This window comes from Gouania willdenowi, chromosome 3 (genome assembly GCF_900634775.1).
Source record: "Gouania willdenowi chromosome 3, fGouWil2.1, whole genome shotgun sequence".
Lineage (NCBI taxonomy): Eukaryota > Metazoa > Chordata > Actinopteri > Blenniiformes > Gobiesocidae > Gouania > Gouania willdenowi.
The window spans coordinates 34,714,038-34,833,477 of NC_041046.1; the positions used below are offsets into that span (position 1 = coordinate 34,714,038).

The window sequence follows — 119,440 nt, forward strand, 5'->3', positions numbered from 1 at the left end:
GAACCCTTTCTGTATCTTTGTATAGTGTGCACTTTTCTGTAAATTTGTATTTTTCAAATTGAAAAAAAAAAAAAAAAACATAAATAAAAATACAAATAAAATGTATCCTTTTAGAGATAATAGATTATCAATCAATAGAAATAGTCAGAGGTGGCAAAAGTACAAGTCTTTAGTACTCAAGTAAAAGTATTGAAGTTGCTCCCTTACTTGACTAAAAGTCTAAATTTACTTAAATTAAAAAAAAAAAAAAAAAGTAAAACAAATGTTATTCAATATTAAGACATGGTTTATATACTAGCAAATTCCATATCTTTTTAATTTTTTTTAAGAACTGGTAAATGGAAATAAATTAAATCTGTTACCCTTTATGAAACCCTGGAGAATTTAGCACCTATTATGAATAAAATGTGTAAAATAAAATGTTTAAAGAGGGGGAAAAAATGCAAATGCTCAATTAAACCCAGAGCGGTTTTGAATTTAACATTTTTACAAACTTGAAAATGTTAAACATAAAACTAAGGGACCAGCCTCACAGACCTTTTTTTACATCGTGACGCCATCTTCAAAGGTCTTAAAAGTAACGAGCTCATTTTTAAACTGTAAGGAGTAGAAAGTACAGATATTTGTTTTAAAAAGTAAGGAGTAAAAGTAAAAAGGCACCAAAAAATAAATACTCAAATAAAGTACAGATACCAGAAAAAAACTACTTTAGTACAGTAACAAAGTATTTGTACTTTGTTACTTAATTGTCATCTCTGGAAATAGCAAACAAAATGAGCAGGGGTGGACAGACCATTTGGCATGCCAGTCAAACCAAAGTGGGCCGGTCCGGTCTGCTATCTGCTACATTTATTTTTGATGAGTGAGCGGAGGCAGACATATTAACAGTTGGACAAATATGGTCCAAAAGTGGCAAAAAACGTGGCAAGAAAATAGTGAAAAGTCACTAAAATGAGTCAAAAGCAGTCAAGAGTGGCCAAAAAATAGGCAAATAAAGAGGAACCAGGTGGTATGTCATGGCAAAGGGTAACTTTGATGAGCAAAATGTGGCAAACCATAGCGAGAAAAAAAAGCAAAAATGTGGAACAAAAAGACGCAAAATGTTGGGAAAAGGGAAACAAGAGGTATTTATTGGGCAAAAGTATAGCTCATTTGCATGAAAAGTGGCCAAAAAATTAAAGAAAGGACAAAAATTGGAGAAAATTTTCAAAAAGAAGATTGCAAAAATGGAAAACAAAAATAGGAAAAAAGGGCAATTTTTTTTCAAAAGGAGGCTAAAGTCTGACAAAAGAATCTTTTTAAAAAGGGGCAAAAATGGGACAAATTAATATGTAAAAAGGGGTTAAAAAGTTTCCACATTTTAAGGTTTTCTCGAGGAATAATAATTAAAATTAAGATATAAAGAGCCACATGTTGAGCATCACTGACGTAATAACAGCTTCTACGTGGTGTCGCTGATAATGTTGCTAGTCTGGATAGAAAATACCAGGGCTGAATATTGGTCCCAGTCCACCATTGTATATGAGGCTCTGTCATTCAACTATTTTCAAGCTTAAACCCAGGTTTAAGGAACTTCACAGTAGCTTAACTTTTCTGATTAAGAAATCGGATAACTACATATTTCATAACATATAACATTACAGCATAGTGCAAATAAAAACATTATAAAATGCCTGTGGCACACATGTAGCCTACTCAAAGGGTAAACACATGTAAACAAAGAGGGGGCTGGCTCACAACGCGCTACGGTCACCCACAAGGACAGAACGCAAAAAAGTCTGAAAAAACTGTGGTGGGAAAAAAAAAACTTGAATTTGCAAAATAAAAATTGTTTTCATCTACAAATTTGATAAATCGATTAAATAGATTTTTTTGCCCAGCCCTATTGTCCCCTAGTTTACATTTAAATGTATAACTGTTATATATACAGTAGTATATGTAACGCACCTACAAAATCCAAGTTAGTTGTACGTGACAGGTACCAGTCCATGCAGGATCGACTTATTGCCTAAATTAAAAAAAAAAAAAAAAAAAAAAAAAAAAAAAAGAATCGTGTCTAAATTCACTATAGTTGCCCAAAATTTATTTTGAAGAGTTGTACTCGTAAACTGATTTGCATGTCTAAAGTTAAACTGGAGAAAAACTTTGAAATTGAAACAGGCAAAGAGTCCTCTGAAAAGATTAATGGTTCAAAAATAGATTTGCAGAGGCACATATCTTATTTCTAGGTGAAAACAAACATTGCACTGTTTTACCAAGGTTTGCTTCATATAAATATTATACTTCAGAAGATGTCTTCTAACTTGGTCAGTATGCTCTCTAAACCTAAACAACAAACTGTACTGGTCCTTATGTTTTGGTTCTTTGTGAAAAGCTAAAACTTGTGAAATCCAACATGGATATCGTAATTTAAGTTAAAGTTGTTGAAAAATTGTGAATACATGCTTAGTTTCCCACAATGTGACATTTATTCATGTGAAACCTTCACATAAAAGATGCCAATGTGGAATTTTCCCATCCTTTGTTTCACATGAGTAATCTAATTCATAAAAAACACAGCAAAGAGGGATTTATTATTGGAATAATTTCCCCTGCAAAGCATTTCACATTATATCCCCACCACAGTTAATCCCCCAAAGGCCATTACTCATATCTAAACCAGTATGTCCTGATCGTCATCGTATCTCAAACCAGGACATCTTCTCCGCAACTAACATCATTAGCATTGACTGCTTGAAAAAAAAAATACCGTTGTACACCCATCCTGCATTTAAAACATCACCAGTGCTTGTTTGATTGTTTTCAGTGGGATTTTAAACACACAACAGGCTACATGTTTCACTCGTTTTTCTTACTGGCCAATGCGTTTTTATTTATTTTTTTATAGGCATGTATTTGTTGAAGTTAAAGACTCATCTGAATGCAGAAACCTGCTTTATTGCTTTTTTTTTTTAACCATTCCATAAGAAGAATACTGTATATAAATGTGCAAATGCAGGTTTTTTTGGGGTACTTTTTTAACAATCCAGATATTATTCAAATAATATTAGGAAGAATTCCTGATTTGACTTTAAAATATAGCTTGGGTGCTGCTGTGAAAAGCTTTAATCCAAGTCTATATTCATCCATGACTTCAGAGTGCACGTACTACACAGAATGCTGTCAGTGATACTTTCCCGTTTGTGCAGCACATAAACCTACACACTGTAACTGAAGTGGTTGATAAATTATTTTTTTTTAAAAAAACAACACCCAGTGCCAGCCTGGAATGAAAGAAATACTCATTGTCCGACCGAGGCCACTCAGTTATAGAAACAAGCCACTCATTAATTGGTGACAGTCAATTAATCACGACTGCCGCAGACGACTGCATCTATTGATCTTGTCCCAGGACTTATTCTTCATCCCTAAATGACAACAATTACCAGATTTGACCAGCACGTGTAATGGACAGTGAAGAACCAATGACCCAAGTGTCAGTCTTGTCACTGGGTTAGATCTTGACCCCCAACATTCCCCTCCCACCCCCCGCCTCCCCCCACATCTCTGGCAAATAGCGTCTTTACCATTTCGCTTGGAAAGGTTTAGACTGCCCTAAGAGCATGGCAGCGAAACGGTGCGCTCAGGTGCTCCGATGACCTTTTCTGTTTAAGGCTTAATCTCTGACAAATGCTTGCTTTAATTAGCTTGATACCCCCTGCCTGTAGACCGCCCCCCCACCCAGCTCCTTTACCGCTGGGCCTGTTAATCTCTCATTTCTCTGTTCAACTTCCAGACCTTATCATACACCTATTTAGAAATCACCTGACAGCTATGTATAGACGAACACCAGAGGTAGAGGCTGCGATAAAAAAGTAAGATATGTTTCTGAATTATTGATATTGTAAGAATATTTATCGTGTAAAGATCGTGTTTTAAACATACACAGTGTGTGGCTTTTAATCTGTCCCACATCATTATAGAGGTGAAGTTACAGTCGTGCTAGTGATAGTAATGATCGTTTTGTTGTTGTTAGTTGAACAAATAAAAAAACATGAACACATAATCCAGATTTTTTTTAAAAACATACATTAAAAGATAGATAGATAGATAGATAGATAGATAGATAGATAGATAGATAGATAGATAGATAGATAGATAGATAGATAGATAGATAGATAGATAGATACACAATGATGGCCTCACAGTAGCTAAGTTTCCATTACAGATTTTCGCAAAATAAAAGCGACATTTCTAAATGTTGACGAAGTATAATTGCGTTTTCAACGTGTTTCCATTTAACGTTGTTTTAGGCGGGAGCCGTTGTAACTCCCGCGAAATCTCATCTTGCGAAACTTTGTTGCAGGAAAAGGGATGCTCAGAACCTCCGTAGAACACTCTGTATAATGTGGCAGTAATAATTTTAAAGTATAACGCTAAGAAATGTCCCAGTCTCCTCGTCTGTTTACACGCACCGCGTCATGTTTTCTCGGAGAGAAGTGGTCACGTGACCAGGTACGTATGTTCTGTGACATGTATTTGCGTAAAAAAGGTGTTTCCATTGGGCTTCTGCGACACATTTCAATATTGCAACATGTGAAATTCCTCCTCGTGAAAGCGTAAAAACTTTTTTGCGATATTTGAGTGTTTTTTTTTTAATTGAGGTGTTTCCATTACCAGTTTTTATGCAGCTATTTAGATTTTGCGCATTTCTAATGATGATGGAAACACAGCTAGTGACGATATGATACAAAATCATTTTGGGAAAGAGAAAAAAGTCCAAAGGAATTGCAGTCTGGACCTACTTACACATACATACTAACTGTCACATATTACGTGACAATATCTTGTCACATAATATCTCCTACCTTTAATATCTGTATATATAATTGTTGATTGATGCAAAAACTAAAATGTGATCCTCACCACATTTGGTAAATGTTGCTGGTTGTTCTGAAAGCCTCCCTCTCATTCCACACTGCTGCAGATCCTGCATCTCTGTCACTGCAGCAGCAAACACGAGTAAAAGAGATGCATGGCTTCAACTCCTCGTTTTATTGGAAAGGAGCCTAATTATTAGGATGTAAGTCAGGCTGTGACTGGAGGGCCGTCTCTTTGATGGGGGGAGGGGGGGGGCATGGTTTTTTTTTATTTATCCCTCCTTCTGCAGCTACAGCAGCAGTGCCACCACCATCACTACCAGTAGCGTGTGGCACTTTTATTACATTGCCCACAGGCAGGTTCAGCTCTCTCTCACACACACACACACACACACACACACACACACACACACACACACACACACACACACACACACACACACACACACACACACAGAGCCTGCAGGACCGACAGCCAGTTGAGTCCCCTCTGCAGCAGAGTTAGCCCACATCCCCATGCAGCCCAACATGGGCCCTTGGGATGGTGAGGGGAGGGAGGGAGTATTATGGTAATACGATAGCCTGCTGCTCCCTTCCCTTCTCCTTGCAGCACAGCTGGGAAGGACCATCATTACAAGTATTGTAGCAATCTGTTTAAGAGGGACACATTGGAGAGGTAGGGTGACAGAGAGAATGAGAGCTGCATACATAGATCACATAAAATATGATTAAAACGTGTGCGAGAGGGCCAGGAATAAAATGCAAAACTTGTTATGAACACCTTATATCAAGTCCACTGTCAAAATAGCCAGCTGTAAATCTCTATTTTCCCATTTGTACTTTTTTTTATTTTATTAAAGGTTTCTTGTGTTGAGCTGGTTATATCTCACAACAAGATGCCTGTGGCACAGAAGGAATGAATGGGACATAAAATACTTGAATCTCTAATGTCTCTTATAGCTTTACTAATCTAGCGTGTCACCAACTGGAAATCTATTTGAGAATTTTACACAGCCCAGCAATGGTGTTCACTGCTGTTATTAGTAAATCATCGTACTCATTTTTAAACGCTACCAAAAAAAGATATTTTTGGACACGAATAAAAATCCCCAAGACATCTTCATAAAGACTTTGAGATAATCTATTGAATTTATTCTATTCCAGTTGTAGAGTTACCTAGTCTGATTCCACCTCAGTGCTGCAATAAATACCTGTGTTTGAATCAAGTGTTGATTATTAGGGGTGGGACGATATACAAAGTTCACGAGACAGGATGATCTTCGACACTGGGCTCACGATAACGATACTGGACGACATACATACATGTTTAACCTTCTTAACTCAAGTGAATATACAGTCACAAAATAAGACCATTTAATGCAAATAAAATGCAAAAACCCATACATGTACACACACACAATATCACGATTGTGCAATATATCTTTTGGCATTTTAATGTCTCAATATCTTGTCGCGCCATTTATCGTCCAACTATTATTGATTATTTATTAATATAATTTGATCAGAATAAGCGTAAATAATATGTCCTACCCTAGAAGAGCACTCGGTGGCTCACTGTCAGATATGGCTCTTCGTCTCCATCCATCTACAGTAAGTTGGCCTGTTTTTGTGCAAAGGCTCTGACTCCATCGCCCTGAATACATTTTTAGGAAACACAGATATCCATTACATCTTTAGTCTCTCCTCTCATTCTATTTCCAGCTCTGTCTTGAGCTAAAAGCTCTATTGATAAAGCACAGAATCTATAACGGCGTGCACCGAGGTGAAGGGTTATTGAATATTCCAAAGATGAACTATTAAAAATGTATATTATCTCGTTATTCCTGCTGCCAAATGACTGGAATCCAAGGATCCTCACTTTCTCTTTTCCTGTTCCAACAGAGGCATGTACGGAGGAGAGAAAAGGAGAAGATTTGTTTTTTTAAAAAAAAAAAAAAAAACCTGCTTTGCTGCACTAATGTCTCTGAAACCTGATCCTTTACTGGATCCGAAGGGCATCAGACAAACATTCTCTATCACAGAAATAGGCGACTTTTATCAAAGCCAGAGCCACAAAAAGATGATTGTCTGATCTGAGGGACACATTATCTACATTCACGTTAGCATTTAGAAATCTAACCAATGTGAGCATGAACACAGGAAATAACAAAGGCTTGTGTGTGTGTTTTGTGGTCGTTTTGTATATATTTAATGTATGATGGGTGTGTCTTTGTTCCAGTTTGGTGATTTTGTGTGTTTCCGTTGCCATTTTTGTGTTTGCTTTTTTTGTTGCCATTTTGGTTATTTATTTGAGTCATTTTAGCGTTTTTAGTTGTTTTGTGTGAATTTGGAGTTAATTTATGCCGTATTATTGTCATTTTGTGTATTTTTCTGTAATTTTGTGTATTTTTCTGTCATTTTGTATATTTTCCTGTCATTTTGGGTATTTATAATGTATGATGGGTGTGTTTTTAAACCAGTTTTGTCATTTTGTGTGTTTTTGGAGTCATTTTGTGTTTGCTTTTTTGTTCCATTTTTGTGATTTTTTTCCAGTCACTTTGTGCCAAATTATTGTCATTTTGTGTATTTTTCTATCATTTTGTAGATTTTACTGTTATTTTGTGGGCTCTGTAGTCTTTTTGTGTATTTCCCTGTGATTTTGGCATCATTTGGTGGTGTTTTGTTGCCATTTTGTGTATTCTTTGAGACATTATAGTTTGTTTTTTTTTTTGTTCTTTTGAGACATTTTGTGAATTAAGAATCACAATCAAAATCAGAATCCCTTTATTGATCCCAGGGGGAAATTGTTTTTGTTACAGTTGCAGAAAAAAATACAAATGTTAAAATTTTTCTGTCTTTTGTGTATTTTCCTGTTATTTAGTGTGCTTTTGGAATCTTTTTGTACATTTTTTTATTGTCATTTTGTGTATTTCTCTGTCATTTTGTGTATTTTTTGAGTCAATATATTGTGTTTTTTGTTGTTTCATGTGTCTTTAGAGTTATTTTGTGCATTATCATTGTCATGTGTAATTTTCTGTTATTTTGTGTGTTTTAAAGTCATTTTGTGTGTTTTCGAAGTCATTTTGTGTATTTATGTTGCCATTTCGTGTTTTTCTTCAGGGGCCGCAAATTAAACTGTGGACAGCAAGTTGCCCCCGGGCCGCCAGTTGCCCTTGTCATAGCCAGTGACTAACAAACAGCAAGACCATGTACGCCAATGCTTAATGGCTGTATTTTCTATTAAAACAACCACTAAGAGTTGTAGAGAATAAGTGAGATTGGTCAGCACTCATCCACCTCCCTCCTCACGCTTACAATACACACACACACACACACACACACACACACACACACACACACACACACACACACACACACACACACACACACACACACACACACACACACACACACACACACACACACACACACACACACACACACACACACACACACACACACACACACACACACCAGAAGGCCTTATTAATTATTTGTAGCCACTTGACTTCATATTGTGCTTCCAGTGGCTTGGTCAAAGATTATAATTACCACTTCCCTGTTTGTATCATTTTCCATCTCCTGTGCTTTTAGTGCAGGATTACTTCTCTTGTCCCTCTCTCCCTCCTGTCTTCCTCTCCCTCTCTCCGTATACACAAGACCAAAAGTGCAGGCACATCATTTATTGATAAGACAAAAAGAATGTAATGAAATTATCAATGTTCTTGAATTAATTATGAACATGATTAAGAAAGCTAAAATCTCAGGAGCCAGTCTCTCATTACCCATTCACTCTTAGGGATTGCTTTCATTCAGGGAAGAAGAGGCGGAAAAGCCTTCCAGTGGAGCCCACTCAGGCTCAGCTCCTCTCCCGGTGAGCCTGTCCTCTCAGCTCTGCTGCCAGGCCGGCCGGACCAGCCCTGCCCACAGTCAGGCCGCCACTCTGCATGGATGGCTCTGTGGCTGCTGTGTTATGATGGGATGTAGTCGAGAACAGCTTGGCTGCTTTGTGGCCTCTGCTTGGAAAATAGAGGATGTGCTTAACCTGCCTGACTTTCACCTGCATTCATGCTATGACCCTCATTTAAAAAAACCTCTGACACTTGTGGTGAGTAAAGACATTTCTCTTTAGTCTGATAGATGTGTAGTGTTCTATGTTTAAAATATCTTTGCTTTTTCTTTTATCTCTTTGTTAGAACATTTAAGAGAAAAAATCTAAGATTTTCCAAAGTCAGCTGGTATATAATATTTTATATGTGTTTGATAGTTTGTATTAAAAAAAAATGGCTGAAGACAATAATAATAATGTTTGTACAATAGAGTACAAACATTGATATTAGCACTTTTATTATGTCTCTTTCTATCATCTAAATTCAGCTTCAGTATATTTAAAAACAGTTTTTTTATCATTATTATAATTATTGTCAGTGTTTCAAACAATATTATAAAATCTACATACTTCATGTGCTTTTTATTATTTTAAATTAATTGAAATATTTTTGATTATATATAAACATGTGTAACTTGTCTCATATTATTGTTTAAGTGACAACAATAAAAGCAGAATATTTACTATTTTTGGTAATACAAAATCTAATCTTTATAGGTATAGGTAAAATAACTATACATTTATATTCAGCGAGAGCAGTAGCAAAGCTCTGTGTATCTTTTGTATAATCTGTCTGTCACATGGGACGGTATATGGGGTAATACTCCCCAAAGTATTGGCAGTTTCACACATAATCTAACACCCACAGTTTCTCTCACCTCCATCACAGGGACTGAGTTCCCAGCTTTGCCTTAATGTCCACAAACCCGTGAACACACATCATTCTGTAGTGGAGTGGGTATAGAATAGAATAGAATAAGATAAAATAGAATATTCTTCTAGTTTAATAATTAAAAAGAACAAGTACAATGGAATTCTTGTACATGTCTCAGAGTCAGATTAGAAAAAAATATTAGAAAAAGTATAGATGCAAAACAAGGAAAGAACAGAAGTACACTCTACAAAAAGATAAATAACTATAACTTGAGTTTAATTTATTTATTTATCTTTTTATTAAGATCAATATAAGTATAAGATAAGATAACCCTTACATTCCAAGCGATTATATAAAAAAAGATATGTGAATGTTCATCATATACTATCAATTTTATACAGCTGTTTAATTCAGTTGTTATTTTTCTTTTTTAATTATTTTCTTTATTTTTATTTTGTATTGTTGCTGCTATGGTTTCGTTGATTAATTTTGTCACTCTGTAAATTATTTTAATTTCGCCAGTGAATCGAGAGGGAAAAAAATATTTTTGTGAAAAAATAGAAACCAAGACAAAAAAAAAAGAGAGAGAGATCTCAGGGGTTAATAGCAATCCTCCTGTCCCAGGGATTGATCCAAGTATTGGATCGCACATAAAGCTGCAGTTACTGGATATTACCCTGCTTCATGCTATCGGCCTGCAGTGATGGCCTGGATAAGAAGTGCTTACCAAAGAGGATGCTCCTCCAGGGCAGATACGGTTTCCCAGCCCTCTGGGAACGACCAGCACACGCCTGCTGCTTGCTCAGGAACTTTCTACCTCATCGAGTAAATCCAGGGGCCTTATCAAGTTACTGGCCCACTGAACTACTCAAGAAAATGTTCATCCTTTTTTTTTTTTTTTTCTACGTTTTTGAGCTGTGCAAGGGGGAAGGCAGTCATTAAACTGCACCTGCTTTTCATAGATAAGGCTGTTGATCGTTGCGGTTTTGTTTTATGTCAGAAGTAAAGGGAGGTTATCAGAGATTTAGATGCTTGGTTCAAGTGTGAACTGGCTGATTTTATTTTAAAGTTTATCGTCTCCATCCTCCATGTTTCACCGACCTTAGCTGACTAATTACTTTAATAGCTGAAAACCTTTTAATAGGGGACAGCGCTGCACTTCCCATGTTGTGTTTTTGACTGCAGCTATGTTGTGCTGAAAACTGATCAGTGCCAGGGGTGGGCATGCACTACCCATGAGCATCTGCTGTATGTCTCTCAGTGGCATTACCCATGAAGCACCTGGCTCGTGCCACACACTATAGCAACCAGAGCCCAGATGCAAGCTAAGCAGGCTAATTATACTCCGACACAAAACTCTGATGTGCTACACCAGCACTGAGGGGCCACTTTGGCATTGTGTGTTTCTTTCTCCCGATCCACCACAGAGGATGTCTGCCATGGAGCTATAAAGATGTCAAGTGGGTAATCATTGCCATGCACAGGCCCCGGTTCAGTGCTTGGCATCCGGATGAATATAGTTGTTTATGTGCAGCCTACTTCAGAAGAACAGAGGCCTTTAGCTTTAAACAGTACTTCTCTTTATTACTTATTGAAGCTGATGGGACACTCGTTTTTATTCCTAGTTCACTATGAAACAAACAGAGGTGTAAATAGTTCTGATATATATTGATTCTTGTATATATCTGACTATTATATTGTAATATTATTTTATCTTATTGTTTTCTACTGTAATGTGTGCACCTCTATTTAATCCTTATCTAATTAACAGTATTTTACTTAATTATGTTCACTTTTCTCTTTCTTTTTTTAGTCTTTATTCTTTTATTTGTAATATTTCTTGAGCCTCTGTAACACAAGTCATTTCCCCCAAACATACTGTAAATAATGTATATTTCTGGTTCTGATATCCTACTCAAGTACAAGTACAAGTAAGTCATACAGAAAATACACAATTAAATAGTACTGAAAGTAAAAGTTACCAGTTACTTTCACCCCCCATGTTTATTTTTGGTATTAAATCTTGATAAAGTTTCCTTGCATACAGTAAATATCTCATGTATAAACTCAAAAAAGGAAGAGATAAAATCTTGCACAATTGGAACTTAATTTATTTTTTGCACAAAGACATCTGTATAAAAATAAAAGGAAAGTTATTTTAAAAATAAAATAACACCAATAAATTAAATAAAAAAAAAAAAAAATAATCAGTCTCTCAGTATAGCTACATTTATGAACTATAAAACAGTGCGAATATTGCCGTGGGGCCATTAAGCAAGGCACCGAACCCCAACACTGCTCCTTTCATCAACTTTGAATACCCAGAAAAGCACTCTAAAAATAGATGTACAATAATAATAATAATAATAATAATAATAATAGGTAGAAATCCTAACCTGAAGCTAAGAAAGTGGATGGGTGTTGATCAGAAATGGTACGACTAAGAATATATTGATTATGTTCAATGTGCCAAGAAATGTTTATTTTTGGTATTAAATCTTGATACAGTTCCCTTGCATACAGTAAACATCTCTTGTATAAACTTAAAAAGGAATGAAATATTTCACAATTGGAACTTCATATATTATCCACAAAGGCAACTGTATTAAAATGTTTTTCAAAATTCAATTTAAAAAAAAAAAAAAAAGTAAAGCTAAATTTATGAGCTCTAAAAATGAGAAAATAACCAGAATTCAGCTGTTTTGGCACCGTGCATTACATTTAGTGATTGTTGTCTGGTCTTTTCATGCTTTCACAGTGTCCAATGATCATTTCAAAAATAATAATAATTTACTCAGTAACGGTTGGGTGTAGAGATGTAACCAAGTATTTTATTTCTTTTAAAACGTACTTAAGTATAAGTAAAATTACTGATTAAATAAAAGCAACTCAATTACAGTAACGTGAGTGCTAGTAAATACTGTATATTCACCTAAAACATGCGTATTCATGCTGATTTAACTGCATTATAAGCAATGGTTTCTGTTTTTTTCAACGATGAATATGCAGATTTTTTCTTTGGATGTATTCTGTAAAATATGTCTGTGTTTGGGGTTGCCAGTCTGTCCCCATGGTGGACACACAGAGGTGTTGTGACGTCCCCAGATGACACAGGAAACCATGCAGGAGCTTCTACAAAGCTCATTTATAATGCTGCTGTAGACGCTCCACATCATGGAGGACACAACATGTCCTTGTTTCAATTAGCACGCTCAGATCTGGTTCGTATTTATGTTACAACAAGAGCAGCGTTTCAGTTTTTAGTGAAGGTTGTTGGAAAAACGACGACTATAGTTTAGTTCAAGTGCAAGTTTTTGGTGAATTTGGCCAAGTGGTCTCAGGAATGAACTGCAGTCACATCTTCTCCACATTCAGGCTGATTAAGTGTTGCCATTAGGGCTCATTCAACGTATCACCAGCAAAAATCAGAGAAAGTGTGGGTATCGATTGATAAAGCTGGCATTTAAAACAAGGTGCAGTGCCCACTGTGATAACCTACTGACTCCACCAGTCACACGCCTGTATCTTAATCTATTGGTTCTATAGGCCAGTGGTTTCCAACCTTAATTCTTGCCTTGTGAACCCCTTGAGCCTTTTTATCACACCATGAGTACCCCCTCACTCATACGTGTTCATGATTCTCCAAAAGTAGAACACAACACAACTGAATATTCAACGCAAGTCATTTTATTCCATCTTCATAAATTGAACAATTCATATTCAGGGGTTATCTTCTTATTTAACTCAAATTAAATATAAAATGATAATGCCTTCAAGGCAACAAAAATGATAAATAAGAAATAATCTTATAGTAAACGTTTTTATTATTAATACTAATATATAATGATTATATTGTTATTGAAGAAAAATAATAGTTGAAAAATATTAAGTAATATAAATAAATAAATACAAAACAAATAACTAACCTGCCTGTGTTATATATAGCGTTTATGACATTTAGCACAAAAGGAGCTTCTTTGAATATGTCCCCTTTAAACAGGCATTTAAATTTTAAAAACAAGTATCATTTTATTGACTAACTTATGAAATGAGAATATTTTTTATCATCTTGGAAATAAAGTCCTAATTTTTCCACGTACCCCCTGCAATGTGCTCACATACCCCTAGGGGTACGCGTACCCCTGGTTGGGCAACACTGCTATAGAGAACCCTGTGTTTTAGGACCTAATGTTATTTTCCTAATGCATCGCATGCTTTTCATAAGACTGGAGGGAATGAACTTATGCAATTAGAGGAAAACTTCTTCATTTACTGAGCATTCAAATGCATTTGTTTGTTCACCCAGACTTTAACTTTCCTATCAATTATTAGCACTAATCATCATGCCTGCCTTACACTATTTAACATGCAAAAACATACTCAAACACTTTGTTCATTTAGACATTTTAAAACATTTTTAATATTTCATATATTATGTGAGGTTATTATATAAAAAAATTGTATAATTAATAAATACATTTAATTAAAATGTGCCCATCCGCTTCAACAGAATATATTGTATAACATACATACTGTATTTAGTCTCAGCATCATATTATATACTTACTTGAAATTTCAAACTCTAATACTTCATTAAATTAATGTTTATCAGATTTTCATCATCTTTTCACAATTTCTTTTCACAGTCAATATTCACTTGTAAATTTTGATCTCCAAACTAGAATCAATTGCAGACTCATCCTCACTTAAACGATTCAAGAGAACATGAAAAATGCATATAATGTTTATTGATTGATTGATTTTTTATTGCAAAATGTTGTTCCCTGTGCGAGCATTTTCACATACATTGAATTAATATTTACCTCACTTTGATCAGGTTTGTCTATTTTCATTTAAATGTGTTTCATTTTGTTTCATTTTTGGTGATGTTGATGAAATTGTCTTGCTTTGTTTTTTAATGATTAATGCATTTTCTATCACTAATAATGTATGGGCAAGGTCCAAGTATATCTACTGTCTACAGGTTATGTTAAAATAATCCTATTTTTTAGAAACATTAAGAATATGATGATCTGTATCTTGTGATGGACTGTTCAGAGTGTCAAATGACAGCTGGGATGGGACCAGCAGACCCCCACAACCCTGAAATGGATTATCTGTATCATTTCTTGTATTTTACACTTTGTGTTAACTTTCCTGGGTAACAACCCTGGTGGAAAAAAAGTACTTTATTGTATTTTAAGTATATAAAAAAAAGTAAATATATAAAAAGTATACTAATATCACACTTTGATGGAAACACTTTTAACACAATATTACACTTTAAATATGTTTTACTAAAATATACTTTAAATTAATTTGTACTTATTTGAAATTCGTTTTTACACATTTTTTTTACACGCTTTAAAATTGATGCTTAACACTGTCATTTTATCACTGAAAGCATATAAATGCATTTTAAGTTACACTTGAGTCTAATTATGAAGTTATCTTGTACCTTAAAACATTTATTTTCGAAGGTGTTCAATAGTATTACTGTGAACATGCACTTAATTTAGTAATTTAGCATAAATTAGTACATTTTTAAGTCATATACTTAAAGCATAATAAATACACTTAAAGTTGTTCCACTTAAGCGTGTAAAAATACACTTCAAGTTGAATTTAATTACAATTCAAATAATATTTAGTACAAAATGACTTGTTCCAAAATAAGTTCAATAATCATAGACACACTAGAAGTATATTCATGACTAGTGTGGCTCTAAAAGTTAGTACAATTCACACATTTATTTTTCACCAGAGAAGGAGACTATTACCAAAAAAAAACACACGAGTCAGGCCGATAACACACACGGATTGGCAGTTATTAGCACAAACGCACACAAACATCTCTACAAGATGCTGCTTCATTAGGAATTAAATGTCTTATGTTCTACCCTGTGTAAAGCCAAGTGTTTTTGAAACTAATAAGCTATAATTATTCACCATTTTACTGCCTCACATTTCTCCATCCACCTGCTATTTACACAAACAAGAGGCCGAATAGGACTTTTTTTTTTTTTTTCTACCTAAAGTCGGAGACAAATTAGCTGAAATAAAGCAATAAAGACTCTAATTTGTCCCAGAACGGTTCTATCTCATCCTCCCGCCCTCCTCCTCCTCTCTCCCTCTCCCTCAAGTGTATCCCATCTGCTTTGGGGACCTCTCGCCCAGCATGCTGGAGCAGGATAAGAACACCATTTCCCAGTCAATACTTTGCTATTAGCCCCTGCAGATCCATATATCAGTGTGCTGTAGGCCAAGAGACGGTGTAGGGTGTTCTCCTTATCTGAATGGCCAAGACTGGGGAGCCTGTCTTTGCTCTGCTCTTTGATTTATCAAAGCCACTAGGTTAATGAGGGATGGAGGTTGGCCCCTTACTGTAGCCTGAGGGGGTGAAAACATGTGCATGCAAAAGGATGAAAATAGCCACGGAGAAAAAAGCCTGTTATCAATATTTATTGTTTACATCGATGGTTGTAAATTAGTCGCGATGAATACAAACGTGTGCTTTGTGTAGAAGCGTGTAACATTTGAGGTGTGTGCGTGTCCGAAAGCATGTTGTGAATCATTTTGAGTCTCTGCATTTTAATTTGATGTCTTTGTTTTCCACACCCAACCACAAAAAAAGACTTTTTACTTTACACGCATACAGCACATTAGCTTTACGCTTTGTAATGAAACTGTGTTAACTACATTGCGCCTGTTGAATAATTAAAGTCTGTTTATGCATATTTTCCTAAAGTGGACGTAATTACTTTCCAAAGTTCAGTTGTGTACAGTAAACTCAGACATGTTGCACAGAGTAAGTGTTTTTTTTCTTCTTCTTCGTCTTAATTCTAGCAGATAATGATAAAAGGCAGTCTTTTAAAAAAAAAAAAAAAAGATGTGTTGCTCTTCAACTCTTCCCAGGATCAGTGCACGTTGCGTTGTTGCCTGTTACATCAGTGAGTTTATGACCTGCAGATATTTGGCCTCAATCCAGGCTGGGTCTGTCTAATGAGCAAAGCTGCATGTGTCAGTGTCTCTTGCAGCTACTTCACAGCAGTCTGCCCGCCCGCCTGCACACTTTGCTGCGAATGCATGTGTGTGTTTGTGTGTACGTGTTTATGCACTAAAAATCCTCTGTGTTGAAGGTTGGGGGGGGGGGGGGGGGGGGGGACTCAGAAACACATACAGCTCTACAGGGGAAGACAAACCACTGCCAGATAAATGTCCTACTTATCTAGTAACGGTGGTGTACTTCAACAAGATGTCTGACCGCTCGCACTGCACACACTCTCACACACACACACACGAGCATGAAAATATCTAACATATGGTTGTATGCTTCCAGCTTGTATCCCAAGGCCAGTTTCCCCAACTGTGTCCCAGAGAGAACAGAGGGGTGCTGAAAACACGGCTCAATAAAGGGGTAAAAGAATAAGAACCGCAGAGAAATATAACAAGGCAAAGAATAGAAAAATGAATAAACAATAATAGTAAGAAAGAGTCTAAGGACTGGAGGTTGTTGTGTGCCATGCTATCTGTTCTCGTTCTATGGCAGATGTATGCAGGTTTGGTTGTTAAGTACCAGGTAATTGGTTTGCCTGTAAGGCATCACTCGGTGCCTTCTGTAGCCGCTAACAAGGCCCTTTCAGGGACGACAGCTTTTTACTGCGATTTACAAGGATTACTGCCGTGTTGCTACGCTCTCGGGGGTATTGGAGGTTTAAAAAAAAACACAGAAAAGTAGTCCTGAATTTCAGTGAGTCGGTTAGTGTTTTCTCTGCAATGGACTTGCACCCTGTCCACGGTGTAAGCCCACCTAGCACCTTGAAGATAGGCACCAGCACACCCCTACAACCCTGATCAGGAATAAGCAGATTGGAAGATGAATGAATAAATTAATTCAATTCAATTGAACGTTTTGTATATAGCACTAATTACAACAAAAGTCATCTCAGAGCGCAATTGAAATATAAAATTTGTAATAAAAAGGGGGAAAAAAACAAACAAATCCACATGAACAAGCGTCAGCGACAGTGGGAAGAAATAAACACCCTTTAATAGGAAGAAATCTCCAGCAGAACCAGGTTCAGAGGTGAAATGATAGTACTCTTGTTGAAGGGCTAAAATAGACCTAAAGACCTCCTAAAATATTTAAATGGACATTCAATCAAAACATATGGACACTTTAAAAAGTAACCAAACCCCCAAACTGCTTTATCTGATGAAAGATCATGTATTTTGGTATGGAGTAGTGTTGTTGATTGATCCAAGTCCAACTTTTGACATTTTAGTCTAAGCATTTCAATTTGAAGTATTTTGTTGTAAAAATATAAGTGACTGCCCTCTATAGATTGAAAACCGGCTATTACAACTGAATTTTGCTATTGGTTAAGAATGGTCGTTTGGCCTCATTGGCCCCGCCCCTCATATAAAACTATCAACTATACGCTCTGAAGTATGTGATAAGTAAGTTGGATTGATATAATTATAAATAGAAAGGTACAGTGATTATTGAACAGGTAGTTGGCATAGCATAAATCAGTGTTTCTCAAATGGGGGTACGTGTACCCCTAGGGGTACGCAATGGCACTACAGGGGGTACATGAGAGAGAAAAAGAGTGGAAAATTAATGAATAATATGCCAGTCTTGGTCCTACCCCAGGCGTGACATAGCTGGAAATGATAAAAACTATAGAAATAAATAAATGATAAAAACTATAGAAATAAATAAATGATAAAAACTATAGAAATAAAATGATAAAAACTAGAAATAATAATGAAAAAACTATAGAAATAAATAAATGATAAAAACTATAGAAATAAATAAATGATAAAAACTATAGAAATAAATAAATGATAAAAACTATAGAAATAAATGTATCCATGAGACACCAAATCAGTGTTTTTCAACCTTGGAGTTTTAATAGGGTCGTCTGAAATTTCTGAAAAATGTATTTTAGAAATTTTGTAATTATTATTCTTTCTTTTAAATTAAAACACAATCTTAAACAACTGTATTTCTAGACTTTCATGTTGTGAAATATAAATCTAGTTCAACTAAACTGCATTTATCAAACATGATCAAAAACTCATTCTAGAAAAAAATATCTTTGGGGTCACCAGAAACTCTTGATGTCATAATGGGGTCGCATTTCCAAAAAATGTTGGGAACCACTGCACTTATTACTGTTTATTTCCACTTATTAATGAGACTCTTTAAAATGTGTGTTATCACTTGTTCATTCCATCATTATGTTTTATAGTTGTTTTTAAATAGTTTTCTAAGCAAAATGTTGTAGTGAGACAAAGGGGGTACTAGGATTCAGAAATAAAAGAAAAGGGGTACTTTAGCCAAAAACGTTTCAGAACCACTGGCATAGATTGTTCTTTGGAGATTCTAGCATTGTTTTTCAACATTGGGATCATGACCCTATGTGGGGTCACCTGAAATTACAATGGGGTCAAAAAATTGATACACACAAAACTGTATTCTATACTTTTTCAAAAATAAATCTAATTCAAATAACATGCAGTATAAAATTATCTGAGCTAGTGCATACAGTATTTAATACTCTGTATTTGTGACACTTTAACAAATATGATCAAAAACTAATTCCAGAAAAACAAATGTCTCTGGGGTCGCCTGAAATTTGTGATGGGGTCACGACCAGAAAAAGGTTGGAAACCACTATTCTACAGTATAGACTGGGCGTGTCTTAAAGGACCCTAAATCAACTTTTCTGTGTTTTAAACATCATAAAGTGCTATATGGGCTTCATACACATGCCCAAAGTGTTTTTTTCATTGATTCCCTCAATGGTTAGTTAGAGGGTGATGTTCTCCTTTCTTACTGCAGGGTGAGCCCAAACACCTCGCTCCAATTTGATGACACGTTCCCACTTTGATGACGAATTTGACGCGGCACTGAGCTGGAGAAGCCACGCCTCCAGGAAGCTCTCTGCCGTGATTGACATGTAAACAGACACACCCACGAAGGTGAGCATTTCAGTGTCCTTTGCGCAGTGCTATGTATGTATTTTCTACAGTCTATGTATGTACTGGTGAACGCCCCGCCCCCACGCTCTGTCTTGTGTTTATAAAGCAGCATGAGCTCAGGTACCTGTGAGTGGGAGGAGGCCGGGTCATCCTCTGGCCCTACGTCACCGTGCAGGGAGGAGGAAGTCAGTGTCCTGTCTATAGACACGCCCACTCATGAATATGCATAAGTAGGACGCAAATCAGCCGTTTTGTGTAGAGTTGATCAGAAAGTGACTTTTCAGAGGCTAAAACTCTGGAAAACATGCGCGTTTGGGAAAATAAACCTGAATAACTATGATTTTGGGGTTCTTAGAACAAATGGAGATGGATGAAAAACATGATATGGGACCTTTAACTGCTCTAGGAACCTTTATCTTCTAAGGCTTTGGCTCTCATGCAGCAGAATTTCCCTGCTGATATTTCCCCAATACATCTGAACAATATCTATCTTTTTAAATCTTGTGGGAATATATTAGTTTTATTACAAAATACAATATTTGGGATTGGGACAGCTAAGATTTCAAAGGTCCCAATGATAAAAAAAAAAAGAACTGATCTTCATTTTTTTATTGAGCCTAATAAGTTATTAAAGGTATTTTGAAAAATGTCATTAAATGTTAAAGCAGAGCAAACTTCCCATTCCCTAGACAGACATAATTCTTATCTTTACAACCTGAGAGACGTGTTGGATTTGTAATGTGACACAGCTGGGAGCTCAAAGAAGCCATTTCCCACTTTAATGCTAATAATCAAGCAGCCCTGCAGACATTTTCATTATTGCAATTGCTCTTCTTTGCCTTTTCACAATACCATGTCGCATTCTGTCTCGAAGGGGTTAACATGACTTTGTGTGTGTGCCGCTGCCTCAACATCCATCATGTTTCTCCATAACCAGATCATAGCTTCAATCACAGGGAAGATTAGATAGCAGTCTATTAATCTCCCATATTAAGCAGATCCATTTGTGAAAGCAAGCAGCCCAGAGAGGCCCATCTTGCACTTGTTGTCTCCAAATCTGATTAGCAAGTTGGCTGCTATGGTATGTTGCTGAGGTTCAATACAGATATAGATTGATCCATGCCTGCATATCCACTCAGAGGGTGGGGTGTTGCAAGAATGAACAATTTTACATTCAAGGCCTCCAGGGGATTCATCTTGTAAACACCTTGTATATTGAGTGAGCAGCATAAAAGAAGTAGTGTCTAATAAGGTGTATTTTTCTTTCACCCCCTCAATTGAGTTGGTTCTCAATCCAAAGCAAATATGAATGGCATCAGCGTGCCACAACACATTTGATTATAACTGGAGAGAAAAGGGTTTCTCTTCATTAATAAACAAACAGGCCACAGTCGCAGCATTGTCAGGACAGATTGACTCTCCAGCTGGAGGTCTAAATTTAGTAGTTCAGTTTTTATAGAAGTCACTGCTGTGAATCTGCGCTGGGATGATGAATATGTCCGTCCTCTCATAAACACCTGCTGCAGTGTGAACCGTGGAGGAGCAGAGTATGAAAGCATCACGCCGGCCTTTAAATTAAAGACACAAAGCAGAATCACATGATAAAAAACCTCCCGTCTCTGGAGGCAACTCTTACTTTTAAAACAAAAGCTCTACATTTTTACAAACAATTGTATTTTTAAGCAGATTGTTGTTGCAGAGAAAATAATGAGTACTTTGGATGGATGGTTGGATGGATGGAATGATGGTGGATGGGTGGATGGATGAATGAATATGTGGATGGATGAATGGATGGACAGACAGGTGTGTGAATGGATAGATTATGGATGGATGGACGGGTTTGGTGGGTTGATTATTGGATGGATGGACAGGTGTGTAAATGGATGATGAATGAATGGATGGATGGATGGATGATGGACATGTGTGTGGGTGGATGAATGGATGGGTGTATGAATGGATGTATGGATGAACATGTGTGTGGATGGACGGATGACGGATGGATGGACGGGTGTGTGGATGGATGGATGGGTGTGTGAATGGATGGATGGACGGATGGACAGGTGTGTGGATGGATGGATGGATGGATGGATGAATGAATGGATGGGCATGTGTGTGGATGGACGGATGATGGATGGATGGACGGGTGTGTGGATGGATGGATGGATGGGTGCGTGAATGGATGGATGGATGGATGGACAGGTGTGTGGATGGATGGATGGACGGGTGTATGAATGGATGTATGGATGGATGAATGGATGGGCATGTGTGTGGATAGATGGATGGACGGGCTTGTGGATGGATGGATGGATGGACAGGTGTGTGGATGGATGGATGGATGAATGGATGGGCATGTGTGGATGGATGGATGGATGGACGGGTGTATGAATGGATGTATGGATGGATGAATGGATGGGCATGTGTGTGGATGGATGGATGGACGGGTTCGTGGATGGATGGATGGATGGACAGGTGTGTGAATGGATGGATGGATGGATGGACGGGTTTGTGGATGGATGGATGGATGGACAGGTGTGTGGATGGATGGATGAGTGTGTTAATGGATGGATGGATGAATGGACAAGTGTGTGGATGGATGGACAGGTGTGTGAATGGATGGATGAATGAATGGATGAACAAACAGGTGTGTGGATGGATGGATGATGGATGGAAATATCCTTTGTAACAACTGTGATTAATTACCTTAACTTTCATTTATAAGAAAAATTGGGCACAAACATGTTTTTTAATGACTGAAAACATTTTTAATGGGTTGAAACACTTATTCACATACTAAAGTAAAAAAAACACAAAAATGTTAGACAAGTTTAAAAAATTCAAGAAAAAAAATTTTTAGAAGTTGCTAAAAAACCTAAAGGAAGCATATTGTTTTGTCTAATGGCTGAATCTAACTATCGACATTGTTAGATCTATTTTTTGTTTACTGTTCAAGAAAACATTCATATTGGTGTAACATAAATGGAAAGCTGAAAACTAACAGCATTTTTTTTAAAACTTAATTCTATTTTTCTACTGTTCTGTGCTATTTACATAAATGACCGAAACTGCCAGCCATGTGTGAATGAGATCATAGTTCTGTTTTTAGCCTTTTTAACCTCACAGAACACTGAAGGAGAGCCGACAATAACATTCTGGTTGATATCTAGTTTCTTTATTTGACAGGGCAGGGAGGGGAGGAGGGGAGGAGGATATCCGGTTACAGCGAGGAGCAGCGAGCATGGGGACGGATCTGTTTACTTGGTTGGAAGTTAATTGATTGGATGGAAAGGTGGTGAGGAAAGAAAAGGAAGAAAAGTGGTTGAAGGGGGCAATGAGGAGAAAGTATTGATCATGTGACCACTGCAGCCGTAACCTCCAATATGCCTCAGTGCTTTTATCGCACAGTAATCCCAAAGAAAAACAACATTTACTCGATGAAGGGGCAATGAGTCATTGAGTTTACGTTCACTCTTTAAGATCAATTTTCTTACTTTTTACATGAACACTTTGACCTCCCAAAGGTTAGGTTTTAATATCATAGCCATACTATTATGACCAACTGGTCATACTGGTCCAGAAAGCTGCAAACCAGAACCCAGAACCAGTTAGAACATTTCATCTTTACCTTAGATGTATATGCTAATAGGGATGGGAATCAAAAACCGGTTCTTTCTGAGAACCGGTTCCCAGTAATCCAATTTCTAGGAATCGTTTGTTTGAGTTCCTGTCAATTCCGCTTATCGGTTCCTCTTACGTCGCAAATACGTAACAATTAACTTCTCCAGGTCCTGTATATTGTGTTTATGCTAGCACCAAGTGAAGCTCTTTCCACCATATAATTATTTGCTGTCCACCGCGGAGAATCCACCTGCTCCACCCGCAGCTGTGCTGTCCTCCTTTTGTAGCATCTCTGTTGCTATGCTAGTCACTTCCGGGTCCTGTACACTCGCACTAAAGTTGCTTCTTGCACGGACTTCTGAAAACAACAAACTTTAGCAAGAACACACACCTCGTCGCCAGTTTATGTCCTCATAACAAGTGATCAGACACAGGGGAAGGACTGGTACGGATCGTTGTCTTTAGTTTGCTCTTTGACACGTACACGTACCCGTACACATACATGTACACACACACACGGCTGATGACGTCACAGGTAACAACGGGGACGGCGTCTCTGAAGGTCCATTTATGTAAAAATGTAAACAAAGGCTAAACTAAAGCTCTACTGTTTAAATACATAACAAGTGCAGCTGTACTTTTTGTTAATATGTTCTTTTTACAGAATAATTATTTTTTTTATATCTGAATTAGTTTTGGATGAAGTTGTTCAAGTTCAAAAGAAGCACTGTAAATATTCTCAAATGTTTGTAGCCAAAATGTGTCATATGTTGTAATAATAATATTAATAATAAGAATAATTCATCAATTTTATATAGCGCATTTGTATGTATTATTATCCAGTGAAAACAATCCATACCTGGTGAATTAAAAGAGAGCTGATATCCCTGCAGGAAATTAAAGAGACAAAGATAATATAATAAAGAGTTAAAGCAAACAAATCCATTTGTAATATTTAATTCCCTCACCCAATGAGAATCGATAAGAGAATCAGTAAGGAATCGAATCGATAATGGAATCAGAATTGCTAAATTCTTATCAATTCCCATCCCTATACGCTAACATACCAGTCGGCCTTTGTTTATCTCAAGCCTCAATCATATACTCTCAGCCATTCCTACATTTTCCTCTTTTGGACAAACTTTGATAGATCCTGCTAATTTGATAGAATTTTATTTAGTAATCTATCTCTATCTTGCTCAAATCTTTCCAGCTTTTAATATACATGCATACTGTATTTTAAGGCAGATTTTTATGTTGACCAAAGTAAAGAACTATATCTCATTTGTAGATAAATGATTTTTAAAATCCTCGACTGACAAGAATGAGACTTTTATAATTCTAATGTTTTGCCTCTTTTGCTCATATATTAACAAGTTCAATAGAATATGTGCTTTTTGGGACTGATAGCATGGTAAATGTTAAAGAAGAATGCATGTGCATTAGGTCCATCAGGGTAAATAGAGGAGAAGATGGAGAGGAGTGGATAGCAGTCTGCATGCAGTCCACTTTGTATTGGAGAGATCACATTAATTATTTATCAGCAGGGCTGCTAGCTATTATTACAGCGAAACAGTGCAATGCATCTGGACATTTTCCTGATGTTTGTATGTCAAATACACACCTTGCCCTCTGAGCATACCCAAAGCAGAGCCCAAACCTTACAACAAGGACACAGCATGGCTATCGTGTTAACTGGGTTATCGTTTTATTTATTTGTACACATATAAGATATAAAGATGGTAACTGAAGTAATCTCCATAAGATGTACAATACATAGCACTTATAATAGAACAATATCATAGGACACAGTGGCAGTGTCAATATGAAGTGACTTATAGAGTAACTAAACCCTGAAGTTTGGCCTGGAAATACAAAAAATGCCTTCCTTATGGGCAGAGCTCCTGGAGCATATAAGACACGCCCTCGAAAATGTACAAATAATCTATAATCTATGCTCTACTATCTACCTCCTCAATACACCTCTCTAATCACAGTTCTCTTAATCCAACGTATTCACCACAGTTTGCAATGTCAACAAGTGCTAGGTCTTATAGAAGGGGCGGGGCCAACAGTAGTGTTTCATGACGTAAAAAGACATCAAAATGTCACAAATCACCATTCTCAACCAATAGCAAAATTCAATTTTAATAGCTAGATTTCAACCCATAGAGACCAGTCACGATTACATTACAACAAAATACACCAAATTGAAATACTTTGACTCAAATGTTAAGAGTTGGACTGAGATCAATCAACAACACTACTTCATACCCAAACACGTGTTTTCAGCAGAAAAAAAAGGTGGTTTTGGTGTTTAGTTACAAAACACATTCACTCAACTTGAAATTATACTAAAATGCTTTATTAAAGCAGTGAACTGGTCTTGGTACATGTTGTGGACGTGAAAGACGGATATTTGGGAATGGTTCTCTCTCATTAAAATTCAACTTTATCTATATCGCACCAAATGCAAGAAAATTTCCATATTATAGCAAGCATGGGCGAAGATGTAGAAGCAAAACTCTCTTTAAACAGTGAGTAATGTCCAGCAGAGCCACACTCAGAGGTCGTAGCTATAGGGTTAGTGGACAGGAAGAGAAGAACAGAACTATCAAACCTGGTTACCTGAAAATGAAAGAGAAGAGAGAGGAGAAAGCACAGACAGCAGCCTTGACTCGCCTATATTTTGAATCCCTCTCGAGCTTTTTCAGGATTGATATCCTCTCAATTTTCTACTCTTTCTATTCCAGGCAGCAGTTGGACGAGAACAAGTAGCTTTTAAAAGAAGAATGACTGAAAGCTGAAAAAGGGATTGCTCGGATTAGTTTGCTATGTCATTTTTAGCTCTTCTCCTCTTACCGTCGGTCCATCTTGGCCTAGACGTGCAGCCCTCACAAGGTTATGGTTTTTAGATTGAGGGCAAAGCCTGCTGCCGGCTGCTTGTTTTAGAGGAAGCCTTTGTCAATAGAGATGTTGCAGCGCTCCGATTGTTTGCAGAGTTAATAGTAGTTTGATGATGTCATTCTCAGTGACCTGAAGTTAAATTGACCCCCGTTGTGTGAGTGTTTCTAAAATGCCACCTGCACAATAACGACTGCAGTGTCCCTGGGCTGTTGTATGCCACGTTTGTTTTATCTGAGACAGTTACATGTGAACGCACACACACACACACACACACACATACGTGCACTACTGCAGTTTAATTTGCTGACCCATGCTTCCCCGTCTTCTGAAAACGTGTTCGTCGATTGTCAGTAGAGATCAGGCTCCCTGTAGTGAGGATGAAATCATTTATTCATCATGAGTGACTTAAAGCTTTTCTCTGTGAGCTTTTTACACATATTTATGGGCTCCTGTTACTCCAGCATAATGTTAACAGCTCTAGAACATGGCCTTCAATTTGAATCTCGATTTAAAATAACAGTTCCCATACAGGGGTACGTGTACCCCTAGGGGTACAGGAGCACATTCCAGGGGGTACTTAGAAATATTTAACAAATAATTTCAAAATAATCGTGAAATGTTACTAGTTTGTTTTTAGGCTTTTTCTTGGGTGGGGACAAATTCACCAAAAGCGAACAGTACTTTTGTTAACATGATTATTTTATGCTTTAAAGGCCATTTTATCACATTTCTGACAATAGGAGATAATAATTAACTACATTTTACAGAGCAAACCGTATTTATTTACTATTGAAGTAATCACATAGAAATTGCATGGTAGTTTTTTTTTCTATATAATTTCCATTTTAAGTTACACATTGTTTTGAATTTTTAGGTTAAGCCTTTGGACCACCAATGCTAAAGACATTTACTCAATTACTAAAGTTCATTACAATTAATAAAAATTACTGAGTCTGAAATAAATAATTCCATACAGCTGAACCTTCCTTTTGTGTTAGCTTTCTGTTAGCATCTCTCATGATAACGGGTCTTAAATCAGCTGTAAAATACACTAAAAACAAATATCTATCATCTAATTTTGTCCCTATCCATTGGTTACTTTGTCATGCTTCCTAATCTATGAAAATATAGGTTTTAATATTTTTGGTGTGGGTGTCTGAGCCTTTTTTTCTGTCGGTATACGCCTCGATTTCAATTTTTTAAATGGTCAAATGTGGGAAAGCTTGATATGAAACGTATTTAATAATTGTTATCGACGTGTGTGTGGAACTGTACACAGAACTGTAAAATGGTTCCCCAGTTTTGCATAAAATTATAATTGACAACTTTTGTAGAATTTCCATGGCAATTAAAATTATCGGAACATAATTAGAATTTAATTACGAATATGACAGCGACAGATTTTTTAATTTACGCCATAATTGTAATTAATTATCAATTACGTGATAACAATTATGATTGACCCCAACAATGCTTAGCAGTGCAAAAAAACACTATCAGACTAAATAAAGAAAAAATGTGTAAATCACGTGTATGATGTGTGAATCTTTGTTCTGAAGTGGGTTTATTGGTCTTAGGAGGTCGAAATGCAATGAAACGCTGTTCCTCTGTGCCTGCAGGTTGGGAGCCATCAGACTGGATGTAGATCTGCCAACAGTGACTCAGTCAATGGGGTGACCTTGTCATGAGGTGCAGACATTTCATTGGTGAGCTGCGACTTCACAACATCTTACTCACATGCATCCTTTTGTTGGGTTTTGTCACATAGTTTCCCAATCACTAGTTCACTCCCTACTGTTGTAATGGTGGATGTTAGTATTGTGCAACGTTACAGTACAACAAACACATTTTGGGGGAATCATGGTCTTCCTCTCACTGATGCAGTTAAAGCTCAGTTAATTGGTACAGTGTGTGGATGTACCATCACTAATAATAATCTATATATAGCTGTGTTACTACAACACAAGATTTGCATCATTGTGTGTATATATTTGATAATAAGTTTTATTTAAAGTCTCGTGACAAAAGCTGAAAACCTTAATATTTTGAAATAAATACCTATTTTATTTGACAAATAACTATAGAAATGATTGGTCACAACGTCCTTGGACATATTAACTCTTTACCTGTGGTCCTTCCCACTGTGGTTATGTTCCTGGGGTCTTTCCCAGGATTGTTTGCATGTTCTCTGTATGCTAGCTTAATTTGTGCGTCCCTGACTGATGTTCTTTCTTGTGTTTCCCTGCTTTGTGTCAGATGAAAGCCTGGAACAATGGTCAGTACCAGTACCAATAAGAATTACATATGGGATTTCTTACATTAATAATAAGAGCACTCAACCAAATCTCCACCAAGCACCAAACCTCCTTTTTGCCAGATATTGTCTGTTATCTGGATCAGTGATCCTGATCATGGTACCTTGGTATCCTGATTAATCGCAATACAGTAGGTATATTGGGTAATTGAGGAACCAACCCAACATCACTGAAACACTACGATTGTTCTATTAGGAACCAATATATTATATATAATTTCTTTTTTAATTACGCCAATGATGAACGTAGAGAGACTTCATATTGATCCTGATCCCCTCCAAAATTGTACGCAATCTTCCATGGCATAAAGTATATCTAATTTCTGTCAAAGTACTTTTGACGTAATCCACCTAAGTGTCAGCAAACGAACAGATAAAGAAACATCAATGAAAATATTACCTCCTTGGTGAAGGTAATAACAACAGTAACGATAATAATTGATTTATCTCATGCCTTTTCTCTTTTGTATCAATGTCATCTCTAGCCACAGCAGCCATAAGGCAGGAAAAACCAGTTTGTGCACAGTAGCCCACCAGCAGGACCACCCCAAACTCCATTTCTATTTGTATTCATTTACTCAAGGTACATTTAAATAAAGTGTCTCGCCCAATTAGGATGAAGCAGAATTGAAACCGTCATTGTAATATTCTTACATATAGAAAAATCACAAACTCAGTTAAAGTCTCAAATCAGCAGTAACTTAACATGATTATACACATTTTCAATAATTGTTACTATTTACTTTTTATTTTCTAATTATTATTATTATTTTTTCAGGCATGTGACATTAATACATTTTGTGCAATCACATACATATCAAAAATTTCCTATACCCACACACGTCCAAAAATGCTGTACTTATCAACATACATACATACATATCTGATTAGCATGCCTGAAAAGGGGCAAAATATCTAGCGACCCTTTTAGCTCAAATACATTCAAACTGAATTTGTTGTGTCTGATCACGTGTTACAACTTCTTGTAGAAAATGTGACTTTGTGACAGAAAACATTCATATGATTCTTAATAATTGAAAATTGTTTTCAGTGATTGGCCTCAACCTCACACTTTAGTCTGTAACTTTGTTGTTAGAAAACAAAAGAAACTCTTGTTTGATGATACAGGTTTACACTCCTCTCTTGTTCCTCTTTAATGTTTTACTGTCCAAGTCTGTGTGTTCACCAGCTGTTAGTTCAAAACTCATCGTAGGGAATGAGAGCAGTCGCCTCCATCATGAAGTCAATTTAAAAAAAGAAGATTCCCGTGCACGTCAGATGGCTTTGTTCACCGTTGGTGTCACACCGGTGCATGTTTAACTTTGCAAAACAAAAGCTTTTGAATATTTCATCGTGCTGCTACTGTCAAGCCTGTACTCTCTCGTCATCTTGTGTAAAAAAACAACTTCCAAACTTCTCAATGCCTGCTCAGGGTTTCTACAAAAAAAAAGAGAAAAAACGAGAATATAGTAGAACCGACATGGATTGAAATTGAATTGAAAGTGTTTTGTGTTTTTTTCTTTTGTTTTAACCAAAAATCTTCAAAACCGTACAAGCAGAGTTTCATTGTTTGTATTTATAAGTCATATATTATTAGTGACTTAGTTGTCCTGCAGAGTGTTTTTGCTCTCACTGCAGCAAACCGAACACAGATGGGGTCCAACATCTGCGTCTGTGTCTTCCTCTAAGTGTTCCTCTGTCGAGTCAACCAAAAGGTTCTTTACTGCTCCCCATACGATCCACTCTGTGTCCTTTACAAAGATTTGGCTGATTATCCGGCGGCTAATTAGATCTGACTAGACAGGCTTTTAAGTCACACCCTGTCATGCAAGAGACCCGCTTAAAAGTTGATGAATGGATGAGACGTTAACTGATGGAGAGACTTATTTCATGGCGTGAGTGGAAAGGTTTGTCCTTGTGTTTGAGTCAGGAGACACGGAAATCAAAACTAAAGTTGGACTTTGGTAAAGACAGTTTTAGAAATCTAGTCAATGGCATCTTTACGTTTATTCTCTTTTAACTTGTTCATTTGAATATTTAATAAGAAATTAAGCCATTTCATCTGAAATGTTGCTGTTCTGTCCATAATAAAGTCTTGAAATGCCAAAGTTAATTTGGTTTTTAATCGTCAGTCCAGTTGGGTTTTAAATAAAAACCCTTAAATTTGGGGAAGAGTTTTAATTTCGGTTACCTGTGACATACGCAGGTTCACGTTGAGATTTCTTATTTATTTATTTTAGTTTTATTCATTAAAATACTTGGAATCGTGACATTTTCTCACATCAATGGTTTTTGAAAGATATATTAAAGTCTGTGTAAAGCAGAAATAAATGTGTGTTATGAGTTTGTCACACCACAGAAACATGCGTCATTGACCATGCGTCATTTGAAAGACAAAAAAAAAATTACTAAGTGCGTAAAATTATGTAAAAACAAGCACTTCTCTCTGCTCTGAAACTCTGGGGGTGTGTCAGTTAGAGGCGCTAGAACCATGCCCACGCGTGGGAAGGGCGCCGCCCGCCTCCATGTACTGCGTCGATGGGAGAGAGCAGTGTGAAAACAGCTCCAGCGTCGATAGCGCTTCTCCCATTGGTTTTCCAAAAGTGATCGAATGAGGCCAAACAAGGTGTCAGCGGAAAGGTCTGCTCTGCCCGAGTCCGAATATGTACATTTCTGCGCCCGCTAGAGGTGAAACACACAATCGCAGTGCAAAAAAAGTGCTTATTTCATGGAAAATGTAGCAGCAGCGGATGCGTTTTATTCCTGTGAGTCTGAATATGTGGGGTTTTTTTCTGCTCGGGGCCAAATTGCGCCCACTGGAGGCCGCAGAAATTTAGTGTGCTTCAGCAGCAGGGTCGGCTTTATACTAGTGGTGGCTCCGTTACGTAACCCGGCTATGATTTCTGACCATCCCAATAAATCCAGAACACAGAAATTTCAAACACAGTTTGTGAAGCCTAGCTCAACAAATGAATTATAAATGGTTGAATGGCTTTTTACTTGTTCTAAGAGATACATTTATGACCTATTTCATGTGTTAAGAAGAAAATACACAGTAAACCACACATACACAGTAAACCACTTTTAAGTTCCAAATAATTTAGTATGAACTTGTATAGACACAGAATTATCAGAATCAAAACCTTTAAAACTGCACAAATTTCAAACTCGCAGGATAAACTTGATATTTAAGTTTAAATCAGCAACAGAAAAAAAAATTGTGGGTGTTTTTTTTTGGTGACAATTTGTTCCTATGATGTAATACAGCTGATTGATTCGAGAGGAGATCATATGTGCACAGGTACAGGTCATTATTTAGTGTAAAAACAACAAAATGATCCACTATCATATGAGAACAAACGATTTTTCTGTAAATTAGTATTTTATTTAAAGTAATATCGTGACAGGAAAGAACTCGTCTGGATTTTCCATTTGATCTGAATCCTTCTCCTGGTTTAGTCATTTTGTCGTTGGTAGGTTACTGTAAGAATATGGAGGTGGCCAATATCACAAAAAAGCAGCCATATATTTAAAGAAAACAACAACATTTTTACCTTTGTTAGAAAGATATTTGTGAGCTACAAAAGCACTTTAGATGTTTAGCCTGAGAATGTGAAAGACTGGAAGGGACGTTATTACGGTTTCACCATCAACAAAACATGGCTATCAGACAGTGTTACTTCATTTCAACAATAAAGTTTGATAAAAGTTTGACAGAAATGAAAGTTAGCTTTTGTCCAATTACATAAATATTTCAGTCAACTAAATCAGCTATTTACAAAAAACTAAAAAAAAAAAAGTTAATACATTCTTCATAGATCAATGAACATTGATCCACCTGATATGGAATGGCATTAATGTCTCTAAACAAAGGTCGTCCTGTAAATGAGAACTGGTTCTCAGTGACCAAACAGGTAAAATAGAAATAAATGAACTCGGCCCCTTGTTTAGATCTAAATGTTAATACATTAAAAGTGTTTATTTTCCCATTAAACATATATATTAAACTCATTTATCGTTGAAAACATCTGCTCGTCCACATCCATGTACACAGGAGGGAGGGACCATTACAACTGTGTGAGGTTTAATAGGCATCTCAGCACAATTACTTAGCATGCACATAATGGAAGTCTAATCAATGTATAGATCCTGCCCCCTACTGTCAATGAAGAAAACGACATCCATAATCAATTAGTAGCTGTTCAATGCTGAAAAGCTGCAGGCGACAACATGCAAATGTGGATGTTAGGCAAACGGATGCACTGTTCAGCCACACAGGCAGAAGAAGTAGGACTTCAGATCATCCTTGTAATACAGTTTGTATATGAGTGTCAGTTTGGCGAGGGATGAGAGTGCAGGTTGTAATTTGTATTTCACATTTTGACACATTGCTTCTCCATTCCTTCCACACACATGGGATGATCGTGGGCTTGTGGTTGAATACAGGGAACACAGCAGCCTCTTCTGGCCAGATGAGAAACGAGCACGCGGCACCACTTTGACAAAGCATGAGGCATCTGTGTCTGCATAAGTCTGAGAGATATATGGTGATACTTCTGGAAATTAAAAGGCATTTTATAGCCATTAAAGTTTGAAACCAAGCCATTTGCTACCACCGACCGCTCATAGGAAATGTTAATCTCCTAAACAGATAACTGACTACTGGTGAAATCTTAAAATTGCCTTGGGAAGCATTAAAAAGTATTGTATGATCAATGTATCTGATTAGTTTTCACTGGTGAGCTAATCAGGCCAAAGGGATCAATGGAGTAGTTGTCACGCAAGCCTTTCATTCCTCCTGTCTTTAGATAACTACAATGTAAATGACTGCTACTAAAGGAAACCCTAGTGGGACACATACTAAACTCTGCCTGCGCTGCATCGCACACATGGGGAAACTCTTCAGACACTTAGCCACTTCTTAATCAGTGCTGTGTGAGAAATAGGTCCCCATTACAGCCCTCCCTTAGTCTCTTATCATCATATTTGTCAGAGCTGCTTTATTCATTTCCAGATCACTTTTCATACAAACTTTACAGCCTTCACAGCAAATCCTGGAGGTACAATACTTATAGCCTCTGATGGCTTCAAGATCTGTTTCTTCAGTCTTTTCTTTTTCTGTTCTCTCTCTCTCTCTCTCTCTCTCTGAGAGGCCACCATGCTCTCCCTGACTATTAGTCTTGTTCCTGTCTGACAAACTAATTGCAAAACAAAAGGTGCCAGTGTGTCTGGTTGAGTGCACTTGTAATGGCTTTACAGCCACAGCCTCTGTTCATGCTCGTGTGAAGTGGCTCATTAGAAGATCATCACAAAAGAGTCTGAATAAAGGAGGAGATTGGGGTCTATTCTCCACTGCATTAAGCACCTTTATGACAACCGGAACATGTAATGAGTCAAATAATTTATGACAATTTCCGAAATATGGTAAGTGCTATGAGTTTACTGTGTAGTTTGACACTGCGTAAATTAATATGTAGTTAACTGGAAGTCATATTAAGGTACAGCCTGGGACGACAATCATGTTTGTCAGAGAGTCAGATTTTGTCCTGCAGAAACTCTTATTTTAGGAAAATACTTCATACCAATATATATACAGCGAAAACCGGATTTCCACTGAATGCGTAACTAAAGCCTGATATATGCTTCAAAAATCTCATGTAGTGCTCTACGTAGATGTAGACCCCCTCCCCGTAACCTGACGTGCACCTCCCAAAAACCCTGACTGGGCATCGAGACGACGTGGAACATAAGCGCGCTGTGATTGGTCCGCTCCAAATAACCCTAACCCTAACAAATATGAATATGTGAAATACAATCCACTGCCGCCCTGTAAAGGTTGTAGCCCTGCCCAGCACATGAAGATAGCTGGAGCAAGGCACCAGCGTACGCAGAGTTTGCAGGGGAGGGCAGGGTAGCACCCCTCCCCCTTGAGTGGTCAAGAGTTTTTATTAAAATTTTACGAAGTTATTTTTGGCGCATGAGTCATGTGACCATCGTCTTCCTTTCAAGGCTAGAGGAGGGTTGGTTCTACGTCTACGTCTTCACGATGTAAATGGTGAAGTGACACTGCACCCAGCAGTTCATATATGGTACTGCAGAAAAAATGAAGCAGAAAGTGATTTGTTCACGACAAGTTTTTTGTAGTCAACATTATCAATTGTGTTACTAATTATGTTTGCATTATTGTATATGTACACAGTGCGGTTGGCGCAAATCTCAAGACGGTGAATATGTTTAATTCTAATTTTTCTTGCGCCCCCCCCTGGTAAGAATCTCAAACTCCGCTTTCGGGCACCAGAAGACCCCCACGACCCTGAGAAGGAGCAAGCGGGTTGGAAAATGGATGGAAATACGATCCACCTTGAACACGGAGTCATTTATTTTGAAAATAAACCAGATGTTTTATTTCGCGTCTGTGCACTACTTTATGTGCCGCACAAGCTTATCTTTGCTGAATTTATGCGTTGTTGCTCTGGCTATCGGCAAAAAATAGGAGGTCTGTGTGCGCGTTGACGAGAACGGAAACGTATCAGCTCCGTTGCCGTTACACATCCAGCTAGTCGGTACTCGTTGCCAATTTACTCTGTATTAATGAGCGTTACTCTGTAAAGACGTATAAAAACTGCATGCTTGCTTACACAGGTTTCTTCACCACTGCCAAAGATCTTATATTAATGTAAGATGATCTTTGCTATGTGGTAAAGATGCAGTAGTGTTGAGATTTCTCAGTAAATGCAAATCACTGAGTTATCTGACAACAAATGAGACTGATGATGTACGTGATGGGTAAAGGAACACAGTTATTGGTCACTGTGCCACAGTGGAGGTGCAAGGGAGCCACAAGTGGCTCTGGAACCATAGGTTGCTGACCCATGCCCTTTATGTTCATCTAAATACACTTTTATTGTTGTTGTTGTAGTATTTGTATAGACTCGTATTAACTGTCATACACCGAGCCACTAAAGGAAATTGCTTGATTTATTACTTACCTTGACTGACACTAAATAATTAAACTCAACAAAATGCTATGGAGTTACTTATCAACTCATGTGCTTTATTCAAGTTTAGACTTTGATAAAACTGCCTACGATGTCTCTTGTTTTACAAATCACACAAATGCATATCATAGTTTGATTTGATATAAAATGACTAATAAATAGTAGGTAACCGCTGACATAGAAATGTGTATAATTACGCTGTTAATCACTTCCTTTTTAAAAAAAAAAAAGACAATGACGCTCGTCAATCACAGAAAGAGTAGAGCTACAATAAATCAATAATACAAGTCTTGGGTCATTTAAGTGCAAATGAACACATTTACAAGGCACAGCAGATGTTTAGGTACACTATTGTTCCTGGACCCAATGTTTGAACTTTAATACTTTACTGACGTGTAGTCAAAATATTAGCATTTATTTTGTTGAGGTTAATAATTCACCTTTTTTGTCTTTGTTTAATTTGATACGGTGTTTTTTCTTACTTTTTAATGTACCTAAAGCCTATATGCTGAAGTATAATGTGATATTAATAATATTAATATCTGTATTATATTTGTACATTTTTATAACTGAATTATTGTTATTTTGTCTACTGTAATGTGTGCACTTGTATTTAATCCTGATTTAAGTAACAGTATTTTATTTAATTATGTACGTTTTCTTTTCTTTCGTTTCTTCTTTTTATTTGCAATATTTCTCGAGCCTCTGTAACAGAGGTAGATAAAGTATTTCTGATTCTGATAATAGTATAATAATAATAATAATAATAATAATAATAACTCATTTCAACATCAACACTCCTGATCCATTAAGGTTTTGTGGAGACTAGGGTTCGTTTTAGCAGTTTGATCATTTATAATTAAACAAATACAAATGTCGACGTGCGTTTTATTTGCACATTAATAGAGCAGTTCTGATTCATTTTATGGTGAAATGCAATTATGTCTTATTCTTACTTAGTTCAATTTAACTCTTTTTTTTTCTGATGATCCCCTTTTAAGTGAGCATATTAGGTATGTGCATTACACAGAACACTGCCTTTGACTGAAAATGAGGAGAACTGAATCAACAACTGTATCTCCACAAAAGGAAAAAAAAAACATGCAGTTTGTATTGGATTGCATTACATCGAGCAGCCATTGTTGTGGGATACAAATGTAACAAATGTTTCATCTAATGTGAATCTGTGGGGATGATTTGTTCCGTCTGCAGAAATGTGTCCCATCATTGGATCGTGCGTGTGTGTGTGTGTGTGTGTGTGTGTACGGTTAGAGCCGAATCCTTATCTTGACAAAGTTGGGTAATTAACGACACGGCCTATTAAAGGGAGAATATTCAGCCAGTGATAAATGGCTTTAATAACAGGGCCGTGTTCTCTGTAACAGAGACAGATCCTGCCGCCACACTCTCCCTGCCCACCAGATAAAAACTACACACACTCCAATCTCAGCACCCTCTTCATCTTTGGCCTTTTCCCATCGGCAGCCCTCGCTCCTTTGCTCCTTCTCCTCTTTGTGGTTCCTTCTTTTTCTAACTTTCCCCATAGATTGCATCTTTTCACATGTTTTTTTTCTTTTTTTTTTTCCCAAATGTTCTTTTCTTATTTAATAATTTGATCTACTTAAAACTATGTCACACAACAGCCCTAAATTACATCCATGCACGTATTGTCTATAAGATGCTTACTGTGCAAATACCACACAAAAAGGAAAACATTTAATAAGCACCTGCATGCATGTTAGTGTTGGTAATATGGTCATGTTTATGCATGTTTGTCTTGTAAAAGATCGTTAGCCTCTTTGTGGAAGGGCCATGCAAATTGGACAGTTAAAGAAGCGCTATGAGCGATTTATGGTCCGGTGCAGCCCTCTAACAGGGACTGGGCTCCTGTTTTATGTGTCCTGGTGGGTTTAAGGGCAGGGGCTGACCACAGGGGTCACATTCATCAACAGCCACGCATTGTGAGATCAGTCCAGATGTCAGTCCTCATTAAAACAGGACACTCCAAAAGTGAGAACATTCAAGCAGCCACTCTACTATTTGCAGAGTTAAGAATGCTGCTGTATAGTCCAGTTCCCTGAATATTACACACAAAGTGGGAACTGAGTGAGTCGAGATTATACATGTTGTGGATTAGATTTTATTCATTTTTTAATCTGATATGCACAATTACTCAACCCTTAATCTGCCGTCACATGGATTTTCAACTGGTGGGTCATGAAACAATAATAAACCCTCTACAAACTGTTTTTGATTTTATTTTGAAGGTGAATTATGTATAAATGCAAACCTTCTAAAAGCAGGAGCACAATGTTTCTCAGCATTTACATCCTGATGAGGGAACCCAAAGAAAACTTCAGGATTTATCAATTTTCTCTGAATGAGTTTGTGGATAAAAATTACTACTCGTGACACTATAAAGGATCCTGATCATGCAGGTAAATAAATAACATACAGGTCCATTGATAGAGAGGCTCAAAAAGGGGCAACTTTTATCACAGCAGGGCCACAAAGCTGTGATTGGCCGATTACAATTGTAACATTATCAACATTCATGTCAGCATTTAGAATAAGGAGCGATCTGAGCATTAACACAGAAAAAGACAAGGTCTGTGTGTTGTTCTGGTTTGGTAGAGTTTCTGGGCATTTTTGTGTGGTTTTGTACATTTTTGGAGCCATTTTATATAATTTTTCTGTAATTTTGTGCTTTTTCGTTCTATTGTGTGTTTAGGATTAATTTTGTCTATTTCTGTTGTGTTGTGTCTTTGAAAACTTTGTGTGTTTTTGTTACTTTGTATGTTATGAGTCATGTTGTGTATTTTTTATTTTTTTTATTTTTTTGTGTATTGATTTGTAATTTTGTGTTTGTTTACTGTGGGGTTTTTTTTTTCATTTTGTTGGTTTAAATTGGGGGCCGCATAAAATATTCGCAAATGCTAAAGTTCCAGTCTTTCTGAAACACCAGATAAACAACCATCATAACGTCCTAAACAACAAAATTGGAAACAAAACTTTTTTATTTTCCAATTCCAAAACCAGGCAAAAAAGCATTACATTAAGAATTTTAAACACATGCTTCTGTATAATTGCTGTAACATTTAAATTGCTGAGGAACAAAGCAATTTACATGAAACCAAACTACACAAAAACATACAGTAAATGACTGCCATGTTTTAAAAGAACTGATAGAAAGTAGAGAAATATAATGGTTTCAATATTTCTTAAATGTCTTGCTTTTAGACAGAAATTGAAATATTAGCAACTTTAAAAATGTACCTTCATATGTAATATTCCACACGCACACACGCACACACACACACACACGCAAAGCCCTTTCAAAGTGTGACAGTCCCAGGAGAATAGCTACCTTGGCAGAGGTTGTCGCCTCTCTGAGGACCAAAGACAGAAAGTCCATTAAATACACATGAGAGTCTCATTAGGGACCCCCCTCTCGTGTGGCGGACTTGGAGGTGGGAGTCATTGGGGAGCCGCTGTGGCATGACCCCAACATCCAGAGAACACGCTCTGCAAATGAATGGAGAACGACCGAGAAGCGTCTCTGTGAGTGACTGGAACCTCTGCTTCCTCGCACGCAGGAATGTTCACAGATGATTGTTCTCATTAAAATTATTATCATTATATCATTATGATATTAGAGCGGGGACACGCACAGACTCTGGCTGTGAGGCCAGTTTGCGTATGATGGTAAATTTAATGTGAATGTTTATTATCTGTACAGTTTAAGTGACCTTTAAACAGCACCAGGAGTGAATTATTTAGAAGTGTGTGAGGCTACATTTATGCAATCATTCAAACAGCAACATCTCTATTTCAGCGAGCAGACAGAAACAGATTATTTGGCTAATTTGTCCCTGAACGAGAAGGAAAGGAGCTCCAACAGATTTCCTATTATAATTAGGTCGATAATAACGTTTGCTGAGTTATTGCACTTTTGTTATTTAGGAAAGTCCTTCCGCTGCAGGCTATATGAGATATTGGTGCGGACATAATTCTTATGCTGCCAGCAGCGTAGTGACTGATATTATTTAAATTACACCTCCTTAGGCAAATCATTCAGAAATACTTTGCAGATGGGATTCATCACAAAACGCTATGAGGAGCTTTAGCGGCTGCTTGTTTGATTTGCACCAAGAATGTCTTATTTAGCAATAAGAAAAGAAGTAAATGGAGTAAACAGAGGTGTGCAATGACCTGGCACTCAGCAAAAGGTGTGTCAGGGTCAAAAGTAAAATGGACATCTATAAGTAGATGAAATGTGAAAGTTGTGAAAACAAACATTTTAGAGAATTGATCCCAGAGAGAAAGTTTTCTAGCAAATACTGGTCTGTTCAGATTAATGGATACTGTCCATACTTTAAATGATCTATGCAAAAACATGCTTGAAATAACAAAATATTAACGCCTGTCGTCAAAAGCAGCAATACATTTTATTTGTGATGCACTTTACATTCAAATAAACCTCAAAGTGCAACAGGTTAAAAAAAGAAAATAATGAAAATTAAAAATAAACATCCAAGGAAGAAGAATACGGAAGCGTAGAGCTTATTTTGGATCGCTATATTGTATGAACAATATAATTATATTGTTCAAACGTGATATTATGTTGTTTGTACAATATAACTATATTGTACAAAAAATAAAGAAAGTACAAACATTGTTTATTTTTTTCAGCTAAAAAAAGGTAAAGAGCAGAATCTACTCTTAAATTTAATGTCTGAAAAAAGAACCAAAAACATCTCTAAACATTGTTTTAGATTGTTTGCACAATATAAGATCATGTACAATATACTGTCATTCGTACAATATAAAAAGCTTATTGTTTGTACAATATAATATATTTTACAATATAACTATATTGTTCGTACAATATGTTTGTACAATATAATTATATTGTTGTACAATATAATCTGTTTGTATAATATTATATTGTTCATACAATATAGTGATCCAAACTATATTTTCCCTACGCTTCCGTAATCAGATTGATCTTCTGCTGTTTGTGAATGTTTTAAAACTGTAACTATAATAGTTTCTTTACTTTCATTTGTACTTTATTTCAAACTTTGTAATATTAAGTATTAACTACAAGTTAAAAAAAAAAGCAACATTTCTTCTTATGAGTCAATCATGTTAGATTCAAATTAAGATTGATTCTCTTTGTGGTGCTAAACCACATGGTTGACATGTGCAGGTTATCTAACATCCTTCCTCACTCCTCTTCATCACACGTCTGCTCCCTCATTGGCTGGCAGGCTTGGCCTTTACGCCTATACTCAGGCTTTACTTTCCAACAAGTGCACTGTTAATGTCATCCAAACAACTTAATGTGGCTGTGATTGACAACTGCTTAGACTCCCAGTCGCGCGGCTGCCTTGCAATAACGCCACAGTGTTTACGCTCAACTGCACTGGTTTTAAAAACGGCTTTTTATGGCCCCCTGTTTTTGTTCTATGTAATAGACTTTTACTGGTATACGGCAGAAAATATACAAGAATGTGAAGCACATATCCACTTTTATGGCACACAATTCAGAGAAGATTCCTGTGCACGTAATGTACTCGAGCTCGTTCGTGGAGGAAAAGTGTGCAACGAGACGACGACACGCTTTTTCTCTTTAGTTGTAAACTGTAAATAATGCCTCGTCAGAGCAGTGAGTTTCGCTGCTAAATTTACTGAACTTTAACCCTACATTGCCACCCAACAAGCCATTTACAGAACTATATCATCCAGTTTTGGTTTTCCAATAATGCCCTATTACAGTAATGGAATATTATTGTTTTTTTACACAATTTCTAAGAATTACAGTCACTTCTTACTCCACTGGCCCATCATCTGTTCTTTTATGTATTATAGGACTTTAAATCTCCCTGACAACATAACAGCAACCTGGCAAACAACACCTTATTAGTCCAGATTTCCTATATCCACAAGGACGTCATAACTGTAAAACTCGGTTGTCATTTGTAATCCCTTGTAAAGAAAATAAAAATAAAATTTCTCCCAAGCCAGCTTTCGCCTCACGAACACTTTGCAATGAAAAAAACTCCCCAAAAGTAGCCAAAAATGAATTACATTGTGGATTATCGTGTAATTATGGATCTCCTTTGGAAGACTGATCGAGCAGGAAAATTGAGTGTTGAATATTTCATAATGCGTGGCACCATCTTTGCAGATGAAATTATTTAGAGATATGCGTGCTCATTTGCAGAATGGATCAAGGTTCATTGGATGTCACCAGAGTTCAGTAATTGGCATAAGCTGGTGTAAGATACGGAGCAATCATTCAAAGACGAGATGAGCCTTCAGACCACAATCAATCCTCAGCCACGTACGCAAAATACTGTCAGTAGAGGTGCAAAGAGTAGTAGAAGTACTGTTACTGGATTGAAATTCTACACAAGTACAAGTATGTCATACATAAAATACTCAAGTACAAGTACAAAGTAGCGAAATTAAATAGTACTAATAAACTAGGACTACTAGTTACTTTCACCCCCCATGTTTATTTTTGGTGAAATCTTGCCACCGTTCCCTTGCATACAGTAAATATCTCACGTATAAACTTAAAAACTTAGAGACAATTGGAACTTGATTTATTTTCCACCAAGGCATCTGTATAAAACAAAAAAGGTTTTGCAATTATGTGCCATAAAAGTGGATATGTGCATCACATTCTTGTATATTGTCTGCCATATACCAGTAAAATTATAAAAACAGAGGGTTGTGAAAAGCTGCTCTTTAAACCAGTGCAGTTGAGAGTAAACACTGAGGAGTATTTTTTTATTTTATTTTTTTAATTAATCAATAGACATTGTGTAAAACCACAAAAAAAAAGAGAAATGACCAGAAAACAATGAAATGCATCACATTATGTAATGCACGGTGCCAAAACAGCATTGAATGGAGGTTATTTTCTCAGTTCATAAAATTAGCTGTAATCAGAGCCTGAGAAATTTTTATTTTTATTTTGAATGGAATTCATTGCAGTTATTTTTTTTTTTTTTTTTAAATAATTGTGCATTTTGTGCATCACATTCTTGTATATTTTTGGTATATACTGTGTTTTGTTCATTGTCATAGACTTTTACTGAGGATAAGAAGCAGTTTTTGAAACCAGTGCAGTTGAGAGTAAAGTAAACACTGGCATTACTGGGTAAATTATATATTTTTTTAGTTTTAAAATGATCACAATTTACTCAGTAATGGTTGGGTCTAGAAATGTAACAAATTACAATTACCAGAAAAATTACTTAGAAATACTTTTTAAAAAAGTACAAGTACCCATAAAAGCAACTCAATTACAGTAATGTGAGTACTTGTTATCTGTTACTTTCACCTGTACCAACCAGGCTATTTGTACTGTTGTGTCACAACACTGATAAATGTGAACTGTTTTTTCTTCCTGTAGATAAACCGAGGCGCTGCCCAGTACTCAGCAAAGGACATGGTAACTCACACTGTGTCACCCAGGACTTTCAGACAAAAGTGAAAGTGGTAGAACATCAGTGTAGTGCAATTTTCCAGGCTGTCTGTGCGGGAAAACATATCAAGTAATAAAAGCATGATGATTGTGACAAATGTCAGCTTTAAAAGGCAAATCTAAGTGTCAGAGAGAGCGATACTTGTGCACAGAAGTGTTGCCTTTTGGGCCAAACACAGAGGAGTGAGAATAACATTTTCTTCCCGTTGAAATGAATCGCAGCTTCCCGTCATCAAGCATCCGAAGCAGCACATTCGCATCGCCTGGAGAGGAGCGGCGTCACTGTTTGCAACATTAGTCAGGGAATCAAGAGAGGGAAAACACAGCTGAGGGCAAACATGCTTTTGGTTTTCTGTTACAGTACAAAGCGAGACGTTTGTGTCCTGGTGTGCAGCATCACACAGCGACTTTGTTAAAACTGTCCCAAATCAACCTAAATAAAGGGATACGTATCACAGATTGAAATAATGAAAAATTAGCATGAATAAGGTGTCATTAAGTTTCATTTTAGCTAACCCTTAGTTACCCTAACCAACCCCACTAGATCCCTCCCCAACCCGAAAAATGCCAACATAGCTCCAAAGGTGTCATAATTTAGCAAATGACAGCCTTCATGACACCTTATTCATGCCAATGACAGGTGTCATGTCAAAATAACAGCGTATTGTCAGCCTTATGTAAAAAACTTCAAGTATCTTAACACTTTACATTTGAATCAATAATTTAGAGATTTTTCCTAACTTGTAAAATGTGTTTAAATTCTGGAAGAGCACGAACAAAAGCACTCAGAGCACGCAAACCTTCACCAAGCGTCAAATATCCTCTGTCAGTTATCTGGATGAGTGATCCTGATCATGGTACCCTGATCATTCACACTTTAAAGGCTTGGAATAAATTGTTATCGCTATTAATAAACAATACAGTAGATCTAATTCTACAGGCATCCACATTTTTTCTAAAAATCCCGATGAAATGCAGAATCCGGACCTGATCCAAATGAAACCCGGTGTGGTAAATGAAGAAGAATCACGACGTAAATTAGTTAAATTTCATAAAGATCGGTAATTATGAACAGAGATTAAAAAAACGTTAAAAATGATAGAAAGGAATCAGAAAATTGGTCTGGATCTCCTCCAAAAATGATTGGAATCTTGCAAGGCCTAAGGTCGGTCTTCAGTTATAATTTTGTCAAACTCCATTTAGGACGTAATTATGTTAACAAACAAACAAAACAGCTGTGAAAATATGATTTCCATGGCAGAGGTAATAAAGGCCTGGACCAGAAGGTCATAGGTTTGAACCATACATACTGCAAACTGGCACATCCTGAGTGTAGCTCATCCTGAGTGTAGCTCATCCATGTACGATCATGTTTAGCTGCATAACAGGCCAAAAAATTAACTACATTTTTCTGAGCGCTTTTGTTGTTGCATTCAGGTTCAAGCTGCTACCCAGAAGACAGACAACAGAATCTTTTTCTTTTGTTTTTTTTAAGTTTGAGAGAAAAACATCTGATCCCCCCATTGGTCAACCTCAGTCGTGGACAGCGTCAATGATGATTCAGTCATCAGAGCAGGTGAGTTTCTTCAGGAGGATCAAGAGGCAGAATAAGTTTCCCCTCTGATCCCACTATAGGGGCTTTTATTTTGATAGTTTGAAAAGGTCAGGCAGAGCTAATCTTTAACTTCCTGTCTGAAGGGCACCTTGAACCCAGGAGGCGTTTAGGTGTCTCGTCAACCCTTTGGAGAAACACTGGGATATTCTTCATTAATGAGACAGGAATGAATGTCCCATCACTTTTGGGGCCTCATATCCCAAAGTGCTTAACACTCCTCCTGTCAACCCCCCCAAAAACACCCCTTCATTTTCTTCTCTCTTATGTTCTTTAAATGAGCTTCCCAGCTCCCAATTCTTTCCTGCAATTCAATTTTACAAGGCCATTATCCTGGTGTAATGTGGAGGTTAAATATATCGGGGCAGACGTTATGTGAAAATAATTAGTGTTAATGAATAATGCACTCGTTCAGCTGATGAAGGATGGTTGTCAGGGTAATGGAGAGTAAAGGAGCGGCGCCTTTGACAAATGAAATTAAAATATTTAAACACTGCTTTATGACATTAGCAGAGTCTCACACTCTCTTCTACCTATATGGAGCCAGCCGGGCCCTTCCAGGATGACACATGATGGTTGTGTCATTATTCACCGGCAACATCTGTCAGACTAAAGGAGGAAATGATCATACTCCACTTTTACTATTCCACACTTAACAGCTAATCACCCACCGCATCAGCTCTATCGACTCCATCGCCTTCTCTACACTTGATTGCATTTCTTTTCTTTTCCTCATCACTTTCTACATAATGTGACTGAGGGGCGGAGGCTTTTTATTGTCCGGTTTTACTGCAGCCTCCCAGCCAATTGGTCAGCGCTAATCAATAATAGTGTGGATGAGACACTTGTTTGCCTGATAGACGGTGGAGCATTAACATCCTGGCATTAGATCTGATGGTTGGAGGACAGAAGAGTAAAAGTATCAGCACTTCAAGAAAGAAAAAGAAGTTTGATGAAGGTATCATTTAAATGTGAATTATAAATTATCACCATGAAGATGTATTGTGAAGCTGCACAAACAGTATTGAGCTATACACTATATACACTGTGGGGTCAATAAGGAATCAATCCCATGTAACAGAGTCAAATTTTACAATGATCAGTCACTTACAACCTGAAATGTGATTTTTTTGAAATTTTGCCAATGATTGGAGATAAAGATTTATTTATTTTATTTTTTTATTGATCAAGAAACTGTATACAGTATATTCATCCAGATGCCCCCCAAAATATAATTCAATCTTCCATGGCGCAATATCTATTTTTGGTTTTTTTTTTTGTCAAAATCCATTAAGGACACATTTTCAAAATATTAATGATACAAGATTAGATTTCTCGCAGTCGTGTGGATTTAAAAAAAAAAAAAAAAATGTTTTTTACAATACATCTTGTCACATTTTCATATTGTGATATCTTGTCGCCCAACCTTTGGTATTCATTTATTGTTATAAAATAAGGAAATGTGTTTGGTTTGAACATGAAAAACTTTAAAGAACTGAAATAACTTTTCATATTATTGTTCTAAAATATGTGTTTGCACATTTTATGTTATTTGTATGAGTTTTGGAGAAGAAAAGTCACAATTTTTCCCTTTCTTCTCTGTTTTTTTTAAAAACTTGTCGTGAAATGTTGTCAGAAAATGTTGAACCACTGCCTTTGGGCAGATCAGTTTGCAAAACCTAAACTAAACATTGAATAATTTATTTAAGCTTTAAACAAACTTAAGTCAGGCTTGGTCTCACTGAAGCCACATTCAAACTACACATTGTAGTTGTTAAAAACTAATAAATTGGACACTGATTAAAATGTTCCTCGTGTAGATGTTAGTTTAACGTCTTCCTTAACTTAATTATTATTTACCACTTCAAACAATATCAGGAATGGATGTCACGGTTTTAAAACCATGCAGGTCGTAGCTTGTGGAGTGTTTAAATGTGTGGGTTTTTTTTTTTTTTTTTTTACAGTGTTTTGCTCTTGTAAAATAATTTCACTATAATCTGTATTTCCCCCAGGGTTAAGGAAGGACACCCAGCACACCAAACTTTGTCACATCTGACAACATTCCTTTATTAACCCATATTTTGCCGTTTGGCATTTCATATATTTGACTTGCAAAACAGACCTAATTACAGGGCTGCAGTATGCGAGCCCCACATCAAACAGCAAGTTACAGTAAAAGCCTGGCATCCCACTCCTCGCTCTCTTTTGTTTCAGCCTCCGCTCACCAGAAACACTGATTATAACAGGGGCATTAAAAGGGAATTACATCCAAACAATTTACACTTAATGTAGCAGCTGTATGAACATGGAAGAAAGATGGACAAAGATATAGCCGTATTAATAATACATGCTTTAATTAAGTGGCTGGGAAAGCGCAGAACACGATCAAGGAGCAAAAGAATAGCGAGACTAAAGCTGGAGAATGGTCGTGGGAGCTGAGAATGAGTTCAACAGTTGAAAGGGTTAAAACAAGTGAAGGAGGGAGGAGGATCCGTGAAGGCTGCCGTGGGTTTTATTCCTGCTCACTGTGATTCATGGGCAGTAAATATGCAAAGCCTGATGGCCATAAGGCAATCAGAGGAGTGTCACTCATCTACATGTTGCACAGCGCTCCATAATCCATCTGAGGGGAAAGGAGTAATGATAGCAGGAATAAGAGCAGGGAGTGTTTATTACCTCCGACAGATCCATAATGCATACAGATGTGAGGGCAGTGCACGGCAGCCTCTGGCCACAGAAAAAGTCCATAGAGAAAAGCAGACTGTGATATTGTTTTTTAGTGTAATGAAACTCAATCTGATTTAAGCACTTATTAGGGCAAATACATTTGGTGTGACATGAAGTTTTATGTGCTAGACTTAAAAACAGGCTGCTGGGGAAGTGGGAAAAGAGCTAAAGCAGAACGTTCAAGGTCAACAATAAATGATAGGGAGACTGAAAAATGAATGTAGTCACAGAAAGGAGAGCAAGGTCTACAGTTGGCAGAGGTCTGAGAATCAAGTAACAGTACTTTTCTTTGAGCAAATACAAGTCATATGAAATACAAGTAAAAAGTATCTCAATTAAATAGTAATCAAAGCAAAAGTTACTTTCACCCCCCATGTTTATTTTAGTAATAAATCTTGCCATGGTTGCCTTGCATACAGTAAACATCTCATGTATACACTTAAAAAAGGCAGAAACCAATCTTTGCACAATTGGAACTTCATTTATTTTCCACAAATACATCTGTATAAAATAAAAGGTTTGTCAAAATGTACTGGAAGACACTCATAGAATGGACATTGAGTGTAGAATGGGAAAGTAATGAAATAAAACATGTAGAGTAGCAGGCAATATGCACCTATTCAAGTTGGTTGCAACACGTCAATCACCAAGGAAGAAGAAAGCACAATTATTTTCAAAATAAAATAATTCAATTCAATATTGAATTTTTTTTTATCAGGCTCTAAGTATAGTTACATTTATTAACTCTAAAACATTGCCGTGCCAAATGTGCCATGTGCGTAACAACATAATAGGCAGTAACACCAAGTGGCTGGGCTTTGATCAGAAAGTGTAACGACTAAGAACATATGGATTATGTTTAATGCTCAAAGAAACCATGAAAAGGAAATTTAAAAAAAACAATCATAAACAATAATACTTAGTAATGGTTGAGTGTAGAAATGTAACAAATTACTTTAGTTCTTTTAGTACAAATAAAATGACTAATTTAGAAATATTATCAAAAAAGTACAAGTACCCATAAAACCAACTCAATTACAGTAACGCAAGTACTTGTAATCCATTACTTTCACCTTTGAAAGTCGGCCACATGTGGACGTTTTACATCCTTTTCCAACTGTGTGGATAAAAACTACAAGTGCCAATAAAAACTGTATATTCCCATCATCATGTTGACTTCTCCTTATTCGTCCACAAACACACACACACACACACAAACACTAGGCAACCCCGTCTCCTCTCAGAACACATTAGAAGCGAGATGGTGCTAGAGTAAGTAATAAATTGTGTTGGAACATTGATAAACTAATGCAATTACCTGCAGGGCAAGCAAGTCAGCTAATTTAAAGATAGCAGGTTTGCTCATGGGGTGGTGAGCTTCAGAAGAGGCCCCAAGGGTGAAAGATTGTGCCTTTATTACATCTGAGAGGTCAGCTCAGTGGCACTGTATTAGGATTGATCTTTTGATCCCTACCTGAAACCAAACCCCCCACAGCCCCCCACCCAAACACGGTACCGGCCCCATCTGGCCGAGAGGAAGAAAAAAATATATAGAAATCAGCTTATCCGGCACAAAGGATGGACTCTAGCAGGAGGGAAGCCTAATTGAGCACCACATCTCAGCTACACAGCAGAAACAGGAACCCAGAGGGTCGTAACAAGCCAGGCGTGACTTATTCACATAATAAAGCAAGCAGATATCTAAATGAGCCATTGAGCCAGCCACAGGGAGGGAGGCCATTAGGCCACGCCGACCATGGGTACATATTTGTAGATCTGCAATTGCTCTACCATTTGCATGTGTGTCTGCCCATAGAATTGCTACACTGGGCTGGTTTTTCAATATCCAAGTGAAACAACAGAATAAACATCAGCAGCAGCCTCGTAAACGAATCAGTCACATTTATTACATCCAAAAGTATTACAACCTGTATTTACAAAAAAATTTGCAAACATGCCACAGACTATAGTCACAGGTTTATCTTTTATCACATCGGACCTCTTGTTGTGAGAGTTTTTATTACATTGGGACTTAAATTCAGGGAAATCCAAAAAAGCGGAATTCTCCAAATACTGAAACCCTTATGGTGCCTGACACAAAAGTAAACTTATTGAAATAAAGAGGTGTCAGCACTAGAAAATGTCCTTTTAGATCATTTATTTAGGCACAATGAGGCACAACGGACATGTTTCGATTCTCTTTTCAGCGTTGAGACACTACGTAGAACAGCACCTTCAATACAGGAAGTATACACAACATCACAGGCATAACTTTCAAAATAAAACATATTACGCTTCCTAGTAGGATCTCTACCGAATAGCAGTACCTTGTATTTAAATTAAGAACCTTTGAGAAATGTGCTACAAAAACATAATACATGTGTTACTGGCTTTAGTCTGGTTTTCTCTTTAAGTCAAGTCATACATTTAAAGAATCCTTAATGACTTCAATAAGTCCAGTTTGTGTTAATATCCACTTATTGACCATTTAATAAAGCTTTACACATAGCTTATAAATAGTCCCCTGGGTTTAGTTACACAGGATTCACTCATTTTACATGAATTTACAAATGATGCAAAATAACCTTTAAGTTTTTCCTTTTAAAAACCCAAAACAACCCTTGGTTAAGATATAAGGAATTTTCCACACAACTGAATAAGAGCATGCTTGGATTGTTAAAAAAAAGGAACAAACAGCTGTATCACTGGCTCGAAGATTACCTTACATGCTTTCAGTGGCATTGTGCATTATCAATCCAATAAAAACACAATTCCATCCATGGGAACCAAATGTATTACATAAAGGAGCAAGGGTAAGTGTCAGTGGGATGGAAGAGAAGCTCCCTTTCAGAAGAAAAACCTTTTAGTCAAACCAGACTCAGCGGTGGCAAACATCAGCTTCAACCAAGTGGGGTAAGTGGAAAGTAAGGAGTGGGCAGAACAGGATGGATAGAGAACAAGTCAAGATATCCCAAGCTTGTTGAGCTTGAAACGACAAACTCTTCAGTTCAAGACGCAGAAACCTACAGGAAAACACAGAAAGACCCATATTGGTGAGCAAGGTGTCCAAAATTTACTTTTGAAGCATGAGGGACTCAGTGAATGTAAAAGAAATAATCTGAATGAAAGAAACAGCAGTTTAAACCTAAAGCAGAAGACCTTGATATTTTTGAGAAGACAAGCCCCAACTCTTCTATTGTAAGAACGTTCTGTACATCAGCAGTGTAGGAGCTGGTAAAATACGTCCCTAACAGGTAGTTATGATAAACTGGAGGATGACAATGAAGGGGTTTGTAGTTAAGAAGAGGATGAAATCCATACTAGTTTTGACAGGTTTTATATTCTTGCTTGAGACTTTTAGAATTAACTACAGCCTTTACTGAGGTACTTAGACATCTGAACCACAAACTGACAACAAACCTCTCTACAACCTAATGCTATTACTGCCTTGTTCGGCATCTCTCTGGTGCCTTTGACTAAAGGCAGGCATACACTGTGCAATCTTTGGCTTATTTTGAGCAGATTTTCGACTCGTGCGTCTATTTTGTGGGATCACGCGAGTCTCTGCTAAATTGTGTGTCGTGCATCGTGTAGGATACATGGGGTCACGAGAAGCAATTAACACCTCATGATCAGCAGTCTTATGGTCGTAAAAAAATCAAACATGTTTGAAATCCAGTCGCTCCTTGTGAGGGTATCACAGTTGAAGCAGTGCCACGGACTAGCTTACCGTAAACGTTCACACTGCGCATGCGCGAACACTGTGGGACCGGTGCAAAATTGACGGACTGTACTGCCCACGTCTGTCCAGCCAGCTCCTGGTCCATCACGTTGCCGTCTTTTCTTTTTTTAAAGCTCTTTCTGCTGAGATTTGCGAGTCTCTCTCCACTTTCGGGTTTTTCTTCTTCATCTGTTTTAATGGTGACGCTTCAGAGTAGTTCTTCTTCTTCTTCTTCTTCTTCTAATTTGTACGTTGCATTTCCGGAAACCATTCCATGTCAGGTATGAACGTACAGTGTGAGCAGTCAGATCGTGTCAGAGTGTCGGTCCGTAAAGTGTGAGAACATGCATCGGGCTCTGCATCTGAGTCGCACAGTTTGAGCTGGAGCTGAGTACAACGATTGAAAACAACGCACAGTGTATCCCAGCCTTAAAGCACAATCCCATGATAAAAATATTTTTTCAGTTGTTCCTGAATAATGTCGTATGCTGTCCTGTTTTTGACTTTACCTGTCAAGTAGACCTTGGACTCATTTATCTATTTTCTTATTTATCTATTCTTTTTTTTCTTATCCTGCTTCCCAGATGGTAAATGTCGCGCATCTGTGACCATGGTGACCACCATGTTCCAATGTGTTTGTTGATGTTGACTGTATAACTGTCATTCACGAGTACTGGGACCCTTTCTGTGCACAAAAAAATGATGGTGTTGAAAATCAACACCAATAATCTCGTTTGGATGAATTGGTTTTTATCAGCATCACTTTGCCCCACAATGTTATTGATTGAAAGAAACTGTGCAGTGCCAGGGATATTAAGTGTTACATTTAACAAATGTTATGTTTTTTTTTTTCCCATTCAGGTTGACAAAGTGACCAAAGAGAGGTCATTTTGTTGTTACAAAAGAGGATTTGTGTTACTCATTTGGGTCACACACACGCACGCACGCACGCATAATTAAGGCACTTATTCAGCTAGAAAGGCCTCGTTTGAGGATTTAGGAAAGCCATTAAAAGACAGATTTATGGCCTCTGAAGCAAAAAAAAAAAACTTAACTTTGGTAAAACACTGCCTCTTCTCAATCAGCAAAATAACACCAAGTCAGAAATAAGACAACATTTATCTCAAACACTGAATATCTTGTAATTACCATTTGTTTAGTCTGTTCTCGTCATCCGTGTATGTTGCTCCAGTTAAAAACACAAGGTCGTAACTGATCAGCAGATTTCTGTGGCTGTGGGTCAGAGGTCACCCTTTAATGTGACCTCTGACACATAATTAAATTGCCATCTTTAACCTCAGTTACAAGCTGTCACAGACCATCGGATTGCATGCTGCAAATCAGCGTGCCAATCAATAGCAGGAGGGAGAACAGGAGAAAGACATGCAGCGCACAGAGATTATCTTTAATGAAGTTGAACTGTACTGTGATCATGTTTGTGCATCTTCTAATTGGATCGTGAAAGAGACACTGCGACTCACAGAGTTGGAGATGGTCGTGGGACAGAAACTCACACTCAAGCAGCATCAAAAACCACTTCATTGAGACCGTGACATATCAGTGAGTTTAAACACTCAATTACTGTCAGGCCTTTACAGAGAAATACAAAAATTAAATAAACAACAGTGGTTTTAGTTTCAGTAAGGGGACCATACGTCCGGTTTTACCCAGACAAGTCCTCTTTTCACAGTTTTGTCCGGAAATATTTTACATTACATTAATTTAAATGACCGTAACTCCGCTAATATTTGCTCTATCTGGGAAATTCCACCAGTTTCTGAAAGCTAAGCTCTTTACAACCAACCGGGTGTTACATTACAGTAATTTCCTTCATACGTGATGGAATCATTAAAGATTTGTTTGGATGAAATCGTCACACGAGGAAAAGAGAAAGAGGACCAAAGTCCAAGACATTAAAAGAAACCAAGTAACAGTGGATTTAATTATTTTCTTATATTTTTAATGTCTAGGAGGAGATGTTTCTCATCGTTTCAATGATTGAGAGATTTTCAGTTATTTCAAAGATAGATTGTTAAAATGCATAATAAAGGTGATTGACTTCAGTCATTATTAAAGTCTTTGTCATAAAACCAGAAATTATGATTTAAACCTTACTGACAAAAACATATTTATTTATTGTCTTGTGTTTTACCACTGCAAGGTAGAGGTCGGCCTAAGTGACCTCATTTTTGGAAATAAAAATATAGTCACCCTAGCATCAGGAACACACTATTTCCCATAGTGCATTGCTAAAAGGCTGCCCAGGGCTTCATGTCTGCCATGAGTCAAACTGTGGCAGGAACCAACAACAACTGACTGATAGATAGCTCCTGCTAAGCATGTGTAGATTCTACTTATTCTCCCTCTTTGAAAACTCATACTGCTTTTATCTTGGTTTTGCTTCTTTTTTTTTTAAATAGTCTGGACACATTTTGTTTATTAGGGAACTTTTTTTTTAACTAAACATGACATTTTTCCATTTTCTTAAACCAAAATCTTTGCTTATGTAAAAACATTTTGGGCACTAATCCATATAGGACTTTAGAAAGAAAAATAAATAATGCCACTTTGGGAAACACATTTTTGCTTTATTTTTATTTTGAATTGTGTCCCCATAACTGTTTTTTTTGTTCATTTAATAAGTGTATCCAAATTGAAAATGGTGCATGTATTGTAAAAATAGAAATAAATATACCGTGGCAAAAAAACTATTAAATAAAGCAAGGGGTAGTGAATCATACAAGGTATGGCAAATTTAACAAGCATAATAAATAGTAATATTGCAAACAATATGTGTATACCTTGTGTAGAGCAATGGTGTGTCTCAACTATAAGAGTTTCAATCTGTGATAAGAGATCTTGAATGTTCTTATGAGCTTACATAAGAGCAAAACCCCTTTAGGCTAACTGGAGTCTCTAAATAAATCTGAGTGGTTTATATATATGTCCCTGTATTACCTGTAAATGGACCTTCAGATGCAATCGCTTCCATTGGATCAAGGAAACTTCTGAAACCTCAAGGATTGTGGCCACCCAGGACCTGCAATGTGCCATCAACAGAAAAGATAAATTACAATTACGCCTGACAAACTGAAAATTATCAAATCAGGAGAACTACAGTTTTTTTTACATTGTCTACATTCACGTACTGTAAGCAACGATTTCTAAATGAAAAGCAGCTGATGGTGCAAAAGAAAAGAAACTGTCCCTAAACTCAAATCATCCTGAGCGACTGTGCTGATTATGATTTAGAGGCTGCTGGTTTTGTTTCAAACTGTGCCTTGCTTTGTGGCCGGGGGGACCAGTGTTATTTAAATGGTTGTCGGGGTATAAAAACTAAATTAATCATGCTTTGGCTCAACTTGCTAGGGACTGAAATTTGCTTATGGAGGCCCGTGATCACATCAAATATTAATGTCTTCACAGAGAACTGGCGGAGCGATGGGGCAAAGCATCTGAAAGCACAGAGCACAACATGTCAGGCGGGGACACTCCTGGTTTTTAAACCAGCAACTCTTCATCTTATCTCAGTAAGTGTGGTCCAGGGAGTGGCCGAGATGTTGTTGGGGATTCATCTTTGTCTACATTAGTGCACATCTATGTGTGGTGATTGTGTTATCTGACGTGTAGAAGTGTTTTTGTATCAGTGATAATATTCAAATGAATGAATACAGAACATGTAATATGTATTTTCCAACTTGCTCCATATCTCCATGACCGACTTCCTGAGGCCCTACGGGCTTCAAAAACAAACTGCAATCATTTTCACTGACAGTCAGCGAATCGCCAAACAAACACAAGTGAGACTTTAAACACAAACCCCCATTTTTCCAGCTCAGCACTAAAGAGAGCAGCAGAGAGAATTACCATCACGGCAGTCCAAGGATTTGTGCTATTTGTCTCCCTGACACAAATCTGAGTGAAAATGCATGAAATGAATGAGACAGAGGCAGTAAACTTGTTCTTCCATATTTCCAGAGCTCACACAGAGCACATGAACAACATTCCCAGCCCACTGACACACAAAGGGAGGCCGAGCTGTAGCATTAGATCTACTCAAACAGCCGCAGACACAGTCCTGAATTGTCATTTTTGTGGGGCTATTCCACAAAACGCCACTAAATAATTGCCAGGGATTGTCGAGTCCTGTGACACTTAGCCTAGCAGCGAGGCAAATTAAAGCTAGTGTGGGTACTTGTTCCGTCAGAAATTCTAAGTTTCGGCACATAAATGAGAAGGAGGGGGGCGTGGTTTAGTTACGGAGGAGGTGGTGAGAGGGTTCCCATGATGAACAGCAGAAATTCCATGAAAGCAAATCAGATTCCTCACAATTATCTCAGTGAACGCGACACAGTCCAGGGGGGGCCGGGTAACCATGAAGTGGAGGACACTGATTGGCTTATTTCTCCTCTATTATTTGAAGCTGAGGGATTGTGGAGCCCCTCCCAGCAGGTGTGCTACATACAGTCTTTTGCAGGAAGCCAAAACCTTTCAGTCAGTGAAGGTTTGGAACAAACATAGGCAACTGGCGGCCCAGGGGCCACATGTGGCCCTCGCTCGGATTTTGTGCGGCCCCAAAATAAATGAAAAGAATAAATCCAATTACAAACAAAATAACAAAAATGCATAAAATGATTCCAAAAAACATACAAAATGTCTGCAATAACACAAAAAAACTACAAAATAAATAGACACAAAATAAGACAAAAAAAATACATACATTACAGAAAAATACACAAAATCATTAAAAAAGGCATACAAAAACAATAGACTTAAAACACAAAACGATAATAAAAATCCCCAAAATGACTCTCAGAAGCATACATTACAGGGAAATAAACAAAATTACAACATTACACAAAACAAGCACTTAGAAAAATTAAAAGGAAAGATCAGACGATCACATTTCTGCCACCCCTGTGATAAAAGTTACTTACATCTCTAGTTGAAAATATTAAAAAACTTCCGATATCAACTTTTGTTAAGCAGAAAAAGAAAATTGAAGTGGTGTGTGTAGCATTGAAGATACAAATACTAAGTAAGTCACTCATGCAGACTATGTTTTCTTTTCTGCTAATGATCAAAAGTAACGTGCATAAGGGTGCTTTCACACACACACAGTCTGGTGGAGTCAGTGCGATTCTGGCTGTGAATCTGCAACATTGTTGCATTTTAACTTGGTCCGGTCTGCTTTTACACATTCTATTTGCCAAGTGCACCAAACATTCTGAACAACGTCACACAGGCGAAACGGTCGGTCGCCGATTGGACAAAATACTTCAACCTCCATTGCCTTGATGATGTGGCGCTGCCCTGTCACTACTGACAGTTGCGTCGTCACGTCCTATATTTGTTCTCTCTTCCTATGTTTTCCAAAGGAAATGCTAAAACAATCCCAGCAGAAAAGTCATTAATAATAATTTTAAATAACCCATAATCACATGATGCCACAACCTGCACTAATGCTCTACATAAACACAGAGGTGACTCCTCTCCGTCTCCATCTGTCAGCGCTCAGAGCCGTCATGTCACCGGTAACTTACCGGTCAGGATGTGTAATATGTGAAGATATGAGAATATATAAGCAGATAAAACAGAGCAGTCAAATGTGCAGCCATTGCTGATCATGTGAACCGTTTGGGAAAACAGAGATGAGTGAATTAAATGAATGATGCGGGACAAATACGGGAGTGAGGAAATGTGACGTGTTTTTGTGTGTGCTTACAAAACGACTCTGAAAATGGATGGATGGACAGATAGATGTGTGTTGCTGCTGGTGCACTGGGTTGTGAATGTGTGGTTATGTCCGTTACCGTGACGGCAGGCACGTAGCAGCAGCAGCTGCTGCTCTGTCAGTGATGGAGTTGCTCTTTTACAATTAAGCTTCATTGTAAAGTCCTATGTTTGGTCCTGGTTGCTTTCCCACATTTTTCAGAGGAACAGAGTTCCAGTGACCTTTCACATATCGCGAAAAGACCGAGTATCCGAGGAAGCAAAGCATAGTGCGGAGCAAAGATGTATGTGTGAAATCACCCTGAAATACTGTTAGCAGTAAGAAAGCAAAGTTAACAAAAAACAATGCTAAACACATGAAAAGAAACCCTGATGAGAAAATGCCCAGAGACCAAACAGACTGTCCACTTATGACAGAATGCAAAATAAATGATTAGAGATAAAAAGGAGCTACAGTAGAATTCCATTTAAAGGTTAATAAAATTATAAAAGGAGTACCAGAAAATATATTTTTTCTTTTAGACAAAAAATATATAAAAAAAAAATAACTGGCTGAAGTTTACTTGGCTAACCAGTGAACCAGCATAAGAACAGGGTGAAGGATTAAAATCAAAACAAAAAGTTCAGCAACTGCTTTTAAAATAATCTTCTTTTATCCATTCACCAGCTTTCAAGGGAAATACAGTCAGTCGAACAAATCCCTCCCACAAACAAGACGCCATGATATAATCAATGGAGTTCACTTCACCTGTCAGTGTTATGGCTCCTCTGTGCATGTGTGAAAACGCTGAGGTCACTTTGCAGAGGAGTCCATGTTTTCTGAGGTTGAACCCTAGAAGATATTCAGTTAGTGGTGAAAATAAATGAATAACTAAATAAAATGTAATGCATGTTTGAAGAGAAGCTAATAAGAAAAGATAAATGGACAATTGATAGATTAAATCATCCTCTTACCTTAGTGTGATTAGTGATAATTTACCTTACCGATCCACATTTTAAAAGAAAAACTGACGTAACCAAAAGGATGTATTGGTTGCTTTCAGGATGTATGCTCTTACGGGGAAGAGGAAGTTTTTTTGTTTTTTTGAAATGGTCTTTTTAGCTCTTTCCAGAGCAACATTTTTTTTCTTTTTTTAACTTTCTGCCATGATGTTTCTTTTTTCGTTGTCATTTCGGTTGTTTTTCTTTTCCTTTTTTTCTTTTTTTTTTCTGGCAGGATTTTTAAAGACCATTTCAATTCTTTATTTTTTTTTTGTACAATCCAAAGTAAAGCTGTTAACTCAGAACCCAAGCATTTGTACAAATCACTCAAATCCAGACATAAAATATTTACACATAAGCAATGTGAACCGGTCTAACTAAAAAAAAAAAAAAACACTAGTCTGCAAAGGTTAGTCTGTTAAGTCACAGCACAAGTCTTCAACCAAATGTGTCAAGTTAGCTTTCATAAATTGTAGCAAACTATTTTGCATTTTATAAGCTAAACAAAGCAGAAAAAAAATCATCTACATTAAGAGCAATTTAAAAAATTCTAAATTTGGTTTACAGGTTAAAATAATTAAACTTGCTCGTCTGCAGAGCAAGCAACATTTCAGGGGGGAAAAAAGGACTAGTCTGAGTGAAATGTTCTGTATTTTAAACAGTCATTTTCATGTCAATGTTGTGTTTATCTGCGCCAGGAACGAGGCTCGTTGTCGTCATCCTCCTCGTCGTCATCCTGCAGCACGGCGTCGTCACTCAGAGACTCCTCTGGAAACTGAGCAAAGAAATAAACACTGAAGTTACTGTTGGTGATTAAAAAAAAAAGTGAACAAAAGCCAATTCAAAGTGGAAAGGCATTTTATTGGAAAGCTTACTTAAAGGGTCTCGGAGGGGCCTGAATTTTCAACCTGAGCATCGTTATACTGGTTTAATGAAAGTATAAGAAACCATGCAGAAGCCAAATAAAGCCACAAGCCAGTCTTTTCCATGATGTGTAATAGCTCCCTCTTTTGTTTAATAAGTGTGCAACACAACACAAAACTTGTATTAAATAAATAAATGGGAAGTCTGGGCTCAAACAGCCTCTCAGAGGTAAATATTTATAGGCAGATTTGTTGTATACTTTTATGAATGCCAGCATTACGAGCAATAAGCCCAGTCCACAGTGTCTCACTGACGGAAAAAAAAGCCTCCACACACCTCATCCTCCTCTGGTTCTGCCTCATCAGCGTCCACAGTGCTGAGGGTGGTGGGGGGCTTGTGCCACACCAGGCGTAACGTCTGGTTGTTAAGTCTCACTCCGTGAAGAGCCGCCTGCAGGTGGTCGCCGCAGAGACGCGCGCCGATGAGAAGACAGGCATGTAAACAAGAGGCCATAACGCAGCATGTTGTTTGTGATTATCCAGCACGAAAAGAATGTGAATGTCAGAATCACACGTTAAGAGAGGCACAAAAAAGCAAATAGTTGCTCACATGCTCTGCCTCCATTCTGCTCCTGTAGGTGATGACTGCAGACAGGTGGTTTTCATCAATCTGGCAATCTTCAATCTCTCCAAATTGCTTCAAAAGTGGAAAGACATTTAATAATTAAATTAACGCCAATGATTTATTGTTCAGTTACTTTAACTTTGAGTTGCTTTTTGCTGCTGTTACTGCCAATAAAAAGGTCATATTTTCACCCATGTTTATTGATTTGTCTGTTTGCAGGATTATGTCAAATGAACACATTTTGACTAAATTTTAACCGAAGATAAACCAAACACCTTGGAAGATTCCATTGCATTTTGGAGGCGATATGGATCAATATAACGATTCCCTCTTTCATTATTGGTGAAATCTCCAAAATTAATCTCTGGATTCGTAATTTGCCGATCTTTATAAAATTTGACTCAATTGTCAGATTGGTTCTTTAATGAACTCAAAGTTTCATCCAGATCAGATCCTGATTGCATTTCATCGCAATTCTTTAAATTAATTCTGTTTTGGATCATTCCATCTAATTTAATGTATAATTTTTAATGGGGATAATTTATTCCAAGCCCTTAAAGTGTGAATGATCTCTGAGAGCTCTTGTTTAATATAAAAACTGCAGTAAGAGTTCAGGTAAGAATTCTATTTTACACTTTTGCATTTGCTGCGTTTCTCCTTAAATCTAATGTTCTTGTGTACCATCAGTGAGTTATTTCTGACCGTACAAAATATTCAACAGCCTTACAATTTTGAGGATAGTGATACAAGTATGATTACAAACTTGTGCAAAAAATAGTGGCAGCTTAGTCAGATGTTCAGTGGTTTTGTACATTTGCTGATTGTCATTTGGAGTTAAACTGTACTTGAAGACAGCTGTTTTTTTTTGTTTTTTTTTAACGTTGAATGAAAAGTTTCAACATTAACAACAGGAGCAGTTTGAGTTTGGTGCTGCACTGTGCAAGAAAACCACCAGAGAGCAGTAGTGAAGATTTTGCTGAAAACCTCAGTTAGTTAAGAATCATAAATCATCATATCAGCCGCATTTTCTGAATCTGATTTCAAAATAAACATATTATAACTTCAACTTGTAATAAATTATGAAACATCCTTCACTGACTAACTCACAGCAAAATGCGGCAGCAGATTGACACAGTCCGACTCTGCAAATCCAGAAATCTCCAGTGCCCGGGGTCGATGGTCCACGACTGCGTGCCGTGGGGGCCCTCTTCCCCGTCCCCTGGAGCCTCTTCCCCGGGCCTTGACAACACCACGTCCTCTGGTGTGAACACCTCGGCCTCGTGCTGGAGACAAGAGTCCCCTTTTAGCTGCCTGAGAGCCCCCCCCCCAAAAAAAACAAGAGTTTAGAAACCATGAAGCTACAGCAGAAAACCAACTGACAGATCAATGCTAACAAAGGCAAGAACGCCCCCGTGTGGCTGCTGACTGCACTGCATTGTTCAAACTACAAGTATAAGATGTATTAGTGAACTTTATTCTCTATTTATTGTGTTTCATTGTTCATAAGTCAAAGGCAAGTAATAGAGAAAATTATAATTGAAGAAGTGTGTGTGTTGAATGGTAAAGATTTACCTCAATTTGCAGTTGGGTGTACTTGAGCTTCAACAAAGCAGTGTCCTCTCCTGCCTGGCTCTTTTGGTAAAGGTCGAGCTCAGTATCCAGAAGTTCTTTTTGTGCCTGTAAAATATTTACAGAAAAAAAACAAACACCACTGAAATGTAAGATCAATAGAATAACTAACAGTCTGATTTGGTCAAAGACCAATTTTCTGACAAACGCCACTAGGAAAACAGCAAAAAGAGAAGAGAGATTTTTGTTAGTGTAGTAAAACATGCTTTCACAGTAACCCTGCAGCCTGTTATATTCTGAATCTGCTACTGGAACAAGTTAAGTGTAAAACGGCAGCAGTGGCATGTTTGGTTAACCTCCTGAAGTACTGGCACTGTGCTCTAGTTTACTCTTCAAACTGGGAGACGTTTAATTACCTCCGCCTTGCTCTTAGCTGCCCGAAAAGGTGTGCAACTATTTGAGATGCCCTTTATCTCATCTTGTAGTTTGGTGATGCTCTTCGTCAATATTTCCAAAGTTTCCATGATCTTCGCTTTATCTTCTGTCTTCATTGATTTGTTCTTCTCAAGTTTAGATATTAGAAGCTGGGGCAAAATTAAACAAGAAGCCAAAGATAAATCTATTATTTCATCTCATTTTGATTATATAAACTGAATTTCAACGTATCATGCTAATGCATTTTGTTGTAAAATAAACTTGATACCTTTTGAGTCTCAATGTGTTTCTCCAATATTTCCTGTTTCTTCTTTCTAACATCCTGCTGAAGTCTTAATGCTTCCTGAAAATGCAACAACAGCAAGTGATTACTGAAATTGAAATAATAAACCATACATTTAATTCTCCTCTCTGATCAATGCACTTTGGTGTTAAATTCTCACCCGTTTCTTCTTCAGGGCCTCCTCAGAATGCCTCTGAGCTGCTTTCACTGCAGCTGGATTGTACACAGTTTTAGTAAGGCCCATGGATGTTGAAAAAACCTGGACAGTTTGAAAAAAAAAAAAAAAAACTATAACCTTTTACATTTTAAAGAAAAAAAGTGTAACTTTTTATAAGTAGGGGAACCCCTCTACTCACAGACTGGACAGATGCTTTATCCACTGGTGCAACTGGTTTTACTGAGAAATCCAAACGGTCCTTCACCGACATTTTAGTGGGGTTCTGGGAGAAAGCAAAAAAACTGTTTACCCCACTTTACTTCTACTTTAACACGTAAATACAAAAACAAAACATTCTGATCATACACTCACCTGTGGGGTGACACTGGGATCCTCAGAGGATTCAGAGTTTGAAGGAAGAAGCGGGCCCAGCCGGTCCTTGACAGACTGTTTAAGAGATGTGGCTGGTGGCTGCTGGAAACAAAACGGTTATATCTACACATTAGATGTCTACCTAAACACTATTAAAGGGATCACTGTTTTTACAAATGTGGCCTAAAATCTTTGAAATGTCCTTAAAAGATTTATGCCTAACAAAAGGCAAAGGTAAAGATGTCAGTGTAACCCTCTTTGGTTTACTGAAAGAGGATAAAAACAGTTGTGACCCGAAAAATAACCTATGACCGTTGGGGCGACAATCCAACTCTGCAGTTTGGTAGTAGACAATGAAGCAGAGAAGACAAGTGAGTAAATCACAAACTGTTGAAGGACTCCCACCCAAAAGGATTTCTATCTTCAGGGTTTGTGCGTCTCCAACAGTCTGTATCTTTTCCTGATTATGTAGAGCAAACAAAAGCAGCACAAACTGTCGTTTTGACCAAAAAGCTGCTAAATGATCTAAAGAGCAGCCTGAATGTATCACTCCAATAGAAAAAAATGGGATGTTTACAGGCAAATGGGGCTGTGTGAGATGGTGGAATAAAGGTTTTAAAACAGTGAAGTAGTCCCATTTTTCAAAATTAATAAAATGAAAATGGTGCAAAAAAGGCATTTTGTTAGGCATTGATCTAATAATAAGGTCATTTCAAAAATTGAAGGCCACATCTGTAAAAAACAGTGGAGGATCCCTTTAATAATGTGATTACACACGCAGCGTATGAATCTACTAAACCTAACAATGATCTGAGGGAGTCTTAATGGATCTACCGTGGCAGTCGTGTTCTGAGGAAGCTGCGGTAAGCGCAACAGTCTCTGTCCTGCATCTTCACGAAACCAGTGCAAGTTGATGAAGCGGTTGTCGAGAACAGCTTCTGTGCTTCGCATCGCACGCTTGGCTTCTTCTGGAGATGCAAACTCAATTAGCGCCCCCCCTGGGTCATTCTGGTACGCCACCTGTGAAACAAATAATCCACCCAGAAAAATGTAACATTCCAGCAGTGTTTGGGATTGTGATCTTTACTCATTCTAAATAACAGAATAATGGACACTTTAAAAAATACTCGAGATAGTAAAGCAAATATCCCATAATAGCAAGAATCACTTTGCTCCGATACCGACCTGTAGGTTGACGATGGTGCCAAACTTGCAGAAATGCTCATTGAGTTTGCTGATGTTGTTGAGGTCAGGAGGGATTTGCCGAACAAGCACCTTGGCGTTTGGAGCGAACTGATGTCTTTTGTAGAAGCCGTGTTGGCTAGGTTTGTTCATGTTGGGACTAAAATTTCAAACATTGTTGAAGACACACAGACAGACCTAAAATATTTTTAAAGTTATAAAAAGTGAAGTCTTACTTTTCAAACCACGGTTTTAGAGCGGGCAGGCTTCCTTCATGGGGAGCAGCAGGTCTCTTCCTTAAATTAGTCTCCATGACGATCCTCATGCTGTTGTTCACATTTTTCTCTGTCGCCAAACAAAACATTGACCAATTAGCATTTTAAAGACCCAACTTTCTTTTATGATTAGCTGTGTTTTCATTGCAGATTTTCGCAAAATAAAAGCAATATTTCTAAATGTCCACAAAGTATAATTGCGCTTTGAACGTGTTTCCATTGAACGTTGTTTTGGGTAGCAGCCTCGTAACTCCCATGAAATCTCATCCTGCGAGACTTCGCTGCATGAAGATGAACGCTTAAAAGCTCCTTAAAACACTCTATTCCTTTGCTATTTGCTGTCTACTGTGTCAGTAATAATTCCATAGCATAAAAAGCAAAGAAATGTCTCAGTCTCCTCTTCTGTCCACACGTACAGCCCCAAATTTTCTTGGAGAAAAGTGGTCATGTGACCAGGTACGTCACCTTCTGAGATATGTATTTACGGAAAAATAGTTTCTATAGCACTTTTGCGATACATTTCAATATTTGAAAACCTTCTCATTAAAGCTTAAAAACTTTTTAGTGATATTTGAGTGTTTTTTTCTAAATGTAACTGTTTCCATTCCAAAAATAATCATTCCTAAAACTAAACGACATGTTACAATTAATAAACGATAAACTAGGTTCAAATATTTATTTTGAAGCTGCTCATGTAACCAATATTTATTTAAAGACACTTAAATATCAAATGCACTGAATTGGCCTTGGTTCAGGGAACTTTTCTCTAAAATATCTGGAATTAAGCAATTATCCCAGTGCCACAGGATATTTGTATCAATAATAAGGCACAAAGCCTGCACATTGAACGAGAATTATCACTGCATAGGATAATCAAAATATAAATACTGTATATTACATAAAACAGAAGATTGTTAAATGTAACAATAAAAATGCACTTAATGCTAATGTGCAATGAATAAAATTGGATACAATTATGGGGCTGTCCAAAAATTCTAAAAATTGTCAAATTATAAAAAAAAAAAAAAAGAGAATAGGCGAGATCGCAACTGATATGTGCGAGAGACTGCTCTCTGTAAGATTTATGAGAGATTTCCAAACTTCAGACATGTTGCAATATATGCAAATACATCATAGCACAATGATTGATAAATTAAGATAAGTGCATGGTTTCTACATGAACTCTGACAGCTTAACTGGTGTTGAAAATACCTCGTGGTGGATGGTCAACGTCCCCCAGAGTAAGCCCAATCAGGTTGGGTCTCTGTGTGTAGCGCTGGCGAAATGGGGGCCTGCCAGTGTTGGTAATGCTGGGAGCCTCAGGATTATATACATCGGTGTCATAGTGATCTGTTTAAAAAGCATAAAATGTAAAACAACAAGGTGGCAAACATTACCTTTGTCATAACAATTCCAAAGTCTACCAACGTTCATGAGCCCTTACCTGAAGTGAAGAGCGTTGCTGAAGGCGGAGGGACAGACAAGCGCATCCCAGAGGTGACAATAGTGGGAACAGAGCTGGTGATTGAGTTGGGAGGAGCATCCATTCCTGACGGCTGAAGCGGAGGTAGCGGAGGTGGAGGACCTGTGTCAAATCAAGGGAGCAAAACTTAACAGAATCTCACAGAAGAACAAAGTTCAACGACAGAAAAGACTTTAACAGCCTGTGGATGCACAGATATGCATGAAAGATAAACATGTGCACATTAGAGGGGTCCACATTTTTTTATTTCAGATTTTGAACATTAGAACCCTACATTTGGTTATAACTTCATTATACTTATTTAATCCAAATAATTTGGGTAAAAACTTATGCAAATGAATTAATATGTAGAGGTTGCACAGGACACTTGAAAATTGCTCCATAGTATAACATAGCGAGCTGAAATAAAAGAAGCATTAATGAATAATTTGTTATTTTGTTCTGCAAAAACAAACATAAAAAGCATAACAAACATAAAAATGTTACTTAGAAAGTCCAGCAAGCACTGTGGCTTTGTTGACATCTGCTGAAGAATTTTTAAGAATTTTTGTGGCAGATCCAGAGTTTCAAATAAACGCATTGTGCCAGTGATGACAAAATCCCTGATCTGCTTCCTTTCATTATCTGCTTCATTAAAGGCATCACAATGCTTTGGTGGAATCTCTAAACCTTCCTTTTCCATAATGTTATGTGTGTATAATGTATATGTAATTAGTCAATTTCCAAGAAACTTTGAACAGCTTGTGCAACCTCTAAATCATCTTCATTTTCTTCCAAATTCCTTTGTAAATCATCTTCCAAAACCAAAGCAGGATTCTAATCTATTGAACCTTAAAAGAAGGGGTCCCCAAACTACGGCCCTTGGGCCACATTCAGCCCGCCTAAACAACTGGAGTGGCTCACTTAACGATCCCAAACAATCACTGTAAACATGGCCTGGCTCCGTTCACAGACCACGCGCGCGCTCCACAGGAGCGCATTGGTGTTCATACTCGGCACATTCTCCGTTGCAATACCCGCAGCCAAGTCAGGGGGCGGTAGAGAAAATTCTACACGAAGTAGAAGCAGTACGGCTCTGTACTAAAGAAGAAAAGCCCGTGGAAGGAAGTAAACAAAGTGTGTGCAGGCGAGGAGAAGATGTCGAAACTTTTGTTGAAACGGAAAATTGATTCATAGTGCAGAGTTTTTAAACAGCAGTGGACATATTAATATTTTTTGTCCAGTGCAAGAAAAAGGCAGTTTTTCTAATCTGCAAAGAGAAAGTGGCGTTATTCAAGGACTTTAACATCTGCCGACACTATGAAACCCACCATGGAGGGCAGTATGCCAGCTTGCTGGGCCAAGTGAGGAGCGATAAAGTGGCTCGGCTAATCAGTGGGCAATGCTACGCCAAACACAGGTGGACCTGTCATCCGTTCGGGCCAGCTACAAGGAAACAAAACTGATTGCCTTCATCACCACAGCACAAAAACCTCATCTAAGAGTCATGTAAATACAAAACCAGATCAACTTATATATTTGTTTGTTACAATGTATCTGTATAAATGTTATTTCACTATAGCCTTAATAAACACATCTTTTAGACAAAATACTTGACTATTGTTAACTCACCTTTATCTGAGAATACAAAATCAGCTCAACAAGACAACACTACCTGATTCTAAACATTATTCTCGATTAATATTATTTCAATGCATGGCCTTAAAGAAACAAACAAACCTGAAAATACAAAATAATTACCGTTTGTTAACTCACCTTTATGTTACTCTATACATACAAATTCAGCTCACCTTAATAAAAGTACTTCACCTGATGTTTACTAATATTCTGTATTAATATTATTTCACTACCTGTAAAGACAAAATACCTACCAATTGTTAACTCACCTGTACCAATTACAAAATCACATCACCTCATTGTTACCTGGTATCAGCTTGTGTTTTTATTTTCAATAAAATAAAAGGAGTATCTGCGGTACTTAAAATAAACACGTGAAGACTTTATAACTTTTTTTGCAAACCAACAGGTGGTGCCAAAGCCCAGCTGCAAAAATATCATTGTAATCTCCACAATAATAATGGGTGTCATTTTGGTCCATATAGTTTCCTGTTATAGACTGAGCCCAGCCCCTTATCACAGAAAAGAAAGTTGATGTGGCCCCCAGCAAAAAAATAGTTTGGGGACCCCTGCTTTAAAGTCTGCATCCTCCGCACTGCAATTTTCAGTCATTTTCTTTGTACAATTTCTTTGCAATAACTTAATGAGTCAGAGTGTTGTTTGACAATTCCCAAGATGCAATTGGTCGTGACTGATTTAAGGCAGATTTGCAATTAATTAATTTAATATTAGTTTTTTAAAATAGCTCCACACCACGAGTATTTGTACAAGGTTTCTACTTCTAATTACTGCATTTAAAAAAGAATCTAAGGTCTTACCTGCAACAGGAGGAAGGCTTGGTGGAAGGACACATGGTGGGGGCACGGGAGGTCGAAGGTTCACGGGTGGAGGGGTCATGAGAGGCGGGGGTGGTGGGAGTCCTGGGGGAGGGGGTGGTTCCACACCAGGGATTGGTGGAGGTTGAAATGGTAGAATGTTGGGCAAATTCACATCCTCCACAATGACCGGATCACTTCCATGATCAAAAGGACACATGTCCCCCCTCATGCAGAAGCCCTTTTCTAGGAACACAAGTGTAAATCATCAGAGTGACAACAAACTGTAAGCAGTAACAAATACCAGCAATCAGGGTTGGGGTCAATTATAATTGTAAATATACGTTGTCGTTGTATAAGTAGTTCAATTGTAATTGATCCGATATACGACTTTGTAATTGTAATTTGCATGAACATTACATAAAAACTGTCAATTACAATGTAATTAAATGCAAACCTGGGGAACCATGTTACAGTTCTACTGTATGTCTTACACATACGCAGTTAACAATGATCAAAATGTGTTTCAGATCAAGTTTTCCCAGTACCTGTCACTTCTCTTCAGGAATAATTTTACCATTTTTAAAATAATTGAAATCGAGGGGTATAATGACAGAAAAAAGGCTCAGACACCCACACCAAAAATATTAATACTAATATTTATATGTATAAGGAAGCCTAACAAGGTAACCAAAAGTTGAAAAACAAATTGGATGATAGATAATATTTTTTTGTGTATTTTACAGTTGATTTAAAACATGGGCCAAAACAACCTGTTAAACGGAAAGCTAACAATTATTATAGGTTTAGTAATTAACATTGATTGTTATTGAACTTTAGTAATTTAGAACGTAATTGTAATTGACTTACAGGAGAAAATAATAACTGTAATTTTAATTGGAAAAAAGCCAGTCACCGTAATCATATTTGAGATGTAATTTAACATGGATAATTGAAGACGTAATTGTAATTGAAAAACGTAGTTGACCCAAACCCTGCCAGCAAGCGTCTCCTCCGTACCATCATAATCACGGCATCGCTTCCTCTGCGGAGGGGGTTGCACCCTGCTAAAAGGAGCACGGTCTACAGGGTGCTCAGGGTGGAAGTCTGACCAGCTCTCTGAGGTGTTGTTGCTATGGTGATGGGTCGGGGCTATGACTGTGATGGTGCTGTTGAGCGTTGGCACGGGGAAGTGCGAGGTGATGGAGGCGGAGCCAATGGTTGCCGTTGTGAAGCCGTCGCTGCTCTCCAACCTGTCGACTCTGTCATGCTCGTACTTTATCTTCCCCAAGTCTCTCTCTGTAAAAACACAAAGTTACTGAAGGTAAAGCTGTGCGATATGACAATATATATTGTAGTGCAATATAAAAACATCTACTGTCCGACATAACCCTCTATCATTTATATCGCAAATTTAATGTGTGTGGATTGGGTCCCCCGGAGCGACCGGAATCATTAATTAGACAAACTGTGTCACTACAGCCAATGCGACTCTTCCAAAGAAAAAAGCTGCAAATGTGTCTCACAAGGAAGTGTAAATTTATCTCCTCCTGCTCTAGAAGGACTTTGAAAAAATACAACCTAACAAAACCTCGACTATTATTTATGAATTTTGTTAAATTCATATCAGGTACAGCTTAAAAGTGTAAAAAATGTTGTTTTTTGTGCCCCCTGGTGGCATTTTCACATACAAATTGACAAATCAGAACAAGTGACAACAGTATACTGTATGTAGCAAAAGTCACGAATATTCCATTATTGAGAACATTCTTAAAGGAGAAGTACCATTTATTTTAAGATATTTTTTAAGTTTATTATTATTTATAATAAAAAAAATAAACAATGAATAGCAATTTTCCATTCATTTCATGTAATTTTAAAGAAGAAATACTATATTGAGATATATATATCTTTATCAGGATATAACTCTACCTATATCGTTATCAGTGTTGGGCGGTAACGACATCACTTTTTACAGTAACTAGTACTGTAACGCAATATTTTTCTAAAGAAATAACGCCGTTACTGTTACAATATGGTGCATTTGTCCATTACTTTGCTAGCTGCAGTGTACTTCCTGTTTACAGTGGCACTACATTTTTTTGTGGGACAACGTGCCAACACGGTAAAACAGTAGAAGAAGAAGCATTGTCAGCGTGTTTCTGTTAACATCACGTGAGCCAATCATGGCGAGTCAATGCGAGAGCAGGACGTGCTTCTCAGAGTGGAAATACGTGCATTATTTTTGTCTCCAAAAGATGCATCAGTGAAGCTAAGCTAACGCTGCGGCTGGATTTTAACGGACTGTGACTGTTATCCAGGAACAGGTCAGCCAAACTATTGCACGGTATGTTGTTGTACATATGCAGCCTGTCGCTGCTGCTGAGTCACTGCTAACAGCAGCTCATTAGCCTGATATGTTTAGCATTGTGTAGCTGAGAAAAATGCTGTGAATTAGTTTTTCCACATTTATTTTTATAAGCATTTTTAACAGCAGAATATGCACCTGGAATATGCACAGCTTACTTTACATTACTGTGCTAAGGCTGAAAAATTACAGTTTTAATTTTGGAGCAGCTGTTTTGTGCTTTATATGCACATCATTTATGGTTGTTTTATAGCAGTTGATCAACAGTGGATTATTATATTATTACAGCACTAATATGAAGCTGTTTGGACACAAATGACCCAAAATAAATAATACATTCTTTAATTCTAAGTAACTCAAAAGTTACTTTTTCCAGTAACGCATTACTTTTTGGTGTAAGTAATCTAAATAGTAACTGAGTTACTTTGTGAATGAAGTAACTAGTAATGGTAACTAGTTACTTTTTTCAGTAACTAGCACAACACTGATCGTTATACACAATTTTCTCCATATCGCAAAGCACTATGAAGAAGTATCCAGCGGCTATATGTACATTTAAAATATAGGCTCTGCACTCTGTAACAGTGTATTTATTCAGTTAGGTTTTGGTACATTTTAAACTCTGTGGGTTATTTTTCTTTCTTCAGTGTTGCTTTAACTATTCATTTGCTCACACTTCTATTGATACTAATCATCATGACATGCAAAACATTACAATTTTTAATTACTAATAAGTAACTAATAATAAGTTACATCTTAGTTAAAAAAAAAAAAACTATTGTAAATAAACATTTACAACATGAAAAAGCTACTCTATGCTTTATTTTTCACAGGCTGTGACAGTCTGTATGTATTAAGTGACGTCGTAACACAAAACACCATTACACAAGGCCTTAATGTCATTTAATTGTTTTTTTTACCTCCACTTCTGCTTGGTGAGTGAGTTCTGCTGACTGAGCGGCTCCTGCTGCGATCGCGGTCCCTGTCACGATCTCGGTCCCTTTCCCTGTCCCTCTCTCTGTCGCGATCCCGCAGCCTCTCTTTACTCCAACTCCGGCTCCGACTACGGCTGAAACTGCGGCTGCGACCTCTCCTGCGGTTGTAGCGATCCCGGTACGAGTCCCTCCTTGGTGGGTTGCGGTCGTATTCCCTTTTCCTGGAGCGATCATCTCTCTTACGGTCATCTCCTCTCCTGTAAAGAAACACAAGAAAAAAATGTTTTATCAACTTACTAGTTTTTTATATTTACAAAACAAGTTCTACTTTATTTTTTTACTAAATAGAAGAACCTACACACACCTGCTGTCTCTACTGTAACGTGAGCTCGATTGAGGAGGGCTTGGGTTTACTCGTCGAGGAAACTTCTTATCTCGCTCCTCTTCCCGACTTGGCTAAACAAACAAGGAAAAAAAAGTTAGTTCAAAAATATGTCATTTCATACTGTTAGTGTTAAATATATAAACCATTTGTCAAATATTTCTGATAGTTACAAGAAAAATACCTCCTCTTTCTTTGGCTCTTCTTTCTCTTCTTTGACTGCAGAGACTTCCTGCTCCGACTTTGGGAGGTAGCTTCTGTTGCTAATGGCTTCAAACAGTTTATCCACAAATAGCTGGGTTTCTGCAAAATGGGTAAAGTGATCAGACTTTACGAGCATCATTAATTATCTTCTATAACCAGCAGCAACGTGCTGAGGGCTATACCATTTTACTAAGGATGTAAGGCAGCACACACGTAGCTAGCAGCTATTTCAGGCTACAAAGACCAAATTCCATTTTAATGTCTACCAAACAGTTTCCAATATCATTCTCAAATCCCATTTAATTTAGTTTTAACTAGTGATAGATCGATATTATCAGCCGATTTTAGCGTTATTTAGGTATATCTGCATCGGCCGATGTGGGCTGCTGCGTTCGCTGATCCACATTATTTACAGAGAGCAGAAATATTTTTTACTTGTTCTACATCACCTGTTTTTTTTAATATTTGTTAAATATTTTTTACTTGTCGTCGTTCTACCTCACTTTTGTTAATGTCAATAAATGTTCCTTTTTTAATTTTTTTTTTAAATCGAGACTCGTACAATTTGTTATCATCATTGTGTAATTTTTATCATGTAAATTGAGGGAGCAAAAGTAGTGTCGGCTCCAAATATCGGTTAAATAAAATTTGCAGTCCGTATTGGTCATCAGCTAAGACTGATGGAAAAATAATCGGTATCGGCCCAAAAAAAAAAATCCATATTGGTTTATCCCTAGTTTTAACTCTTTGTTGTAAAATGTATCTTAAAAGGAATCGTACAAGTAGAAGTTGAAATATACTCATGATTGCACATTTTTGCTTTTGACATTGTAACTACATAAAGAAGTGCACTGAAACCTTGGCATGTTGACCAGCTTGTGTTTTTTCCAAAAAATCTAAGTAAAGTACTAACTTTCTGCATTTATTTGTTGTTCTAGGCATATACCTCAATTAAGTTGCACTAAAGTCAAAGTTGGTTTAAAAGCCACAGGCAGATTGTATGTTTTTTTATTTTTTATTTTGAGTTGTTGGCACATGGTATGTTAAAGCCAATGTTTTGAGTATAAAATATGCCAATAAAATATATTTCATACATAATGTTCTCATGAAGGTGTACACACTTACAGATTAGTTGTTTCTTAAGTCATATATTAAAATAAAAAATTGCAATAATCACCTTATACTTCAATATCAGGATATATCGTATCATATTGCGATCTATGCATCGGGATACGAATCGTATCGCCAGATGCCAGGCAATACACACCCCTAGTAATTAGGGATGTCCCGATACAACTTTTCCATTTGCGATAAGATACCGATATTGCAGCCTTGCGTATCAGCCGATACCAATATTGATCCGATATCAGCATGAATTATACATACTTTATTCTCTCTCTCTCCATTTTCTTTAACAAAAATAATAATAATTACTTATTTTGTAGTGTGGAATGTTAGAAAAGGCTTGATCAAGTTACTCAGAACAATGGTCAGAAACAGTAGGTATGAGGAAAAACTGACCCATTTATTAAAACAAAAATCCAGAAATTTGAAACCGATATCCGATATTCATTTTCGGGCTAATATCGGGCCGATATCCGATATTGATATTGGGTCAGGACACTCGTACTAGTAATTACAATACATTTCTCATAAAAACCATGGAATTCATTAGCCAATATTACATACAAAATGTAATACATTAATATCACAGATTGCATGAAGATATAATACAATTATATAATTTAATTTGGCTTTTAACATGAGATAATCATCCTTTTGAACTATGTTTTTAAGTCGGTCTGTTTTAATCCATGGTTTTATACTTTTTATTGGCTCGCCATTCCTTACACTGTACTTTCTATTGATCTCTGCTGTCTGTGCAACATGTCCGATTATATATGAATGAAAGGTGCTGTAAAAGTAAACAAAGTTGAGTTTAATTGCATTACAATTAATGCACAGCCGATGTTTAAGTTTGCCATACCTTTCTGGAGGAATACATCCAGCTGATCGATACAGAGAGCTTTAAGTTCCTTCTCAGATTTCTCTTTCTTCACCAAAGCTACAACATACTTGGCGAGGGCAGAAGGGTCTGCATCACATCTGAAATGAAGATACCATCACATTTAACAGTTAGAAGCATTCTACCACGGTTTTAAAGGAGATATGCAGTCTACAACACTGTACTTTTAACAGTGAAGTCCTGGGCTCTGTGTATTGTAAGTTAGCCTCGAAGCTAACAGTGCTTACATTGGCTCCAGCGTTTCCGACAGCCATGTTTTCAAAGCATCGATGTTTTCAATTATCATCTTCGATGCAGCCGACCTTCCTCTCCACCACAGTCCCCGTCCGTAGGCTCGACTCTTCTCACAGTTAAAACAAGACGGTCAAACCTTTGGGAGTCTTTGGCTGCTGTTGCGGACGACGTGGGTTGAGGCTAGCTGGGCTAGCATTCGGTTCACGAGGCCCAAAAACGTGCTGCACCACGCGTCGACACTCTTCATGTAAACATTAAAATGCAACCGGAGAAAGCCTATGTTTACCCAACATTGAATTTATGTTGCCTGAAATCTCCAACCGGCTTTATTTGTTAAAAGTATGACGCAATCACACTTTCACCGTTACTTCGTCTACCCTTATTCACTGAACGCTATCACTGCTGAATTACGACTATTTACTTCCGGTTATCTTCTCGCTGGAAGTGTTTGAAATATCGCGAGACAAATATAAATATACACGCTCATACAAATACGTGTTGATCTTATACTGTATATATATATATATATATATATATATATATATATATACACACACATATATATATATATATATATATATATACACACACATTAATCCTAAATTCACCCATTCACACAGCAAACTGCATTTCAATATTTTGATGTTCTAATGACTAAGACAAAGCATTTTTTTATTTTTATTTGAATAGCGCATTTTTACACACAAGAAAATTAAATGTGCTTCACATGCTTACAAATGCAACATTTAAAAAACAGGGTTTAAAAATGAACAATAAAAACATGAAAGCCATTAAGAAGAGTTTGAAATCAACAATAAAATTATTAAAAATATCTCTCTCGGTCATAAGTACTAAAAAAAAAAAAAAAAAAAAAGTATCAGTAGATTTTAAAGATTTAAAAAAGAAAGAAAGAAAACTGACTGGGAGCCAACGTAATAACTTTAAAATTGGAATAATGTGCTGACATCTTTGTTCTATTTAAAAACCAGATGAAGCTGTTTGATGAAGACCATTTTAAGAGCTGGAGAAAAAAGCATGGATCAACTTCTCCTAGTCTTTTTGAGACATTAAACCTTTCACTCTGGAGATGTTGAGGTTTTTGTTATCGATTTAATCTGAATACTGATCGTCAGATCCGAGTTAATCAGAATACCAGGGTTTCATCATTGCCATATGATGATTTAGTAGTTAAAATTTTCTAAATCAGACTAAACATTTATTGGACCACAATCATCTGGTTTCTGTGATGAAAGTTAAAGCCTGACCTAAATTAATCAAATAAAACTTACTCATCAAAAGAACTCAAATTAAAAATCCTGTTTATAAAACAAACACATACCCAATGTTTTAAAATGATAATATGCAGTTTTATTGTTTGCCAGCATTGTGGAAACAAAACAAAAAAGTAAATATATTTCATCAATAAAACATTTAGATACTTTATTTTCTTTCAAACATCATGATACTTCCTCTCAGTAAAAAAAACAACAACTTGTCTATTTCCTTCATTGTTGTCATAATCTCTGGAACAAACTCCTTCAATCTTTCCCTCAAAGAATAATCTGTAATACAGCGAATGTGTTAAATCACTGTACCCTCATTCTTGAGCAACACAAAACACCTTCTCAGACCCAATTGCATATAATCCAATATACAAAACCAATGACCTCAAAAACAGTTTTTCTTTATTCATTCGTTTTGTCATAAATCATTTACCAACAATCAAATCACTGACTTAAAAAAGCTACAAACATTTTTCTTTTCTAAAAATAGAAAACTTAAGAATGTAGAAGTGTTCAGTTCGCTCAAAGTCTTTACAGTATGTGGATTAAATGTTTTTTTCATGAGCTACACAGATTAAAAAAAATGAAGCCAGAGTAAAACTTAAACAGTTAAAATTATTTGGCTTCCATGATATTGGAAAAAAAAAAAAAAGTTTATCTACACAGCAAAGCAAAGGGCAGCTTTATAGAAGAATACAATCACAGCTGCCCTTAACAGTTATTACATTTAAAAAATTCTAAAAAACTAAAACGGCACTTGTATGCTTTATGAGAAATATACATGAATATACACACAGACACTTGAAAAACAATAAGACTTCTTCAATAAGAAGGCGGTCAGAGAAACAGTTTAGGGCACTTCAGGTGTTTCCACTTATTTCAAAACCTTATGCAGTAAAAAGTAAAATCCCAGCTCACATTATCTCCACTGTGTTTTTGTTTCATTACAGGTGAGGTTCATTTCGGCCTGAGTAAAACTACATCATTAAAATGCGGCAGTGAAAAGTGGTCTAAAGGCTTTAGTCCCCCCCACCCCCCACCCCGACATTCCCTAAAACTTAAACAATGCTACAGAATAACCAGTTTACAGTAGACCTTATGAAGACAGAAATGCATCTGAGTTTTCTCTGTCGGTGAACTGCAGGTGGATGGGAGCACCAGGGCAGAGCAGGCCGTGGGTTTTGGCCTTGATGTTATCGGTGGTGGGACACAAGGAAATGTTGAACTTCTGAATGAGCTGCATAGAGAAGATAAAGAAAAATGTACTGTAAGATATGACAGAGCGCATTTAGAAGAAGGACGGAGCGGAGAAGAGAAACATTCTTATAGTTGGTTATTATGGGAGATTTGTGAATATAAAGGAATTTTAAAGCTGCTGGAGACAATACTTAAAAATAAAAAAAATAAAGAAAGTGTGGGCCTCATAGTTCAATAATTTGAGGATTATTTGTTCTTACTGTTCTTATTCTTACTGATATTTTTCTAGTTTGTTTACTTAATTCCTCGTGATATTACCTCACTTGATTCAATTTCTACGGAGCCCCAGACATGACATGGCTTAAAAAAATACTAATTCGTGGCCACGAAATACTACATCCCTGGTGGTTAGCGACTTGTTGCTGTAGCAACGACACATGCAGTCAAAGAGGAGCAGGTTGGTTTCATTTATGACGTACAACCGTTAAAAGTGTTAATAAGTGAGTGTATGAAGCTCTGTGTGTACAGACAAATCACATGCACAACAGCAGAATTTTCGATTGCTAGTAAACTCACCGCGGCTGCTGTAAAAAGGAAATGACGTGTTTTGGCGCGTTTGTGTTGCTTGGTCATATTTTATAATTTACAATCTGTACTATAATTTGATGAAACAACACGTGTGTACAACATATCTCGTAAAAAAACACTTTCAAATGCTTCAACGGGGTGACACACTCCACCAGGTAGTTAGCAGTGTCTCAGCCCCTTTAGGTAGTTTAGTGTTGGTGCTTGTGTGACAGTTGGTTGTGTGTGAGTGTGTGTGTACTCAGATGTAAAGTCTGTATGTGTGAGTGTCATCCGTCTGTGTGTGCACGTGTCCCTGCTGGTCTGTGTGCGTCTCGTGTTCTTTATGGGTGGTGTGGGTGTGAGTGATCGGTAGATCAGAGCGTGATCATGTGTTGTATGAATGTTTGAGTCCATCAGCAGTAGAAAAGGGAGGACCTGATGGTGTGGCTGGAGGTGCGCTCGTTTTCCTTGGGGGACCAGGACGGTGGGCGGTGCCTGCTGTCCTCCACGGTATGATTTTGTAGCAACAATTACTACTTCATGGCCACAAATTAGTATTTTTTTTTTTTTACCATGTCATGTTTGAGGCTCTGTACATTTCAGCCGGATTCAGATCTTTCCATGTAAACTCCGAAATACACGCCTGTCATTGTTTTGTCACAACTTTCAGTTCGTGAAAACATCAGAAATGTCACTTTGCCAGATGTTTTTGGGGGCAAACATGCAAAAGTTTTTTGACAATGTTAAGTGTGCTTTTGGTGGAAATCAAAACAAATTTTCCGGGGTTAATTTAAACCTTCTACTTTTTTTCTTACACACAAATGATCTTCAATTTATTGATCTATGAGGCCTACACTACGTCTTTATTTCATTTAAAAAAAAATAAAAATCATGCTCCCTTAGCAGCTTTAAGAGCAATGAGAATTAAAAGTTAAGTGACTTACTACTGGATAAAATTAGATTTCTCTTAACAGCTTGCAATCTTTCCAGTATCTATCTCAAAAGTCTAAAAACATGTAGAACTGTAAAATTATTTTCAAAGAGTCAGTCACACTTATTTAATCACCTCACTTAATTAGAAACCCCAGGATCAGATTGTCATGAGCACTTATGAACTTGGTCTGCATAAGCTGATGTGGACTATAAACAGCAGATAAAGGAGAAGCTGGCAGGAAAATGAAAGCGGTGCCCAATTACTGGAGAGCAGAATCCTGACAGGCCTAATCCTGCTCATGTAGTGAATCTTTGGTCTTTGGCCAACCAAAACACAGAGGGCTGGTGGGAAACAATACCTGTAATACATACCCTTGTGAGAGCGAGATGCATCTCTAGCTCAGCTATTCTCCTGCCAATGCAGCTCCTGATGCCATAGCCAAAGGGAATGGAGCCAAAGTTGTCAACGCGATCTGTGGAGTCTTTTCGTATCCAGCGATCTGGTCGAAAGTCTGAGGCGTCACTGAAGTTTTCTTCCTCCATAGACGTTGAGTAATGGCACAAGGCCAGCTGAGTCTGAGAAAACAAAAAAAAATGGGGAGATTAATTTTCGTTGCGCAATAGAAACAGCTGGACTACATATAAAGTAGTTTCACGTTTCCCCCAAATTCACTGTATTGTTTTAGGCTCAACGTTGCAGTCACGCTATTTCCTCTGCACATGCAACTACCCTCCCCAAAAGAGCCTCTTTTGGTCCCACGTACCCCTTTGGGGATGAAGTATCCGCCAACCACCAAGTCTTCTTGGGTAATCCGTCCGTTGCCAGGGAGAACTGGAAAAAGCCTGCCCCCAAAAAGGCCCACACAAAAACAGCTATTCACCAACACTATACACAATTCTTTACAAAGAAAAAAAATGTGTTTCATTGACAAACAGAAGGCCTACAAAGAGGCTCCAAGTACTCAAAATTAACAAAATGTAGAAATTCCTTCATTTCTGTACCTGAGAGTCTCTTTGACCAGCCCTCTGATGAGAGGCAGACGAGGGACATCATCAGCTGTGGCGACTGTTCCAGCTCCCAGAGTTTGGTGGATTTCTGAATAGATTTGCTGCTGTGTGTGAGGGTGTCGTGCTAGCAGGTAGCTGGCCCACGAGAGAGTGAAAGATGTCTGGAATGATAATTAAAAAAAACTGTCTTTGGATGCAGACTTTTTCTGCAAAACTGTCAGTAGTAATGTGAATAAAAGTAAATAGGTTTGGAGAGGCACAAACAGAGGGGCCTAATCTCATGGACTGCAGACACAAAATTTACTTTCCCAGCTGTAGACTCAGCCCTTCGACCTTTTACCTCCTCTCATCCTTTCTATTCCTCTGGTGCCCGTATTAAATGTAATCCCACTTGGTATTAGAGTAAGATGCAGGTGTCTGATGAGATTAAACAGTTAAAATAATCCTTCTTAATTAGGGAGAGCATTGTAAATCGACTTTATTGCCGCGTCTTTTGGATATCTGTTACGCAATCCTCCATCACAACAGCATTTTTTAATTAAAACTCCTGACCTTTGGGCTTACTAAAGAAAAGGGAGACGACAATCATTCCATAACTTCCTTTCTATTGCATTATCTTCCCTGAAACGTTAGCCATGGTTCTGGGGTGACTCACATTTTACTGACGTTTTTATTACATTGTGCTGAGAACTGATATGAAAAGTGGAATTATTATGTCTGTACTCATATACTGCCCAGTTTCTAGCTTTAATTTATCTTCAGTTGTCACTTTTGGTGTGCACACTAGAGCTGGGCAATGTATCCAGATACAAGCAATGTATCAAGTTTTTTTATTTTGGCGATATAGAAAATGACAATATCTTTTTATCTTACCTTTTACCTTATCCTTTTTTTTTTTTACAATTTTTCCATATTTCGGTGATATTTCATAGCTTATTTTTTATTAAAATACTCGTTTGAGGAGTCGCTGCTTTAGAAAGATTTCTGAGTGTGTACTAACCCAGACCTTCCCCTAAACAAGCCACAATACAGAACTCACTCACACGTGCTGTCCCTTAGAGGAGAAAAAGCCAAAAGTAGCACATATTGTGCAGCTGTTTGTTAATAGATGTGCCTGTGTGGCATTTTTCATCAGCAAATTTAACCCAGAATTGTCTTTCTGGTAAAACTTTATTGAGTTAAAAATATTGAAATTAATATCGTAAATTGCCATTTTGAGACAAAATATTGAGATATTAGTTTTGGTCCATATCGCCCAGCCCTATGCATTTACAGTATATAGGAGTGGCATCTTTGTTATGGTTGGCCCCACAGGTCAGACTAAGGTCAGCGTCTCCTAGGGAATGATAAAAAAGTGTGTCTCCTCCTCTAGATACCAACTTTTGTGCTCCTTACATCCTCTCCTACATCAATCACGGCCCAAGCTTCCATCCCTGCCTCCTAATTATCCCAACACCCCTTTTTACCCGTAACCATCACTTTATTCTCCCCCCAACTCTGCTCACCTCTGCCCAGGCTGTGCCATAACTCTGTCTGTGGCTAACTAATCCTGACAGCTCTTATGTGTGCTGACTAAAGGCGAGATCACCAGTGGGTCAGGTAGCAACTGAGCCGAGACTACCCCCCACCGTGATGTGGCCACTTCAACAAGTTCAACAAAAACACACACACCGTTTTATCCCAGGGGCCCCCAAGCGCCGCAGAAAACACTCTACTATCATTAGTCTCATTTAACTGACAGTACCTCAAACAAATGAGTCTGACTGCAGACGTGTACACAGGTGGCACAACAGATGTTCAGACAGCTGGGAAAACTACCAAGTGATCAATGATCTGGTTTAATAGGAAATGCTTTTTATTTTGGCACATAGAGAGGGGGAATAATGATGCAGACTATTAAAAAGTGACTTTTAGTAACTGAAATGATATCCCGTGTTGTTTAATCTACACATTTCAAGAAAGAAAAAGAAAAAAATCACCCAAAGAAGCCAAAAAGTCACAGCAATAAGCATTAATAATATGTATGTTCCTCTGTATCTCATTGAAGTCTAGCAATAACTTACAATAGTGACGTGTATGTGCAAAGACAAAAGCCCCCCCCTCCCCCCGTGTGGATAGAACAGACAAAGACAAATGATGAGAAACTAAATCTGAGTGAGAACAAGTTTGTCAGGAGGACGCTGTGTAACCTCCATTCACTGCTTTGACCCGACGCTGGCACGGCGACGCAGGCTCAGATGTGGCGCCAGAAACCCAACCTTTGAAACTCAACGCAGACACATCAATGTGAATCCCAATCCTCCAGATTCTTCCCGGAGAAACACCCTGTGCTGCTATGTCAACATAGCTACACACACACACACACCCCAAGCTTTGCACATATTGAATAACGCAGAAACGCACCGTGTCAACACCAGCCAGCAGCATTTCCGTTGCATTGGCGTAGATCTCCTCCAAACTCATCTCCTTGGTAACGAGCAAGTGTGTGAGAAATCCCCCCTTCACCTCTTCTCCACGCTGTACCTGGGCCTTGATCTCTGAGAGCCTCTTATCAACGTGAATCATGCCTGGGGTTACAGGGAGACATTAGAGAGGAACTTACTACATTTATTTAAAAATCAGTTGGAAGTAAGAAATGTTAAAGAGCCCAAAGAAAATGAGGAAACCTGTCACTTAATATTACTGTAATAAATTTCAAAATTCATTTATTAGAGGATAAGCCCCTTGAGATGAACCATCTAATTTTCAAGGGGGTCCTCAAGATTGCAACAAATGACAGATACAGCAAAACAGACAATAAATAATTACAAAATACATAAGGAAACACAACAAAACACAATATACACACACTTGACTGCAGTTCATCATATATGTATACACACACACACACACACATATATATATATATATATATATATATATATATATATATATATATATATATATATATATATATATATATATATATATAAACACACATACGCAACCTATGATCAAAAACACTGACATGAGTTCTGGAGATGGTGTACAAGAGCATTTTTAAACAGAGAGAGAAGATAAAGAGCGGATTTCTCGTGGGAGTATGTTCCAATCAAATGGAGCTTTATATTTAAATCAGTGTTTTCCAACTTCTTTTTTGACTCTGGGGACTATAAGATATGATTGATTTAAGTGACGTAAACTGTAAGAGGATTGGAGAGGAATCAAATATTGTTTTAGATGATCAGGAAAACTGAGATTAATACATTTGAATATAAATAATAACCCGTAATAAATATAATGTAATGGTCACAGAATTACAACACAGGGAGAAGTGCCCGAGATCATTGTTTACAGTTACATTTTGGCTTTTTTGATTTATCCAGGTATACCGTTTGAGATTTGAGCAACTTTATTTTTTACATTGTATTCCAAAAATACAGTTTGCACAAGTTGGCCTTTTCTTATTCATCAGTGGCTTTACAGTCCTCATGTTGACAGTGTCACATATTAAAACTCTATTTTTTTTTTTTAATTTAGTAATGTTTTCCTTCTTTGTCTTAACCATATTTTGGTTATTATAAGAATGAGTGTTCATGTACAGTATACATCCTGTGCATATTCATGTTCTTATTCCATATATTGGTAGGTATATATCGGCCGGTATACATTACTTGACGATAACAATCGGATATCATTAGATATCAGGTTTTAAAATCCCAATATTGGTACAGACCCTAAAAATCCTATATTGGTATCAGGCTCTAGAAGAAACCAATGCAAGCACAGGGAAAACGTGCAAACTCTACATTGAAAGGTCCCACATACACTCTGGCTTTACTGCTAGAATGCTATGGGTTCTAATTTCAACATGCTTATCACAACAACACGTGTTTAATGCGTCAGCACAGCTGTCCACAGCTTCTCGGCCAAGTCAAAAACAAATGTGGTATATCTTTCCCCTTCTGAAATAGCTACCAACTTATTAGAGGTACTGTATGCGTCTATCTACGCATGTACCTCAGGGGCAGACTATAGTCTTCTTCCATATACAAACAGTTCTTCATAAGCTGCTAAATAGTGAACAATTGTCATATATTCCCGTGTCTAAAATACTCTTTCCAATTATATTGCACCATCAGCTATATTAAAACACACTTTGATTAGAGCTGAACAGTTCACAAGGCATATATAGCATTTGTAGTCCTATCTCACCATAATTTGACTTCGGTTAGAAAATCAAGCAGGAAATTACTCACTGAATTTAAACAGACCGTCCCAGGAGTGACAGAACTCCTCCCATGGTTTAGGGATGAGTGGTCGGAGCCACTTTGGAATGGCCCCAGCATACATTGTTGTCTTGAAGGAACTGAACATCAGGTTCAGAGCTCCGATGTAGTCCAGAGTTTCCTGAGGAATCTCGTTTTGCAAACATCCCAGTCTGTCCTCGTATAAAATAGCTGCCACCCCTGTAAAATGTAACAAGAACAGCTCCTTTAATTTTCAAACAGTTCATAACTGTGCTCAAAGAGTTCACTGCAATCAAACAAGTACTTTATTTTTTACAAGGCTGGTACATTATAATAAAGGTTAGTCAGTTTCTAAACTTGGTTTATGAATACTTTTTGTTGTTGTTGTTTGTTTCTCAGAATGTATTCTATTGACGCACTGCAAAGCCATTTCTATTCATCATTTCCTCTGTCATTTCAATCACCCAATGAAGGATCTTCACAGACCTTCCATGGCATATTTGAAGTAAAGGTCATTGACGTTGAGAACAGTTGCTCCGTCAGACTGTTGCGCGCGAAGGAAGCGGACTTTCTTGATCAGGTCATCGACTACATCGTTCACATCGTCGGAGAAGACGGCCACGTCACGTGGACGCATAATGAGCTGCCTCAGAACGCTCCTCATCTTCAGCCAATCATCTCCCTCACTGTGAGACAAGATTAAAAGGAGAAGTCCAGAGAACAGAATGAATGGTGACAAATCAGCTTAGTGCAGTGGTATAAAAGCTGAGATACAAGTATTAATATGTAGGGGTGGGAACCTCTGGGTACCTCACGATACGATACAAAGCTCACGATAATGATTGTCTCGCGATATGGCGATACTGCGACATAACAAGAAAAAAAGAGATTAAGTGAAAAAATACAATTTTTATTTACATCTCTGAAAGGCAATAAATTGAAAAAGTGCCCCATGAACAGTGACACTATTTTAGTGCAACATTTCTGTAAATAAGTGTCAACATACTTATGTAAACAAATAAGTATCTCCAATAGTGCTTTCTGTAAACAAAAAAAAATAGGGTCTTTCGGACCAGTGACACCATTATAGTGCAATACTCCAGTTAACAATATATTGGTTCCTTCAACAAACAGTGACAAAATTTACGTGAAGACCTATCTGCACATTGGAAAAATAAATATCCCAAATTAAAACAAAAAAACTTAGCACAAGGATAATAAATCGTGCGGGGAAAAAAAATTGCGATATATCGCCGTATCGAGATATCATCACACTCATTAATATGCGTCTGCACACAAGAGGTGTCCCAATCTAACTTTTTTTTAATTTCAGATGCTATACCGACATCAACATGAATCAAACATTGGTGAAAACGTTGTCCCATTGGTGTGTGAATGTGAGTGTGAATGGGTGAATGAGCTGATATGTAAAGCGCTTTGGGACTACTTCAGTGCAGGGATAAAGCGCTACATTAATCAAGTCCATTTACCATGAATCAAACACACTTTTATTGCTCATTTTGTATTTTGGAATGTTAGAAAAGGTTTGATTTGGCCCATTTATTATTAATCAATGGGTACAGACAGTTTAACCTTAAACATAGTATTCTACAAATGACAAGAATAAATGGAAAATAATTTTGAAGGCCGTAAAAGAAACAAAACTATACTTTTAAAGTGCAAAACAACAATTCAAGTTACTTCGGTTGTTTGTTTTTTTTACTGTCAGTTAGGGGTGTGCATTGCCATGATTCTGACGATTCAATTCCCGATATGCATGACACGACAGAATATATCCCAATACGATAAACATCGCGATATGAATATTTACAAATTTCACCTTTACAAGTACGAAATGGTAATACAACTTATTTTTTAAATTTGTGAGAACACGTAAATGATAACCAACTAATTCAACGACCAAAGTTACACTTTTTCTTCTACAACAGAGTCTGATAAGTTCTTAACTTCTTTTTAAAAAGCAACCACATATTGACACCTAGTGACTGGGAGTTTACGTGATATGCATGTCAGCACAAATAAATGTTTTTTTTCCCCATAAAATCATGATTAAAAATATAGATTTGGACATTTTTTTGAATCTTAATGATAATTCTGCGGTGAATTATTGACTAATCCATTTTTTTCTTATAATCCTGTCAATATTTTGTTCTGTGAGCTGCTGGAAAGAAGTGCTAGAGTGGAGTCTTGAATGGACTTCTTATATCAGAGGTTTCAGATGCAGGCAGATATAATAATCCAATATGATTTTTTTGTGGCTGATATCTGACCGATTGCCGACATCAGTATTGGATCGGGACACCCCTACTGCACACATGGAGTCAAGTTATGGCCCATGTGTTGTTTGCAATGGATAAAAAAAATGGGAAGAAACTGACGCTGATATGAGTCCGGTGGAACGTCCTCTCAGGTCTCTGTACTCTTGCCAAGACTCCATATTAGCTCTTTGAGGGGCCACACCCTCGGCCCTCAGCACCTGAGCCACAAGATCACGACCCGCCACAGAGACCACCAGCTGAGGCCCGAAATGGGATTTGAAGATTTTCCCATATTTTTGCGTGTGCTCCATCTACAATGAAAAGAAGATTTTGTTAGCCCTTTGACCTTGTCTCCTGTAATTTTCCAGTATGACGCAAAACATAAGAGCTTACATTACTCATTACATAGCTAGTTTTCTATAGTAAGTACATTTTACTTTTACAATTTCTAAATGCAGTAGTAGTCGTCTGTCTCTCTAATGGAATGGTGAACAGTCCATGGGGTACTTTTCTTTGTATCTATTGCATTCTGGGAAAGCGTCCTGCATCTTCCCACCATGACCAGAATGAAAAGCTTCAAAGGATAAACAAATACGCACAATCTCTCCTTCATAACACTTTTCCGGCTGAGTTTATTGATACAATCACCCACTCATCTTTTATTGTTTTATCCTGCAAGAATCTCTGAAATCTTTTTCTAGAAACTCTACACATGTTTTGGAGTTAGAGTGAAACAGAAAATTACACTTTTTAAAGACAACACTTGCTAAATGTAACAAAGCCCTTTGCAAAACAAATGGTTTTTGTCAGTGTCAGTTGTTGACACCCCAACAACTGTGACAGTAGAATAAAATGAAATAAAGTAAAAATAAATAAATAAAATACAAATACAAATAGTTCCAGTCAGTCAGTGTTTCAGGAGGAACCTGGAGGCCTCTGGGTAAACACAGTTCTACAGTCAGGTTGTCCTTGTTATCTAACCATGTATTAAATGTACAAAAAAAACCTATATGCTAAAAACGAATTTACAAAAGTTGGTTTTGTTCTACTTTTCCCTCCAGGAACGTAAAAAAAAAAAAATCCCGAGCCAAGTTTTCTTTCTTTTTTTTTTTTTTAACTAAACAAAAAAGTCACTCCTCATTTCTAATTTTCACTAAAGCCAAAAAATACCTCATAATATCCCCATTGATTAAAATAAATAATAATAGAGGACATTTTGGTGAAACCTTTCCAGTTATTTACCTGTATTTCGTGGATCCTACTGAACCCGTCCCTCCAGAAGAACTCGGTGAGGTTGGACAGGGTGCCGGGTCCCGGCATCTCCTTTAGGGACTTGATTCGGGTTTTGTCCACGACCTGCACCGGTGTGAGCAGAGACTCGGGCATGGCCTCCACCTCCTCCGCCACCTCCACCTCCTCCTCCGCGGCGGAGATCCGCAGAGCTTCGCTGGTCGCAGACTTGTGCAGAGCGCGTAAAACCATGGGTGTAACAGTCTTCCTGCATGTGGAGGAGAAATGACTCAGAAGTGCCATTGTCTGCAGATTCTTTGGAGCTAAAACAAAACAAAAAAAAAACACACACACACAAATAAAGATAGTTTTAGGTTTTTATCTCAAAGTAATCAAAGCGCAAAGTCGTTGCACGTGTGGACAAGCAGCTCCTGAGTGGAAATGTGATGCTGGATGGGAATATGTAAGCCTTTTAAATAGTGTCCTGCACAGGTTTTTAGGGAAAGAGGATTGGATTATTCCCTCAGAAAAAGGGAGGGATAACTCTGTATTTGGGTGTGGGCGTTTCCCCTCAAACAACGACCGGGTTCATTTTCTCCTTTGGAAAAAGAAAAGAGGCCCTGCTCAACGTGCGAGAGCCCGGTTACATCACATGCGTCACCCCACACGTTCCTCCTGCACAACGTGGATGCACAGGACACACGCTTTTTACAGTCTATGGTACATACACGCCCAGAGAGAGAGAGAGAGTGTATGTATGTATATGTGTATGTGCTTGTATAACCGGGCGCATATGTATGTGTATATTAATATATGTAAAATTATGTACATAACCTCGACGTTTACAATATATATAACTTAATTGTAAATTGTGTTCTACATATATATATATATGTGTGTGTGTGTGTGTGTGTTAAAATGCATGGTCAGCAGATAAAAACTATCTTCATCTGTCACATAAAGTTGTATAACTCACCTTTCCTTTTTTAAAAACCCCTTTTAAACCAAACAACTTATGGAAGAGGACATTTCCGCCATTAAAAAGCAACTAGGAAAAGTAATGATAATAATAGAGATGTCCCGATACAACTTTTCCCATTTCCGATATGATACCAATATTGCAGCCTTGCGTATCGACCTACACCGATATTGATCCGATATCATCATGAATCATACATACTTGTATTACTTTTTTTTTTTTTAAATAAAAAAATACTCATTACTTCTACTATAGTGTCGAATGTTAGAAAAGTCTTAATCAGGTGATTTTACTCAGAGAACGTATAACATACTCACTATTGTTTTCCGTATACTTTATCTATTATTATTTCGTAGCTTTTTGGCAGTTACCCCGTCCGCCACATTTAGTCCCATTGTACTAACCACGGTTGTTCTGGAGTTTCCATAATAACGGTTATTGATTAAAGGTAACAATAAATTAAAAAATTACCCATTCAAGCTCATTGGAACTGTGACATCATACTGATTCCAAGTGGTGATACTGACTCTGAGGGGAAATTTTGAGATGTTGTACTGAGGGTGATGCTGACTCCGGGGACGTACTGAGGATTATACTTACTACGAGGGGAATTCTGATTCCGAAGGGTTGTACTGAGGATTATACTGACTCCCAGGGGGAATTCTGACTTTGGAGAGTTGTACTGAAGGTTATACTGACTCCAAAGGGTTGTACTGAAGGTTATACTGACTCCAAGGAGTTGTAATGAGGGATAATTCTATTGAGTGGTTGTACTGAGGGTTATACTGAGTCCGAGGGGGGAATTCTGATTCCAAAGGGTTGTATTGAGAATTATACTGACTCTGAGGGGAATTCCAACTCCGGAGGGTTGTACTGAGGGTTTATACTGACTCCGTGGGGTTCAGCTTATACATCCTCACTTACATTTTCTTTGGGAATTGCAGTTAATCTAATTTATTTATCATTCCCTTTAAGTAAACCGGTGTCCAATGAAAAGGCCCATTTTTTAAATATTTAATACAGTTATAATTTTATAACAAAACCAAATGTAAGAAATATATCACTCCCCTTTCAGAAGCTGATACTCTACTTACAAACAAAATTTCCAAATGACAGGCTTGGTATTAGTTTGCATTTTGTCAAACTGGTTATGTCTCTTTGTCCAACTCAAGCTTGACTTCCTGCTTCATCCAACTGAAGAAGCTCTTCACAGTTAGACATTGTACTGATCTACATCGTTCTCTGTGACAGTCCACATAGTCTGACTGCATCAGAACCAACATCATGGTTCTCGTTGTTGATTTTATTTTCTGAAGCGCTTAAAGAGTGGATGGACATTTTTTCCAGCTGCAGAAGCTTTGCTGCCACGGCTCTGGTACTCCATGTAGATGGTGTCGTCCGCACCAGACATGGAGCTCATGGTGCCAGCCCGCCTTGAAACCTGAATGGAGTGGAACGATTAAGAAATGTGAGATACAGGACGATAGAAAACAGATGTAAAAACTGAAACTTTCAGCTCCCACCTGAGGTCGCATTCCCAGCTCCCCGGCCACCACCTCCTCCTCAGCATCCAGGTCTGAAGCTGCCAGGACTTTTTGAAGCAGCAGCTGCTGCTCATCTCTGGTGGAGAACATCAAGTCTTCTTCCTCAATCCCTGCCAAACTTTGTGATCACCTTGAAAAAACAGACAAACAAATCCCATTTTGATCATAGTAAGATTTTATCAATGTGAAAGTTTCACTGTATGTAGAACATCAGCATTCAGGTACAATTCTTAGTTGTCATGCTTAGCTTCGGTTTTTAATCATTTAAATCAGGGGTCACCAACACGGTGCCCGCGGGCCCCACGTGGACCATGTGGGGTGACCTCAGGAGCTCTAATCACCAATGAGCTTCATCTAAAACCTGATAAACTTTTCAGGATTCAAACTAACAAAGATAAATACAGATGAAAGACGTAATTAGTACTTAATAGAGTTAAATACTGCTAAGTGCTAAAACAATTTCTGTATTAAATTAACCATCTTTAAATGTTTATTTTCACTGGAATATTAAGACAAGTGTTTTTAAGTGTTGCAGAGATTTGGTGGATAATCAGTGGTATGTTATATGTAATATGTTATATTTTCAAAAACGCAAGGTAGATTTTCGTAAAATGCGACACAGTTGTTATATGATTAGTTAAAAGTTGTTTGTCAGTGGCTAGTGAAATAGGAACATCTATGAAGTGTAATAAAAATGAAACAATGGCAAAAATTAGGAGAAATGAAGCGTTTCATGTTGAAAGCTCAACATTTCCTACCATAGTTAAGTTACTGCTAGACTTCCTTATTATCTTACCCTCTAATTAAAGCGAAACCGTTAAATGTTTAGTATATAAGAAGTGATTTTCTAACTGGTAGCCCTTTGGACTATACAGTACCTATGAAGTAGTTCACTGTTTCAGAAAGGTTGGTGACCCCTGATTTAGATAGTATGTGTGTAGAGTACAGGTCATTTTCATATAAACTTGAGGATGCAGCTAATATGGGAGAGTGCTGCATGTGTGAAATTTTCAGCAAGTCAAGACACATTTGTCCATCAGGATGCAGAACTGCTGTACACTACGTCTCTGTGAACCGAACATTCAGCAACGAGCTTTGGAAGTCGTGTGAAAATGAGTACGTTCACAGCACACAGGACGGATGACGGCGTCAGAGCTGAGAACATTGCATAAGGTGTTTGCTTGAATAAAAGCAAATACCAGCAACGAATTGAAGTCCTGGACCAGGGGAGGGGAGACCAAAACTCATCAGGTAAAACTCATCAGAATACACCTGAATCTCCATTAAGCCCGCCCACCTGCTCTTTCTTATTTGCTGAATCATTTGACGAACACCGTCACCAGTCAATAAACTGCGGCTAACGCCATGGAGTGGCTTATTTGTGGAGTTTTCCAAAGAATATTGTACATTTCTTGGAAAGCAGCCAATACAGCGGTGTGCTCCATACCCCGGAAAATATGGTAGTTTGATGAATTAGTTGAAGACATAAGCAGAAACGAGTGGTGACGACAAACTGAGTGATTTTGCAGAGTTCTGTGGCTCACCTTGAAGCTGTAACCTTGGTCCACTAGAAACCTCTGCCTCTTAGTAGAATAAGCCATCTCCTGGGTGTCTTGGGATACCAGTGAGTAGAAATATGCATTGTACTCCTCTGCAACCATTCCTACGTAGACATATAGGAGAGAGAGGCAATCTTTTTTCTCCCGTGTACCACCTTCGCATTTTTGTCTAATCATGTGTACCCCTTCTTCACATTATAAGTACCCTCTCCATAAATTCACATGCTTTTTCATTTGTCTAACAGCAGGCTCTCCTAAACCTATAAATGTGACTAAAACAGTTGGTTCCCTGGGCTTAATCTACAAATTAAAAACAATGAGTCTAATTTAAAGTGGAATTAATTTAAAGAACAAAATACGATGCAAACGTTTCTGCGATTACTTCAATAGTAAGTAAATACGGTATCCTTTGTAAAATTGAAGGTAATTATTGTCTCCTACTGTCAGAAGTGTGAAAATGGTCTCTACAGCATGAAATTATTCTTTTTTTAATAAATAACAAGATAGTATAGTGTTTTAATTTTAGCAATAGCGCTGTTAGTTAGTGGTGAATTGTCCAAAAATTGCCTAAAAAGAAACATTTCTCGATTATTTATTAAATGTTAAATCTTTCCGAGTACTACGTGCAAATGTGCACCTGTACCGCTAGGGTACACGTACCCCTGTTTTGGAACCACTGGTTTCCAATAACCTTCTGGTTAATTTCAAAAAGTGCGTAGAGCTGAAAAATTAATTCAAGCAGAAATAATTTAGGTGTCTACTATGATTGGCTTGGCACACAGTGCAGTGTCACCAGGGGTGGACTGGCCATCTGGCATACCAAGAATCATCCCGGTGGGCCTTTAACCCAATATGGGCCGGTTTGCTATGCTTTTTTTTTAACGAGCCAGGGGAGGCAGACATGGTCACAGGTGGCCAAAGATTGTCCAAAAGTGGCTAGATAAGAGTGAAAAATGACTAAAATGGGACAAAAGCAGTCAAGAGTGGCCAAAAAATGGGCAAATAAAGAGGAACCAGGTGGTATATAATGGAAAGGGTAGCTTAACGGGGCAAAATGTGGCAAACAATAGTGAAAAAAGGCAAAAATGTGGAACAAGTGGTATTTTTTGGGCAAAAGTTAGCTCATTTAGAATTTGTGGCCAATTAAAATAAAAAATAAAAAAGACAAAAAATTGACAAAAATGCCAAAAAAAACCTTCCAAACAGAAAATAGGGATATTTATTGGCAAAAAGTAGTTAAAGTGTCAAAACTTTTTGAAAAGGGAAAAAAGATGGACATACAAAGTTGCAAAATGGCCAAAAGAAATAGGTAAAAAGTTGTTACAATTTTAACCAAAGGGTTGCAGGTTCAAATCCACTGTGGGACCTTGAGCAAGTCCCCTAGACCTACCCGGTACCTGCTTACAGGACTCTCTTGAAAAAGAGATAATTAATCTCAATGAGACTTTCCTGGTTAAATATAAATTAAAAAATAAATAAAAAAAAAGAGCCACATGTTGAGCATCACTGACTTAATAATGGCTTTTACATGGTGTCGATCACAATGTAGTGGACTGGTCTGGACAGAAAATGCCAGGGCAGGAATTTTTGTCACAGTTCACCCCTAATCGTCACCTTTCTTTGCTCTTAAGACTCGGCCAAGCCTCTGGGCCTCTTGTCGCCGCGATCCACCGTGAGACGAGATTTGAATCAGAACGTTGGCCTCTGGCAAATCAAAGGAGGTGTCGCCAACCTGTTGGTGGTGAACGAAACAAAATGACAACCATGTCGTCACTGAGCAGTTATAGGAAACAAACTAAACTTCACTTTGCCTTGTCTACTAAGAATATCCATCTTAACTACAAGGACCCTGCTGTAACGGACAATCTTAAATGTAGCATATCAAAGATGATGATGGCGCAGCAAAGAAAGTGTTGAGCAAACGTGCTGCTATATCGACAGATCAGCAAAATTCCTTAACCCACCCCTACACAGTTAAGCATGTGGTCAATATGTTACCAAATAACCTGCAAGAAGCTGCAGTGAAGTAGATAAAATGAACCTGATAATGCAAAGCTGTAAAGCCAGGGTTCTCAAACTTTTCTCTTATTTCTAAATCCAAGTACCCCTTTTGTTCAACATTTTGCTCAGAATTCTATGAAAAATGAATTACAGAGCGTAATAATGGAATGAATTAGTGATAACACACATTTTAAATAATCTCATTTTGTAAATAAGCAGAATAAAACTGTATTTTGTGCCTCCTGGATAGATTTATTTCTATAGTTTTGATCATTTTCAGTCTTCTCCCCCTTCGTGTGGGACCAAGACTGACTCTTGTATATTCAGTTCTTGTTCTAATGAAGATAATTTCCACCATCATTATTATGATTACTATTTTTACCATAACATGATCAATACAAACCCACATATTTTTAGTTCTTTCAGTTGTTAATGTACTGCTTTCTCTCTCAAGTACCCCATGTAGTACCATCACGTACCCGCTATTTGAGAAACACTGCTGTAAAGGAACCTGGTTGGACTTAATATTTTATTTTATATATATCCTAATATTTTAGTTGTAAATATTAAAATGTCTAATTGCAAGCTTGGCCTGTTAAGTAATTCAGTGAAAAGACAAGAAACAGCTCAATAGTGACTTTATAAAGTCATCACTGTCTTTTTTTAACATTATAGTCCCAATGTTGAATAAAATCTAACAAAAAGTAAAACATATTAAATCCCACACAGATAAGAGCAGCTGAGTGTCAAAGTAATGCAATAACTTCACATCTAACGGACTCATTGACCTTGGAGATGAAGATAGTGTTGATCATGGGGTTGTGTTTGAAGTTTTGTAAAATATGCATCCGCTCCCCCTGAGATGTGGGACCATAGATGAAGGGCCTCAAAGAAAAGGAGGAGAAAAAAACAACAGAAGAACATAATTATCGACCAACTGAGATATAAATAATAATACAACTGCTGTTAAACTGGAACGTATCCTACTTGTTGAGGCGAATGGCGTACTCTTTCAGGGCAAAGACGTTGTCGGCGAAGACGATGATTTTGTCGTTGCGGCGCTCGTGGAAGCGAATCAGAAACTGACAAGCTCGAAACTTGTTGGGATTCATCGTGTACAGCAAGATCCGCTTTTTGGTCTTAATAGCCACGTACTCTCTGTAAAACTCTGGAGACATGGGGCACCACACCTGAGGGACGGACACCAACGACAACCAATGTGCAGTACAATCACATGCAATGGGATGACCTTATGGTTTGTACAACAGAGTCTTTTTCATTTGCAGCGACAAATGATTGCATTTGATGATCCAACTTGGAGCCAGGGTTAGGGTCAATTACAATTACATTTTCAATTATCCATGTTCAATTACAATGACCAGCAATTTTTCCAGTTACAAGTAAATGACAACTATTTTTTTATCCTCAGAAAGTAAATTATAGTTATGTTCTCAATTACTAAGGTTCAATTACAATTAACAACAAATACTGAGCCTGAAATAAATAACCTAATAAAAGTTAACGTTCCTCTTGTGTTAGCGTCCTGTTAGCACCTCTCTCACTGTAAAATACACTAAAAACTAATATCTATAATCTTTTCTTTCCTATCTATTAGTTACCTTGATTGACTTCCTAATCAATGAAAATATAGGTTTTAATACTTTTTGGTGTGGGCATCTGAGCCTTTTTCTATCAGTAAAACCCTCAATTTTGAGCTTGATATTAAACACATTTTAAAAATTGTTAACTACATACGTGTAGAAGTATACATAGAACTGTAACATAGTTCCCCAATTTTGTGACAATTTTTATAGAATTTTCATGGCAATTACAATTACTAAACTCAATTACAATTTAATTAGAATTACGACAGCAACACATTTTTGAAATTACAAATATAATTGCAAATTATTATCAATTACAATTATAATTGACCCCAACCCTGCTTGGAGCCCCATAATTGTAGTAGCTTATATTTTTGCTATCACACAACTTTCTCTTTATTAGCAGGAATCATTTGAAATTATTATTCATTTCATTTTGATTATTTTTTTAAATCCTTAATATTCACTTTTACTAATGCTAATGTCAACTTTTACAATTCAGAAAATGTGCCTTAATTAAATATCACAAGGCCTGCAAATAGCAATACTGCCACACTCTTTCAGGTGCAAGTGTTATTATTAACAACTGTTAATAATGGTGTGAAAAAACCTAAAACAGCAAGCATTGGATTGTTCACCAACAATGATTCAATGCTTGGGTAATCTAGAATTGAACAACAAGGCTTTCCTCACCTGACTCATGTAATGTCTATTTATGGAGCATAAACATTTAGAATTGGTTGATATAATTCCAACAAGAAGACAGTCATCAACATCCCCCGCCAGATTGGTTGTCATTATAACGCATAACCTTTTCCTAAATCTAATAACTTACAGTTTACATAAGAAAATATTATCACATCAGAAAATAAATTTACTAACTATCTTAAAAGGTTTCTAAGAAAAGCTGTCCCCTTTGTAGATACCTCCAACAGATAAAAAAAAAATGAAAAAAGGGCAATAACTCCAGAAAAACAATTGCGCGCTTCTCATTTTCGAACTCCATCAAGGTATTGATACCCTGAAGCCACACAGCGAATTTGGTTATCCTATCTTAAACGCTTTCTGAGAAAATCTGTCCCCTTTAACTTCGACGGACGGAGCTCAAACCTATATCCCCTTCACACTTTGTGGCGGGGATGAAAAAATGGATCAATAGCTTTCAAAAGGAAGAGTTTGGAAACAGGAGCACATGGAAACGTGTTTCACTGAAAACCGACCTCTGCACATTGAACTTTGGCAATGTAGCCGTTGTTCTGAAGTTCCATCCAGTTGGCCTCATACAGTTTAGGCCCGATTAGGAAATTCAGGTCAACAATCTTGTCATCTTCTCTGACCAGAGTGGCAGTGAGGCCCAGTTTGCAATGGGCCTGGACGATGGTCAGAACACGGCGGAACATCTTTGCAAAAAAAAAAAAAAAGAAGAATTGACATCATAAAATGGAGTCAGAGATCAGCTTTAAAGCTTCAGTGATGGTTGATGTGCTTTGGTTTCCTGAGAGCTCACCAGGGATGGTGTGCACCTCATCCAGGATTATGAGCCCCCACTCCTGACTTCGCATCCACTCCATGACACGTTCGGCCTCCCAGGAGCGCTTGGTCGTGTGCCCCAGCATGGAGTATGTGCTAATAGCCACGGAGCAGCCAATGGGCTTGTCCTTGGCGTCGGAGGTGAAGCGACAGATCTGCGAGTCGTCGATAGTGGACCACATCTTGAACTGGGATTTCCACTGCTCCACCGATACAGATGAGTTCCCCAACACCAGGCAACGTTTACGCACTGTGGATGCTGCCGTCACGCCCACCAGAGATTTACCCGCTCCTGCATGTGAGACATACAATATATTTTACCCATTGATATTCACAGGGTGACAAATGTTGACTGATTTTTCATTCAAATAAAAATGATGCTGAAGCTGCTTATCAGAACTCACATTGATTCTTAAAGTGTAAGTACACCCCCAGGTTTTTGCTAATCTACCACTAGGGGGAAATTAAAAAAAATGCCTTGATTATGGGCGTTACTCCTGGAGTAGTTAACACACGCCAAGTCACAGCAGCCCCGCCCCCACAGCGCTGCACAGTTCCACATGGAGCTGTCAATCAATGCTCACTGAGGGCAGTGAGAGGAGAAAACCTAGTATTTTCTTTTATAAGAGGGGCGGGACCAACAGTGACTGATCTAATCTCAGCCAATAGCAAAATTCAATTGTAATAGCTGCCACTGAACCCATAGAGGGCTTTAACTCTGACATTTTACATCAAAAAACACCAAATTGAAATACTCTGACTAAAATGTAAAGAGTGGGACTAGGATCAATAAACTACATTACTTCATAACTAATCATATATGTATTCAGTAGAAAACAAGTGGTTTTTAGGGTGTTCTTACAATTTGAATCACTGATTTTTTCCAAAAATGACTACAATAAAAGTCACTAAAATGCTTTAGATTTTATGTTTTCCGTCTCACCGCAGGGCAGGACGATGACCCCGGAACGAGCGCGTCCATTTCCAAACATCTTGCGCAAACTCTTCTCTTGGTACGGCCGCAGCACAGCGGTGGGCTTCAGGTCTATGTTGATGTCTGGGTTGACCGTGTCATTGCGAAAGTCGTACTCTGCCAGGAGGGGGTATTCCAGTTGAATGCAACGCTTTTGTAGCTCTTCAATCATCTCCTATAGCAAATCAAAAAAACAGCATGAGTTTAGGTCGGGACATTGAAAATGTCTTCTTTTCGCCACTTAGCATTTTATTTACCTCTGCCAAAAAAGGTCATATCTACTCTGCTTTTTAGATCATTTTGCATCTTTTTCAGTCAAAATAACAATATGTGCTGCTTTTGGTTGCTCCATATAATCAGGAAAAGTTAAAGATATTGAAGTTATCCTCTTTTTATTACCGAAAAAGGATAAAAACATCTAAGGCCGGAGGTTGAATGCTTTACTGTTCAATCAAAAACAATGGGATGTTTACAGGCAAATTGGGCTGTGTAACATCATCAACCACGTTATTTCAAGATGGTGGAACCACAGGTTCCCATTTTTAAAAGTTAATAAAATGAATATGATGCAAAATAATGCATTTTGTTAGGCATAGATCTTCTAATGAGGACATTTCAAAGGTTTTAGGCCACATTTGTTAAAACAGGGGAGGATCCCTTTAACAGATTTTGACAAAATTTAAACCAAACATAAATTTACATCATGGAGAAATCCATAACATTTTGGAGGGTATTCAAATCAATAAACTAATTCTGGATCAGTTTGAAATTCCTATCTCGGTTTGTAATTGACCGATCTTGGACCTAGTGTATTGTTATTAATGGGGGTAGAAATTAGTTTGTGGAAAAGAATAGTGTGCAAACCTGACGGATTTCAAAAGACACCGTCTGAGTCTCCTCCTCTTCCTCTTCTTCTTTATCCATCTGCTCATAATAGCTGAAAATGTCTTCTGGGACTTGTTGCGTGGATGTTTGTCCGTCAGTGGGCTGCTGTGAGGTGGAAGCAGCTTCCCTGTCCTGACCCGTCTTAGAGATCTGTTCATAAAATAGTTGTTACTGTAGGTACGGGTTTTCCACGGTGCAGCTAATACATCATGAGTGTATCCACTCTGTATTTGGGGAAATCAAAACTTCTCTAAGTGGTTCTCAAACTTGTTTTGCTCAATTCCTGAATCCAAGTACCCACTTGTGTCCAACTACTACATTTTGTTCAAAATTCTATGAAAAAAAACAACTATAGAAAATAATGATGGAATGAATGAGTTATAACACATTTTAAATAATCTGATTTTGTAAAAAAGTGGAATAAAACAGTATTTAGAGTCTCCTGAATAGATTTATTTCTATAGTTTTTATGATTTACATTCATCTCCCTCCTTATACGAGATTAAGATTTCAGTTCATGCTTTAATTAAGATGATTCCTATCATCATCTGTATTTTTTTGTGTCATTTTTGTGTGTTTTTGGTGTAAATTTGTGTATTTCGTTGTTTGTTTTTTTATTATTTGTCAGTATATTTTTCTCTTATTTTGTGTGTTTTTGTTATTGAAATTATTATCTCAGTGTGTGTTTTTGGTGTCGCTTGGTTGTTTCTTATGTCGTTTTATGTTTCTCTGTTATTTTTGTGTATTTAGTAGTGACCTTGTGTATTTTTCTCTCATTTAGTGCGTCTTTGTTGTCATTTTGTGTGTTGCTGGTAAAAGTCAAATATTTTTCTCTTTTAGTGAGCATGTTTTTGGTGTTATTTTGTGTATTTTGTTGTTGTTTATTTGTTGTTTTTATTTCTCAGTATATTTTTCTCTTATTGTGTTTTTCGTTGTCGTTTTTGTGTGTTTTTATTATTTAAATTGTCTCAGTGCGTGTGTTTTTGGTGTCACTTTGTTGTTTATGTCGTTTTATGTTTCTCTGTTATTTTTGTGTATTTAGTAGTGACCTTGGGTATTTTTCTCCCATTTAGTGTGTCTTTGTTGTCATTTTGTGTGTTGCTGGTAATAAGTATTTTTCTCGCTTAGTGAGTATTTTGTTGTTTGTTCTGTTCATTATTTAGTATATTTTTCCTCCTATTTTGTGTGTTTTTGTTGTCATTTTGTGAGTTACTGGTAGTATTCAGTATGATTATCATTTTTAACTAAAAATAAACATTATTAATACAAAAGCATACCGCTGACTTGCTGTGAATGACTTCTGTAATTAGCTCTGATTCTGCTCCATCTGCAGCACGGAGACGACACTCTCGGATGACATTGTCTTGTAGAAGCCGTTGGATGACGTCAGGAAAGGCACTTTCCACAAAATACCTAAAGGAGATGAGAAGCACAGTTTAGAATCACTGATGAACAATACATTATAAATACATTTATGGCTGGAGGTGCATAGACGACTTTACCTATTGTGCTTGAGCACAAGCTTGACTTTGCCATAACTCACGGTGCAGAGCTGAGAGAACGAGAGAATGAATCACACTTAGACTTATAAGCAACACATTAAGATGTGCTTCATCGTATTGGCTCGTCTCTAACTCAGACCTTAATGAACTGAACGATTCCTTCAGGGACAGACGTCTTGCTGAGCTTCTGCAGGTACTCCACAATATCTGAGGTCTGTAGTCCCACACTGACAGCGGCGTACAGTGAATACGCCGTCAGCTTGTACTCATGGACGTGGACGGGCCTGCACACTGGCTCTGCAATGGCCACCAGGAAATCCTGAGCATACTTGTACACTGGAGAGAAGGCTTCTAGAAAGATGTGCCCATCTGGAGCCTGAAGGAGAACAAAAAAGAAAAGAAAAGTGGAAAACATGAAAAGACTCTTGTGTAACGGCAGATAAACCAAATTTAACAAATAATATTGATGACGTACCACCCAGAGCGGACGTGAAGTGTGGTCATTTTTTAGTAGCATTTGAACGCGATAGTCTTTGGCTCCGTATTCATCCAGTTTTGTACTGGATTCTTCCACTTGTTTTCCTGCAGCAGCTGGAATGGCCTCCTGAGAGTCACCGCCCACCGCCTCCTCTCCATCATCTTCCTCTTTATGAAAGCGCTTCTTGGACTTCTTTTCTACATATGGAAATGTTAAAGGTAAAGTCAGATCCTGCAACAACTGAGTAACCGTTGGCATCTTTATCCTTTTAAGGTTCTGTAGACAGAAGTCGGCAAAGCCAGCTAACAGATGATCCTGTTTCGTGAATTTGCAAAACAATACAATGTTGAAATAAACATTTGAACACTAAGCTCAAGAGAAGGCCTAATATATATATCTTTTTTTTTGGAAGAAGTGTAGTTCCCAACCTTTCTTGGATCATGACCCCATCACAAATGTCCTTTTTCCTTCTAGAATTTTTTTTTTGTTAATGTTTGTTATACTGTGTTTCAACTACAGAGTAGCCACAGTTAGTGTACGAAGTGACAAAACGCACCAGCTCTGATATTTTTATACTTTTTTTTAATTATTTTACATTACTATACTTATATTTGAGAAAGTGAAAGTATAAAACAGTTGTTTGAGATTATGCGTTGTTTTAATTTGAAAAACAAACTTATGTTTAAAAGCACTCTTCTTTTTTCAGTATTTTTTTTTCATCAATTACTAGATATTTCATGCGACCTCAAGGTTGAAAACACTTGTTTAACTTAAAAATTAAGGGGGGGAAAAGTTATATATATATATATATATATATATATATATATACACAAACAAGACAGTTGTACATTCCTATTCTAGGTGTCACATTAAAGCAGTCATATAGTATGCACTGTCTTATAACCATTTTACGCCAGCGATAATCAGCAATAACATTCTCACATTATTCAGAGGAGTCAAACTCAATAAGGGGTCAAGTTGGAAGTTGGAATCCCTGATTTCAGATACAAACTTGAATGTTTACATTTTTAGGACAGAAACTCAGAACCTGCTGTGACTAGCCGTAATACTGCAATAAAATAAAAATAAAAACGAGGTTAACAAGGGTAAAAAAAATAGCTTACCCCGATCTCCTTTATCCTTTTTACCCATCCTAGTGATGTTTAAACAGGTGACCTAAGAGTATGTGACAAAACAAACGTGACTCATAACAACCAACATCCTCCTGATATTCAACAAAAGAAGGACAGAAGAAGCACAGACACACAGCTATGCTAATGTGACTGTCACTACCTAACCCCCTCACGGAGCGGATCCGTTCAGATCCTTTTAACGCATGCGCGTAGACTACGTCACTTCCGTCACTCGCGATACTTACGACATAGCTGCGAGGACGTGACATTTGAATGTAAACCGACCATACGGTGTTTGTTAAATATTTTAATAGTACACATATAAATATGTGACTGTTTTGTGGTGTTTTTAATTGTTAATCTAAAAAAAAAAAAAAAAAAACGGATAAAAACACAATACACAACATTGACAATCAAAAACCAAACAGAAGATAAAACTAAAAACTAAAAAAAAAATCTGAATTCACTCAAAAGACACATTTCTAATTATTTTTTTTAAATAGCAGGGTTTCAACCTTTTAAATAGTACACGAACTGCCGTAAAATAGGATGTAGGACGCAAGAGCGGTGCGTCAACAGGGCGGCCATATTGGAAAAGTTATGAGGACGAGAAAATCTGTAGAGGAATGATGTGCTTACACTATTAAAAGTTGTCATAAATCACTCAATTCTGATGCAATTTTCACGGGTTTTGATATATAGAACAAAAAGAAACCAGAAAACATTGAGATGTGCTCAGGTTTTTATTGACATTGCTTAAGGCTATACATTCCATTTGACAATCATTATTATTGTATAATTGTACTACTACTGTATTATTGTAATTCTTATATCATATTCTCGAATTATTTTATATTATAGTTACTGGTATTCCCATTGTATTATTGTATTATATTACCTTATTTAATATTGTTTATGAATAGTATTGTATTATAGTTACTATTGATGGATGGATAACACAATAATCTAGTTTAGAGTTTTAAATTTCCTGTCAAAGATGTTGAAATATTTAGTAAGTACATAGTAAGCCCTTTTTTATTCAACACAATATGAGTCAGACAATGGCCTGAATGTTAGATCATCTCTGAGGTGTTGTGATAAAGGTAAACACAGTAAGAAAGCATGGAATTTTGATCTCTTCAAGGAAATATTTCTGCACGTATCCAAAAGGTTACAATACAAATGCATGGGTCTAAGTTTACCAGAATTACCTGACCTGTATAAGTTTAAAATTACATAATGGACACTGATCAATTTATTCAAAATGAAACACCGTAAGAGTAGGTGAATAAATACATGTTAAATGCAGTCAAGAGCCAAAAAGTTAACTAATATAATAAAAATAAAATGGAAGATCATGAAGAATAAAAAATAAATTGTAAATAAAAATTGATGTTAATTTCAAAGTTTTCAAAATCCCCAATGAGATGTTAAAAAACGAGATGGAAAAATCAAAATATGCATTACTAGGTAATGTAAAAAGAGATTTTTCTGGGTTTTATTTTTTTTGTAAATGACAAAAATTGCAACATGACAGAAATTTGCTTTATAAACAGTTTATATATAAAAAAGAAAACAACCAAAACTAACACTAATGCAATACATTGAGACTGCAATATATTTTTCATTGACAACATCCAGGCTAATCAAAAATCTGTCTATCACAGAGTTCCCACACAGACATGGAACGTCATGGTCCAAAATGTACTAATGCAGATTCCAGTTAACCTCACTTACATCCCTTTAGGGAATCATTTTTCCCTGACCTGCACCTTTACCTTAAACTAGGCTCCAGTTGGATATATCAGTAAATCACATGTCAGGCTGCATCCATTTCTACTGAAGAACAAAACATAAGACTGTTTGCTTTTTTTCACAGTAACATTAGGATCAATACCACATCTGCTGAGAAACTAGCTGTTACTTTACAACACTGACACAGTCAGTCTCACACATTCTCAGAAATCAACATCTTTGCCGTCATTATTCAGTTCAGTCCAAATCCCAAACCAAAAAAATAGTCCATTCTTTTATTTTGAAAAAAAAAAACCGTGTGATGAGCTGTTCTCCACTGGCAGTTCATCCATATTGTACGATGTGTTAGAGGAACATTTTGTCCTTGCTGTGGGAGAAGCGTGTGTTCAGTTCCTGAGACTTCTTGAGAAGCCGCTGCTTCTGAGCTTCATCGAAGCGATTCACCTGCAGGTCTGCGTCCCGATCGAACTCCTTCCTCTCCACCGGTTGGTCGGCTTTGTTCTTCGCTTTCTCCTTCATCTTCTTTGAGTGCAAACTTATCAAGGACTCGGCCCGTTTGGACTCCTATTGGCAGAGTGAATGTAAGGACATTTACGTCAATGTAGATCTTGTAGATATTGCTAAATGTTACAATCAGGGTTGGGGTCAATTACAATTACAATTAAATTAAACTAAGATTGCGTTGGCTGGCATTTTTTTTTTAAATACATATAAATTACAATTGTTGTTTTTTTTCCCTGAAAGTCAATTACTGGTACAATTATGTTTTCAATTACTCAAGTTAAATTACAATTTTACTAACTTCTATTCATGTAGCGAAGATTGTATGTGCGTGTATGGTGTCGTTTTAGCATCTTTACATATACATTTTAGTGCATGGATTATAATATATATATATATTATTAAATCACTTCTTAAAACGTGTTTTTATTGGATAGGCTTCCCTGATTTTTAGTAACTTCTAACATGTTTTTTAAACTGTTTTAATCTCGGACCAAAACTTTATATCTTTTATTTTCTAATGTACAGCTGCCTTTGGAAAGCACTTTGGAACATGTGTTGTGAAAAGTGCTATGTAAATAAAGCTTATTATTATAATATCTTATGGAAACGTCCAACTAACGACAAGAGTTGGAATTTAGCAATAGCTAAAACTCTTTGTACAAAACATCAGTTACATTCATAGTATTGTTACTAAGTAAAATGATATCATCCCTATTGAAAGATAATTCTATTTTTATCTTAACAAACCTCTAACTCTTCTAATCCTGACCACCTGTATGAGTGTGAACATTCACTAACAGGTAGTGGGAAAAACTTGATATGAAACATATTTTAATAATCAACGTTTACGTAAATTGTGAATGACCATTTTTGATAGAATTTCCATGGTAATTACAATTACAAAGTCAATTATCAAAACTCAATTACAGTTGCAACGTTAACAGATTTTTCTAAATTATGATATCGTCAAAAATTGTAATAATCAACTCCACGACTACAATTATAATTGGCACAAACCCCGGTTGCAATTAATAGGAAAATACACCTACATTGTATTTAGACACTTTTTCTGCCATTTCCACATCCTTCCGTGAAAACTGTGGAGCATCGTCTTTCTGAGCGCCACCTTTCTGTTTTTCCTCAAGTCGTTCCTAGTTTAGAGCAAAGAGAGTTAGACAATACATACAAGACATTTCAAACCAACCACCAGGTAAACCGGTGCGTTTGTTTTCTATAACCCTACCCTTGTTTTGCGCTCTCTGTCTGCTGGTGTATCTGTCCAGATGGAACGATCACCCTTCTCTGGACCCGACTTCTTCTTAAACGTTCGGGCACCCAAACCGATGTGCTGCAGCTCTGGAGGAAGCTCGGTCATCCACGTCTCCCTGGACAGCACCTCCGGCTCATTCTGTAATGGAAGGACAAGGAAGACAATATCAGTGACTGTAGAAAGGAGGACAATAGGTGGACACACAAGCAAAGTACTTCACTTGACCAGGAATGCTTCACCACTATTTTCTTTTGAATGTCATTTTTTATGACAATCTGTGAGTGTGCTGTAACGGACTGTAGGGCAGGGTTTTCCCATTTCCGCATCATGTCTGCGTCATTTAACACTTTTCCGTTTTTAGGGTTGGGCATCGAGTATTGATTGGTCCTGGGACAAACTTTCCGATTCTCTCGGAATCGTTTAAATTAAAGTGAGCTTTATCATTTTCACAAATTTCCATGACATTTACAAGTGTTGGAAAACTCCATGTTCCGTGATTTCTCGACAGCCCAAAAAAAAATGACATCATGGCCCAGTCCGCCTCCTTTGCGTCAGACTGCCTTTATTGAAAAACTTTTACTTGATTTAAGCAAAGTGGGCATATCAGGAAGCTGGACCGGAGAATACGTGCAGGAGAGAGGTGTGTAAAAAAAAAAAAAAAGCACTTAAAGGTGCAGTCATCTTTGCTAAACTGTCACTATGTAAAGACAGCATTACATGAAACTACTAATTTGTTTTAAAAAAAAAAAAAAAGCAGGCTCATTAAGTCCTGCCGACTGCTCCTACTGCAAATTGTCAGAATACACAGTGACCGAGAAAAAAGAACCAATCAGAGCCAGGATTGTGTTTGATGGACAGTCTGACAGCTGTCAATCACAGCCCCTTCCGCTTCACACCCCCGAAAGCCGATGCCTTTGTGTTACGCCTCGGCTTGTTTGAGCCGCCATAAATAAGAAGGGGAGACACAACATCAATGTTAAAGCTCAGATGATTACGGTGTGTGATCGCAGCAGCGTGACCTGATGTGGCCGAGCCACAGCAAAGGTAGTGTGCCTATGGAGCTCAGTCTGGAGGAGGAGATGAAGAAAGGAAAAAGAGCAAAGACACCAAATGCTCCCAGTTTGGTATTGTTTCATCACAAAGTAGCAGACGGTATCTTTATGAAGTGACCTGACAGTCTTAATCAAGTTTGTTGTGTGGTTTACGCACCGGCCTTCTCTGGGGGAGGGACTTTGGAAGCATTGCAGGAGAGCAGTGGAGAGGAAGGGGGAGGGATCTGAAAGTTGTACTGGTTCAAATTTAATGCTAAGTCCTCTCTCTCCTCCAACTTGCCGACTGCACCTTTAAGTCCAGACCAGAGAATAGGGCCCATAGTGGATAAACAGATTAAAGACATGTTAAACTGATCTACCGTGGACTTACTACTTTTGTCAGCTTGTCTTTCATCTTCTGAGCTCTGCGCTCAATGTCAGCAGCCACGGTGTTTTGGACGGGCCCTTTGGCTGGCATGGGGCCGATCACATCCTGGCTCTCTCCCTCGCTGCTGGAAGATTCCGCCCTGTAGTCTGGAGGTAGAGCTGGCCTTTGGAAACTCTGCCCGTCTTCACCTTCCTCTTCACCATCATCATCATCATCATCATCATCATATGCTGCTTTACGAAATCCAGGAGGCAAAGCTGGTCCCAACAATGGTAGCCTGAGGAAATAGCAATCCTATTAACATTTAGCCATTCAATTATCAACCTAAATGCCAGCCTTTTTTAAACTTTAGTTAAACAGAAATGTCTTTCAGCTGACCTTTCAGGTGAACTCTGTTGCTTCTTAAATCCTGGAGGGAGAGCAGGTCCAAAGAAACCATCATCATCATCAATACCTTCATCCACGCTATTTAAAAGACAAGAGTTGCTATTTTATTTTCTCATATGCACAATCACTCATACTATTACACCTAAAGAGAGGGTAATAATTAGGGGTGAGCATTGGCAAGGATGTTGCAATATGATACGTATCGCAATAGGTGGGCCACGATGCGATATTATCGCAATATATCGCGCATATTCTACCCAGTTAATATCAAAATTAACCGTAGAAATAAAAAATCAAGTTGCTGTATATGTTCATCAGAAGATATTGATCATTCAGAGGTCAAATTGAGTCAAAACTATTTGCTTCAAAATAGGGATGTAACGATTAATCGTAAGGCAGTTAAAAATCGATTCATAGGTATCACGATTGATATTGATGCTCTGAAAATTGAATCGCAGGACTTTTTTTAAACAGCAGAGGGCGCTATATATTTATCCTTCTTGTCCAAGAGTGTAGACGGTGGGCAGAATCTGCTACTACTTTCTTTCTGGCCGCCTTCTACTCTAAAACATGTTCATAAATGATTCCTTACCCCTTTAGCACCAAAAGAATATCTGTAATAGTACATGAATATCTGTAAAAGTCACGTTTTTCTATTAGCTCTGTCTGCTAGCATAGCATCTCTTCTTCACTGCAAGGATATCTGCATGCCAACCGACCACTGGGTTACCAGCGCCCTCTGCTGGTCCAAACAAATATCTGACGTAAATACAGTGCAAACTGTTTTTTTTTTGTTTTAAAGTCCAATTGTTAAGGCAGAAAATACATTTTCAGTTGTACTTTTAAAAAGAAAAGGAACTAATATGTAGTTCTGCATTGTGGAAAATAGTACAGTATTTTATAGTTTTTTTCCCCCAAAAAATAAAGGAATATTTTTCAGTCATCATTTGTCAACAGTCCCTTATTGTAAAATAAATTGTGAGAGAATCGCATCGTGAACCCGGTATTGTGAATCGAATCGTATCGGGAGTAGAGTGAATCTTTACATCCCTACTTAAAAGCATCCCATGTATTATTTATTATTATTGTTTTTGCACAGTTTCACTGAAAATAAGAAAATGCAGTGTCACACACTGCCATCGTAAAATAAAGTGCAATCTATTCATACGTTTTCGTATGAATAGCCACGCCTAAAATAAAAGGGTTAGCGGGGTAGCTAAAAATAAATATGAGCCAAAATAAAACTGACGGAACTTTCAGTCACGTGGTGCACTCATCATCTGACCTAAACTGACCAATGAGGGGCGCTGCGTACGGATAGACTGCTTGACACGTATTACGTACTGATAGCCACTACCATTAAAATGTGATTAATTGTGCAGCCCTACACCACAGTACATCGATCAGATGGTCCCAATGTAATGGCAGATTGATATAATGACTGTATTTTAGCACATTGCAACGTAAACTCACAGATTACTTCCGTCTCCAGCTGTGGGTTCAGTTCTGGCTCTTTTGGGCCCCACATCCTGCTCACTCTCATCAGAGGAACTCGACGGTTCTCCTCGTTTATACCCAGGAGGCAGAGCAGGACCCGCGACTGCACAGTTTAGAAAGAATACAAAACAGTCAGAAATAATAAAATGACTTATCTGTATTACTCTTAACACTGATTTCAGACTGAAAACTCATCTAGGTAGCTGTTGCCTCACTCACATCCTTCCTCCTGATCAGAGTTATCAGGGCTTTCCTTTCTGTAACTTGGAGGCAACGCAGGTCCGATAAGTTGTTCTGACGACATATTTGGTGCTGAATTAAAAGCGATATTTCAGCTTAGTTTATATCTAACTTAACCAACGCGACAGAGCAATCACATAATACAGAGAAGGCTGTAAACTAGGGTTACCTTTCACTCAGGAAGTAAACGTCATCTTTCTTCTTCTTCTTCTAATTTCCGGCAGACAAGACGCATCAAAAGCGCGTTGCTGCCTCCATAGACATTATAATGTATATGGCTCTGTGGTTGCTGCCTGTCGGTTTTGTTCGCAGTATTTTGGCATTTGAGACTTGCCGTTCTTGAGGTAGATTTTGCGCATGCGTGTACCGGTAAACACTCATTTTCAGTGAGCAGAAAGCATTTAGTAAAAGCATGTCAGAAAGAGGAGAAATGGACTTAACCGGAGCCAAGCAAAACACTGGCGTGTGGCTTGTGAAAGTATGTATTCACCTATTCATACATTCGGTTATAACCTAATGTAGCGGAAATGTTCTGTAGGCTGAGGCTGGGATACTAACTGAGGCTAACAGTAGCTTAGCATTAGCAATAACAATTGAATAAGCTGCGTTGTAACATTCGCACAGCTAAACTATTCAGACTAGAAAACAAATATTTGTGCCTAACGGTGCCATTGATTCCACTAAGTAATCACAATGAAAACATATTTGTATATTATGTTTAACGTCCACGGCATTTCCAAAAAACCTCAAGCGTAAATTGCCGCGGAAGTTTACCAGAATATTTCCACCCCTTTGCAACCCAAGTTACAATAGCAATACAAAGGGCTTCTTTATGTGATGATTATAAATACAAAGTGTCTGGAGATACTTTAAACGTGTCTGGATAGTCGAGTTGTCTAAGGCGGTGTTTCCCAACCTTTTTTGTCTCATGTACCCCCCCCAGGCCTCTCTTCAGATTAGTCACTCCAGTTTTTTAACCTTTCTTGTTTTATTTACATGTTGTTAATAGCTTGAAAATGTCAACCTGTACGTTTAACACACTAAATATCAATTTTGTGCGTTACAATTATTGTATAGCAGTGAATATATTTACCTCAATTTTTGTAATGTGCACAACATGTTAGTAACAACTTAGTAGGATATTAAGGCCACAATATTGTTTATTTCATTAATGCAGTTTATTGTCATCGTGTGGAAAAGCTGTTGGATGAGCATGTACAGTGTCTGAAATAAGCATAAAAATGACTCCGCATGCTGGAAATATATTCAACAATGTTTACAAGTACCCCCTACAATGTGTTCAAGTACCCCTAGAGGTGCACGGACCCCAGGTTGGGAACCATTGGTCTAAGGCGCCGCACTCACCGCTAATTTAGGTTTCGCTAATGTGGGTTCGAATCCCACATTTGACAATTTTTTTATTTTATTTTTTCAAAAATTAATTTTTTGGGATAGGGATAGAGTTACAGTTAGGGGTGGGAACCTCTGGGTACCTCACGATAGGCGATACAAAGCTCACGATTATCTCCCGATATGACAATACTGCGATTATTGATATGTGTGAGTGAGTTCTGTAGTGTGACTTGTTTAGATCTGGGTTAGGACGCACTCAGAAATCCATTTAACTGTGCTTTTAATGCTGTTCTGAGAAGTAGCAAAAGCAGTGACTCCTAAAACCAGAAGTTTAAACAAAAGTGAGCTATAAAATAAAAATATATCATTATTCGCTATATAGTCATTTTCTATGTTGCCAAAATAGAAAACTCGATACATCTTGAAACTCGATGTATCGCCCAGCCCTATGTACTTGTTTAATTTTCAGGGGGAGGGATGTTGCTGTTATTGTTTGTTTTTCAGATTCCTATTGGGTTTAGTTTTAATTTGAATGCGATTCCTAATTGTGTTGTTTTTTACGCATGTATTATGGATTGTTGTGTGTTGGGTGACACATGAGGTTCGCTGAGGTCATGGGCTCCTGGTCCTAAACCAGTAATAATATTTGTAAATCCGATTGTTGTCAAATACTTTAATTAGCTTAATAGTATTTGCTCAACACTGAGTTGTAATCTTCTGCATGCATTCTCATTTGGAATTCAATCTTTAGTCTTTAATATTTTAGTAATTAGTCTTTAATATTCTACTAATACAGCATTACTGCAACCAGGATTCCTGTGGAAGGGATAAAAGTTTAAAAAACGTGTTACTATTTGTTGCTTCAGGTGCCAAAGTACCTTTCTCAACAATGGGCAAAGGCATCTGGCAGAGGAGAGGTTGGGAAACTCAGAATCTGCAAGTAAGTTGGTGTTTGTTTGTATTTTGATATTTTTGTTTAAAAGAAAGTGCTGATTTTGTTTAACTAAATTTTTTTTTGTTTCTAGGAAAGGTAACCTTGGAAAACCAGAGGTAATGGAAACATGTTCAACTTAATCCATACAAATAAAAAAAAAAAACAACTTTATAAAAGTCTCTCAATCTTTTTTGGCCTAAGTACTACTTTGGAATCCAAGTACCCCTTTTGTTCGACTTCAACATTTTGCTCGGAATACTATGAAAAAACAACTGAAGAGCATAAATGATGGAATGAAAATTTTACTTTGCAAAAAAGTTTAATGAAACAGTTATTTAGTGCCTCCTGAATAGATTTATTTCTATAGTTTTTTTTTTTTTTTTTTTTTTTAATCATTTCCGTTGTCTCCCACCTGATGTTGAACCAGGACTAACCCTTGTATTTTCAGTTTATGTTCTAATCAATTCTTATCACTTTTAACTAAAATAAACATTATAAAACACCATATTTTTTAATGCTTTCATATGTTACTTTTCCACTTCCCTACCCGTCGTGGCATCGCGTACCCCCATTTGAGAAACACTGTGTTAAGGGATGGTCATAATAGATTTTTTATATTATAACTTTAAGTTGCATTTTTTATATTTTTTTTATTAACAATGTTTGAATGACATGATGTATTGTCTTGTAGATGATTATTAAATACAAAAAAAAAAAATCCAGTCTTTTCATTATTTCTTCTGTCTCACTGTGACAATAATCAGAGAGTTTATAATATATCTTTTTCACAGGTTTCTTTTACATTAAATGAAGAGCTGACGGAGATTGAGGGTATGAAGAATAAGTCGGTGTCTGTGCCCCGTGACCACCCGTTTACAATGCAGTCAGTCGGAGGTCAGATGTTGACTGTCTTCACTGAAAATTCCTCTGGTGAGTTTCTCCTCCTGTCCGTTGGATTCCAAGTATGTGAAAGGAACACACATGCTGCATCCATATGCATTGGTAACTATTGTCAACGTGAGTGTTTTCCTCCTTATTCAAGCCCAGAGGTGAGTTCTGCTGCTGGACGCATACCCGTCTTGCTGCTTGTAGAACTGCTTGCTGTTGTTCCGTCGCCTGCCCTGCTCCTGTCTCCGTGTCGTTAACTGGTCTTGCCTTTATCAAGAGTGTGAAATTCAGACCTAATGTGCTGTACTCAGTTGATGAGTGAAAAATTGGTGCAATCCTCTCTAATCTGTGTTTTTGGTTTCCGTTGATCAGTCTTTTCTTGTGGGTGTTAGTTCACAGCCCACCACCAATCACAACAATCAATGGATTTCTAGATCTTAAACAAGTGTGTGAATTCTGTGGTGAAGCTAAGTGTGAGTTTATTTTGGTTTTTTCGCTGCCCTGTCTGTCCTCTGACAGAATCTTTATTTTTGCTCAGCTTTTAACTCTTGAATATTACGCCATTGTGTGCCCGTGCTGTTTTAGGGCTGCACAGTTTCTGTATACATTTCTAATTTCCTCCTCATCAAAAAAAAAAAAAAGTATTAAAATTAACAGCTACACAATTGTTGAGTGAACTTGTGTCACTAAACTTGACAAACAATTGTGTAACCAGTGGGAAAATATTGTGTTACACATTAAAAGCAACTGTGCAGCCCTGCCGTGGTTGTCGCTTTACTCAAACGGAGCAGCCGTGCTTGTTGTTGTGAGGTCATGCTTGCTCTGCTGATGCAAACGTGTTGGTTACTAGGCAGAGACACGCTGTGTGATTATTGCGCATTGTTAGTGTGCGATTTAAAAATCCCGGGTGTGGTTCTTATTGTCCGCCTCCACCTTCCTCCTCCTCCGTTCCTTGTGTTTCCATGTTATCAACCCTCCCTCCCTCCCTGTAGGCCAGTCAGAGGAGAGATCTGACTGCAGCAGCTCAGGTTCGGGGGCGGGGGCGGGTCCAGGTGAGTGAGTTCTATTGCAGAGATTCAGAGATGCATTCAGAATGTCCGATATTCTTCCATCAGTTGAAATTAGTGTGACAGTAATTATTTGGAGGATGAAATGAAAGAGTCCTTCAGGCCAAATCCTAAACTTTGTATTCTATAGATCAGTGGTTTCCAAACGGTCCAGTCCAGAGGGGTATTCTATAAAGGCGGGTTAACAAACTGAGTTTATCCATAAACTCTGGGTCAACATACCCCGCGATGGGAAACTCTGGGTATCGGATTCCATTAAAGCTGGTATGAAGTGGGTCAATCAACCCTGAGTATGTAAACCTTGGGTTACTTATGTGCGCGCGCGCGATAAAAAGCCATCATCAATGGATCAAAGAATACTCAAACTGCCATGACAACCAAACGGAAGATAGTGATATATTCACCCTGATGGGTGAAATAAGCCATTGTTTGATGAATATGAGCCTGTTCTAAAAGTCTTCAGTCTTCAGTGACTATAGTGGCTTAAGTCACCTGTAATTAGTCACACTTTTTGGTCACTTCATCACTTTATCTCTTCAGTGACGTGACGAGCGGTGAATAAAATGTGTCTGAGGAGATGTGGCAGCAGCATAGGATGGCTGCATATCACATCATTTATATTGAGTCTTAATGTAATATTGTCGCCAGAGTCATCTCAACGTCCTAAAAAATGTCATAAAAAAAAACACTGAATCGAGACGCGAACCCACGACCCATCGCTTTCAAGAGCAGCGTCACACTTCACTGCGCCATCATACCTTCAAAGATGTGTGATCTACAGACTTAACTGTATAACAATATAAAACAACAATCGAGCCTTAAAAGTTGATTTATTTAAATGATCATCTCCTTTATATTATCCACAGGTTTTTATTCAGAGAACTTTACTACAGACGTCAGTAGATGTTTTAATGTAGATCAACCTCTCAGTGTCTTTCACTTAATGATCTACATCTACAATGTTATAAAGAAAATTACCGTTATCACAAAAAAAAAAAAAGACGTCTAGCAAAACAACATTAGTAATGATGTGAACACGACTGTGGTGTGTGATGTTACTAATGTGTTTCAGAGAAAAGTGTTAAGGTTTATTAAAGTATAAAGAAACGGTGTTCAGGTGGGCGGAGCCAGGTAGAAACCCGGGGTTCCTTTGATAAAACCTGCCAGCGACCAGGTTTAGTTCACTGACAATGTTGCCATGGTAACATACTCAGAGAAGAACATACCTCGCTTTTTGGAATGGGATACTCAGAGTTTCCCTCATTTGAGCCTGAACATACTCAGAGTTTGAACATAACCCGCTTTATGGAATACCCCTCAGGTGTGCCGTGGAGTTTTGTGACAACCATATGATGAGAAAAATCACCCTATAAACGACCTTTGGCTGTACATAACGTAGCGGATGACACCTGAAATGTGCACTGCACAATACGCAAGGGAAAAGGATTGAAACCAATTGAAGGGCTTCCATTGGACTGTTAAAATGTGAACTCATTATTGTATAATTAATTTGCTCAATTAATTTGCTGAGTTAATTACCGTAAGTTGTTTATATGAGAAAAGGAAAGTAGTTTAAAATTTGCTTAAAACGTTGTTCATGTATTTAAGGGTTAAAATACGTTTTTAAGTATTTAAAATATAGCAAATTTCTCTTTAATTAAATTCAGAGTGAAAATATTTCATTTATGTATGAAAATAGTATATGAAAGTATTTCTGTTGAGAAATTGTTAAATTTAAATATCTATAATTGATATAAACATAAGGAACATGGTTTCAGGTTATAAAAGTAGACCTAGTTTTCTGTTTAGTTAATGTCTAATTTTACAGATTACTACCTGCACTGATTTAATAAAGAAATATACTTTGGCCAAATTAAATGTACTTTCCTGAATTTCTGTTTATTTGTGCTTACCTTGTTCTGATGAAAAATGATGAACTTATTTGCATTGTTTTAAAGCCTCCGTGTTTTATGTACCTTCCTCGTCACTGGAAAGAATAAAAGTAAGAATGTGTGAAATCCTGAGTCTCGTCAAATCCTTCCTTTTTCAAGTGTGGGAAACCATGATGTTATATAGACACTTGACACACATTATTGTAATATACAACTACACAAAAATAATTATATTTTAATTTACTACTTTGTATACACTCATTTCATAATACAGAGGCAAACTCTATACCTAAAAACAATTCTTAAGAAGAAAAAAAAAAGAGAATGCAATATTTCGCTGTTCCCACGGTTGTGCAGGCGGGAATTATAAGACTGTGACAAAGGCTGTAGGACAACATTAAAACAGAGAGAGAGAAAATGGAGCACTTTCTTGTCCGGTCATCCGTGATATTGTAAATAATGAGTGATAACTTGTTATAAAGGCTATTTTGCACAGTAGGTGTGCCTTCATATTTTTACTTGTCATTTGGTGTACCTTGGGCACAAAAAGTTTGGGAACCACTGCTATAGGATGAATTTGTTTTCCAGCTGTGCTCTCTGTATTAACGTGGTTGCTTTTGTTTCAGTTGTCATTGCAGAACAATTGAAATCATGTTTAGCAGTTTTGATCTGATCCATTAGTAATTATTTGTCGTTTCTGTTGGTCAACTAGAAAAACCTTTTAATGTGAGAGAAAAAACAACAGTTATAACTTTTTTTTTTTTGTAATTTTTGAAAGTAAATTTTTAGGTACAATTTGGTCAATGTCTAGGTCTAAATTAGTGTTGAGAGTTGTTTTGTTTGTTTTGATTTTAATCAAATTATTTAACATGAAACTATAGAGACTTAAATGCTCATAAGAGAAATGAATAGCAACTCTACTAAATAGTAGATGTTTGTGCCAATGTCAAAATACTTCACCCTCTTTTTATCCTGCACACACTTTTGTAATTATATTTTTCTATGTCCTAAAATTGTGAACTAAATACGCGTTTGTTTTGTAGATAAGCTAGCTTTGGAGGGAGTGGTGGTGCAGAGAGCAGAGTGCAGACCGGCTGCGAGTGAGAATTACATGAAGCTGAAAAAGTGAGCGGATTTAATACGTTTACATACAGTATGTGATCAAGGATGTTTGACATGATAATGCAGATATGTTATTTATATTGCCCATGATTTGGTGATTTTACTTGATAAAGTCTTGTTGTAATTAACAGGTTGCAAATTGAAGAATCAACCAAACCATCCAGGCTGGCAGTGCAGCTGGAAAAAGCTGTCACCAGTAACTACAAACCAGTGGCCAACCATGAGTATAATGTAGGTGTCAAGTTCATCTCCATTTTGTGCTTTTCTTTAACTTTAAAATGACTTATTTCCCTTTTCACTGTCTGTGTTTAACTGGACTTCACTCAAAGAACCAGACCTTCAATTACGTCTTTCACTTTATTTCTTAAAGGGCATTTTAACATGTGTGTATAGTATTTGTTTAGTATTAAACAAATCAAATTTTTATAATCATTCTTTTTAACCACACAGTTTTAACTAAATCAGATTGTTAAAAGTAAGTCAATTTAATAGACTTTAACGCAGGTATTTTTAAACAGTTTTCAACTACAGCAATGTAGAACCTTTTTAAACTACTTATTTAAACATCTACTTTTAACCATTTTGTCTTAACTTATTTGTATTTCACATTAACCAAATCTAGTTTTAACCACACAGGTAACGTGACACCTGAAATAAGCTTCATATCTTTAAAAAAAAAAAATAGTATCAAACTCAAATATTCCTTGAATTTGCCAAACTTTACATATAATTGAAGAAGGGAGGCATTCAACTTAAGTTTCCATGCTGAACAGTGTTTGATTTGAAGTTTCTGATTGCCTTTGAACAGATGTTTACATGAAGCCCGTGGTTATTTGGAGGTGCTTACCAGCTGTTCATCCACACATGTAAACAGTCTTTGCAGCAGAATTCAGTCACAAATGAGGCTAAATAACTCTTTCATCTGTAGCTGCTAAGCTAACACTGCCATTGTCTCAGTTCACCCGCAGTGACTGGTTTGTGTCATTAAAAGAATCAGGTGTGCACACTCACAAATGGGAGGGGCTTCCACCTGGCCCCTCCCATGCTTAGCAGGAGGGAGGGAGGCAGTTAGCTCACAGGCATTTTTAGGGTTGTTTTTACTCCCGTGGATCATTGAAATGTCTTAAATCAATGTTTCAAAAGTCTTCAGTTTTTACACATAAGTATGATTTTATGATTGTAATTAGTCTCACATTTCAAAATAAATGGTAACTTTTTTTTTTTATTCTATTTTTTTTAAAGTATAATTATTACCGTAACATTGCGCAATCACGACAGCGGAACCAACTAGAAAACAGTGACGTGGTTTCAGCAAAACTTCCAACAACATGGACAAATGTAAATTTAACAAAAAATGCCTTGTGTTTTTGTTGGCGTTTTATAGATTTCTGGATATTTTTGGAGTCATTTTGTGTGTTTTTAGAGTGATATTGATTGTTTTATTTGTGTATTTTACTGTCATTTTGTGTGTTTACTTTGGGGGCTGCCAGTTGCACGTCTGCACTAGACACTGGAAAAAAAAATGTACCCTAACCCTACCCTACCTTTACTGTAAAGTTGGTTTTAAATTGAATTACAAATGGTAATAAAAAGTCTCTGTTGTGATACAATGTGTTTTTAGTACATTTTACAGTAGTAGTGCAAACTCAGCTGTTTCCTGTACAAGTTATTACAAAATCTAAATACTTTGTGCTCTCTGAGAACCTGCTCAGCTTGACTTTAATCATTTGTGTTGGTTTTCTGATGTGACTGAGAACCAATTTGCCAAAACTCTGGTTGCCAAATTTATCTGCTGTGTAAACATGATAGAGCAATGGAGAATATTTGGGCAAATATGTCATTATATCAATATCTAGTCAAACACAAAGTACAATAGAGGGCTGTGAATTGTTCCCGTGATTAAAAATGGGGTGTGTTGATAAATTGCAAGTTACTTTTTCAGTAATGTTTCATACATGTTGCATTTTACATTTTAAAGGCCTAAGATGGAGAAGTTTGATCTGAAGTGAGAAAAAGAGCAAATTCGACATTATTGTGCCTTAGTTTACAATTCCATGTAAAAATGATTTATACAGTATGTTTGGTACCTACAATATCCAATTTAGAGGAATTTTGTAGTATTGCAGGATTTTAGAAAAACTGAAAGATCTTTCCATAATCTTCTATTTTAATGACGACTGCAGTCATGTGTTATCAGCATGGGGAGAATACGAGTGAATTGAATTGAATTTATGAATCTGGAGTGACTGAGATATGGAGAACTTAATGATTTGGTCATTTACAAAATTCATGGTTTCTCTATCATTTTTACTTTCTCCTGTGGGCCACAGTGGAGGCTTTTAAGTGCTGGATTTGGCCCCCGGGCCTTAAGTTTGACACAGGCGCTGTAACGGAAAAGCTTCTAAACAGAGTCAAGCTTAAGAAATACTCATGGAAATGAACTTCATTTACTGCTGCACACACTTGCTTAATGTTACCTTTACCGTACATCACGTATATCTAATCCTATGTTTAAAATATTAGTACGTAGTTTTCTGCTTTTGAAAATAGATTGTAAAAAAAAAGAAAAGAAAAAAAACACATGTACAATGTATCTAAAGGCCAACATGTGATATCCATATCTGTGTTTACTTTCTGCTGCAGCGCGAGTACGAGAGAAGGAAGAAAGAAGAGGGAAAGAGAGCGCGTGTGGACACACAGCTGGTGCTGGACATGTTGTTTTCTGCGTTTGAGAAACACCAGTACTACAACATCAAAGACCTGGTGGACATCACCAAACAGCCTGTGGTAAGACCAAAGCCCACAGCAGTGACATGAAACAATCTGAAATGACTCTAAAGTCATTGAAATACTTTCTAAGCAGGTGGTGAAAAAAATACAGCAAAAGGCCGTTAAACATCTTCTTTCTCTAACTTCTGAATCCAAGTACCCCAGATGTCCAACTACCACATTTTGCTCAGAATTCTGTGAAAAAACAACTATAGAGCATGATGATGGAATGTTTAAAAAGAATCTCACATTGTAAATAAGTGGAATGAAATATAATAGATTTATTTCTGTAGTTTTCATCATTTATATCGTTTCTCTTCTATTGTGGAACCAACACTGACCTTTGTATTGTCATTTCATGTTCTAATCAAGATCATTTCTCTCAGCATTTTGTGTATTTTGTTATTTTTTTGTGTTGTTCTTGTTGGTATTATTCAAATTATTCTCCCTCAGTGTGTGTGTTTTTGGTGTTGTTTGGTTCTTTCTTATGTTTGATTTATGTGTTTCTCTGTTATTTTTATGTATTTTGTCACATTTTTGTTGTTGTTTTGTGTGTTGCTGGTAATATTTAGTATGACTAATATTTTTTAATTAAAAATAAACATAAAACCCCATATTTTTAATGCTTTCATTTGTTAATTTTCCTCTCTAAGTACCCCCTGTAGCGCCATTGCGTACCCCTAGGAGTACATGTACCCCCATTTGAGAAACACTGTGCTAACAGCTTTATGTAGCTTACTGCAGTTCTTTCCACATCTGCCACAAAACAAAGCATTTGTGCCAATTAGTGTCATTTTGAAAAGAAAAATGTCTTTTTCATTTGATTGATAGTAATTTTGATGATTTATGGCTTTTTCCTCAGAAACATTTGAAAGAAACCCTGAATGATATTGGCATCTACAACTTAAAGGGAAAGCACAAAAACACCTGGGAGCTGAAGCCGGAGTACAGACATTACCAAGGAGAGGAAAAGACTGAGGACAGCTGACTCCACCTGTTGGTATCATGGATGTCCTTTAACTTGGCTTTGGACAGATCTGGGTCTGGTCCTGTCAACATACTTTAGTATTCCTGTGTGATGTCAATAAGAAGAAAACAAAAGATGTGGGCAATCCATGGAAAACTTTTCTATCGTCATCCCAAACATTGTGTAGGATGAAGCTGTTTATATGTGAAACTTTTTGGTTTTATTCGTTTTTATAGATTGAAGTCAATGGCTGAACCTCCTTGTTACACTAGTAATAGTGAAACTGAACAAATTTTAAATATCTTCATCTGAACATGTGGTGTCTCAGTTTTCCGAGCACAAATGCAACACTTTGTTTTAAAGCCTCCGTGTTTTATTTTTTTCCTTCTGTATTAATAATTAAAAAAAGTAAACTATAAAGCGTAGTGTTTATTATTTACAGCTCCATCAGAATACAGAATCAACCACAACGACCATACATTTATGTTGCAAATTCTAAATGCTATTTAGCTATTGCAACCTAAATAAATAATGTACATTTTAGTAGATGACCAAACTGGGAACAGGTTCTAAACAAGAAAGTAATGGAGGTTGTTCATGAGTGGATCTCTCACTGGTTAAACACACGTATGTGAATGTGGCCTGGCTGTCACAGTTTTCCCACCAATAAGTGTTCACTGACCCAGTGGAATAATACATTCTAGGGATGTAAAATGGCACTGATAGTCTGAGCTTTCATTTGTATAATCAATTAAAGTTTATACCAAAGTTGGGTTTTACACTAGTTAGAAACTGACGACCATAAGGTACATCTGTCAAACTCAAGGCCCGGAGGCCAATTACGGCCCTTTAGACCAGTGTTTTTCAACTGGGGATACACAGTGGCACGACAGGGGGTACTTGAGAGAGGAAAATTT

General features: G+C 37.3%; 5 protein-coding genes and 1 long non-coding RNA gene across 9 annotated transcripts; 2 read left to right on the plus strand and 4 right to left on the minus strand.

The window, feature by feature from the left end:
- Positions 1-57,929: 57,929 nt before the first annotated feature.
- On the minus strand, positions 57,930-73,971 carry rbm26 (RNA binding motif protein 26). 2 transcript variants are annotated; one of them, XM_028476818.1, is made up of 22 exons: positions 73,539-73,971; positions 73,273-73,391; positions 71,266-71,384; positions 71,064-71,155; positions 70,685-70,956; positions 68,417-68,695; positions 67,400-67,642; positions 64,926-65,066; positions 64,694-64,831; positions 63,443-63,551; positions 63,210-63,366; positions 62,859-63,044; positions 62,025-62,123; positions 61,852-61,935; positions 61,656-61,754; positions 61,481-61,555; positions 61,194-61,361; positions 60,781-60,885; positions 60,316-60,519; positions 59,194-59,280; positions 58,921-59,034; positions 57,930-58,495 (listed from the first exon to the last, which is right to left on the minus strand). In XM_028476818.1, the coding sequence occupies exons 1-22, from the start codon at positions 73,595-73,597 to the stop codon at positions 58,406-58,408; spliced, it is 3,039 nt and encodes a 1,012-aa protein (XP_028332619.1). In that variant the 5' UTR covers positions 73,598-73,971; the 3' UTR covers positions 57,930-58,405. The 2 variants fall into 2 exon arrangements, with proteins under 2 accessions (XP_028332619.1, XP_028332611.1); XM_028476810.1 differs by having other exon boundaries at positions 62,025-62,126.
- Positions 58,105-75,949, plus strand: LOC114481795 (uncharacterized). Its single transcript, XR_003676276.1, has 3 exons — positions 58,105-58,170; positions 68,309-68,313; positions 75,937-75,949. It is a non-coding gene; the product is annotated as an uncharacterized LOC114481795 (long non-coding RNA).
- Positions 75,020-86,574, minus strand: cyp27c1 (cytochrome P450, family 27, subfamily C, polypeptide 1). The gene is made up of 9 exons (XM_028476827.1): positions 86,284-86,574; positions 85,162-85,352; positions 83,249-83,448; positions 82,772-82,981; positions 80,937-81,100; positions 78,528-78,694; positions 78,290-78,368; positions 77,898-78,101; positions 75,020-76,065 (listed from the first exon to the last, which is right to left on the minus strand). The coding sequence occupies exons 1-9, from the start codon at positions 86,572-86,574 to the stop codon at positions 75,925-75,927; spliced, it is 1,647 nt and encodes a 548-aa protein (XP_028332628.1). The 3' UTR covers positions 75,020-75,924.
- Positions 86,575-88,248: 1,674 nt separating this feature from the next.
- On the minus strand, positions 88,249-100,651 carry ercc3 (excision repair cross-complementation group 3). The gene is made up of 15 exons (XM_028443113.1): positions 100,451-100,651; positions 99,324-99,523; positions 98,988-99,224; positions 98,849-98,898; positions 98,624-98,759; positions 97,326-97,496; positions 96,432-96,636; positions 95,466-95,780; positions 95,179-95,363; positions 93,342-93,544; positions 93,143-93,239; positions 91,968-92,085; positions 90,339-90,457; positions 88,774-88,924; positions 88,249-88,691 (listed from the first exon to the last, which is right to left on the minus strand). Exons 1-14 carry the CDS (start codon positions 100,476-100,478, stop codon positions 88,898-88,900), a joined length of 2,091 nt encoding a protein of 696 aa, XP_028298914.1. The 5' UTR covers positions 100,479-100,651; the 3' UTR covers positions 88,249-88,691; positions 88,774-88,897.
- Positions 100,652-101,930: 1,279 nt separating this feature from the next.
- On the minus strand, positions 101,931-107,827 carry gpalpp1 (GPALPP motifs containing 1). 2 transcript variants are annotated; one of them, XM_028441426.1, is made up of 8 exons: positions 107,701-107,827; positions 107,511-107,603; positions 107,268-107,394; positions 105,786-105,872; positions 105,411-105,684; positions 103,962-104,126; positions 103,768-103,869; positions 101,931-102,778 (listed from the first exon to the last, which is right to left on the minus strand). In XM_028441426.1, the coding sequence occupies exons 2-8, from the start codon at positions 107,593-107,595 to the stop codon at positions 102,560-102,562; spliced, it is 1,059 nt and encodes a 352-aa protein (XP_028297227.1). In that variant the 5' UTR covers positions 107,596-107,603; positions 107,701-107,827; the 3' UTR covers positions 101,931-102,559. The 2 variants fall into 2 exon arrangements, with proteins under 2 accessions (XP_028297227.1, XP_028297225.1); XM_028441424.1 differs by having other exon boundaries at positions 107,511-107,750.
- Positions 107,800-118,907, plus strand: gtf2f2a (general transcription factor IIF, polypeptide 2a). Of its 2 annotated transcripts, XM_028441430.1 has the most exons (9): positions 107,800-108,009; positions 109,751-109,824; positions 109,910-109,934; positions 110,610-110,748; positions 111,699-111,758; positions 114,709-114,790; positions 114,919-115,018; positions 117,431-117,574; positions 118,419-118,907. In XM_028441430.1, the coding sequence occupies exons 1-9, from the start codon at positions 107,944-107,946 to the stop codon at positions 118,542-118,544; spliced, it is 816 nt and encodes a 271-aa protein (XP_028297231.1). In that variant the 5' UTR covers positions 107,800-107,943; the 3' UTR covers positions 118,545-118,907. The 2 variants fall into 2 exon arrangements, with proteins under 2 accessions (XP_028297231.1, XP_028297236.1); XM_028441435.1 differs by lacking the exon at positions 111,699-111,758.
- Positions 118,908-119,440: the final 533 nt, after the last annotated feature.

What these genes read in the sequence shown, in the direction of transcription:
- cyp27c1 (XM_028476827.1), bottom strand. Translation starts at nt 86,574, where the DNA reads ATGGCACTTCTGAGTCATTTCTCCTCCACATGCAGGAAGACTGTTACA. An exon ending in CTTCAAATATGCCATGGAAG is followed by an intron (nt 82,982 to 83,248) that starts GTCTGTGAAGAT and finishes TACATTTTACAG; the next exon opens with GGGTGGCAGCTATTTTATAC. An exon ending in GATACTTCATCCCCAAAGGG is followed by an intron (nt 78,102 to 78,289) that starts GTACGTGGGACC and finishes TTGTTTTCTCAG; the next exon opens with ACTCAGCTGGCCTTGTGCCA.
- gpalpp1 (XM_028441426.1), bottom strand. Translation starts at nt 107,595, where the DNA reads ATGTCGTCAGAACAACTTATCGGACCTGCGTTGCCTCCAAGTTACAGA. An exon ending in CTCTGATCAGGAGGAAGGAT is followed by an intron (nt 107,395 to 107,510) that starts GTGAGTGAGGCA and finishes TAAACTGTGCAG; the next exon opens with TCGCGGGTCCTGCTCTGCCT. An exon ending in ACAGAGAGCGCAAAACAAGG is followed by an intron (nt 103,870 to 103,961) that starts GTAGGGTTATAG and finishes GCTCTAAACTAG; the next exon opens with GAACGACTTGAGGAAAAACA.
- ercc3 (XM_028443113.1), bottom strand. Translation starts at nt 100,478, where the DNA reads ATGGGTAAAAAGGATAAAGGAGATCGGG. An exon ending in AAAGGATAAAGGAGATCGGG is followed by an intron (nt 99,524 to 100,450) that starts GTAAGCTATTTT and finishes TTCCATATGTAG; the next exon opens with AAAAGAAGTCCAAGAAGCGC. An exon ending in ACCAAGGTTACAGCTTCAAG is followed by an intron (nt 88,925 to 90,338) that starts GTGAGCCACAGA and finishes TGTTTTTTCAAG; the next exon opens with GTGATCACAAAGTTTGGCAG.
- rbm26 (XM_028476810.1), bottom strand. Translation starts at nt 73,597, where the DNA reads ATGATAATTGAAAACATCGATGCTTTGAAAACATGGCTGTCGGAAACG. An exon ending in CGTTGACCATCCACCACGAG is followed by an intron (nt 63,552 to 64,693) that starts GTATTTTCAACA and finishes GTTTGGCGACAG; the next exon opens with AGAAAAATGTGAACAACAGC. An exon ending in CTCAGAACACGACTGCCACG is followed by an intron (nt 62,127 to 62,858) that starts GTAGATCCATTA and finishes TTTTGTTTCCAG; the next exon opens with CAGCCACCAGCCACATCTCT.
- gtf2f2a (XM_028441430.1), top strand. Translation starts at nt 107,944, where the DNA reads ATGTCAGAAAGAGGAGAAATGGACTTAACCGGAGCCAAGCAAAACACT. An exon ending in GTAACCTTGGAAAACCAGAG is followed by an intron (nt 109,935 to 110,609) that starts GTAATGGAAACA and finishes TCTTTTTCACAG; the next exon opens with GTTTCTTTTACATTAAATGA. An exon ending in GGGGGCGGGGGCGGGTCCAG is followed by an intron (nt 111,759 to 114,708) that starts GTGAGTGAGTTC and finishes TTTGTTTTGTAG; the next exon opens with ATAAGCTAGCTTTGGAGGGA.